At 46.8% G+C, this 139,199-nt stretch overlaps 6 protein-coding genes, 1 non-coding gene and 1 pseudogene across 19 annotated transcripts in view; 3 read left to right on the top strand and 5 right to left on the bottom strand.

Annotated features, from left to right (window-relative positions):
• Kif5a (kinesin family member 5A) overlaps positions 1–50,082 on the bottom strand; it is a 55,115-nt gene extending 5,033 nt beyond the window's left edge. The window contains exons 1-25 of the mRNA XM_004650026.2: positions 49,730–50,082; positions 21,873–21,960; positions 21,701–21,774; positions 20,722–20,826; positions 20,343–20,391; positions 19,166–19,221; positions 18,881–18,968; positions 18,553–18,677; positions 17,534–17,638; positions 16,913–17,061; positions 16,233–16,381; positions 15,820–15,995; positions 12,242–12,310; positions 10,349–10,555; positions 9,957–10,103; positions 7,298–7,486; positions 6,880–6,997; positions 6,465–6,529; positions 6,247–6,356; positions 5,796–5,897; positions 4,549–4,609; positions 4,262–4,333; positions 4,070–4,174; positions 240–456; positions 1–59 (exon numbers count right to left, since the gene is read on the bottom strand). The exon at positions 1–59 is cut by the window's left edge and continues 95 nt beyond it. Coding sequence (XP_004650083.2) covers positions 1–59; positions 240–456; positions 4,070–4,174; positions 4,262–4,333; positions 4,549–4,609; positions 5,796–5,897; positions 6,247–6,356; positions 6,465–6,529; positions 6,880–6,997; positions 7,298–7,486; positions 9,957–10,103; positions 10,349–10,555; positions 12,242–12,310; positions 15,820–15,995; positions 16,233–16,381; positions 16,913–17,061; positions 17,534–17,638; positions 18,553–18,677; positions 18,881–18,968; positions 19,166–19,221; positions 20,343–20,391; positions 20,722–20,826; positions 21,701–21,774; positions 21,873–21,960; positions 49,730–49,858 — 2,814 coding nt within the window. The 5' untranslated portion in view covers positions 49,859–50,082. The remainder of the gene's footprint in view (positions 60–239; positions 457–4,069; positions 4,175–4,261; positions 4,334–4,548; positions 4,610–5,795; positions 5,898–6,246; positions 6,357–6,464; positions 6,530–6,879; positions 6,998–7,297; positions 7,487–9,956; positions 10,104–10,348; positions 10,556–12,241; positions 12,311–15,819; positions 15,996–16,232; positions 16,382–16,912; positions 17,062–17,533; positions 17,639–18,552; positions 18,678–18,880; positions 18,969–19,165; positions 19,222–20,342; positions 20,392–20,721; positions 20,827–21,700; positions 21,775–21,872; positions 21,961–49,729) is intronic.
• Positions 50,083–61,710: 11,628 nt separating this feature from the next.
• On the top strand, positions 61,711–81,568 carry Dctn2 (dynactin subunit 2). 3 transcript variants are annotated; one of them, XM_004650020.3, is made up of 16 exons: positions 61,711–61,879; positions 62,767–62,835; positions 66,540–66,548; positions 68,879–68,884; positions 73,781–73,877; positions 74,077–74,138; positions 74,425–74,523; positions 74,796–74,956; positions 75,127–75,274; positions 77,349–77,414; positions 77,610–77,648; positions 77,806–77,883; positions 77,966–78,037; positions 79,053–79,155; positions 79,260–79,351; positions 81,121–81,568. In XM_004650020.3, the coding sequence occupies exons 1-16, from the start codon at positions 61,844–61,846 to the stop codon at positions 81,205–81,207; spliced, it is 1,224 nt and encodes a 407-aa protein (XP_004650077.1). In that variant the 5' UTR covers positions 61,711–61,843; the 3' UTR covers positions 81,208–81,568. The 3 variants fall into 3 exon arrangements, with proteins under 3 accessions (XP_004650077.1, XP_004650079.1, XP_004650080.1); XM_004650022.2 differs by lacking the exon at positions 66,540–66,548; XM_004650023.3 differs by lacking the exons at positions 66,540–66,548; positions 68,879–68,884 and having other exon boundaries at positions 61,712–61,879.
• On the bottom strand, positions 78,755–78,885 carry LOC123461950. Its single transcript, XR_006637994.1, has one exon. It is a non-coding gene; the product is annotated as a small nucleolar RNA SNORA33 (small nucleolar RNA).
• Positions 81,569–81,728: 160 nt separating the features above from the next.
• Mbd6 (methyl-CpG binding domain protein 6) lies at positions 81,729–90,903 on the bottom strand. Of its 5 annotated transcripts, none has more exons than XM_045152044.1 (13): positions 90,854–90,903; positions 87,846–87,909; positions 87,529–87,665; positions 86,951–87,053; positions 86,666–86,828; positions 85,385–86,434; positions 84,574–85,235; positions 84,169–84,322; positions 83,899–84,068; positions 83,372–83,785; positions 83,235–83,287; positions 82,844–82,907; positions 81,729–82,702 (listed from the first exon to the last, which is right to left on the bottom strand). In XM_045152044.1, the coding sequence occupies exons 3-13, from the start codon at positions 87,639–87,641 to the stop codon at positions 82,628–82,630; spliced, it is 3,021 nt and encodes a 1,006-aa protein (XP_045007979.1). In that variant the 5' UTR covers positions 87,642–87,665; positions 87,846–87,909; positions 90,854–90,903; the 3' UTR covers positions 81,729–82,627. The 5 variants fall into 5 exon arrangements, with proteins under 5 accessions (XP_045007979.1, XP_004650082.2, XP_045007976.1 ...); XM_004650025.2 differs by lacking the exon at positions 90,854–90,903 and adding an exon at positions 88,942–89,093; XM_045152041.1 differs by lacking the exon at positions 90,854–90,903 and adding an exon at positions 88,571–88,708.
• On the top strand, positions 89,959–96,060 carry Ddit3 (DNA damage inducible transcript 3). 4 transcript variants are annotated; one of them, XM_045152051.1, is made up of 5 exons: positions 89,959–90,273; positions 91,011–91,175; positions 93,593–93,636; positions 95,083–95,241; positions 95,465–96,060. In XM_045152051.1, exons 4-5 carry the CDS (start codon positions 95,104–95,106, stop codon positions 95,831–95,833), a joined length of 507 nt encoding a protein of 168 aa, XP_045007986.1. In that variant the 5' UTR covers positions 89,959–90,273; positions 91,011–91,175; positions 93,593–93,636; positions 95,083–95,103; the 3' UTR covers positions 95,834–96,060. The 4 variants fall into 4 exon arrangements, with proteins under 4 accessions (XP_045007986.1, XP_045007984.1, XP_045007983.1 ...); XM_045152049.1 differs by having other exon boundaries at positions 89,961–90,273; positions 93,593–93,640; XM_045152048.1 differs by lacking the exons at positions 89,959–90,273; positions 91,011–91,175 and adding an exon at positions 91,534–91,694.
• On the bottom strand, positions 96,000–122,924 carry Mars1 (methionyl-tRNA synthetase 1). Of its 4 annotated transcripts, none has more exons than XM_004650017.2 (22): positions 122,816–122,924; positions 121,940–122,030; positions 121,711–121,789; positions 121,500–121,634; positions 119,777–119,852; positions 118,655–118,833; positions 118,379–118,485; positions 115,661–115,777; positions 115,301–115,504; positions 112,610–112,811; positions 108,449–108,523; positions 106,727–106,897; positions 103,406–103,501; positions 103,162–103,279; positions 102,432–102,645; positions 98,151–98,282; positions 97,962–98,066; positions 97,680–97,866; positions 96,637–96,708; positions 96,495–96,518; positions 96,313–96,405; positions 96,000–96,214 (listed from the first exon to the last, which is right to left on the bottom strand). In XM_004650017.2, exons 1-22 carry the CDS (start codon positions 122,922–122,924, stop codon positions 96,068–96,070), a joined length of 2,733 nt encoding a protein of 910 aa, XP_004650074.1. In that variant the 3' UTR covers positions 96,000–96,067. The 4 variants fall into 4 exon arrangements, with proteins under 4 accessions (XP_004650074.1, XP_045007982.1, XP_045007981.1 ...); XM_045152047.1 differs by lacking the exon at positions 122,816–122,924 and adding an exon at positions 122,476–122,681 and having other exon boundaries at positions 121,500–121,603; XM_045152046.1 differs by lacking the exon at positions 122,816–122,924 and adding an exon at positions 122,142–122,338.
• LOC105943863 lies at positions 104,560–105,669 on the bottom strand (annotated as a pseudogene).
• Positions 122,925–137,006: 14,082 nt separating the features above from the next.
• Arhgap9 (Rho GTPase activating protein 9) overlaps positions 137,007–139,199 on the top strand; it is a 10,785-nt gene continuing 8,592 nt past the window's right edge. The window contains exon 1 of the mRNA XM_045152099.1: positions 137,007–137,013. The gene's annotated coding sequence lies outside the window, so the exon portion shown is untranslated. The remainder of the gene's footprint in view (positions 137,014–139,199) is intronic.

The raw sequence follows: 139,199 nt of genomic DNA, 5'->3' as shown, positions 1-139,199 counted from the left end.
TGTGCCGTAGGGGTTGGTGGGTGAGGACGCAGGGTAGTGGCCGGGCCGCACAGGTTTGGCTGCGAAAAACAAGACCCAAGCATGAATCTATTGGTTACCCTGAGTTGTCTTGGTCCCCTAGGATATTTTGCTAGGGAAATCTGGGAGCTTGAAGCAAGCATCTGTTTGCTTGGCACTTAGGACTTGTCTGAGATTTCTCCAGGTGACAATCTGGCCCTGCCTTACTGAGAGCCACTCACCAATTTGAGCCGAATGGCCCCGCTTGCTTGAGCTCTTATACCGCACGGCCTCCTTGATGCGGTCCACCTCCTGCTGGTACCGGCGCTTATCCTTCATAGCTCCTTCCTTGGCCTCCTTCAGTGCACCCTCCAGGGCCTTAACTCTCTCAGCCGTAGCCCTAAGTCGTTTTTCCAATTTAGGAAGCTCACAACGCAGATCTGCATTGTCACGTACCAGCTGTGGGGTGAGCCAAAGGGAAGAGACCAGAAGGAAGGCGAGCAACCCAAGACAGAGTCGCAGCAGAGTGTGGAGGTGTGGAGGGTAAGGAGAGAAGAAAAAGAAGAATCGACAGTCAGAGAGGATGGATCACGTCATTTCCTTAAAAGACCTCCTCCTCCCCGGTAGGTAATGTGGCATTGTATCGCATTCTTTCCTTCTGCCTACATCACCTTCTAGGCAGCAAAACCTGCCATCTCCACTATGACCCACGACTCCTGTGCCCTGTCTTAATTTCCATCTGGCCAGACGGACACTCCCCTCCAACGTATCTCACAGCCTGTGCCAGGGTAACAGCTCCAGGACCCCGATGGGCATGACGCTCCTCCTTTCCCAGAGATGGCTGTGTGGGCATGCAAAGCAGAGGGCAGCAAGAGCACATGGCAGTCTGGAGGGTGGACACAGGACTGAGGGAAAGTGCAGATGGGTGCAGGGCACAGCAGAAGCCAGAATTGAGACCCAACATCCACATCCACACGGAGCCCCACAGGAAGGAAAGAAAATGTTTGAGATCTCACAAACGTCTGTCTACAAGTTCAAGGATCTCCTGGACAGACCCACCCTCATATGAATTAAGCTAGGGTGTGGTAGCAACTGCTTTGCAGCCAGAAAAAGACTCTTACTGGATCCACACAATGGCTGGGGCACTTCAAAAGGAGCAGGACCTGGGGGGCATCAGGCAAGTCAGCATAGCAAGAGAACACGGTGGGGAAAGGGACGGTGCTGGAACCTTCTATGCAGCTTTAGTTGGGATAATTGAGGGATATCAGTGTTCTGCTGTGATGATCATTTAGCTTAACTAGTGATAACCCTGAGTATTAAGATTCTGCTGACAGGTTTCTAACATTTCTTTTTCCGTCTTAGACTCATGTCTGCTGGGTAAGACATTAAAGTGAACCTGCTTCTGGAACTTGAGACTTAAAGCAGAGGTAGAGGCCTCATTTTTTTTTTTTTTTTTTTTTTGAGACAGGGTCTCACTATGTAGCCCAAGGCTCCCAGAATTCACTCTATAGCCCAAGCTATTCTTCAATGCCAAGCTTCTTCTTTTCTTCACTTTTTTAAAAAATATTTTTTTAAGCCAGGCATTGTGGTTCATGCCTTTAATTTTATTTTTTTCCAAGGTAGGGTTTCACTCTAGTTCAGGCTAACTTGGAATTCACTATGTAGTCTTGGGGTGGCCTCGAACTCACGGTGATCCTCCTACCTCTGCCTCCCGAGTGCTGGGATTAAAGGCATGTGCTATCATGCCAGGCAAATATTTTATTTATTTATTTGAGACAGAAACAGAGAGAGGGAGAGATAGAGTGAGAATGGGCACACCAGGGCTTCCAGCCACTGCAAACGAACTCCAGATACATGAGCCACCATGTGCATCTGGCTTATATGGGACCTGGAGAATAGAACCTGGGTCCTTAGGCTTTGCAGGCATATGCCTTAACCGCTAAGTCATCTCTCCAGGCCTGGTTCATGCCTTTAATCCCAGCACTCGAGAGGCAGAGATAGGAGGATCGCTGTGAGTTCAAGGCCATCCTGAGATGACAGAGTCAATTCCAGGTCAGCCTGGACTAGTGTGAGACCCTACCTCGAAAAACCAAAAAAAAAAAAACAAAAACCAAAAAAAAAAACTAAACAATATGTATATATTTGAGAGAGAGAGACAGAGAGAGAGAGAGAGACAAAAACAAGCATGTCAAGGCCTTCTGCCACTGCCTCCAGCCTTTACTCTTTGGGTTTTTTGTCTGTTTGTTTGTTTGTTTTCAAGGTAGGGTCTCACTCTAGCCCAGGCTGACCTGGAATTCTGTAGTCCTAGGCTGTCCTTAAATTTGCTATGTAGGCAAGAATGATCTTGAACTTCTGATCCTCTTGCCTCTACCTCACAAGCACTAATATTATAGGCATGTTGCACCATGGCCAGTTTTATGTCATTCTAGCCTTTCATGCAAGCTAGGCAAGCACTCTACCAACTAAGCTGCCATCCCCAGGCTACCTTTAAAAAACACACACAAAAAAACAAAACACAACAGTTTAATATATATTTGGACAGAGAGGTAGAGTGAATGCACAGGAATGTAAACAGAATGGCAGAATTGATGATAAAGATGTCTTAGCTGTCTTTCAACTTTGTAAGGTTGTTACACCATTTTATAATAAGGGAAGGAAGGAAAGACGGTAGAAAAGCCCTCAACAGGTTCAAAGAAAATAAACCCTGTAGCTTATCATTGAGTTATATGTTTGGGAAATGGTCATTTCAAAACGATTCACTGAGGGATTCCAGTTTCCAGATCTCTTCTGTTTCTCTGTCTCTTACTTTCACTTTAAATAAACTCTTGGGGAAAAGAGGTGTGCTGAGTATTTACTATATAAAGTGGGCATTGTACTGAGAGGAAAAGAAGTTGAAATTCTTGGCTAGTGAGAACATGAGTTTAAACATAATTTGTTAAAGTGGGCTTGAGAGGAAGAGAACATATTTAGGTTGGGATTTCTTTTGGGGGGGTGTATTTGAGTTAGGGTCTCACTCTAGCCCAGGCTGACCTGGAATATAGTCTCAGGCTGGCCTCCAGCTCAGAGATCCTCCTACCTCAGCCTTCCAAGTGCTGGGATTGAAGGTGTGCGCCATCATGCCTGGCTGGTTTGGGATTGTTGAATGAATCAATTTAAACAGCCTGCTGGCAGACTGTTGGGCCAGTTCCAGGCTCTGCGGGCTGACAAGGGTGCTTCTGTTGTGCACACAACAAACATTTCCTGTCCTAACTCCTCTGGACTGCCTTCCACCTGCCCAGCCCATACCTTTGCAACCCAGTCTTCCACCTAAGGAGCAGCAGCAGCAAGGGGAGGAGAGAGGTAGCAGCTCAGTACAGGAGTTCGGACTGGCCCTCACGAGGGGTTGGCTGGGCCATCTGAAGGATCTCATTTAATGTCCTGCACGCCTGCCCCAGCCAGGCCTAGGCACCATAAATGAAAGCCCAATTCCCTTGCTTTTCTTACACCCCCGCCCCAAATCCCCCTCGCCCTGCCCCAGTGCCAATGTCCTGTGAGTGCCTGTAACGCTCTACCAACGAACGGCCTCCTGGCCTTCAGGTGCCCCTCTCGTAGAACAGCGGCCCTGCGCCTCTTCAACCTCTATACATTTCAACCTCTCCCTCCAAGGCAGGCCTACAGAATTCCACTTTGAGCAAAGAGGGGCCAAGAATTTTGAGAAAAGGGGAAAAAAAAAAAAAGACAACAAAACAGGCATAGAACCAAAACCCGGTAAAGTTGGGGCCGATATATAAAGAAAGGGTTAGTGAGGTAAAGGAAAAGTAAGAATAGCATGCAACCAGAGTTTCCCAATCCCAAGGGGCTCTCAGGATCTGGCTATCACAGAACTCAAAAGTTCTCACCAGATGGGCGGGTGTGGTGGCACACGCCTTTAATCCCAGCACTAGGGAGGCAGAGGTAGGAGGACCGCCTTGAGTTTGAGGCCACCCTGAGATTACATGGTGAATTCCAGGTCAGCCTGGGCTAGAGTGAGACCCTACCCCGAAAAACCAAAAAAAAAAAAAAAAAGTTCTCCTTACTCCTTCTCTCAACTTACCTGTTTGTGAACCTTTGTAAGCTGTTCCAGGTTGTTCTCAAGAAAGGAAATCTTCTGTTTTTGGGAATGAATCCCCCCACTGTCCTCGGGTTCCATTTCTGCACTCTGATTACATAGAGGAGAGAAAAGATGTGATTGTCCTGAGGCTAAACAGAGAATATGGGGTTGGGGAGACCTGAGGATGACACTTACTTTCTTGACTCGAGTCGTGACGTCTTGAACGAACAGCTTGCGAAGGTTGTGGAGGGTCTGGAGTTCCCGGGCCTGGAAAGAGAAGTGGAAAGTCAGAGGTTTCTAGATACCAGGTTTAATGTCTCCCTGCAAAATCACTGAAAACTTCTGTGAATACAGTCTAGTGAGCCACTCATCCGTCAGGAAAGGGCATGTCCTGGTTATGCCACAGACGAATAGTAAAAGGGCGGGAAAGTTGGAGTTCGGAAGAAACTAGCTGGGTAGGGAAGCCCTGCCCCGCCACTTACAACTGTCTCCTCCAGACCCTTGAGGTCCTGCTTGGACTGCTCGTGTCGCTCATACAGAAATCTGCGCGGGAGAAACAAAGGGAAGAGGGAAACACACAAAAACAATGCCTCAGGACTCTCCCTCCTCTGCTGCCCCCACTTCTTTTATTTATATTTTATTATTATTTATTATGTAAATTACTCATGCTTATAGGGCAACAATCAAAAATAATCTTTTAAAAAGTATTTGTTGGGCTGGAGAGATGGCTTAGCAGTTAAGCGCTTGCCTGTGAAATCTAAGGACACCGGTTCAAGGTTTGGTTCCCCAGGACCCATGTTAGCCAGATGCACAAAGTGGCGCACGCATCTGGAGTTCCTTTGCAGTGGCTGGAGGTCATGGCACACCCATTCCCTCCCTCCCTCCCTCCCTCCCTCTCTCTGTCGCTCTCACATAAATAAATAAAAATGTTTTAAAAATATTCTAAAAAATATTTATTTATTTATTACTTATTTGTGTGTGTGTGTGAGAGAGAGAGACAGAGAGAGAGAGAGAGGGAGAGGGAGAGAGAGGGAGGGAGAGTATGGACACACCAGGACCTCCAGCTGCTACAGACAAACTCAAGACACATGTGCCACTTAGTGTGTCTGGCTTTACATGGGCACTGGGGAATTGAACCCAGGCAGTCAGACTTAGAAAGCAAGTGCTATTAACCACTCAGCCATCTCTCTAGCCCAGAAAAGAATCTTCAAAAAGAGAGCTAAGAGAAGATTTTATTTGTTTTTGTGTTTGTTTTTGAAGTAGGGTCTCACTCTAGCCTAGGCTAACCTGGAACTCACTCTGTAGTACCAGGCTGGCCTGGAACTCACAATGATGCTCCTACCTCTGCCTACCAAGTGCTGGGATTAAAGACATGCGCCACCACGCACGGGTAAGAGACGATTTTATAAAAGTCCCCAATTCCACTGTTCGCAAATCAAACCTCCTGGTGTCCATCTTTTCCAACAGCTTTTCCTATGCATATGTATGTCTTCACATACAAAATTTCATGTGATCATGCTATTTGTTCTGTTTTGGAATCTGCTTCTCACACTTCACAGAGTACCAGGAGCTAATCAGTACTCCACAGTAATCTTCCTAATGGTCTCCCTTTCATCTCCCCCCCCCCATCACGTCTGTTTCCTGTGCCTCCCGCGTCTGCGTGCACACCCATGACATGGCTGCTCTGAACCTGTGGCTAAGGCCTGCCTGCGGCGAATGCAGCACTCACGTCAGCTCCTGGAGCTTAGCACTCTTCTCATGTTCTTCGGTCTTCAGCTTCTCATAGTCGGCCTGGAGTTTCTCCAGCTCTAACTGCAGCTTCTGGTTCAAGCTACAGAGGGCAGAAGACATTGGCACGATAGAGAAGTTAGAAGGCCAACCCTTCAAACATTTGCCTTCGTGCATGAGTGAGTCCAGGGGGAACTGATGCCTCCAACTTCAGGTATCAGGGACAGGTCAGGCTACCATTTCCAGGACAACAAGGATTAAGCTCTCCAATCACAGAAGCCTCAGTGGTGGGAACTGATTCTAATTCTCTGTGTCTCCTAACGCTGGGCTGCGAAGCTGTGTCATTGTTGAGGGAATAGCCAGAGATGTTAAAGATCCGGAAGGATTGTGTGAGTGGGCACAGCAAGATGAGAGGACCTGGTGGGCTGTGGGGGCACCCTTGGGACCCTTACTCTTTGAGCTCATCAATAGTCTTTTGTTTCTCATTGATCTCATCCCGGAGGCGGGCCAGCTGCCGGTGATGGGCTTCCCGGTGACTCTCCATCTGCAGCTCCAGAGCTTTCTGCAAGCAACCATGCCCCACACTCAGCCAGACTGCCGGTGCCTTGCTCCGTGACAGCCAACACACCCTCGCCCTGCCCGCTGCATGCCCCACGCCTTCCCCACTTGCCTTCACTTCATCTGCGTCCTGCGTGTCTGGCTCCTTGTCTTTTAGGGCCACTTCATGCACGGTTTCTAAGTGAAAGAGGGGACACAGCCTAGTCAAACCTACCTCCTGCAGGAAGAATGTCACATCATGTTCAGGGCTCCAGACAGGGCACAGGATGGATCCCAACAGATGTTCTGGGTAGAGGCAGGCCAATTTGACCCAGCAAGGTCAGAGAACGAGGAAGGGTTTATGGCTCACATACACAAGCTACCCACAAAAGGGAACTAGCATGTGAGCTGGGCATCCAGGACTCAGGTGAGGCTCTGGGTGAGAGGCTGGTCAGGCAGCTTCTTCTGGCGTTTGTGACTTTCCCATCCAATGCCCCTGGGTTCTCAGAGGCCACAGTGAGAGGGACGGAGGTCTCAGAGAGCCTCACCCTGGGCCTGCAGCTTGGCCAGCTCATCGCTCAGGGAGTCGTAGGACTCCTCCAGATGTCGTTTCTTCAGCTCCACACTCTGCATGTACTCCGTAAGCGAGCGTATCTTGGCCTCGTGCTAGTGGAGGAAGGTTGGCAGGAGAAAGGAGATGAATGGCACAGAGGTATAACTACCCACTGGAGCTGTCCTCCCCAAGCCCTTCCCTTCCACCGTGCCTCCCATGAGGATGCCAGAGCAGGGGCCGGTCCTAGGAGACTCTTTGGACAACCAGCCAGGTAAAAGCACAGTAACCACCTGAGGTTTGTCTGAGACCTGGAGCCTCAGCCCGACTCCCCCAAGGATGTGCCGAGAAGGTGGGTGTTAGGAGTTTTACCCACCACCACAAAGTGACCTTCGGCTCTAACGGCAAGCACTCACCTGTGAGATGAGGAGCTGGCAGGAGGACAGCTCCCGCCCCGTCACTTCCATCTTGCGGTGACACTCCACCTGCAGGCTCTCCAGCTGCCGGCACCGCTTGACCACGGACTTGACCTCCGATTTGATTTTGCTGATGTAGAGTCGGGCCACGGTGAACTCCTCCTCGATAGCCCCGCTGATCTCCACGGGCTGAGGGTGCGAAGAGGAGGGAGGGTGGCTTCTCCGTCACAGGGAAGCCTTCACTCATGACCTCCCCCGCTGCTTGTGCCACACACCACACGCAGGGATTCAAGGTAGATGGGCATTTCTGGACATCCATCAGCACCTCTCTATCAACTGACCTCTTCCTTCAGAGGCTCTCTCTGCACCCACAGATCTAATTCTCATAGGCCTCTTCTTCTACCTTAAAAAGCAGTCTGACTTTTTCTTTTCTTTTCTTTTTTCAGTAAGATCTTGCTCTAGCCCAGGTTGGCCTGGAACTCTCAGTGATCCTCTTAGCTCTGCCTCCCAAGTGCTGGGATTAAAGGTGTGCACCACCATGCCTGCTTGACTTTCTTTAAAATCAGTCAAACTCACCCAGCATGGTAATTCATGCCTTTAATCCCAGCACTTGGAGGCAGAGGTAGGAGGATTGCCATGAGTTTGAGGACAGCCTGAGACTACACAGTGAATTCCATGTCAGCCTGGGCTAGAGTGAGACCCTCCCACAGAAAACAAAAACAACAATAAAAAAATCGGTCAAGGGGCTAGAGAGATAGATGGCTCAGTGGTTAAGACACGTGTCTGTGAAACCAAAGGACCCAGGTTTGATTCTCCAGGTCCCATGTAAGCCAGATGCACATGATGGTGCGTGCGTATGGAGTTTGTCTGCAGTGGCTGGAGGCTACTCTCTCTTGTCTCTAATAAGTAAATAAATAATTTTTTTTAGGACTGGAGAGATGGCTTAGCGGTTAAGCGCTTGCCTGTGAAGTCTGAGGACCCTGGTTCTAGGCTCGATTCCCCAGGACCCACGTTAGCCAGATGCACAAGGGGGCATACGTGTTTGGAGTTCGTCGTTTGCAGTGGATGGAGGCCCTGGCGTGCCCATTCTTTCTCTGTATCTGCCTCTTTCTCTCCCTGTCTGTCACTCTCAAATATATAAGTAAAAATAAAAAATATTTTAAATAATGTTTTTAAAAAATCAGTCAAGGGCTGGAGGGATGGCTTAGCGGATAAGGCACTCACCTGCAAAGCCGAAGGACCCAGGTTCGAGTCCCCAGGACCCACGTAAGCCAGATGCGCAAGGTGGCACATGCTTCTGGAGTTCCTTTGTAATGGCTGAATGCCCTGGTACGCCCATTCTCTCTCCTTCTTTCTTTTTTTTTAAAATTATTTATTTATTTATTTGAGAGCGACAGACACAGAGAGAAAGACAGATAGAGGGAGAGAGAGAGAATGGGCGCGCCAGGGCTTCCAGCCTCTGCAAACGAACTCCAGACGCATGCGCCCCCTTGTGCATCTGGTTAACGTGGGACCTGGGGAACCGAGCCTCGAACCAGGGTCCTTAGGCTTCACAGGCAAGCGCTTAACCGCTAAGCCATCTCTCCAGCCCTCTTTTTTTTAAAAAAAAAAAAATATTTATTTATTTATTTGAGAGTGACAGAGAGAGAAAGTGGCACATAGAGAGTGAGAGAGAGAATGGGCGCGCCAGGGCTTTCAGCCACTGCAAACGAACTCCAGACGCATGCGCCCTTGTGCATCTGGCTAACGTGGGTCCTGGGGAGTCAAGCCGCAAACCAGGGTCCTTAGGCTTCACAGGCAAGCGCTTAGCCACTAAGCCATCTCTCCAGCTCTCTATCTCCTTCTTTCTCTCTCTCTTTCAAGTAAATAAAAAATGATGAACATTTTAGAAAAGAGCTAGAGGGATAGCTTAGTGGTTAAGGCGTTTGCCTGCAAAGCCAAAGGACCCAGGTTCAATTCCCCAGGACCCACATTAGCCAGATGTACAAGATGGTACATGCGTCTGGAGCTTATTTGCAATGGCGATAGGCCCTGGCACTCCCATTCTCTCCTACCCCTCTCTCTCTCACACATAAATAAATAAATTTATAAAATATTTTTTATTGTATATATGTAAGTACAATGATTGAGATGGGGAGGTAATATGATGGAGAATGGAATTTCAAGGGGGAAAGTGTGTGGGGGGGGGAGGGAATTACCATGGGATTTTTTTTGTAATCATGGAAAATGTTAATAAAAATTTTTATAAAATGAAAACAAAATTTTTTTTAAAAGTGATTCTACTGAACAACCCAAATAGTTATTCTCATATGCTGAGTTACCTGCCGTTCCTAGCCCTATCCCCACCCCATCTCTAGATCCTGCCATAGGTCTATCTCCGTCACCTCTGTATTCATACCCTTAGGATGTGTTGTCTCAGCTGGACCTATGCAAACCTTTCACTGCGTAACCCAAGCTAGTCTTGAACATGTGGTCTGCCTCAGTCTCCCAGATGCTGGGATAGTAGGTGTTCACTCACCACAGCTGGCTATTGGAAGGGCTGCTTCTTGGCTCTCTGGTTGCTTTTCTCAGTATCCCAGAGGACATAACTTGTCCCACCTTGTCTCTCTCTCTTTCTCTCCCTCGAGGGCCAGAGCAAGAACGACCTCACCCTACTCACCAGCTTAATCTCACCGTTGCCCACGATGACACTGAATTCACTTAGATCCTTCATCAGCCCATTCAGAACCTCAGCGATCCGTTTTCGTTGGTGTCCACTGACCTCCTGGAGCCGTTGCAACTCGGATTCCAGGGACAGCATGGTGGCCTAGGGACATTCCCTCGGGTCATAACCATTGCCATGCTCCCGCGCCCCTCCCCAGCCCAGGCTAAAGCCTTTCATCCCATGCATAACCTTGAGGAAAGAACACAGACCCTTGCAGAATCTTCCGGAAGACAGAAGAGTCAATAGGACAAAGTGCAATGGGCGGGCAGGGAAGGAATTAGAGGCTCCCTGGGACCCAGAGCTTTTCTGAGGTCAGCAAGCCCCTAGGCCACAAGTTGGTCACTTACCACCTTCTGGGACAACTCGTCCACCAGGAGCTGGTTCTGCTGGCTCTTCTCCTCTACCTCCTGGGACTTCTGGTCATAGTTCACTGCCAGCTCCTCCAGCGCCTGCAGCACCTCCTTCACCTCGTCCTTGGCGGCATCATTCTCGGACTGCAAGTGGCTCAGCTCCTGCTGGACCTTCTCGTTATCTCCCCGAGTGGACACCAGCAGCTTTAAAGGAGAGGAGAGGCATGTGAGGGTGCAGGCTGCCAGTGATCCCCTCTGGTTCTACATGAGCTAAGCCCCTTGCCCAGCGCATGAAGTAAAAGTCAAGGGGAGCTGGGCATGGTGGTGCCCGCCTTTAATACTAGCACTCAGGAAGTTGAGGTAAGAAGATTAGCTGTGAGTTCAAGGCCAGTCTGGGCTACAGAGTGAGTTTCAGGTCAGCCTGGGTTAGTCTCAAAAAAAAAAAAAGAGGGGGCTGGAAAGGTGGCTTAGCAGTTAAGGTGCTTGCCTGCAAAGCCAAAGGACCCAGGTTCGATTTTCCAGGACCTACATAAGCCAGATGCATAATGGGGCACATGAGTCTGGAGTTCGTTTGCAGTGGCTGGAGGCCCTGTCATGCCCATTCTCTCTGTATCTCCCTCTCTCTGTCTCTTTCTCTCTCACAAATAAATAAATACACCTAAAAAATATTTTTTGAAAAGGGGGGGTGCTGCATGTTCTCTCTCATATGTGGATCCTAGCTACAGATGATTGGGCTTCTGTGTGAGAAGGAAAATACTTAGTAGCAGAGGCCAGTAAGGTAAAAAGGAGACATAAAGGGTAGAGAAAGGAAGGGAAGAAGATACTTAATAGGTTGATATTGTATATATGTAATTACAATGATTGTAATGGGGAGGTAATATGATGGAGAATGGAATTTCAAATGGGAAAGTGTGGGGGTGGGGAGGGAGGGAATTACCATGGGATATATTTTATAATCATGGAAAATGTTAATAAAAATTGAAAATAAATAAATAAAAAAAATAAATTTAAAAAAGGGGGGGTGCTGGAGAGGTGGTTTAGCGGTTAAGGTGTTTGCCTGCAAAGCCAAAGGACCCAGGTTCAATTCCCCAGGACCCACATTAACCGGAGGCACAAGGAGGCATATGCATTTGGAGTTCATTTGCAGTGGCTGGGGGCCCTGGTGTGCCCATTCTATCTCTCACCCTCTTTCTCTGTCAAATAAATAAACAAAATTTAAAAATGCATGAGCTACCACACCCAGCTCCAGAGAACATTAAAAAACAAAAACCCAAGGGGAAATGGGCTTTAGGCTTTATAGAAACAGGTAACCAGTATGAAGAGTACCTGGACTTCATCATGAGCTTTCCAGATTTCAACAGTTCTTATGGACTACTAGCCCTTCTTCCATCCAGCTTTATTTACTTTTTATTTATTTATTTGAGAGAATCAGAGAATGGGTGGTCAGGGTCTCCAGCCCCTGCAAACTCCAGATGCATGTACCACCTTGTGCATCTGGCTTACATAGGTCCTGGGGAGTCAAACCTGGGTCATTTGGCTTTGCAGGCAAATGACTTCACCACTAAGCCATTTCCCCAGCCCTGTTTGTTTGTTTGTTTGTTTGTGAGACAGGGTCTCATGTATTCTAGTCTGGCTTTGAGCTCATTACTAGCTGAGGATGACTGTGGACCTCTGGTCCTCCTCCTTCCATTTCCTGAGTGTTGTGGTTACAGATGTGACGGCCACACTCAGTCGATGAGGGGCTGGGGGTTGAACCCAGGGCTTGGTGCATGCCAGGCAGGCAGGCACTGTCCCAGCCCAGCAACTTCCACTCGTGTTTCCAGAAACCTTCTGGATTTGCGCAGACGAGCACACACCCCTTCTCTCTGGCATCTCCCTTCCTCCCGTTACCTCTTCCTGGTCCAGCATTTGCTGCTTCAGCTTCTCAATGAGTTGGCTCTGCTGGTTGATCTCATCGTCCTGACGGAAGCAAAGGGAACACAGAAAGAGAAGCTATTTTTTCCAGTTCAGAGACTTAGGAGGACCCCGATAAAAACCCAAGCTGCAGCTTTAAGATGGAAAGCGATTCTCTGACTTAACCTTTAACTTTCTTTCTTCTAGGAAATTGATATAACCTTGACGACACACAGAAAAAGACTTTAAATGTTCATATCCGTTAACCTAGAAATCCACTTACCACTTTAAAACAAAAATCTCTCCTCTCTCTCTCTCTCTCTCTCTCTCTCTCTCTCTCTCTCTCCTTTTACACTGGCTCTCAGGTATTCCAGGCTGGTCTCAAACTCATTATTTAACTGAAGAGGATGACCTTGAGTTCCAGATCTTCCTACCTCCATCTCCCAAATGCTAGGAATATAGGCATGAGCCACCTTACCCAACTTAAAAAATATATATATAGGTTTTTGTGAAGTAGGGTCTCACTCTAGCCACGCTGACCTGGAATTTCCTATGTAGTCTCAGGGTGGCTTCGAACGCACAGCGATCCTCCTACCTCTACCTCCCAAGTGCTGGGATTAAAGGCGTGCACGACCACACCCAGCTAAAAACATATATATATATATATTTATTCTATGTGTATGTGAGAGTGCAGGCATGTTCATGCCACAGCACATGAGTGGAGGTCATAGGACTTTCAGGTCAGTCCTTGCCTTCCACCATGCCTGAGGCAGGGCCTCTCGTTGTTCATTAGTGTTCACGAGCGTCCAGGAAATTCTTGTGCTTCCACATCCCTTCTTGCCACGGGGACCCGGGTATTACAGAATCCCAGCATAGCTTCCAGCTTTTACATGGGGCCTATGATCCGAGCTCAGGTACAGAGCTGCACAGTAAATGCCTTATCCACTGAGCGTCTCCTGAACCCCGCTCACCTTTTCAGCTAGGGTCTCACTAGGCGGCAGCCCGGGCTGGCCTGGGATTCACTTTGAGTTAGTTCCAGGTTGTTCTAGATGCCCCCTCTTGCTGCCTTAACCTCCCAAGACTGGGATTATGGGAATGAGCATTCCACCTAGCTCAAAAGCAAATCTTAGACCTAACAGGCAAAGATAACCATTTCACAGTCACTTATAACAAAAGCTTTGTAGTAAATATAGGATGAGCACATTTTGATAAATGGATTCTTAGGTAGGTATTACTTATTTATTTTTTATTTATTTAAGAGAGAAAAAGACACAGAGAGAGAATGGGTGCACCAGGGCCTCCAACAGCTGTAAACATACTCACAGCGATCCTCCTACCTCTGCTTTCCGAGTGCTAGGATTAAAGGTGTATACCACCATGCCCAGCTTGTTAGTAACACTTTTAAAATGCTCATAAAGGCTGGAAAGATGGGTTAGCAGTTAAGGTGTTTGCCTGCAAAGCCTAAAGACCTCTGTTTGATTCCCCAGGACCCATGTAAGCCAGATGCACATGGTGGCACATATGTCTGGAGTTCACTTGCTGTGGCTGGAGGCCCTGACATACCCATTCTCTCTCTCTCTCCCTCTCTTGCTCTCTCAAATAAACAAATAAATAAATAAACAATAAAAATGCTCATAAAAGGGCTGGAGGGATGGCTTAGCAGTTAAGGCATTTGTCTACAAAGCCAAAGGACCCAGGTTCGATTCCCCAGGACCCACATTAGATAGATGCACAAGGGGGCACATGCATCTGGAGTTCGTTTGCAGTAGCTGGAGCCCTGGCACACCCATTCTCTCTCTCTTTCTCCTTCTTCCTCTCTGTCAAATAAATAAATAACAATAAAATATCTTTTAAAATTCTCGTAATATAATGCTAAGTGAAACAGCTACTGCAAGGCGTGGTGGCACACACCTGTAATCCCAGCACTTAGAGGGGGCTGATGGGGGAGGCTCATGAGTTAGTTGAAAGCCAACATGAACTATGAAACTGTATCTCATAAAAAGAAAGACAGGCTGGGGAAGATGACTCAGTGGTTAAAGGTGCTTGCTTGCAAAGCCTTCCAGCTATTATTATTATTATTATTATTTTAAGAGGTAGAGTCTCACTCTAGCTCAGGCTGATCTGAAATTCACTATGTAGTCTCAGGGTGGCCTCAAACTCATGGCGATCCTTCTACCTCTGCCTCCTGAGTACCACCATGTCTGGCTCATCATGTTCTAGTTTTTCAAAAAAACATTTTTTTTTTTGGCCATGACAGTGCTAGTCTTGCGTTTATTTTTGGAGATGTAATCTTTTTTTTATTTTTATTTTTTTAATTTTTATTAACATTTTCCATGATTATAAAATATATCCCATGGTAATTCCCTCCCTCCCCACCCCCACACTTTCACATTTGAAATTCCATTCTCCATCATATTACCTCCCCATTACAATCATTGTACTTACATATATACAATATCAACCTATTAAGTATCCTCCTCCCTTCCTTTCTCTACCCTTTATGTCTCCTTTTTAACTTACTGGCCTCTGCTACTAAGTATTTTAATTCTCATGCAGAGGCCCAGTCATCTGTAGCTAGGATCCACATATGAGAGGGAACATGTGGCGCTTGGCTTTCTGGGCCTGGGTTACCTCACTTAGTATAATCCTTTCCAGGTCCATCCATTTCAAAAAAACATTTTATTTATTTGAAAGAGGCAGGGCCTCCAGCCACTGCAAACAAACTCCAGATGCACGCACCACCTTGTGCATCTGGCTTATGTGGGTCCTGGGGAATCGAACCTGGGTCCTTTGGCTTAACAGGCAAGTGCCATCTCTCTGCCTCTGGTTCTTATATTTTTTAATTTTAAATTTATTTTCACATCTTTTTTGTGGGATGGGGGTTCAAGGCAGGGTCTCGCTCTAGCTCAGGCTGACCTGGAATTCATTCTGTAGTCTCAGGGTGGCCTTGAACTCACAGCGATCCTCCTACCTCTGCCTCCAAGTGTTGGGATTAAAGGCGTGCGCCACCACGGCTGGCACTCACATCTTTTTGTTTGTTTGTTTCAAGATAGGGTCTCACTCTAGCCGAGGCTGACCTGGAACTCACTCTGTAGCCTCAGACTGGACTCAAACTCACAGCGTTCCTCCTACCTCTGCCACCTGAGTGTTGGAATTAAAGGTGTGTACGCCATACTCAGCCTCATCTTTTCTCACATCTTAAATAAAGAGAATAATTTATAATCATAAAAATATAGTACGAATGAACTTTGTGTGCATGTGTTTGTACTTGCATGTTCACAAGTGTACATTGCATGTGTATGTGGAGTCTAAATGTCATCCCCCCAGGAGAGACAAGGTCTCTCTCATTAGCCTGGAGCTCACCAGTCAGGCTAGGCTGGTTGGTCAGGGTTCCTTCTGTGTTGTCTCCCTCAGTGCCAGATTGCAGACACGTGCCACCACGCCTGCCCAGCATTTGCACCTGGGTATTGAACTCACATCCTCGTGCTTGAGAGGCAAGCACTTTACGAGCTGAGCTATCTCCCTAGCCCCCAGGTGAACTTCTGTAACCCCTCATCTCTCAGCCCAGCCCTCACCTTGTCATCAAGCTGCTTGTAGAGGCGTCGGATCTCCTCCTCGTACTTCTGCCTCTCTTCCGGCGCGATGCGAACCACGATGGATGAGTTGTCATTCATGGGTGTCTCCTCACAGAGCTCAGCTCCCAAGGCCGCCTCCTCCCCGGCCAGGCGCTCCGTCTCGGGCACATTCTCTCCTGACAGAGGGTAAGACCAGGGCAAGGGTGGAGAAGAGCGGGCAGCACGCACAAGACCTTCCCCCCTCGCTGCTCAAGGCCCGGATCTCCAGGTCCCCCAGCTCTCATTCAAGTGGAACTTGCAGGCAATCCCCTCTCTCCCTTCCCTCCAGAAACACAGCCTTCCTTCCTGGAGACTGCGTGGACCTAAACGCTTCCTAATCCACTGTCTGTCACTCAGCACAATCCCACGCTAACCATTACGCCACCGGCTCAGCTCGGCCTCCAGTTTCGCAATCGTCTCTTTCTGGGCCTTGTTCTTCTCCTTCTCCTTCTCATACTTCTTCTTCCACTGCTCAGCAGTCAGTTCCAGATTCACTGAGGCAGTATTCTTAATGGTCTTTGCCCTGAGTGAAGGGAAGAAGAGCAAGGATGAGACCTGCCGACCTTGGGATGACTCAGAAGGCACCACGGTGCTGGGAAGAAGTGGCAGGAGTGCTCAGTACTGCAGTATCTCTATCACACCTTCCAAGGCTCAGGGTCCATTGCGGAAGAGGTGGCAGAAAGAATGTAAGGGCCAAAGGAAGTGCAGGACTCCTTACAACGTGCTCCCCCCCCCCACACAAAATGGCCTGGATATCCATGACCTCACAGTGCCTGACACTACCTACACAAGACCACCATAATAGGAGGAAAAGATCATGACATCAAAACAAAAGAGAGACTGATTGAGGGGATATGATAGAGAATGGGGTTTCAAAGGGAAAGTGGGGGGAGGGAGGGCATTACCATGGGATATTGTTTACAATCATGGAAGTTGTTAATTTAAAAAAAATAAAATAAATAAAAAGATGAGACCTGCATTGGGCTTGGGTGATACTAAGGAGCTGGGGCAGGAAGTGGGCACCAGGAAACCTTCTTGGGACCCTGTCACTGACCGCTGCCCAAACATCAGAGTGGACTTGGTCTCAGCATCATTGTAGCTGGATGGCGAGCAGCAGATGAACATGGTTGTCCTGCAGTTTCCTCCCAGGGAATCCTGGAGAATCCTTGTCATTTTGCTGTCACGATATGGTACATAGCTTTTCTGGGGCAAGAGGCAGACCACGAATCAGAAAAACAAATTCAACAGGGAAACAAGAATAGCAGTGTTGACTGGGAACTGAGCAGCCATGGGTTGGGATATGTTAGAAGAAAATCAGACAGTGGGAAATGGGCTAAGGAGACAGGTCAGTCAGTAAAGTGCCTTGTAAGCATGAAGACTTGAGTTTGATCCCCAGGATTGACGTGAAAAAGCTGCGCATGGAAGTGTGTGCTTATAATCCTAGCACTGGGGAGGTGGAGACAAGAGGATCTTTGGGGTTCACTGGCCAGACAGTTTAGCCTACTTGTTGAGTTCCAGGCCACTGACAGACTCTGTCTTGAAAAACAAAAGGTGGGTGGCACCTTAGAGGAATGACACTTGAGATTGTCCTCTGCCACCCCCTCACTCTCTCTCACAAAGAAGGTGGGGGAACAGGCAGCGGTTGAAGGGTGAATGGGACCCAGGGGACACTTACAGTGCCCTCAGCCAACGCAGAGATCACATTGCCCAGGGCTGACAGTGACTTGTTGATATTCTTGGCCTCGTCCAGCACAGCTCCCTCGGCGCCAGTCTTGCTCACCTGCCAGGACATTAGGGGACAAGCATGTCAGGAACAGCTGCTAAAGCTGTCTCCTTTTCCACTTAGAGGATCCCAGTCCAAAAGGAAGGGAGGGAATGGGGAAGCGGACAGAGAAAGAGATGCTTGGCCAGGATCAAGGAAGCCCTTCCTCCACGCCCCTAAAGTCTCTTGCCAAAGATCAGCCCATCCCTGCATTCTACAGTTTCATTTATGTGGAATGTTCAGGATAGATTAGCGGTGTTCAGGGATGGAGGGAGGGAAGAACAGGAAATGACGGTTAGTAGGTAATGAAAGTGTTCTGGAATTAGACAGCAGTGATGGCAGCATGACCTTGAGAACACAGTAAGCACGCTGCACTGTGTACCGTACGGCTTTTGTTTTCATGCATATTCCTATGTGTGAGGATGTGCATGCACACGTGTGCACATGGAGGCCAGAGGACAACGTTGGGTGTCATCTTCAGGAGTCCTCAAATCTCTTTTGAGACAGAGTCCCTCATCGGACCGGAGCTCACCAACTTGGCTAGGCCGGCTGGCCAGCGAGCTCCACAGATCCAAACTCTACTTCCTCAGTGCTGGCCGGAACTACAAATACACATTACTATCCCTGACTTTTTTTTTTTTTTTTTGGTTTTTCGAGGTAGGGTCTCACTCTAGCCTAGGCTGACCTAGAATTCACTCTGTATTCTCAGGGTAGCCTTGAACTCACAGTGACCCTCCTACCTATGCCCTGCTTCCCCCTGGCCTTTTTTTTTTTTTTTTTTATGGGTTCTGGGGTTGGAACTCAGGTGCTCATGCTTGCAAGATAAGCACCTTCATGACTGAGCCATCTCCCCAGCCCTTGAAAGGTTTTCAATTTAAAAATACGGCACCTGTCCCTAAGGCTTCCTTCCCCACCTCCCACCGTTCTCCAACCTTTTCACTCCCTGCCAGGTCCACAAGATAGAGCTTCCCGCTGAGCTTCTGCTCGGTCTCAATGTTCTCCTGCTTGATGTTGATGAGGAAGATGCTGTGGCTCCGAGAGCTGTGTTCATTCATGTCTGCAGGAGCGGAAGGCCCGGGATCAGCATCCACCCGCCCCGCACAGCCGTAGCCCACAGGCTGCCCTCCCACCCATTCAGGACCAGCTTGACACTTCAACCCCCACCTCCTCGGCTTTGCTCTCTTGCTTCCAAAGGACACAGAAAAAAAACCAAAACAGAGTAAGACCCCAGATTCAAGAGTCCCTTATCTCCGCACTCACTGGTGACAGCCACATGACGATTTGATTTCCCTTCATCAATCACATCCAGAATCTCCTCTGGGCTGGACACGAAGCGCTCAGTACAGCCCTGCAGTAGGCAAATGTACAGTGAGCTTGTCTCATCTACAAATTTAACATCCCGAGTGAGTGACTTTTCCAACCAGTCTTTTCCAAGTCCCTGGAACGTCCCTGGCCTCTGCGCAGCTAGCTTACTCTCTCCCCACCTTCCTCCTCCCTCCCACCCTTGATACCCCGACCCCGCACAGGACTGCACCCGCTTCTCACCTTGACAAAGGGTACCCGGTTCTTGTCCTCATGCACAGACAGGTTCGTCTTGGTCACTGAATCGAGACAATGCAAGGTGAGTGAGGCTAGTAACGAGCCCCCCGACCCCCGACATCCTGCAGCCATGGTAAAGGGAGGAAGCCTCCCCAGGAAGGTCAAGTGCCACACTCACACGCCGAAGGCTCCACTGCTCTGCCCCCCAAAAGCTCCTCTGCCTCTCTGGCTACTCACACACACGGCTGGGCCTTGAAACTCACCTTCTGGCTCTCCCAGTTTTTGAAAAAACATTTCCCTTTTCCTTGTTTTGTTTTGGTTTTGAGGTTCTAGAAGCGGAACCCAGTACCTAATGCAGGCTAGGAAAGCCCTTTACTAATGAGCTATAACCTCAACTGCATTTCTTTTTTTTTTTTCTTCTTCTTCTTCTTCTCCTCCTCCTCCTCTTCCTCCTCCTTCTCCTTCTTCTTCCTCCCTCTCTCTCTCTCTCTCTCTCTCTCTCTCTCTCTGTTTTTGTTTGTTTGTTTGTTTCAAGGTAGAGTTTCACTAGAGCCCAGGCTGACCTGGAATTCACTATGTGGTTTCAAGGTGCCTTTAAACTCATGGTGCTCCTCTTCCCTCTGCCTCCCAAGTGCTGAGGTTGAACCTAGGGCCTTCCATTCTACCACTGACCTATATCGTCAGCACTTTTTTTTTTTTAAGTGTGAGCTGCCACACTCAACTCTCTCTCTTTTTTAAAATATATTCACAAAAAACTTATCTATTTATTTATTTGGGAGAGTATGGGTGGCACCAGAGCCTCCAACTGCTGCAGATGCATGCACCATTTGGTGCATCTGGCTTTACATGGGTACTAGGGAATCGAACCTGGGTCCTTAGGCTTCACAGGCAGGCAAGTGTCTTAACCACTGAGCAATCTCTCCTGCCCCCCCACCTTTTCTTTTTTTTTTTTGAGAAAAGGTCTTCCTAAATTGCCCAGGGTAGCCTGAAAAGCTCAATCCTCCTGCTTCAGCCTCCCACACAGCCAGAACTACAGGCATACACTACCATATACACCTGGAAATTCTTGGCGGCCACAGCCAGAGGACTTAGGTGTGAGGGGGTATGCCCTAATTCCCAGAACAGTGATCTTTCTTTCTTCACCCTCCTCACACATGCTCACCCACTGGGGATAAACACTCACCATCCAGAAGGTCACGAATTTTGTCCAGGTAAATCTCAAAGTAAGAAACCTGATTAGGGAGAAAGGAACCCACTGTGAGCAAGGTTGATCCTGTCACATGCAGGAATCCTGAGTTAATGTGACCACGTAAAGGGGGTGGTGCCTGAGAAAGCAGGGAAGCACTGAGGCAGCAGGTAACCAGGAGGGAGGGTAAAGCTGGGGGCCCAGAATCTTTGGTGGGTTCACTACAGCACCTCTTACTTTGTCCTCTTCCCTACCCCTCCCTTCTTTTTGGTCTGGGGCCCTCTATGGGAAAAGATGTGTAGCCTTGACAGCTGTTCCTGACATTGTCTTCTCTTGAGTCCCCATCTGAAATGCACAGTACTCATGTACTGATGACCTTGATGTGGAATTCAAGGTTCTCATCCATGGAGTAGATGTGGTTGAAGATGTCTCGAGCAATCCGAGGGATGATTCCCATCAACTGGGGGTCATGCAGCTTTCCCTGAGGAATAAAGATATTCTAACATGAGGCTGGGGTTCAGGAACAAGGAAACAACTCAAAGATAGGCAGGGAAGTACAAAGGGGATAGGAAGAGCATCCTAAATTATGAGACCATATCAACCTTTTTAAAATTATATATTTTTTTTATTTCAGAGAGAGACAATTGGCATGCCAGGGCCTCAGCCACTGCAATTGAACTCCAGACGCTTGCACCACCTAGTGGGCATGTGCGACCTTATGCTTGCCTCACCTTTGTGCATCTGGCTAAGGTGGGATCTGGACAGTAGGACATGGGTCCTTAGACTTCACAGGCAAGCGCCTTAACCACTAAGCCATCTCTCCAGCCCCATATCAACATTTTTTTGTTGTTGTTGTTGTTTGTTTGTTTTGAGGTGGGGTCTCACTCTAGTCCATGCTGACTTAGAATTCACTATGTAGTCTCAGGGTGACTTGAACGCTCTACAGTCCTCCTACCTCTGCCTCCCGAGCGCTGGGATTAAAGGCGTGCGCCACCAAGCCTGGCCCTATCAGCCTTTTGTTGTTGTTGTTGTTTATTTATTTATTTATTTGAGAGCAACAGACAACCCCTATCAGCCTTTTAATAGACGTAGATAACTGAGCATCCCAAGGGAGTTCCATTACAGCTGTTTTTCCAGATTAAAAGCAGAGAACTGAAGCAGTGGAAAGGAAGGAAACTGGCAGGATGCAAAGATTCCACTAAACTCCCCTATCACATTACTTCTCAATCTACCCTTTAGACCCATCTACCTCTGATCCAGGCCATTCTCAGTTTCTGGATCTTGCTCCACTGAGATTCTTTGATTTTTTTCCAAGAACATTCCTAGATCCCCACCCCACCAATCAGAACCCTCACCTCCATGGTATGTGTTTTCCCTGAGGATGTCTGTCCATATGCAAAGATAGTGCCATTGTAGCCAGCAAGGACATCTGAAAGAGATGATGGAGAAAGAGCACTGGTGGACATAAGCAAGGGTACAAACTGGGGAACATGGGACAATCTACTCTGACACACACACATATATTACCTTTGACGATCTGCATGGCACAAGCATGGTAAACTTGCTCCTGAGTCGTGTTGGGGGGGAACACACGGTCAAAGACATAAGGCTTCCCCTGGAAGAGAAAGAAAAGGCATTACACATCAGCAGGAAGATGGGGAAGAAGAAATGCCACAGACCAGCCCATCGACCTGAGAAAGGGCACATGGTAAAGTCGCAGGATGGCGAGAGGTGCTACCAGGGACGGTGCCTGCGTACTGGAGTGCTCCTGAGGCCTGGAGGGCAGCGAGACTGCATGAGCAGTCCCCATCTAGGTGTACGGACTTAGCACTCCACCCTGTCCAAAGCACTTCCCGGAAACCAAATTGGGAAAGACAAAAGGAGAAGCGGAAAGTGAAGAACAATTCACAGTCAAAAAGAACCTTCGTGTGTACAAATATTTGCCTCCTGCTGGGGAGATGGCTCAATGGTTAAAAGTACTTGTTTGCAAAGCCTAAAGGCCTAGGTTCAATTCCCCAGTACCTGAATAAAGCCAGATGCATAAAGTGGAGCATGTATCGGGAGTTTATCTGCAACAGCCAGTGGTGTGCCTATTATTTCTGTCCTTTTCAAAAATATTTTACTTTAATTTTTTTTGTTCATTTTTTATTTATTTATTTGAGAGTGATAGAGAGAGAAAGAGGCAGATAGAGATAGAGAGAGAGAATGGACGCGCCAGGGCCTCCAGCCACTGCAAACGAAATCCAGACGCCTGTGCCCCTTGTGCATCTGCCTAATGTGGGACCTGGAGAATCAAGCCTCGAACCGAGGTCCTTAGGCTTCACAGGCAAGTGCTTAACTGCTAAGCCATCTCTCCAGCCCAATATTTTACTTTATTGTTTATGAGACAGAGAGAGAACTGGTGTGCCAGGGCCTTTAGACATTGCAACCAATGCACAGAGCGTGTGTCATCTTGTACACATGCACCACCTTGCACATCTGGCTTATGTAGGCTCTGGGGAGTGGGAAATGGAATGTGAAAGGAATGGGATGATCCCTCTGTGCAATACACCATGACCTCCACCTATGTGACATATGTAAACTTGTGACTTCTTGTAATAGCCCCCCCTTGTTTAACAGTATGTAATTTTGTGGTTTAACTCCCATCCTGTTTTTTAACTATAAACATCCCGTGGTCATTTCCAATAAAAGCTGACACTCCAAACAGATCAGGGCTGCATCTTGAGATCCCGAACTCTGGGATGCAGACCTGGTACACCAGCTTTCTTCTTTTTCTTTCTTTTTACCCAGTACAATTTTGCCTCACATTCCATAAGTCAATGGTCTTACTTGTGTGACACCGGACCCCACAACAGAGAGTCAAACCTGGGTCCTTAGGCTTTGCAGGCAAGTGTCTTAACTACTAAGCCATCTGTCCAGCCCTTATTTTATTTTTAAAAATTTGTTTACTTATTCATCTGAAGATATTTTTGTTTATTTTTATTTATTTATTTATTTGAGAGTAACAGACAGAGAAAGAGAGAGAGAGAGAGAGAAAATGGGTGCACTAGGGTCTCCAGCCACTGCAAATGAACTCTAGATACATGTGCCACCTTGTGCATCTGGCTTACATAGGTACTAGGGAATCGAGCCTTGAACTGAGGTCCTTAGGCTTCACAGGCAAGCGCTTAACTGCTAAGCCATCTCTCCAGCCTCCTTATTTATTTATTTGAGAGAGACAGACCAAAAAAGAGGCAGAGAGAGAGAGTGAGTATGGGCATGCCAGGACTTCCAGCCTTTGCAAACAAATTCCAGCTGCATTAGCCATTTTGTGCATGTGGCTTTAAATGGGTACTAGGGAATCAACCTCGGTCATTAGGCTTTGCAGGCAAGCACCTTAACCACTGAGCTATCTCTCCAGCCCCTCTATCTTTTTCTTTCTCTCAAACAAATAATAAATAATAAAAAATATTTCCTCAATAGATCTATACATCTAGATATGGAAAGTCTTCAAGATGTGTTAAGTGCCAGACATGGTGGCCCACACCTTTAATCCCAGCACTTGGGAGGCAGAGGTACTCATTATGAGTTCAAGGTCAGCCTGGGACTACAGAGTTCCAGGTCAGGCTGGGGTACAGGGAGACTCTACCTTGAAAAAAAGAAAAAGAAAAAAGAAAGATGTGTTAAGTGAAAGATGTAAAATTCATGGCAGGGGTACAGCATATTCCTTATAATATAAATGGAGCCCTACAATGAAAGCTGTTGTGCAAACACTAACACAAATTCTCTATAAAATCAAAAACATGGGCTGGAGAGATGGCTTAGTGGTTAAGGCACTTGCCTACAAATCTAAGGACCCAAGTTCAATTCCCCAGAACCCATATAAGCCAGATGCAAATGGTGGTGTGTGTGTCTTGCTCATTCTCTCTCTCTCATAAATAAATAAGTAGCTGGGCGTGATGGCACACACCTTTCATTCCAGCACTCAGGAGGTAGAGATAGGAGGATTGCCATGAGTTTGAGGCCACTTTGAGACTACATAGTGAATTCCAGGTCAGCCTAGGCTGGGCTAGAGCAAGACCCTACCTAGAAAAAGCCAACAACAACAACAACAAAATAAATCATTAAACACATAAATAAAGTCAAAAACATGTACCCTTTAAGGGACTATAGCTCAGTGGGACAGAACTTGCCTAACAAGCATGAAACCAAGCCAACAATCTCAAATGAAAAAAATAAACAAGAAAAAAACCCTGAAGCGAATCATTGAGACCCACAAGTAGTACTTTGCTTCACTTGGTTTAAATTTTGCAAATCATGTACCTTAACAAGAAAGTTAAAGATACAACACATTTATAAAATGCAAGGAGCTGAGCAAAGACTAAATTGACATCTAATCGTATTTAAGGTCAGCTTTGCTAAGACAATCATACTGCATTTCTCAGAAGGGTCAGATTTCTCAGTTATTTTTCCTTGTTGGTCAGTGTACAGAAACTATGACTTGTCAAATCGCTTTCCTATTGGATCCACTAATGCCCAACTAAAATGTCACCCATAGCAGAGTTTGAGAGGCAAAGTTTTTATTTGTTTGCTTGTTTGAATTTTTTTCAACAAGGGTCTCACTCTAGTGTAGGCTGACCAGGAACTCACTCTATTGTCCCAGGCTGGCATCCAACTCATTTTACACACACACACACACACACACACACACACATACACACACACACACGCACACACAAAGCCTCAGCTTGGTGGGAGAGATGGCTTAGCAGTTAAGGCACCTGCCTGAGAAGCCTAAGGACCCAGGTTCAACTCACCAGAACCCATGTTAGCCAGATGCACAAAGTGGCATATACGTCTGGAGTTTCTTTGCAGTAGCTAGAGACCCTGGCACACACATCCTCTCTCTCTTCTTTCTGTAATAAATTCACCATATGTATATACATAGTTTTGTTTTGTTTTTCAAGGTAGGGTCTCACTCTTTAGCCCTGACTGACCTGGAATTCACTACTTCAGCCTCCCAAGTGTTAGGATTAAAGGCATGTGCCAACATACCTAGCTAAAAATAAATAACTAAATAAATGTTAAAAAAAAAAAAAAAAGCACACCAATTCTGTATCTCTCCTTTCTCTCTCTCTAAAATGAAAACAAAAGAAAAAACAGGTGTGGTGGTGCACGCCTTTAATCCCAGCACTGGGAGGCAGAGGAAGGATGATCACTGTGAGTTCAAGACCACTCTGAGACTCCATAGTGAATTCCAGGTCAGCCTGGGCTAGAGTGAGACCTTACCTCGAAAAATCAAAAAAACAAAAAACAAACAAACAAACAAAAAAAAAAAACCCTCTGCTGTTGTGCGGATGTTGTGGGGAGAGCCTCTGCTGTTGAGCCCAGAGGAAAAAAAGAAGGCCAAAAAGGGGCTGGGGAGACGGCTCAGGGTTAAAGGTGCTGCTTGCATCACTACATGCGGCTGTCCCCCACCTTTTAAATGTTTTAATGTCAAAGATAAGACAATAATGCATTCATTTGGTGTTTTCCTCATTTTTCTTTATATAAATGAAAAACTTTTGGGCAGGAGAGATGGCTTAGCAGTTAAGAAGTTTGTCTGGATGGCTTAGCAGTTAAGGGCTTGCCTGTGAAGCCTAAGGACCCCGGTTCAAGGCTCAGTTCCCCAGGTCCCACGTTAGCCAGATGCACAAGGGGGTGCACGCATCTGGAGTTCGTTTGCAGAGGCTGGAAGCCCTGGTGCGCCCATTCTCTCTCTCCCTCTATCTGTCTTTCTCTCTGTGTCTGTCACTCTCAAATAAATAAATAAATAAAAATAAATAAAATTAGAAAAGAAGTTTGTCTGTGAAGCCAAAGGACCCAGGTTAGATTCCCTAGGGCCCATGGAAGCCAGATGCACAACGTGACACATGTATCTGGAGTTTGTTTGCAGAGGCTGAAGGTCCTAGCACACCTATTCTCTCTATCTATCTGAAATAAATATAATATCTAAGTGAAAAACTTTAAAAATAATTGTATTTATTTATTTATTTATTTGGTGAGGCAGGTCTCACTCTAGCCCAAGCTGGTCTTGAACTCGGTGATCCTTCTACCTCAGCCTGATTTTTTTTATATATATATATATATATATATATATATATATATATTAATATATATATTAAAAAAAATTAGCTGGGCATGGTGGTGCAGGCCTTTAACCCCAGCACTTGGGAGACAGAGTTTGAAAGACCACCATGAGTTTGAGGCCACCCTGAGACTACAGAGTGAATTTCAGGTTAGCCTGGTCTCGAGTGAAACCTATACCTCAACCCCCACCCTCCAAAAAAAATTAGTAGTAGGAATGTAGCTCAGTTGAAGGAATGTTTGCATGGCATGTATAAAGCTCTGAATTCAATACACAGAATCCCATAAACCAGGTGAGAGGGCACACACCTGTAATCCCAGCACTAGGGATGTGGAGGTTTTCAAGGTAGGGTCTGACTGTAGTCCAGACTGACCTGGAATTCACTCTTTAGTCTCAGGGTGGCCTTGAACTCACAGCAATCTTCCTACCTCTGCCTCCCAAGTGCTGGGATTAAAGGTGTGTGCCAAAACACATGGTTATTTTTTTTTTTTAATTTTTAATTTTAGAGAGAGAGAAAGGAGAGATAGAGAATCAGTGTGCCAGGGCCTCAGCCACTGCACTTGAACTCCGGACACTTTCACCACCTAGTGGGCATGTGCGACCTTGCACTTGGTTCGCCTTTGTGCATCTAGCTAACATAGGATCTCGAGAGTAGAACATGGGTCCTGAGGCGTTGCAGGCAAGCCATTTCTCCAGCTCTTTTCTGTTTTTTTTTTTTTTTTTAATGTGGGGTCTGAGGATTGAACCTGGGTACTCAGGCTTGAGCAGTGAATGCTTTCTCTACTGAGCCATCTCCTTTATGTGTGTGTGGTTTTTCAAGGTCGGGTCTCACGCTAGCCCAGGCTGTCCTGGAATTCACTACGTGGTCTCGGGTTAGCCTTGAACTCACAGCGCCCTCCTACCTCTGCCTCCTGAATACTGGGATTAAAGGCATGGGCCACTGTGCCTGATTATCTCCTTTTTAATATATATTTTATTTTATTATTTATTTAAGTGAAAAAGTGAGGGAGATAGAGAGGGCCTCTAGCCACTGCAAACAAACTTTACATGCATGTGTCACCTTGTACATCTGGCTTACCTGGGTCCTAGGGAATTGAACCTGGGTCCTTTGGCTTTGCAAGCAAGCGCCTTAACCACTACACCATTTCTGCAGCTCTGAGCCATCTCTCAAAACTCCTGGTTTGGATTTTTGGGACAGAGTCTCACATTGTAGCCCATGCTGGCCCCAAACTCATGGTAATCCATCCAAGTGCTGGAATTACAGGTGTGAGCCACCATGCCAGTTTGTTTAGTCTTTATTGTTTTTAAAAATATATTTTATTTATTAAAGACAGAGTCAGAGAAAGAGGCAGAAAGAGAGAAAAAAATGGGCATGCCAAGACCTCCAGCCACTACAAACGAACTCCAGGCACATGTGCCACCTTGTGCATCAGGCTTATGTGGGTACTGGGGGAATCAAACCTGGGTCCTTAGGCTTCACAGGCAAGCACCCTAACCACTAAGACATCTCTCCAGCCCTATTTTCTTTAAAATATATATACATACATATATATATTGTTTCTTTGAGGTAGTCGTAGGGTGGCCTTGAACTCACAGCCACCCTCCTACCTCTTTTTTTTGTTTGTTTGTTTTTCTTTTTCGAGGTAGGGTCTCACTGGCTCAGTCTGACCTGGAATTCACTATGTAGTCTCAGGGTGGCCCCGAACTCACAGTGACCTTCCTAACTCTACCTCCTGAGTGCTGGGATTAAAGGCGTGTACCACCATGCCTGGCTTTAAAAATATTTTAATATTTATTATTTATTCATATATTTATTAGAACAAGAGGGGGGAGGGAGAGAGAGAATGGGTACACGAGGGCCTCTATCCATTGCAAATGAATTCCAGAACAAAAAAAACCCAAGAACTGAAGTGTGGCATGGTGGTACACATCTACCTGTGTGGGCGGGGCATGGGGGGGGAAGACAGAAAAAAAAAAGAACTGGTTTGCAGGAAGAATGTAAAAGAGTTTGGAACTTTGGGTGAGGAAAAACCCTGGGAAGCTACAAGCAGAGCTTAATGAGCCATTCTGAAGGTAGTTTGGACGACCAGCAAGCCTAGAGAAATGACAGTGGAGGCCTGAATCATGAGGCTTAAGGGGGACAAGGACTCTATTGAGAACTGAACTAGAAACAGCTTGTATTATTCTATTCTAGCAAAATATTGGGCTGACAGGCTGGAGAGATGGCTTAGTGGTTAAGGCACTTGCCTGTGAAGCTAAGGACCCAAGTTTGACCCTCCGGATCCCACGTTAGCCAGGTGCACAAAGGTGAGGCAAGCGCAAGGTCACACATGCCCACTAAGTTGCAGAGGCGTCTGGAGTGCAATTGTTATGTCTGAGGCCCTGGCGTACCAATTCTCTCTCTCTGCCTTGCTCTCTCTAAAATAAAAAATAAGGAAATAAATATTGGGCTGAGCAGGGCGTGGTGGCACAGGCCTTTAATGCCAGCATTTGGGAGGCAGAGATGGGAGGACTTCCTTGAGTTCAAGGACAGCCTGGGACTACACAGTGAGTTCCAGGTCAACCTGGTATAGAGTGAGACCCTACCTTGAAACAAAAAAAAAAAAAAACAGCAACAAGCAGAGTAAAAAGATATGAAAACTTTGCCATTTGGTGGAGGGAAAGGAGTATTTAAAGTTGCAGACAGGGACTGGGGAGATGGCTCAGAGATTAAAGGCACCTGCTTGCAAAGCCTGATTGCCTAGGTTCAATTCCTCAGTACCCATGTAAAGCCAGACACAAAAAAATGGCATAAGTATTTGGTGTTTGTTTGCAGCAGCAATAGAACCTGTCGCTCCAATGTACACATGCGCACACACCACATAAATAAAAACACTTTTGGGCTGGAGAGATGGCTTAGCAGTTAAGGTGATTGCCACGTAAGCCAGATGCACAAGGTGGCACACCTGTCTGGAGTTTGTTTGCAGTGGTTAGAGGCCTGGGAGCACCCATTCTCTCTCCTTCTCTCTGCCTCTTTCTCTTTGTCTCTCAAAAAAAAATTGTTTTTTGTTTTTCAAGGTAAGGTCTCATTCTAGCCCTGGCTGATCTGGAATTCACTATGTAGTCTCAGGGTGGCCTTAAACTCACAGTGATCCTCCTACCTCTGCCTCCCGAGTTCTGGGATTAAAGGTGTGCGCCACCACACCAGGCTAATAATAATTTTTAAAAATATTTTTGTCCATTTTTTATTTATTTATTTGAGAGCGACAGACACAGAGAGAAAGACAGATAGAGGGAGAGAGAGAGAATGGGCACGCCAGGGCTTCCAGCCACTGCAAACGAACTCCAGATGCGTGCGCCCCTTGTGCATCTGGCTAACGTGGGACCTCGGGAACCGAGCCTTGAACTGGGGTCCTTGGGCTTCACAGGCAAGCGCTTAACTGCTAAGCCATCTCTCCAGCCCATAATGATTTTTTTAAGTTGCAAATGGGGCTGGGGAGAAGACTCAGAAGCCAGAAGCTAAGGACACTTGCTTGCAAAGCCTTCTGGTCAGGATTCAATTTCCCAGCCACCCACATAAAGCCAGAGGGGCATTCTTTTTCTTTTTTTTTTCTTTTTGCCTTTTTGAGGTAGGGTCTTGCTCTATCCCAGGCTGACCTGGAATTCACTTTGAAGCCTCAGGCTCGAATTCACAATGAACTTCCTACCTCAACCTCCTGAGTAAAAGATTAAAGGCATGTGCCACCACAACCCACGGGCATTCAATTTTTTTCTTTTTTCTTTTCATTTTGGTTTTTCAAGGTAGGGTCTCTAGTCCAGGGTGACCTGGAATTCACTATGTAATTTCTGAGTATCCTCGAAGACACAGTGATCCTCCCTACCTCTGCTTTCTGAGTGCTAGGTTTAATGATTAAAGGTGTGTGCCACCATGCCCGACTTAGATGGGCATTCATTGGCAGTAGCAAGAGACCCAGATGCTTCCCTTCCACATACACGAACACGCATGCGCGCGCGTGCAATCAGATACATTTCTTTCTTTCTTTTTCAAGGTAGGGTCTCACTCTAGCTCAGGCTGACCTGGAATTCACTCTGTAGTCTCAGGGTGGCCTCGAACTCTCGGCGATCCTCCTACTTCTGCCTCCCGAGTGCTGGGATTAAAGGCGTGCACCGCCACACCTGGCCAGATACATTTCTTTAAGCTGCAAACAAGGCTGGTCTAGGAAGGCAGCTGTAGTGACGACTGAGATCAGTAGCATTAAAGAGAATGGGTGCTGCACCAGGACAGCAGGGAGGGTGCCTTGAGCGCAGGACCCCACCCAAATGAAGCGCCAGCTCGGGAAAAGGCAAGCTCAGTTGAAAGCAAGCCCTTGTCTGTGGCCATACTACTCCGACGGCTCCTCAGTGTCACTTGAAATAAGACAGCCTGAACTGAGAACAACCTCCCAGGGGCGCGTTTCCTCATGGTTAGCCTAGAAGGTACACAGAGGCCAATGCACGTGTGGTCCAGGGGACCCAAGCTACGTCTCAAGCTGGCAGGAGAATCTGGCAACATCACCCATGTGGTATTGGTTTTGCAGACATAAAAGACGCAGGATTGCACAAGACCATCATAAGAGGAGGAAAAGATCATGACATCAAAATGAGAGACTGATTGAGATGGGGAGGGGATATGATGGAGAATGGAGTTTCAAAGGGGAAAGTGGGGGAGGGAGGGGATTACCATGGGATATTTTTTATATTCATGGAAGTTGGTAATAAAAACTTAAAGAAAAAAAAAAAAAGATGCAGGACTGAAGGGTCCATAGAGTCTCGCAGCAGAGTTCCAGAGAGCCAAACAATGTCTGGTAGGGCCGAAATCCCTGCAAGGAGGAGAGACCGCTGTGCAAAACTGTGAAGGTGAGACCCAAGTTGAAAGGGAGTCCCCACATGTTGGAAGATGTCAGGACCTTGGGACATCCACCACTGAAAGGTCCATGTGTGGAGTAGAGATGTTCCAAGAGCAATGCAGTAGGGATAGAAAGGGCTAGGGCTCCTCAAGCCCTTTGGAGCCCAGAAGGTTCTATCACAAGTCCCAGGTGCCAGACATGGAGCTACAGGATTTGCTTTCTGCCCTAATGGGTTCTGGTTTGGCTTTGGTCCAAGCTTTCCTTGCCATGTGCCCATTCCTATTTTGCAATGGTAATGTTCGCTCTGTGCCCTCGTATGCTGGAAGAATATAACTTGTAACTTGTAGGGTTCATAGTTAAGAGACTGCCTGAGACTCAGAAGAGATTCTGCACTTGCACTTTTCTTTCTTTTTCTTGTTTTTTTTTTTAAATTTTTTATTTATTTATTTGAGAGAAACAGACAGAGAAAGAGGCAGAGAGAGAGAGTGAGAGGAGAGAGAGAATGGGTGCGCCAGGGCCTCCAGCCACTGCAAACGAACTCCAGACGCGTGCGCCCCCTTGTGCATCTGGCTAACGTGGGTCCTGGGGAATCGAGCCTCGAACCAGGGTCCTTAGGCTTCACAGGCAAGCGCTTAACCACAAAGCCATCTCTCCAGCCCTTTTTCTTGGTTTTTCAATGTAGGGTCTCGCTCTGGCCCAGGCTGACCTGGAATTCATTATATAATTTCAGGTTGGCCTTGGCCATCATGCCTCTGCTGCCCGAATGCTGGGATTAGAGGTGTGCATCTCCACACCTGCCTCACTTGTTTTTAAAGGTAGGGTCTCAATCTAGCCCCAGGCTGGTCTTCACAGCAATCCTCCTCCCTCAGCCTCCTGAATAGGGGTTAGGGGTTATAAGCATGAGCTACCACAGGCAGCTGCACTTACACGTGAGATCTTTTTTGTTTGTTCTGTTTGTTTTTTTTTTTTGTTGTTGTTGTTGTTGTTTTTGTTTTGTTTTGTTTTTTCGAGGTAGGGTCTCTGGCTCAGGCTGACCTGGAATTCACTATGTAGTCTCAGGGTAGCCTCGAACTCTTGGAGATCCTCCTACCTCTGCCTCCCAAGTGCTGGGATTAAAGGCGTGGGCCACCACGCCCGGCCTGTTTTTGTTTTTTTGAAGTAAAGTCTGGTTCTAGCTCAGGCTGACCTGGAATTCACTCTGTATTCTCAGGATGGCCTCAAACTTTCAGCAATCCTCCTATCTCTGCCTCCCAAATGCTGGGATTAAAGGCGTGCGCCACCACGCCCTCCCCTTTTCACATAATTCTATTCACCATTAAAAGGTTATTTTGGCCGGGCGTGGTGGCGCATGCCTTTAATCCCAGCACTCAAGAGGCAGAGGTAGGAGGATTTCTTTGAGTTGGAGGCCACCTGAGACTACATAGTTCATTCTAGGTCAGCCTGGGCCAGAGTGAGACCCTACATCGAAAAACCAAAAAAAAAAAAAAAAAGGTATTTTGGCCGGGCATGGTGGTGCATACCTTTGGTTTAGTCCCAGCACTCAGGAAGCAGAGATAGGATTGCTGACAGTTCGAGGCCACCCTGAGACTACATAGTGAATTCCAGGTCAGCCTGAGCTAGAGTGAGACCCTACCTCAAAACACCAAAAATGGAAAAAAAATACAGTGGCTCAGCAGTTAAGGGGCTTGCCTGCAAAGCCCAAGGACCCAAGTTTGATTCACCCACTACCCACATAAAGCCAGATGCACATGATAGTACATGCACCTGGAGTTTATTTGCAGTGGTTGGAGGCACTGATGCGCCCATTCTCTCTCTATTCTCTTGTTTCTCTTTGGTTACACTTAAATAAATAAACTTTTTTTTTGCCAGGCATTTAGGGGCTACAGCTAAACCCTACCTCAAAAAAAAAAAAAAAAAAAAAAGCTTGGCTGGAGGGATGGCTTAGTGGTTAAGGCATTTGCGTGCAAATTCTAAGGATCCAGGTTCAATTCCCCAGTACCCACATAACACAGATGCACAAGAGGGCACATGTGTCTGGAGTTCATTTGCAATGACTGGATCCCCAACACACAGGAGACAGAGGTAGGAGGATCACTGTAAGTTCGAGGCCACCCTGAGACTCCACAGTGAATTCCAGGTCAGCCTGGGCTATAGCAATACCCTACCTCGGAAAAAAAAAACAAAAACAAGGGCTGGAGAGATGGCTTAGTGGTTGAGCACTTGCCTATGAAGCCTAAGGACCCGGGTTTGAGACTTGATTCCTCTGTACCTACGTAAGCCAGATGTACAATGTGGCACACACAATCTAGAGTTCATTTGAAGTGGTGGAGGCCCTGGTGTGCCCATTCTGTCTCTTTATCTGCCTCTTTCTCTTTCTGTTCCTCTCAAAAAAGAAAAAGAAATATAAAAAAATTAAAACAAAAAAAGCAACTTAAGGAAGGAGGAGGTATTTTGTCCAAAGGACCCAGGTTCAATTCTCTAGTACCCACCTAAAGCCAGAAGCACAAGGTGGTACATACGTCTATGAAGCCTAAGGACCCGGGTTTGAGACTTGATTCCTCTGTACCTACGTAAGCCAGATGTACAATGTGGCACACACAATCTAGAGTTCATTTACAGTGGCTGGATGCCCTGGTGAGCCCATTCTCTCTTTCTCTCTGCCTCTTCCTCCCTCTCTCAAATAAATGAATAAATAAATACATTTAAAAAGAAAGAAAGAATCTGAGGCAGGAGGATCATGAATTCCAAGCTACCTTTGCTACCTAGTGAAACCCATTCTCTTAAAAACCAACCAAACATGTCATTCAAGGTGGCCCATCCCTATCAGTAGTCTGAGAAGGACTGTCACAAGTTCAAGGCCAGCCTGGGGTACAGATTATCAAGTCAGTCAGGGCTACATAGATGTCTCAAAAAAAAAAAAAAAAGCATGGGCTGGAGAGATGGCTTAGTGGTTAAGCACTTGCCTGTGAAGCCTAAGGACCCCGGTTCGAGGCTCGGTTCCCCAGGTCCCACGTTAGCCAGATGCACAAGGGGGCTCACGCGTCTGGAGTTCGTTTGCAGAGGCTGGAAGCCCTGGTGCGCCCATTCTCTCTCTCTCCCTCTATCTGTCTTTCTCTCTGTGTCGTGTCTGTTGCTCTCAAATAAATAAATAAATAAAAATATTTTTTAAAAAAGTAGCATTTACGTTGGGAAGACGGCTCTGTGGTTAAAGATGTTTGTTTACAAAGCCCATCAGCACAGGTTCAATTCCTCAGTGGCAAGTGACCTTAGTATACCAATACATTCACATGTGCAAAAAAAATAAATTAATTAATTTTAAAAAAGAAGTAGCATTTAGGGACCCAAGAAACCTGAATAACTTGGTTAAATTAAGGCATGTGGCCAGGCATGATGGCACCTGTCTTTAATCCCAGAACTCTGGTGGTGGAGGTAGGAGGATGTTGTGAATTTGAGGCCAGCCTGAGACTACATAATGAATTCCAGGTTAGCCTGGGCTAGAATGAGACTCTACCTCAAAAACCCAATAATAACAATAAACAAATTAAGGCATTGCTGTTTTACCTCTAGTATTACAACAGGGGTGTTGGGAGGAAGAGACATGAAGGAGCTATCTGGGGTAATGGGAAAGCTCTTGATCTTGATTTGCATAGAGTTATAAGGAGTTGTGTGCTATGAAATGCATTATGCTATTTGCTTAGGATTTGTGGAGTAGCCAAGCGTGGTGGCACACACCTTTAGTCATAGCACTTGGGAGTCAGAGGTAGGAAGATCACTGTGAGTTTGAGGCTAACGTGGGCTAGAGTAAGACCCCGATTTGAAAGAACAAACAAAAAATTTGTCCACTACATATAAGTTATAACTCAATAACTGCTATCATAAATATTTCATAATGTCATAAAGTATTTTATTTATTTATTTGAGAGAGTGAGAGAGAAAGAGGCAGAGAGAGAGAGAATGAGTGTAGCAGGAGTCTAGCAAACCAACTCCAGGTGCGTGTTCCACCCTGTCCATCCAGTTTTACAAGGTTACTGGGGAACTGAACTTGGGTTCTTAGGCTTTGCAGGCAAATGTCTTAACTGCTGATCCATCTGGGATTTGGTGTCCAGAACCAAAATAACAATTATGTAAAAATATTTAATGGGGCTGGAACTATAATTTAGAGGTAGAATGCATGCTTAGTATGTGCAAAGCCCTGAATTAAGGTCAAATTATTAACTGTGCTTTTCTCACGGCAATATTTTTCAATGTTTGTTTGTTTGTTTTGCTTCTACAGGCTTTTCTTTGTCTTTAACTTTGCCAAAAATTAATGCATTGGTGTTATAATTAAATTTTTTTATATGTTTGTTTGAGGTAGGGTATCACTGTAGTCCAGGCTGACCTGAAATTTACTATATAGTCTCAAGCTGGCCTCAAACTCACAGTGATCCTTCTTCTACCTCAGCTTTCGAGTGCACCACCATACCTGGCTCACTTTAATTCTTTTTTTATGATTTTATATTATTTATTAAACAATTTGTTACACATAGATGATTAAAACATCCCACATCTTTTCCTGACTTTAACTTTACCACAAGCATTATTTTTTTTTTCTTTGTTTGAAGCGAGTTCTTTACTCCTAATGCAGCTCAGTGTTTCTCACACCTAGTGGTGAAGAAACAGAAAGGAAGCCGAGCTATCTCAGACCAGTGACTCATCTTCTCTCTACCAATGATCTCTATCCATTCTGCAGGAAGCCAGGCATCCAGCCAAAAGGGATTAAATCTAACTCCCCAGCCAACCTGGTCCCTGCCTCTCCCCTCCTGGGAACATGGGTATTAACATACCCACATTCACAGACTCTCTCACTTGGAACATTCCCCTTGGTAGGATTCCAGAAAGCTCTGGATGAATAAAAATGGAGGGCGCTCTCCAAATGCTGAAATTAAATGTCTTAGCCCAGGCTAAGAAGGAATGGAGCAGAGGGAAGACCAGTAGGATTCTCAGACTCATGAGGATAAAAGAAATTCAAAATGTGTATTTAATAATCTGAGCAAGGAAAGCCATGTGACATATGTTACGACTTCAGGAGTTCTTGGAAAGCCTGATACTTAGTACTTATTTCCCTACTCTTACCTGGGACTTAATTCCAAGTCTAGAACCTTCAGTTGTTGCTTTTGTTGTTGTTGTTGTTGTTTTTGTTTGTTTGTTTTTCAAGGTAGGGTCTCACTCTAGCTCAGGCTGACCTGAAATTCACTATGTAGTCTCAGGGTGGCCTCGAACTCATGTCCTCCTACCTCTGCCTCCCCAGTGCTGGGATTAAAGGTGTGCACCACCATGCCCAACTTGTTAGGTTTTTTAAAAAAATATTTTATCTTTATTTATTTATTTGAGGGTGGGGGAGAGAATGGGCATGTCTCTAGCAGCTGCAAATGAACTCCAGACACATGTGCCACCTTGTGCATCTGCCCTTACATGTGAGTACTGGGGAATTGAACTTGGGTCTTTTAGTGCCTTAACTGCTAAGCCATCTCTCCAGTCCTCCCTTTTTTTTAACAGCACAAAGAGAATAAGAAATACTATATTTATTTATTTATTTGAGAGAATGAAGAAGATATACATAGAGAGTATATAGAGATAATGGCATGCTAGGGCCTCCAGCCACTGCAAACTCCACATGCACGAGCCCCCTTGTGTATCTGGCTTTATATGGGCACTGAAGAATTGAGCCCAGGTCCTTAGGCTATACAGGCAAGCACCACCTTAACCACTGAGCAGGAGATACAGTGGGTGCACCAGGGCCTCCAATTGCTGTAAATGAACTCCAGATGCATATGCCACCTTGTGAACATAGCTTTACATGGACACTTGGCAATCAAACTTGGGTCATTAGACTTTGCAGGAAAGTGCCTTAACTGCTCAGCCAGCTTTCCAGCCCTATTTATTTATTTATTATTTTGGTTTTTCAAGGCAGGGTCTCACTCTAGTCCAGGCTGGCCTGGAATTCACTATGGAGTTTCAGGGTGGCCTTGATCTCAGTGATCCTCCTACCTCTGCCTCCTGAGTGCTAGGATTAAAGGCATGCACCACCATGCCCGGCTGTCCAGCCCTTTTAAAATATCTTATTTGTTTATGAGCAGAGAGAAAGAATGGGTGCACCTGAGCCTTTTGCCACTGGAAACAAATCTCAGATACATGTGCCACTCTGTGCCTTAGGCTCTACATGAGGACTGGGGAATTGAACCTGGGTCAGCAGACTTTGCAAGCAAGCACCTCCCCCACTACTGCTGAGCCATCTCCCTATTCCCCAAATTATCAAATTCTTTTTTATTTTTTGTTATTTTTATTTATTTATTTGAGAGTAACAGACAGAGAGAGAGAGAGAGACAGATAAAGAGAGAGAGAATGGGCACGCCAGGGCCTCCAGCCACTGCAAACGAACTCCAGACACGTACGCCCCCTTGTGCATCTGGCTAATATGGGTCCTGGGGAATTGAGCCTCGAACCAGGGTCCTTAGGCTTCACAAACAAGCGCTTAACCACTAAGGCATCTCTTCAACCCTCTTTTTTTAATATCTTATTTAATTTTAAGCGGGGGGGGGAGGGGGAGAGAGAGAACCTCTTGCCAGTACAAATTCCAAATACATGTGCCACTTTGTGCATCTGGCTTTACGTATCGGAGAATCAAGCCCAGGCCATTAGCTTTTACAAGGAATCTCTTTTATTTCTCAGCCTTTGTTGTTAGTTTTTTTCAAAATACTATATTTCTTTATTTGAGAGAGAGACAGACACAGAGAGAATGAGCACTACAGAACCTCTAGCCACTGCAAACTCCAGACACATGTGGCACTTTGTGCATCTGGCTTATGTGGGTACTGGGTAATCACACCTGGGTCCTTGGGCTTCACAGGCAAGTGCCTTAACCACTAAGCCATCTCTCCAGTCCTGTTGTTAGTTTTTTTGAAACAAGATCTCATTATGTAGCCCAGACTCACAATCCTCCTGCCTCTACCACTCAAGTGCTGTTGTTGGTGTGTTTTGTTGTTGTTGTTGTTGTTTGTTCGTCTGTTTTTCAAGGTACGGTCTCTCTAGCCCAAGCTGACCTGGAATTCACTATGGAGTCTCAGAGTGGCCTCGAACTTGCAGACAAGTGTCTTAACCACTGAGCAATCTCCCCTACCCTCCTTCCTTTTTTTTTTTTTTTTTTTTTTCCTGAGGCAAGCCCAACAGACAGCCTTTTTTTTTTCATGAGTGAGTGAAAGAATTGGCATAGTAGGACCTCCAGCCACTGAAATGGAACTCCAGATCATGTGTGCCCCCAACTTTGCACATGTGTGACTTTGCATATTAGCATCACTGTGCAAAGCCAAAGGACCCAGGTTTGATGCACAAGGTGTGGCATGCTCCTGGAGTTTGTCTGTAGTGGCTGCAGGCCATGGCACACCCATTCCCTCTGTCTCCCTTTGTTTCTTTCTATATCTCTCTCTCTCTCTCAAAAAAAAAAAAAAAAAGTCGGGTGTGGTGGTACAAGCCTTTAATCCCAGCACTTGGGAGGCACAGGTAGGAGGATCACTATAAATTTGAGGCTACATAGTGAATTCCAAGTCAACCTTGGCTAGCACAAGACCCTACCTCAAAAAAAAAAAAAAAAATTGGTAATAAAAGGAAAGAAAAGAAAAAAGTGGGCTGGGGAGATGGATAAGCAGTTAAAGGCACTTGCTTGCAAAGCCTAATGACCCAGGTTTGATTCCCCACTACCCCGGTAAAGCCAGATGCACAAAGTGGCACATGCATATGGAATTTGTTTGCAAACATCTGTTTAATTTAATTTACTTATTTGAGATAGAGAGGGGCAGATAGATGGAGAGCAAGAGACAGAGAAAGAGAGAGAGAGAACGTGTGTGCCACAACCTCTAGCCACTACAAACGAACTCCAAATGAATGTGCCACTTTGTGCATCTGGCTTACGTGGGTCCTGGGGAATTGAACGTGGGTCCTTTGGCTTTTCAGGCTAGCAAGTTGACTGCTAAGCCATCTCTCTAGCCCTGCAAATATTTTTATTCATGTTAGTTTTCTATGGATTCTTCATTCTTCCCTAGAATGACTTGTTTTTATTTAATATTTTCATGAGAATAATTACACCAGTGTTATTCTTTTTCTGCCTCTAGACTATTCCCGTGGGAACTACCTCCATTATTTACATCTCTGACAATGCACAATTACTTTGAATAAAACTGTTATGGGCCAGAAGTGGTGGCATATGCCTTTAATCCCAGCACTCGGGAGGCAGAGGTAGAAGAATCATCATGAGTTTGAGGCCACCCTGAGACGATACACTGAGTTCCAGATCAGTGTGGGCTAAAGTGAAACCCTGCCTAGAAAAAAACAAAACAAAACAAAAAAAAACTGGGATTGAAAATGTTGGTATTCTTTAAAGACGGAGGGGGGAAAGTAAAGATTAATCTGTAGCATGCATCATTCCTTGGCTGAAATAAAGAAACAAAAAGCCTTAAAAAAAAAAAAAAAAACTGTTCTGTGCCCAGAGTGGTGGTACATGTCTTTAATCCCAGCACTTGGGAAACTGAGGTAGGAGAATTGATATGAGTTCAAGGCCAACCTGAGACTACATAGTGAATTCCAGGTAAGCCTGGGCTACAGTGAGACCCTACTTAAAATAAACTGGGGCTGGAGAGATGGCTTAGCAGTTAAGGCATTTGCCTGCAAAACCAAAGGACCCAGGTTCAATTCCCCAGAACCCACATAAACCAGACACACAAGGGGCACATGTGTCTGGAGTTTGTTTTCAGAGGCTGCAGGCCCTGGAATGCCCATTATCTCTCTGTCTATCTCTCTTCTCTCTCTCTCCTTGCAAATAAATGAACTGAAATAAAAAAGAAACTGAATTGTGGACTGGAGAAATGGCTCATAGTTAAAGGTACTTGCTTTTAAACTGACAGCCCAGGTTCAATTCCCAGTACCCACACAAAGCTAGATGCACAGAGTGGCACACGTGTCTGTAGTTCTTTTGCAGTGGCAGTAGGACCTGGCATACCCATACTTATATCACTCAAATAAATAAATAATTTTTTTTAAAAAGACCACCAGGCGTGGTGGTGCACGCCTTTAATCCCAGCACGTGGGAGGCAGAGGCAGGAGGATTGCTGAGAGTTCGAGGCTGCCCTGAGAATAGGTCAGCCTGAGTGAGAGTGAGACCCTACTTCGAAAAAAAACAACCCTGCAGAGCTGGCCATGGTGGTACATGCCTTTATTATTTTGTTTTGTTTTTTGTTTTTCAAGGCAGGGTCTCACTCTCGTTCAGGCTGACCTAGAATTTACTATGTTGTCTCAGGTGGCCTCAAACTCAAGGACATCCTCCTATCTCTGCCTCTCAAGTGGTCTAGAGCAAGACCCTACCTTACAAAACAAAACAGGGCTGAAGAGATGGCTTAGCAGTTAAGGCACTTGCCTCCAAAGCCTAAGGACTCATGTTTGAATCTCTAGATCCCATGTAAGCCAGATGCACAAGGTGATGCAAGCGTGCAAGGCTCAGATGCACACAAGATGGCACACACATGTCTGGAGTTCAAATGCAGTGGTTGGAGGCCCTGGTGCGCAAATTCTCTCTATATCTGATTTAAAAAATGACATTTTTTTTTAAATGAAAAAAACAACTGTAATATGTTTTCAGGGACCATATGGGAAGGAAAAGGATTGCAGATATAGCTATTAAACTCACTTGATTTTATTTTGAGATAGGTAGCCTGGATTGGTCTGGAACTTGTAATCCTCCGACCTCAGCCTTCCAAGCACTGAAACTATAGGCAAGTACTACCATATCCTGTTAGCAAAGACCATTTCTGATGGTCCACTCCCCTGCTGGGCCCCTCTTTGGTTACACATCACCACCAACTTCCAGAACTTCTTTTTTAATTTAAATTTTATTTATTTATTTATTTATTTATTACAGGGAGGGAGAGAGTGGGGAGGAATGAGAATGGGCAGGCCAGGGCCTCTAGCCACTGCAAATAAATTCCAGATGCATGTGCTACCATGTGCATGTGGCTTACGTGGGACGTAGAGAACTGAACCTGGGTCCTCAGGCTTCACAGGCATGCGCCTTAACCACTAAGCTATCTCACCAGCTCCTACCTCCAAAATTTCTTGAAGGTAAATCCCCAAAACCAAACAGAGTTCCTGGCCCAGAGGCTACTCCTCGTGTCTGTTGAACGAACTGTACTAAAGAAGAGAGCAGGGGGCTGGAGAGATGGCTTAGCGGTTAAGCGCTCGCCTGTGAAGCCTATGGATCCCGGTTCAAGGCTCGGTTCCCCAGGTCCCACGTTAGCCAGATGCACAAGGGGGCACACGCATCTGGAGTTCGTTTGCAGAGGCTGGAAGCCCTGGCGCGCCCATTCTCTCTCTCCCTCTATCTGTTTTTCTCTCTGTGTCTGTTGCTCTCAAATAAATAAAGAAAGAAAGAAGAGAGCAGGGATGGAGAGATGGCTTAGTGGTTAAGTTACTTGCCGGTGAAGCCCAAGGACCCATGTTCTTAAAAAAAAAAAGTTTAAAAAAAGGGGCGGGCCACAGCTAGGCATGCACATGCCTTTAATCCCAGCACCCAGGAGGTAGAGATGGGATTGCTGTGAGTTCAAGGCCTCCCTGAGACTACATAGTGAATTCCAAGTCAGCCTGGGCTAGATTGAGACTCTAGCTAGAAAAATAAAAGAGAGAGAGAGAGAGAGAGAGAGAGAGAGAGAGAGAGAGGACAAGAATATACTAGAAAATTAGAGATGTTGAGACAATTAGTAGGGGACAAAGTGTTTGGTACCTCCCAATTTTAGTTTGAGGGAGACAGCATATACAAAATAGCATCCTTTTATTTAATTTTTAGACATGGTCTCTCTACCTAACCAGGCTGGCCTTGAACTTTCAATTCCCCTCCTCAGTCTCTTTAGTGCTAAGATTAAAGAGTATGTACCACTATGCCCAGATAACATTTAATTTGTGTCAAGAGTATGTTGTTGCCAGGCATGGTGATGCATGCCTTTAATCCCAGCATTCAGAAAGCAGAGATAGGACAATCACCATGAGTTCAAGGCCACCCTAAGACTACATAGTGAATTCCAGGTCAGCCTGGCTTACAGTGAGACTCTACGTCAAAAAAAACAATAATAAAAAGAGTATGTTGTTGGGCCCTGGAGAGATGGCTCAAGGGGTAACATGACTGCCATTCAAATATGAGGGCCTGAGTTTGCATCCCCTTAACCTATGTAAAATGTCAGGTGTGATAGCATGCACCTATAATCCCAGCACTGGGGAGATGGAGACAGAATCCCTGGGCCTCAACGGCTACTTAGACTAGACAAATTGATATGCTCTAGGTTCAGCAAGAGACCCTGTCTCAAAGAATATGGTGGGGCCATGGTGTGGTGGAGCACACCTGTAATCCTAGCACTCGGGAGGCACAGGTAGGAGGATCGCTGTGAGTCTGAGGCCAGCCTGGGATTATATAGTGAATTCCAGATCAGCCTGGGCTAGAGTGAGACCCTACCTCGAAAAAAAAACAATAATAAGATGGAGAGCAACTGAAGAAAAACCACTGATATTGACCTCTGGTCTCCACTTGAACACACATACACATGTGCATCCTCACTCACAGTTCTACCCCCACACACACTAACACATGTACATACACACATACCACATACACATAAACATGCAAAAAAAAAAGTTTATTCTTGAGCAGTGAATCACACCTGTAATCCCAACACAAAGCTGAGGTAGGAGGACTATCTCAAATTCAAGGTCAATCAATGTGTAAAGACTAGTCAGGGCCATATAACAAGACCTTCTCTCAAAATATTAAACAACAACAACAACAACAAAAGCTGGGCATGGTGGTGCATGCCCTCAGGAGGCAGAGGTAGGAGGATCGCCATGAGTTCGAGGCCACCCTGATAATACAGAGTGAATTCCAGGTCAGCCTGTGCTAGAGTAAGACCCTACCCTGAAAAACAAAAATAGAAACAGAAACAAAAACAAAAAAGCAAAATGAGCTATAGAGATGGCCTAGCAGTTAAGGCATTTGCCTGTGAAGCCAAAGTACCCTGGTTCAATTCCCCCAGGACCCATGAAAGCCAGATGCACAAGGTAGTCCATGCATCTGGAGTTCATTTTCAGTGTCCAGAGGCCCTGGTGTGTCCATTCTCTCTCCCTCTTTCCTTCACCTTCACTCTCTCTCATAAATAAAAATTTGAAAATTAACAAATGAAAAAACAAGCAGGGCATGGTGGCACATGCCTTTAATCCCAGCACTCAGGAGGCAGAGGTAGGAGGATTACCATGAGTTTGAGGCCACCCTGAGAGTACATAGTAAATTCCAGGACATCCTGAGCTACAGTGAGACCCTGCATTGAAAAACCACACACACACACACACACACACACACACACACACACACACACAAGCAAAATAAAACAAATAGAATTACTATTACCGTGTGTGTGCTACTGTGCTAAGAAGTTAATACACATGATTTCATTTGATGGTCACAATAATCCTGAAGTGGGTACTGAAATTACCATTTTATAAATAAGGAATTGAGACTCAGAGAGGTCAAGTAGCCTGGCCACGGTCACACAGCTAAGACAAGGTACAGCACAACTGCAAGCCTAATCAACTCAAAGTGATCAAAGAACTTCAATTGTCAATCCTGTGTCATAATCTCCTGGCTCTTTCACTGCCTCATACAACCTTACCTTGTTTGTTTCTCCAAAGGTCTCAAAAGGAACTAAAGCTGCCAGACGTGGTGACACATGCCTTTAATCTCAGCACTCGGGAGGCAGAGGTGGGAGGATCGCCATGAGTTCCAGGCCACCCTGAGACTACACAGTTAATTCCAGGACAGCCTGGACCAGAGTGAGACCCTACCTCAAAAAACTAAGAAAAAAAAAAAAGGAACTGACGCCTTTCGTTACTCTCTTTGTGCAACCTCATCCCCATTTTCAGAAGCAATTGTCTCTCCAATCCTTTCAGAAGGCCTCCCTCACCCTTGATCTCCTGGTAATTGCTCATCAGGCTTGCTGGCAAAGAGTCAGAGACCAGAAGACCGGTTCCACTAAAATCCTCCTCAGCAGCCTCTGTACCTGTAAGAAATGTCCCTGAGATAGCTCCCAGCCCTGCAAGCTTCGCCCTCTTCCCAGCTTTCTCCAGAGAACCTCTCGGGAGTGCCATGGTCCAGGTTTCAGCTTCTCCTTGACCTCACTCCAAGCCTCCCTGTTGCCAATTTGTCCACGTGTGCAGGAAAGCTCCCAGCACCAAGCTATGGTTTTCTATCAGCATGTGCTGACCAAATCCAAAAGGAGCAACCAGGGGCCCAAAGACCTGCTCATCTGTCAAAAAGGCACCTGGTGGAAGGAGCCTAAACTTGAAATGCCAGGCCTGATTTCCATGGTGACACACTCCTGAGGATTGTTGCCATGACAATGCTGGAGAGACACTGGCCACAGTGAACATCACCTCCCCTTTCCAATTTCCTTTATGATACTCCCCCAAAACTAAGGCAAACCCTGCTCCCCTCAGACAGTAAGAAGTCCAAAAGCCATGGCGGGAGCACATACCTGTCCTCCTCAAACTCACGTGGCTGAGGTAGGTGGATGGAGAGACTAAGGCCAGGTTGGAACACAGAGTTCCAGGCCAGCCTAGAACACATTGGGAGACTTTGTCTCAAAAACCAAAAAACAGGGGCTGAAGAGATGGCTTAACGGTTAAGGCGTTTGCCTGCAAAGCCAAAGGACCCAGGTTGATTCTCCAGGACCTATGTAAGCCAAATGCACAAGAGGGAGCATGCATATGGACTTTGTTTGCAGTGGCTGGAGGCCCTGGCATGTCCTTTCTCTCTCTGTCTCTCTTCTCTCTCTCTCTCTGCTTGCAAATTAAAAAAAAAGAAAAAGAAAGCCTGGTGTGGTGGTGCACACCTTTAATCCCAGCACTCAGGAGGCAGAAGTAGGAGGATTGCCATGAGTTCAAGGCCACTCTGAGACTACATAGTGAATTCCAGGACAGCCTGAGCTAGAGTGAAACCACATGCATCTGAAATTTAAAACAAAACAAAACAAACAAAAACAGGGCTGCACAGGTGACTTAGCAGTTAAGGCACTAGCTTGCGAAACCAAAGGACCCAGATTGGATTCCCCAGGACCCACGTAAACCAGATGCACAGGATGGAGCATGCATTTGGAGTTTGTCTGCAGTGGCTAAAGGCCCTGGCACACCCATTCTCTCTGTGTTTCTCTCTCTCTCCCTCTCTCGAATAAATAAATAAAATTGAGCTCTTAAAAATTCACATTTTAAAAGTTCAGTATAAAAAGCCGGGTGTGGTGGCACACACCTTTAATCCCAGCACTCGGGAGGCAGAGGTAGGAGGATCACTGTGAGTTCAAGGCCACCCTGATACTGCATAGTGAATTCCAGGTCAGCCTGGGCTAGAGTGAGACCCCACTTCAAAAAACAAATAAATAAAACAGATAGAGCTCGGCGTGGTGGTGGCGTATGCCTTTAATCCCAGCACTTGGGAGGCAGAAGTAGGAGAATCACCATGAGTTCGAGGCCATCCTAAGACTACATCATGAATTCTAGGTCAGCCTGGGGTAGAGTGAGACCCTACTTCGAAAAACCAAAAAGACAGTAGGGGCTGGAGAGAGAGCTTAGTGGTTAAGGCACTTGCCTGCAAAGCCAAAGGACCCAGGTTCAATTTCCAGATACACATGTAAGCCAGATGCACAAGGTGTCACATGCATATGGAGTTCATTTGCAGTGGCTGGAGGTCCTGAGTCACCCATTCTCTCTATCTGCCTCTCTCTCTCTTTCAAAATAAAATTAAATTAATAAAATATTTTTTTTTTAAAGTGAGGAGCCAGGCATGGTGACACACGCCTTTAATCTCACGGCTCAGCTCAGGAGGCAGAGGTAGGAGGATCACTGCGAGTTGGAGGCCACCCTGAGGCTGCATAGTTAATTCCAAGTCAGCCTGAGCTAGAGTGAGACCCTACCTCGCAAAACAAAACAAAACAAAAAAAAAAAAAAAGAGCCAGGAATAATGGCCCATGGCTATAATTCTAACTCTCAGGAGTTTGAGGTAGGAATAAGTTCCAAATCAGCCTAGGCTAGAGTGAGACCCTGCCACAAAACAAAACAAACAAAAAATCTACTTAGAAAAGAAAAAACAAAACAAAACAAAAACTTACTTAAATTTTCAGAAACTTGAGAGAGCGAATTTTGGAGTGACTGGAGAGGAAGTGAGTAAAAAAGAGAGATGGTGCGTGTGTGTTTCCTCGCTGCTATCCTTCCCACATCTGATAGAGATGCAACAGCCTACACACAGAGAATGAGAAAGACCAGAGCGGGACAACAATGATAAAGATCAGAGAGATACAACAGGTTCATTAAAAAAAAGTCACACTGGGCTCGGCATGGTGGCACACACCTTTAATCCCAGCACTGGGGAGGACCACTGTGAGTTCAAGGCCAGCCTGAGACTATGTCGTGAATTCCAGGTCAGCCTTGGCTAAAGTGAGACCCTACCTCAACGACCTCCCCACAAAAAGTCACATTGAGTTCTAAGTGTAAAAAAAGAAAAATGAGCTGGGTGTGGTAGCACACACCTTTTAATGCCAGCACTCAGAGGCAGACATAGGAGGAATCACTGTGAGTTTGAGGCCAACCTGGACTACAGAGTGAGTTCCATGGCTGCCTGTGCTAGAGTTAGACTGATCAAGCCCCACCTCCTACCCCCTCCCCAACACACACACACAAAGAGAAAAGAGATACTGCACGCATACACACACACACACACACACACACACACACACACACACACACACACACCATGACCCAGGCACCCTTCACCCTTCTACCATAACTTGGGCCATAAGCTTTGTGTACTCCAATCCTCCAGCTGAGAGAGGAGGCAGGGGAGAAGGGGAGAGACAAGGGTTAGGGCCGTCTGTCCAGCTTAGTGTCCTGCCCTCTGCAAACAGAAGGAAGCCCGGGATCATGAACAAGGGCCTCTGAGGCCCAGAGAAAACTGCAGTGCTACCCTGGAGAGAAAAGAGAGCCGGCCCAGGAGGGCGCAGGGGCTGCTGGCTCTGGGGAGGCTGATTATTCTCTCCACTCTCATCTGCTCTTCCCTCATCTTGCTAGACAGAGTCAGCAGCAGCTTCCTCCACTGATCAGACAGATCGCCGCACACTGGCCCCCAGTGAGAGAGAGCAGAAAAGAGGAAAAGGAGTAGGCAGTGTTGCCTCACTGCGACCCCCAAGGATCTTCTCAAAACCGGCTCGTTCATCAGGGTGAATGAAGAATGAAGGCAAGCTGTGTCTGAGACAAAATGGCCCCCATCAGCATCTATCTTGAGGGAGAGATTGACATGAGGGCTTGGACAGACACTGAGACAAAGGTAAAGCCTTATAAATATATCATCTTCTAGCAGTGGAGAGGCTGTGGCGTCTGAACTGGCAAGGGGCCCTGGCCTTCTCTTCACCTCCCTTCCCACCCCTGCCCCATGCCTCTCATAGCTTTGCTGGGCTGACCGGATGGACAGATCCCTCCTCCCAATGTCACCCACACCCTGACCCGTTCCACCTAGCAGGATGGCTCACAAAACGGGAAGAAGACCACTCACATTTACTGGTTAAACCTGGACCAAGGAAGTTAACTTTAAAGTGGAAGCCCTTTGTGGAATTTGCTTCCCAAGACCACCCACCTCCTTGTTTCTCAGTCTTTATGTCTCAGGGGAACCTTGAGCTTCAACTCTCCTAGCTGAAGCTTGCTGTCCAGGTTACTTAGCAAACAGGGGACTCTCAGGGCCGATCAGGGCTTTATTTCAGCCTGGCCAAACAGGCCAGACAGCAAGGTTTAGGACTCCCAAAGCAAAGCAAACAGAAGTGCCTTCCTTGTGGCAAATACACCCACATATAAACACACGTACAAGGCAAAAGCACCGTGAGTTTACAGTATGAGGGAGCGTGGTGATGACGGGGAAGGAAGGGAGAAGGGAGGAAGGGGGGAAGGGGAGGACTTGGGATTATCTCTATGACATGTTTACCGAAAAGTCCCGTCCTTAACTCAGAAGAGCCACGCATCCTCCCTTCATTCTTTTTACAAAGTATATTTCCAACTGCGTTATGCCAAGTACTATGGATTAAGACACAATAAGAAGTGTCCCTGACCTTGAGGGTTGCCCTCACGTGTGCCCCTCCCTTCTGAATGTGGCAAGTTTCCTGGCCTAGTGTCTCCCAAACACTACAGAACGCAACCCCAGATCTTACCACATACATAGTCTAGGGAAGGTAGAGTGGGCAAGGCCTCAAAATTCCCTTTAAGCCATCACACACAAAGATCCAGGACAGAAGTCTTGGGAGGTGATATGATATAAATGGGGGAAAAAAAGTGAGTTTTGGAGTCACAGACTCTGGTTAAGAAGTGTAGCTTGAACAGATCTATGGATTCCCAGCATGACCTTGAGAAAGTCATTCAACTTCTCTGGGCCTTAATCTGTAAAATGGAAATATCAACACTAGCTCAGAGAGCTATTTTGAGGATTAAATAACCATACAGTAACAAGTATACAGTAAGTATTGATCCTTACTCTTAAAGTCTTCTTCATGGGTAGGGGCTGCCATGAAGAGGTGACAGTCAATTGTTAACTTTTATTAGGTCGTCAAGAAAAGATGAATAAGCAAGTACGTATTACCATCTTGGTATTTGGTCATTTTTACTTGGGAGGGGCTTACAGAGTCTGAAATCCCCTTGCTACTGCACTTGGGATGAAAGTCAAATATCTCCTTAGGTTTACGGCGCTCCCCCCACCCCACCCCCCGCCCGCCGGGGTGTGGCATCCATCTATTTCCTTCCCAGAAAACCTTTCATTAGACCAGCACTCTGTCCCAGGTCCTCTCTGTAACTACTTCAGGGGATGATGGAGGGTTTGGTTCCACAACCCACTCCCGCTCCTACCTCCACAGAGACCCTAGCCTGCCCACTTCCCATCTAGCCCACCCACTAACCTTTTCTTCCTTTCTTGAGGTAGAAATCTGAGCCAGTGACAAAGAGAAAAATGCTTTTTCGGGGGGGGGGGGCAAAAACATCAGGAAAAAGGGCAACTGGCTCTAAAAGGTGGATACGCTGCAAGAGAGTAGCAAAAGACAGTTAAGGCTCCCATGGACCGGGAAGGGGCCCCCTCCCACTCTGCAGAGGCTCGGCTGCCGGCCTGCCCAGGCCACACCCAGCCATCCTGATGCAGGGAAAGTAGGGGCTGCGGCTAAGAGGAAGATGGGGGGGTGGGTGCAGAATGACAGGCAGAGGGGCGATGTCTCCGCAGGGTTGGGGGTTGATTTAGAATCCCGATCCCTCCCTGAATTGCCTCCCGAGGCCGCACTCACCCCAATAATGACGCTGTCGTCCCCTTGGAAAATGGGGATGAACTTGTCCCCCCGCAGAATCTCGGCCTGGTTCAAGGGCCGAAATCGGCAAAGCACCTTGATGCTGCATTCGTTGTTGGTCTCCGCCATGGCGATGGCCGGCGCGGGGCTGGGGTACTTCTCTGGCTGCAGGGTGGGTAGCGTGTGCTCCGGAGGAAGGGAGCGCTCCGCCGAGGTGCAGGCGGAGGACCGGCGACGGGGTGGCTGGGGACCAGAAAGCAGCTGGTGGGACCGACCGGTCGGAGGCAGGGAGCCGGGCCCGGTGCACGCGATCCGCGTCCTGCGGCACTGGGATGCGGGCGAGCCGGGCGTCTGGTCCTCGTAGCGCGCTGCCTCTCCGCCCCTCGCGCTGCAGCCGCGCTGCGGGCCTGGGCGGGGCGCGGCGGGGCGCGGCGGAGCGGCGGGGGCGGGGCTTGCTTCGCGGGGGGGGGGGATCCTCCCCGACGTCCACCACCCGAAAGGTGGGACCTGGCCTCTCTCCCCTCCCCTGCACCCCCGCCGCCGGCTGCAGCAGATGATCGTGCCCTCACCCCGTCTTCTCGCAGCTCCCTCGCTGCATCCCACTCCCACACCCGCGACCTGTCCGGGCCTCCTCAGACTCCACCTCCTGGAAGGGATGAGGGCTCTGAAGTGGGTCTGATGCCTGCCTGGGGAAAAAGCGTAAACAGGGCTTCTGCTCCCTTTATTTCAGAGCTGCGCGCCCTGCCCCGCCACAGTCCCCTCTCCAGACCTGAACCACACTTACCTCTCTGCCAGCCACCGCCCCCCCCCCCCACACACACCACACCTCAAAAGCACAAAAGACCCAGACAGCCTTCAAGGCAGCTGCCTGCACACCTATAGAAGCGGTGCCCCGGTTGCCGACGCCAGAGAGGAATGGTAAGAAGGTCTGGCTACTTACTTGTCAACGAAAGGTGTGCATTCTACGTTTTGCACCACATACCATCAGGTCCCCAGGTCCTGTTCTGGACTCTCAACATTCAAAGGGACATCATGTGCTCAGCTGTGCTTGGGGTAAAGGTAGGCAGGATTAACTATTGCAAGAGCATGGGAGCCCTAAAACCTGAGAAAGGAGAGATGGTGGAGACAGGTAAGGCCAGACGGCTTTGAGAGCATCTCCTGGTCCTATACTTGCATGTGGGTCTCAGGCAGGCTTAGACACCTAAGTGTGTTATTTTCTGGCCCATTTACTCTTGGAAAGAGTCCCAACATCTCAACCCCTTTCTCGAGACCTTTCTTCTCTATTTCCTGGCCAGGAAAAGAAAAAAGTCAGAGATTTATTTTGTCCTTCCTCCCCCTTGGATCAGGTTTCTGCAGCAGAACCTCAGTAGAACCACCGAGAAGCTGGCCAAATTGATTTCTCTCGCCACAAGCTTCTGCTGGCCAACACCAATGGGCTGCAGAAATGGAGGCTCTTGGCCAATGGGGAAGAACAGGGCCCGGGAGAAAGGAGGAAATGATGGAAGCTCTGCCCAGAGAGTGGTCGGGGTCTAAAGCCAGTTAGACACTATGGGGCAGGGGGTGAGAGGATAATGGCCTCACCAGCCAACCTAACTGCTCCGAAGTCAGCAGACCTGGCTCTTCACTACTAATTCCCTTTGACTCTTAAGGGAACTGTCAGAAAGGAGTCCAAACTGGATGGCAAGGCAGCAAGACAGTGAATTCCAAACGCAGGAACTCTCCAGTCCCTTGGTTTGGCATTGTTTCTAAGTGCTGCAGCACCTTGCAAGCTCAGGAAACAGCCTAATCTCCAGCCTCCAGCGTCTAGCCTCCAGAGTCAAGAAGGTGGCATCCTTAGGGAAGCCATTCAAAATGCCAGTTTGTGGAGGGTCATGTGTACCCCTCCAAAAGACTAATTGGGTTTTCCCACAAAGTTGGATTTCTTTTCTTTCTTTTTCTTTTTACTTTTAAAATTTTTTATTGTTTCAGAGTAATTTTTAAAATATTTTTATTTATTTATTTATTTGAGAAAGAGAGGGAGGTAGATAAAGAGAGAGAAAGGGCACGTCAGGGCCTCCAGCCACTGCAAATTCCAGACATATGTGCCACCTTGTGCATCTGGCTTATGTGGGTCCTGGCGAGTTGAACCTGGGTCCTTTGACTTTACAGGCAAGTGCCTTAACCGCTAAGCCATCTCTCCAGCCCAATTTTTATTGTTTTGTTTTGTTTTGTTTTTCAAGGTAGGGTCTTGCTCTAGCCCAGCCTGGCCTGGAATTCAATATGTAGTCTCAGGGTGGGCTTGAACTCACAGTGATCCTCCTACCTCAGCCTTCTGAGTGCTGGGATTAAAGGCATGGATCACTATGCCTGGCAAATTTTTTGTTTATTTATTTACGAGAGAGAGACAGAGAAAATGGGCACACCAGGGCCTCTGGCTTACATGGGTTCTGGGGAATTGAACCAGTCTTAAGGGCCGAAAATACTCTCAATTAAAAAAAAAAAAAAGGAGGGGAGGGCTGGAGAGATGGCTTAGAAGTTGAGATGCTTACCTGCAAAGCCTAAGGTCCCACGTAAACAAGATGCACAAGGTGACTCATGTAAGGTTGTGCATGGGCACAAGGTGACACATGCATCTGGAGTTCAATTGCACTGGTGTGCCAATTCTTTCTCTCTCTCCCTCATTAAAAAAATAAAATAAGAGGATTTTATTTATTTATTTATATTTTTATTTTCAGTTTTTTGAGATAGGGTCTTCGTCTAGTCCAGGCTGACCTGGAATTCACTATGCAGTCTCAGGGTGGCCTCAAATTCAATGGCAATCCTCTGGCCTTGGCCTCCCAAGTGCTGGGATTAAAGGCATGTGCCATCATGCCCAGCTTATTTACTTTTATATGTTCTTGGAGAAAACCATTCACATGCAAAAGTCTGACATTTAATAAAACATTTATTCACACTTTATTTTATTTTTCACACTTTATTTATACATAAGTTCCTCTATTGGTAAGGCGTAATTTGGTAGGACATAATTTTTAGTTCAGTGGGACTTTCACATGATTAAAGTCACAAAATTGGCACACCATATTAATAAAATCAAACAGCTATACAATGTATGCATCTTTATGCCAAATCTCACATACACTTGATCTGGTATCTGCTGTGAGCTTAGCAAAATATTAACCAGACAAGGTCTGAGCTCATAAATGGACTTCTTACAAAATAAAACCTCCTTTCCTACAGCTACTTGTTTTATAGAAAAATATTAGAAATAATATTAGTGCTATTCACTGGGTGTGGGGGTGCACACCTTTAATCCCAACACTCGGGAGACAGAGGTAGGAGGATTCCTGTGAGTTCTAGGCCACCCTAAGACTACATAGTGAATTCCAGGTCAGCCTGGACCAGAGTAAGACCCTACCTCAAAAAGCAAAAAAAAAAAAAAAAAAAAAAAAAAACAGGGCTGGAAAAATGGCCTAGCAGTTAAGTGCTTGCCTGTGAAGCCTAAGAACCCCAGTTTGAGGCTCAATTCCCCAGGACCCACTTTAGCCAGATGCACAAGGGGTTGCACGCGTCTGGAGTTCATTTGCAGTGGCTGGAGGCCCTGGCGCACCCGTTTTCTCCCCCCCCCCCTCTCTCTCTCTCTCTCTCTCTCTCTCTCCCTCTTTGTCTGTTGCTCTCAAATAGATAAATTAAACAAAAAATTTTAAATATATATATGTATGTATGTATTAGTGCTGTTCAAGGTGTTCATGTTAAAAATCACATATGACACACAGATTCAAGCCATTATTTCCCTGTCATGTAAAGACACACACACACTGTGAAGATTGAATTACTGATGAAATGTGCCTTGCCCAACATAGCCAGCTTAGTGATGTGACACTGCTCATTCTGTGGGCGCAGTCAAAGTGAGTTACTTAAGAAATCTCCAGGGTGCTGGAGAGGCAGCTTAGCAGTTAAGGTGCTTGTCTGCAAAGCCAAAGGACCCAAGTTCAATTCCCCAGTATACACATAAACCAGATGCACAAGGTGACACATGTGTCTGGAGTTCATTTGTAGTGACTGGAGGCCTTGGCATGCTCATTCTATCTGTCTCTCTCACAAATAAATAAATAAATAAATAAATAAATAAATAAATAAATAAATAAAATTTTAAAACTTCAGGTATTGGGTACACTTATAATTTGTTCCTAACTTGAGACTCAGAGAAACTGAGAAGCAGGATACAATTTGTATTTTTGTCAGCCAGGTGTGGTGGTGCACGTTTTTAATCCCAGCACTCGGGAGGCAGAGGTAGGAGGATCGTTGTGAGTTTGAGGCCACCCTGAGACTCCACAGTGAATTCCAGGTCAGCCTGGGCTGGAGTGAGACCCTACCTCGAAAAACAAAACAAAACGAAAATTGTATTTTTGTCTTTCCTCCTGAAATTTGCCAGAACCTTTAAGTATAAGACACATTTCCTCTTTCTTTCTTCCTTTCTTTCTTCCTTTCTTTCTTTCTTTCTTTCTTTCTTTCTTTCTTTCTTTCTTTCTTTCTTTCTTTTCTTCCTTCCTTCCCTCCCTCCTTCCTTCCTTCCTTCCTTCCTTCCTTCCTTCCTTCCTTCCTTCCTTCCTTCCTTTCTCTCTCTCTCTCTCTTTCTTTCTTTTTTGAAAAAGAAATTGCTACTTGTTTTTCCTCGTTGGATCTTCTTCAGAATATACATATGGAAAAGAGCCAGGCATGGTGAAGCACACCTTTAACCCCAGCACTCAGGAGGCAGAGGTAGGAGGACTGAAGTGAGTTCAAAACCATCCTGAGACTACGTAATGAATTCCAGGGGAAAAGAAAAGAAAAGAAAAAGAATATATACATATTATTTATATATATTCTATACTATTTATAATATTACATATATTATTTACTTTTCTTCAATGTTGGATCTCATTCTAGCTCAGGCTGACTTGGCACTCATTCTGTAGTCCCAGACTGGCCTCAAATTCACAGCAATCCTTCTACTTCTTCCTGCTGAGAGTGAGTGAGAGAGAGAGAGAATAGGTGTACCCAGGGCCTCCAGCCACTGCAATTGAACTCCAGACATGTGTGACCCCTTGTGAGCATGTGTGACCTTGAATGTTTGTGTCACTTTGTGCTTCTAGCTTACGTGAGACCTGGAGAGTCAAACATGGGTCCTTAGGCTTTGCAGGCAAGCACCTTAGCCACTAAGCAATCTCTCCAGCCATAGTAGATAGGGTCTATAACACAAAATGGGCTGAAATTCACTAAGTAGCCTAGGCTGGCCTACAACTTGTAATTCTCCTGCCTCAACCTCCTGAGTGCTGGCTTGAGCCACCATGCCTTGCTTCAGCTTTTCATCTTTTCCTGGAGGGTGGGAGGCTAACATTGGACAAACAGAAATTTCCAAGAGTAGTGCTATAGTCAGTCAAACTGCTTTGGTTTCCCTTCAGGTGATTATAAAAATCTTAAAGAAAAGAACTCTTACAAGCTATATACAGCAGATTACGCTCTGTGTTTCTTTTTCACTTGATGTACAGTTAAAATTATTTTATGACAAATGCTTGCCGTATCACCTGTGCAGCACATCAAAGCTCTTAGACTTCACTGGAGGGGTGAGGTATTCAGCAAGATCATGATTTTGGTCAGTTTCCCAAATAAGTGGAACTGTGTAGTATAGAATGCTTCCCAGCCATGTTTGTACCATGTTGCATTCTGTATGTCTTCCCTGGTCTGCAGATCTTTGTAAACTGGAATTCACTATGTACTCTTAGGGTGCCTTCAAACTCACCTCTATCCTCCTACCTCTGTCTCCCAAGTACTGGAATTAAAGGACTGCACCACCACATTTAGCACTTGCCTTTTCAAAGCTGGATTTCTTAAGCTTCAGAGAACTTGCTTTTCTATTCCCTTTTCTCTTCTCCCTTTCTTTTACTTTTTTTTGTTGTTGTTTTTTGTTTTTTTGTTTTTTGTTTTTCAAGGTAGGGTCTCACTCTAGCTCTAGCTCTGGCTCACCTGGAATTAACTCTGTATTCTCAGGGTGGCCTCACACTCATGGCAATACTCCTACCTTTGCCTCCCGAATGCTGGGATTAAAGGAGTGCACCACCACACCTGGCTTACTGTTTTGTTTTTTTTTTTTTTTTTGAGGTAGAGTTTCACTCTAGCCGAGACTGACTTGGAATTAATTCTGTATTCTCAGGGTGGCGTAGAACTCACAGCGATCCTCCTACCTCTGCCTTCCAAGTGCTGGGATTAAAGGCGTGTGCAACACACCCAGCTCTTTTTCTTTCTAATTAAACAGATATTTATTGTAATTAGTTTTTTTTCTCAATTTTTATTAACATCTTCCATGATTATAAAAAATATCCCATGGTAATACCCTCCCTCCCCCCAGTTTCTTTTTTTTGAAATTCCATTCTCCATCATATCCCCTCCCCATCTCAATCATTCTCTCTTTTATTTTGATGTCATGATCTTTTCCTCCTCTTATGATGGTCTTGTGTAGGTAGTGTCAGGCACTGTGAGGTCATGGATATCCAGGCCATTTTATGTCTGGAGGGAGCACATTGTAAGGAGTCCTACCCTTCCTATGGCTCTTACATTCTTTCCATCAGTCTTCTGCATTAGACCCTGAGCCTTGGAAGTTGTGATAGAAATATTGCAGTACTGAGCACTCCGGTCACTTATTTCCAGCACCATGATACATTCTGAGTCATCCCAAGGTCACTGCCATCTGAAAACAGAAGATTCTCTACCCAAAGTGGGAGTAGCATTAATATAAGGGTATAAATATTAAGATGAGTGCTTATTGAGCAGTTTGATAAGCATAGTATATATATTTAGCCAGACAGCAGCAGACATTACACCCCTAGGGCTCATGACTACCCCTGTTTTAAGTTTTCAGCATCAGGGATGTATTCCCCCCATGGAGTGGGCCTCCAGTCCAATTAGAGGGCAGTTGGTTTCCACCATGATAGACATGCCACTATTGCACCCGTTGGCTCATTTGGGCTGGCTAGCCAATTATAAGGCTTGCAGTGTCCACTGTTGAGTATCTTCACTAGTGGTATCTCTTTCTCTCAATGAACTGCATGTAGAATGGCTTCTTCCAGCTTTCTGTCAGCTGGTCTACATGGAGGGAGTTATCAGCTCAGTTCCAGCAGGATTTCTCAGTGGCCTTGCAGCCCAAGTATGTGGAGTCTTCAGCAATAGGGTCTTACCATCTGTTCCTGGTGGGAAACCAAGGGCCTTGGCAATGGCCTATAATGTTTTGGGGGCATCAGGGACCTCCCTGGCCAACATCTCACTGGAAAGTATCCCATCCCTGGCACTGAAAATTTTCTAGCAATGATCTATAGCTCCTGAGTGTTCCATTGTTCAAAACCAGAGGATTCCATATGATTTATTTATATCCTCTTAGATTTTTATTAGCCCTCCCTCCACCTTTCCTTTACTCAATCTCTTCCCCTTAGTTAGTTATTTCTAAAAATATTTTTTTATTTACTTATTAGAGAGAGAGAGAACGGGTGGGCCAGGGCCTCTAGCCGCTGCAAATGAACTCCAGACACATGTGCCACCTCGTGCATTTGGCTTACATGAGTCTTGGGGAATTGAACCAGGGTCCTTTTTTTTTTGCAGGCAAAGGCCTTAACTGCTAAGCCATCTTCTCCAGCCCCATTTTTTAGTCAGTTATTTTTGAGAAAGAGGATCTCTAGCCACTGTAAACAAACTCCCAACACATGTGCCAACATGTGCATCTGGTTTACATGGATACTGAGGAATTGAACCTGGATCCTTAAGTTTCACAGGCAAGTGCCTTAATCACTAAACCATCTCTCCACCCTTTATTTTTCCCCCTGAGGCAAGCCCAATGTGAGAGCTGAGAGAGACAATGAGAGAGATAATTGGTGCTCCAGAACCTCTAGTCACTGCAACTGAACTCCAATCAAACTCCAGACTCATGCGTCCCTTGTGTGCATGTGTGACCTTGTATGCTTGTGTCACTGTGCATCTGGCTTACGTGGGACATGGAGAGTTGAACATGTGTCCTTAGGCTTCACAGGCAAGCGCCTGAACTACTAAGCCATCTCTCTAGCCCTCTTTTTTTTTTCTCAATTTTTATTAACATTTTCCATGATTATAAAAAATAGCCCATGGTAATACCTCTCCCCCTCACCACTTTTCCCTTTGAAATTCCACTCTCCATCATATCCCCTCCCCATATCAATCAGTCTCTCTTTTATTTTGATGTCATAATCTTTCCTCCTCTTATGATGGTCTTGTGTAGGTAGTGTCAGACACTATGAGGTCATGGATATCCAGGCCATTTTGTGTCTGGAGGAGCATGTTGTAAGGAGTCCTACCCTTCCTTTGGCTCTTACATTCTTTCCACCAAGTCTTCTGCATTAGACCCTGAGCCTTGGAAGATGTGATCAAGATGTTACTCAGTACTCCAGTCACTTCTTTCCAGCACTATGATACCTTCTGAATCATCCCAAAGTCACTGCCATCTGAAAACAGAAGATTCTCTACCCAAAGTGAGAGTAGTGTTAATATAAGGGTATAAATATTAAGAGAAGTGCTTACTGGGCAGTTTGATAAGCATAATACATACATTTTTCTAGACATCAGCAGATGTTACACCCCCAGAGCTCATGACTACCCCTGTTTTAAGTTTTCAGTATCAGGGATGTATTCCCCCCCATGGAGCGGGCCTCCAGTCCAATTAGAGGGCAGTTGGTTTCCACCATGACAGACGTGCCACTGTTGCACCCATTGGCTCATTTGGCCTGGCTGGCAAATTATAAGGTTTGCAGTGTCCACTGTTGAGTATCTTAACTAATGGTATCTCTTTCTCCCATTGAACTACATGTAGAATGGCTTCTTCCAGTTTTCTGTCAGCTGGTCTACATGGAGGAGGTTATCAGCTCAGTTCCAGCAAGATTTCTCAGTGGCCTTGCAGGCCAAATATGTGGAGTCTTCAGCAGTAGGGTCTTACCATCTATTCCTGGTGGGAAACCAAGGGCCTTGGCAATGGCCTATAATGTTTTGGGGGCATCAGGAACCTCCCTAGCCAACAACTCACTGGAAAGTATCCCATCCCTGGCACCGAAAATTTTCTAACAACAATCTATGGCTCCTGAGTGTTCCATTGTCAGAAACCAGAGGATTCCATATGATTTATTTGCATCCTCTTAGATTTTTTTTTTTTTTTTTTTCGAGGTAGGGTCTCACTCTGGCTCAGGCTGACCTGGAATTCACTATGTAGTCTCAGGGTGGCCTCGAACTCTCGGCGATCCTCCTACCTCTGCCTCCCGAGTGCTGGGATTAAAGGCATGCACCACCACGCCCGGCCTCTTAGATTTTGATTAGCCCTCCCTCCACCTTTGCTTTACTCAATCTCTTCCCCTGACCTCACTTTTGGCCTTTTCACCCCCCTTGATCTATTCTTCTACTTACATATATACAATACCAATCTATTAAGTACCCTCCTCCCTTCCTTTCTCTTCCCTTTATATCTCCTTTTTAACTTACTGGCCTCTGCTACTGAGTTTTTTCCTTCTCACACAGAAGCCCAATTATCTATAGCTAGAATCCACATATGAGGGAGAACATGCGGCGCTTTCTCTAGCCCTCTTTTTTTTTTAAATTTTTTTGTTTGTTTATTTTTATTTATTTGAGAGTGACACAGAGAGAGAAAGAAGCAGAGAGAAAGAGAGAGAATGGGCACGCCAGGGCTTCCGGCCACTGAAAATGAACTGTAGATGTGAGTGCCTTCTTGTGCATCTGGCTAACATGGGTCCTGGGGGAATCGAGCCTCAAACCGGGGTCCTTAGGCTTCACAGGCAAGCACTTAACTGCTAAGCCATCTCTTCAGCCCCTCTTTTTAATTTTTGAGACAAAGTCTCACTATGTAGCTCAGGCTGGCCTGGAAGTTGCTATATAGCCCAAACTGTTCTTGAACTCTCCATCCTCTTGCTTCAGTCTCCCAAGTGTTGGGCATCACCACACCTAGCTTGAGAAATTGGTTTTATTTTGTCCTTTTGCTTTACTACAAAGTAATAATGACAGTAGTACATAGTAGGTTTTCCTTTTAAGTAAACTTTATTTTATTTTTTCTTATTAACAACTTTCATGATTGTAAACAATATCCCATGGTAATGCCTTCCCTCCTCCCACTTTCCCCTTTGAAACTCCATTCTCCATTTTATCCCCTACCCCTCTCAGTCACTCTTTTATTTTGATGTCATGATCTTCTCCTCCTATTATGATGATCTTGTCAGGCACTGTGAGGTCATGGATATCCAGGCCATTTTGTGTCTGGGGGAAGCATGTTGTAAGGAGTCCTACCCTTCCTTTGGCACTTATATTCTTTCCACCACCTCTTCCGCATTAGACCCTGAGCCTTGGAAGGTGTGATAGAGATATTGCAGTGTTGAGCACTCCTCTGTCACTTCTTCTCAGCACCACGATGCTTGCTGAGTCATCCCAAGGTCACTGCCATCTGAAAAGAAGATTCTCTACCCAAAGTGAGAGTAGCATTAATATATAGGTATAAACATTAAGAGAAGTGTTTACTGGGCAGTTTGATAAGCATAGTATATATATTTAGCCAGACAGCAGCAGACATTACACCCGTAGGGCTCATGACTACCCCTGTTTTACGTTTTCCGTATCAGGAATGTATTCCCTCCCACGGAGCAGGCCTCCAGTCCAATTATAGGGCAGTTGGTTTCCACCATGATAGATGTGCCACTATTGCACCCGTTGGCTCATTTGGCCTGGCTGGCAAAATTTAAGATTTGCAGTGTTCACTGTTGAGTATCTTCACTGGTGATTTTTCTCTCTCCCATTGAACGGCATGCAGAATGGCTTCTTCCAGCTTTCTGTCAGCTGGTCTAGACGGAGGAGGTTATCAGCTCAGTTCCAGCAGGATTTCTCAGTGGCCTTGCAGCCCAAGTATGTGGAGTCTTCAGCAGTAGGGTCTTACCATCTATTCCTGGTGGGAAACCAAGGGCCTTGGCAATGGCCTATAATGTTTTGGGGGCATCAGGGACATCCCTGGCCAACAACTCACTGGAAGGTGCCCCATCCTTGGCACTGAAAAATTTCTAGCAACAATCTATTGCTCCTGAATGTTGCATTGTCCAAAAGAGTAGGTTTCCATAATATTTATTTATATCCTCTTAGATTTTGATTAGCCCTCCCTCCACCTTTCCTTTACTCCATCTGACCTTTTTTTAAAAAAAATTATTATATGATAGAAAGAGAGACAGAGAGAACTGGTACACCAGGATCTTAGCCAGTGCAAATGAGCCTTACACATGTGTGCCACACTGTATGCAAGTGCTACTTTGTGCAGCTGGTTTGAACCTGGGTCCTTTGCAAACACAGGGTTGAGAGTGACTCAGGACCTTAGTTCCCAAAGTCCTGTACCCCATCCCTCACCTGCTCTTATTTTATTATTTTATTTTATTTATTTTTTCGGAGGTAGGGTCTCACTCTTGCCCAGGCTGACCTGGAATTCACTATGCAGTCTCAGGGTGGCCTCGAACTCAGGGCGATCCTCCTACCGCTGTCTCCTGAGTTCGGGATTAAAGGCGTGCGCCACCACGCCCGGCTAAACCAGCACTCCGGAGGCAGAGGTAGGAGGATAGCCCTGAGTTCGAGGCCACCCTGAGACTGCATAGTGAATTCCAGGTCAGCCTGAGGTAGAGCTAGAGTGAGACTCTGCCTCGAAAAACAAACAAGAAAATTCCATAAAGTTTGAAAATTCTTTCACAGACGGTGTAAACATGAAAGAAAATAAGCTATTTCAAATAGCTCCTTAAGTGCTTATCGGTCCGGCCGGGACCTGAACTACATTTCCCACAATCCCAGGCGGCGTCCCCAGGCCATTACCTCATTCCCGGGCCTGCTTCTCCCCAATCCCAGACTGTACAGGGGTGTGGTAGCGGTCTGTTCTCGCGATTTTTGCTTTACCCTTCTGCTTTGCTATGCTTGTCGCGAGATTTCCTGCTCCTCCGCCGCTCCCTTTCCCGTCGCCTTAGCCGGGGACCAGGACCCAGCCTCTCCCCTACCCGGTCACCGGCCCCGGTTCCACCGAGGCTCCGGTCCCCCAGCCCCGCGGGCCTCGCCGCCGCCATGGCGGACCCTAAATACGCCGACCTCCCCGGCATTGTGAGTACAGGGCCGGCCCCGGCTCCTCAGCACCGCGCCCCCCGACCTCCCAAGCACCCCAAAACAGAAACTACCCCGCTGTCCCCCCTCCCCCGCTTGCAGCCCCCCCTCGCAGACCTGGCGGCTGCGGTCGCTCGCTGTCTGACCGGCAGCGGCAACCTTCCGGACTCCTTTGACCCCACCGGGCCGGGTCGGGCCGGGCGGCTGGAGGGCGCACCAGGCCCCCTTTCTGGCCCGTGTCTCCACCCCGAGATCGCCTCCGGGTGCTTTTACCACTTGTGCTCGAGTGTTTCTGCCATCGTGTCAACACCATCCTTGCCGCCCCACATTTTCCTGCCTCCCCCTCCCCCCAACTCCAACATCATTACCAGCTACACTCACCGGGCCACTTGGTGATGGCCTTCATCCTGCCAGGGAAGAGGCTACTGTGACAGAACTCCGTCCTTTGGGGAAACATGTCTGGTCCCTCATGCACAACTCAACGCCTGCGCTGCACAGCCTGCATTCTCGAGGTGGGGGGGTGGGGTACCGGACTTTGGGAACTAAGGTCCTGAGTCACTCTCTACCCTGTGCCAGGGGAGTGGTGTACAAGGCCCAATGCAGGCAGCCCTCGTCTGTTACTTTCAGACAAAATGATTACCAACGACCCGACCCCCGCCCCCTTCCAGGTTCAGAGTAACACCTTTGCTATCACACTGGCCATTTTACACTTCAGGCCCCAGTTTGTACCCATTGTCACCACAACTGACATGCTGCTGGCACGGCCAGTGGAGAAGGGACAAAATTCTGGCATCACAGCTTGACCTCTCCATTAGCTTTTTCAGAGGATGTGGGTGAGGGGTGGATGCTGAGTAGTGAGGTTGGGTGGTCACTGCTTCTACCTGCAGGCCAGGAACGAGCCAGATGTTTACGAAACCAGCGACCTACCTGAAGATGATCAAGCAGAATTCGACGCGGTAAGACTGTGTGCACCCTTAGGACACCTCTGGATTCTGACCTCCCTCCCCTAGATAGATAACTTTTCTGGCGAGCCACAGCAATAAGTGGGTATGCCAACCCCAGCATGGGTAGTATGCAGTTTGCAGGGCTTTCAAAAGCTTTGCTGGGCTTGCAGCCACCAATGAACAATGCCAGAAAAGAGAGTCAAGCCAGTGGAATTACAACTAGGAAGGACTTTTTGCAAAGCCACGAATCGTGGAACTCTGAAGGAAAATTAAAATAACTTAAAACAGTTTCATTTGGGAGTAGTGACTTACTTAGCTCCCCCTGGGTTTTAAGCCATGACATTCTGAGTCAGTTGTGAAACCAGAGTGTTAGTAAATTACCTAAATTAGGAAGTAAGCAGTATTTTTAAATAAATCATTGTTAATCCAATACATTCTCATTAGTATTCCTGCTAAGATCGAGACTTTGAGTTACAGAGAAATACTCATTTTCTTTTTGGTTTCCCAAGGTAGGGTCTCACACTAGCTCAGGCTGATCTGGAATTCACTATTGTAGTCTCAAGGTGGCCTCAAACTCTCCATGATCCTTCTACCTCTGCCTCCTGAGTACTGGGATTAAAGGCAGGCTCTACCATGCCCGGCTTGAGAGAAATACTCTTATAAATGACTATCTAGTACCCATCGGTCAAGGAGTAAGAAATTGTCTTAGAGACTTTTTAGAAAAATTAGGGGCCTAGTCAGAGCAAAATAAATCTGAGGAAAAACGTAAGTCAGCAGAAAAGAGATCGTGGTTACACTATTTAGATTCAAGAGGAAGGAATTAACTGAGGGACACATTTTAAACATGAAGAGAATTACTTAGCATTCTTTACTGAATGTGCTAATTCTGTATTGATTTTTGCCCAATGCAGAGGAAGAGATGTTCCTTCCCTCAAGGAGCCCCAGACCAATAGAGAATTAGGATACATATAGGAAACATAAGGAAGAGTTGGGATACATATAGGTAACATAAGACAAAAAAAAAAAAAAAAAAAAAAAAAGAATGAATGGAAATCAACATAGTAAAAACTCTGAAAATGCTAATGGGACAAAGATCTATCGCTGTATCTTATAGGATGTATTTTAGGTTCTGTTATTTTCAAAGAAAGATGGAATGGGCTCACACTGATACTATGAGATCTCAGTGAAGATGTGGCTAAAAGTCATGGGGACCGTCTCAGTATGCAGGTCCAGTATGTGTGTCTGTAAGTCCTGTGACCATGTCTGTGGGCTGGTTAGTTCTGGGGAATGCTGGTTGCTGGCTTCAAATGCGTGGCTTGGCGTACTCACTTATTCCTTATTTGATTCTCCCATGTGGAAGTGTTTCCTACATTGTGGGGAACACTTTCCCTGCCCCTTCTCTCAGTGGTGCGTTCCTTGTGGCTTCTGTATTTGCTGGCATGTCAGTCTGCCCCCACCCCCTAAGCTTGAATATCTGGAGATAATGCTAATGATGCCATTGCTTAAGTACCTGAATATATACCTGTTATTCCAAAAGGTGTCTTAGCATCTCTGTCCTCATAGGAGTGCATAAGAAAAGGAATTCCCTCTACTACATTGGTTCAGAGACTGCTCAACTCAGGTCTAGGCTTCTGCCTATATCAAGCCTTAATGGGAAGTTAGTGAGTAGAACTCTGTCCCTATGTTACTGACTGTGATAAAATTAAAGATCACAGCAACCCTTTTTCCAAACAAAAAAAATGCATGATAATTTTGTTTTGAGGTAAGGTCTCACTCTAGCCCAAATTGACCTGGAACTTACTCTGTAGCTCTAAGCTGGCCTTGAGCTCACAGCAATCTTACCTCAGTCTCCTGAGTGCTGGCATTAAAGGCATGCCCCACCATGCCTGGCTATAATATTTTTGTTTGTTTATTTTTTTGAGGCAGGGTCTCATTCTAGCCTAGGCTGACCTAGAACTCACTCTGTAGTCTTAGGCTGTCCTCAAAACTCACAGAGCTCCTCTAACTTTTTGCTTCCCAGTGCTGGGATTAAAGGAGTGTGCCAATATGCACAGCTATAATTTTTTTTAAATTATTTCTTCAGGGTAGGGTCTTGGTCTAGACCAGGTTGGCCTGGAATTCACTGTGTAGTCTCAGGGTGGCCTCGAACTCACAGCGAACCTCCTACCTCTGTCTCCCAAGTGCTGGGATTAAAGGCATGTTCCAAAAAGCTCAATATTGTCTTTTGTAGACATGATAGGACCTAAACATGTAGCTGGGATTGACTATTTCTCCCACTGAGCCTTAGTGGTGTATTTTGGCAGCAACTAGTAGGATGGTAGAAGTGGACACCTTGAGATTGTTTCCTGTGGCATATGGTTTAAGATGCCACTGTAGAAATACTTGGGATCTAGATAAGGTGTGGTGACATTCAGCTGCTTTAGGATCCCTGATTGCTGAAATGTTTCCTGTTGTCGGCTAATATCTCTGGCCCCTATCCTCCCATGTCTCTTTGGGCCTCTTAAGAGGGCAGCTTTCGGGAAGTCAGCTGCGTAATGGCTCTGCTGCTGCTCGTAATACTGATATAGATGTGCAACTTGAGGAGCAGTGGAGTTGTCTGCCTGCCCAACCCAGAAGCATTGTGGCCATGAGGCCTGGATTCTCACTGGGAACCTGTCGCGTTCTCAAGTACCCATCAGAGACCTGGCTTAGGTGGCAGTGCAGATCTCCCTCCTATAGCTAAACCATAAGGTTTTCAATCACCTTAAATGCCTGGCAACAGCATTCTTTTCTGTAATCTCCATATTATTTTCAACTTTAATTTTATTTGTTTTAAAAAATAGATGATCCATGCCCAAAAAGAAAACTTTGAAGGCTGTGGTGAAAAAGTCTCCCTTACCACACTTCTTGCTACCACTGTTCCTGTCCCTAGAGACAACCAATATGGCCAGCTTCTGGTGGAACCTTTTGGAGGTTCCAGATTTTAATTTATAGAAATACCAAGTAATGTGGACTTGCAGTGTCCTTTAACTTCCTTCCACTGATTTCTGCATTGCCCAAAACTTAGACTGTTGAAGGAAGTAATGTTCTGTATTGTCCCTTAAAAACCTTGATTGCTATTCTCACTTAAACATGAAGGTTTTATGACTCCCTTAGTGGGGAGGATGGGAAAGGAAAGAAATTGATGATTTCAGTTTTGTTGTAGATGATCCCAATTTTTCTCCTACTCCTTTAAAGCAGGAATGGACTAGAAAAATGCATTGGCACGCAGCCTGTCCTCCGCAGTGTGGGAAGACATGCATTTCAGATACTCCTGAGTTGATTGGAGCACTGGGCTTTTCAGAGACTTTGCTTAAAATGTTTTGTTTTGAAAGCTAATTCCCTCCTCTGGGCCTTTAGCCTGCCTTGGGTCAATAAGGTGTTTTGCTCATGGCTTTTGAACAAGGAAAGTAAATTAAATCCTCACTTCATACAAACAGGACTCAGTTTCTCCCTTTATGGCATAACTGAACCCAATGCCATGTAAAAGAGGGGAAATTTCCCTAGATTAGTTTGATGGGTTCTCAGGCAGAGGCATCCTGCCCCCTGCCTTAGATGAGAAACTAGGTTTTCTTTCTCACAGAGAATATCGTAGAGTATGCTTGATTGTGTTCATTGACTGTTGCGCACTTGAACTTACCTGAGTTTTTCCTAATGCTTCCCCATCCTCCCTCCTCACCATCCTGCCTGGACACTAGTTTGCACAAGTAAGACCATTCAGTGCTTCTTCTCTGCATGTTTTTGTTCATCCGCCATCTCGCATGCAATGCTCTGCCACTTTGCAGTTGTTGTAGCTAATCATTTTAAATTCCAATGAATCCCTAGCTGGGTCACTCAGGGGCCTTGGTGGCCTTATGTTTGAAGATCATTAATCAAACTTTAGAAACACAACTGTGATTCACAAATCATTGTCTCTTCCCCTTGTGAGGGCTACAGAATAAAACTGTCCAATGGAGGAGGGAGAAGAAACATGGAGGCTGTGAATGCTTTTAAAAATGACAGGCTAGATTTAGTCTTGGAAGGAATTGCAGTGGGAGAATATATTCTGGGCAGGGGTGGAGAACAAAGGGAAAAACAATATTCCACACTTCTTAGTTGTGTGTAACCCTATAGGGTTATCCGTATAGGGTTGGGGTATTTGAATTTAATCTCCTGTGCTGCACCACTAGAGAAAGTGGAATGGAAAGGAGGTGTTATAAGCAGTTTAAAGTAATAATTTGGGTTATGTGTGCCTTTGTGAGTCTTTCTGTTTCTGCATCCCTCCTTTGGAAATGGACAGATGGTCAGCATTATGCGGGCCCATCCTGGACAGTTCTCTTCTGCAGCTCTCTCCATCTCCTTACCAGCATGGTTCTGAAGTCCCCCTGGCTGCAGTGCTGGCATAGAGCCTGAATAGGCTCAGCAGCAGTGGCCACCTTCTTGGTCTGATTTAAAACCTTGGGTCCTGAGCTCTGAGGTCTAGCCACTTAGCTAACTAACCCTGGGGAGTCTCCGAGTTCATTAATGAGAGGGAGTGGGAATCCTTTACCAGGTAAGCTGGTACTCGGGATCAAAGCACTTAAAATCTTCTAATTAAGTATGTGTGGTACACTAGGTTTCCGTGGTGACTGTTACTACTCCAGATTACAGCAAATGTGCCCCAGCTCTCATCATCCTTTGACCCCACTCACAGAACAGATCTGGCACATACTATTTGCAAACTGATATTCTACTTTTCCTCTTCAATTTTCTGACCTTCCCCATTCTGTCCTTTCCTCTTGGTTTGAACTTGACTTTTTAGCCCATTTTCTCCCTCTCTCTCCTTGAATTTTTTTTCCATGCTGATTTTAGCTTTGTGAGACAAGTCAAAGGTACAATACCTATGCTTTTTTTACATGTTGGTATGTGTGCACCTGTGAGTGTTTATGCCCACTATGTGCAGACATCCCATCCTAGACCACAGGACCTGAAACAACCTCTACCCTGAGCTAAAAGAGGAGCCTGTGCTAGGATGGATCCTGGCTTTGGCCAGGAAATAGAAAGGTTAAGATCAGATATATTTAGCAGAAATGTTAGGATAGGAAGCACTTACCTTTCCTCCATCATGATTTTCATATACAAATAACCATTCTCAGTCTTCTGCCATTCCATCTGCCTGCCCATCATTGAAGCTCATGGAAAGACAGGGCATATAGTTGGAGTTACCCTCTTAGAAGTTCTAAACCTAAAAATAGACTCTTATCTCTGTGGCCTGGACTAAAATAAGACCTCTTTGAAATATGCTCACCCTTCCCCATGACCATCTTCTAGCCTCTGTGAAGCTTGTGAGCAGGCATTGCAAAAACATGTTCATCTGGGTGTGGTGGTGCACACCTTTAATCCCAGCACTTGGAAGGCAGAGGTAGGAGGATTGCTGTGAGTTCAAGGCCAGCCTGCGACTTCGTAGTAAATTCCAGGTCATCCTGGGCTAGAGTGAGACCCTACCTCAAAAAAAAAACCAAAAGTCAAAAACATGTTCAGCACATAGACTGATAGCTGTGGATTGACAACTAGAGATACCAAGAGATACTAAGATTTGAGTTGTGTGAATTAGAAAGGGAAACTTCCCTTGAGAATCATGGGTCCTCAATCAACTACAGGGCCTCAGAATTTCCATGTCCTCCGCCTCACGTTCTGCCATTTCTACAGTCCCTTCACTTCTGCTTTCCTTCATTTTTCTCGTTCCATGCCACCTGCTTATAATATCTAACTCCTCATTCTCAGATGATTCTAAATTGCTGCTGTTAATGGCAACGCTTCATGACATCCTCACCACCAAAGAGGAAAGGTCTCATGGTCTTCTTTCTCTTGGGGTTTAAGCTAAAATTTCTTGGCCCCAAAATTTTGCTAGGCTCTCCTGGGGCCCTGTGGTGAAGTGTGTTTGAAGACTGTCATGTAGTGCATGTGAAAATTTGCTAATAACAATTTTGTCTTTTTTTTTCCCCCTCCCTCATCCCCATTCCCCCACTCCCTTTCCTTTTTTAACTCTTGATTTTCTCACCTCTGGGGAAACCACAAGGAGCTGGTAAGAAGCCTGACCTTTCGTCTGCTTTTTAATGGGGTGTGCTGTGATGGGCAGTTGTTTCTCTGTCCTTTTGTCTCTGCTAAATCTTTCAAACTCCTAGTCAGTCCCATATTGCCTTTTCATTTCTCAGAAGTCACACTAAAGTCAGAAGTCACTTCTCCCAGCCCGTGCCAAGATCTTCAAGATATTGGTGGACTAGGTGCCCTGGAGGACTGTCATGTGCTACCCACCCATGTCTTTTGGGGCCACAGCTTCAGAGAGGTGCTGAGAGCAGTCAGCATCAGGCAGCCCTCAGCCCACTGCTTGTTCCTATAGCAAGGAATGGTAGAGTGTTGCTCGCTCATTCCTGACTACCCACATTTTCTGAGCTGTACATCTTTGTATCAGTTCTTTTTTTAACTCCTGCTTTCCCTACTTAGGAACAGAAATTTAAAAATAGGTTTTTTTTTTTGTTTGTTTGTTTGTTTTTGTTTTCCTTTTTCTTTCTTTTTTTGTTTTTTTTTTTATGAGAAAGAAAAAAATTGGTACACCAGGGCTTTCAGCTACTACAGTTGAACTCCAGATGCTTATACTACCTTGTACACATGTACAAGTTTGCATGCTTGTGTTACCTTGTACGTCTGGGACCTGGAGAATCAAACATAGGTCCTTAGGCTTCATAGGCATTCTAACCACTAAGCCATCTCTCCAGCGCCCCCTTTTAAAAATACTTTATTTATTTATTTGAGAGAGAAAAAGAGAGAATGGGCATGCCAGGGCCTCCAGCCACTGCAAGCGAACTCCAGACTCATGCACCCCCTTGCGCATCTGGCTTATGCGGGTCTTGGAGAATCAAACTGGAGTCCTTAGGCTTCACAAGCAAATGCTTTAACCACTAAGCCATTTTCCCAGTCCTCCAGCCCTTTCAAAAAAATATATATAAAAGCCAGGCATGTGGCGCACACCTTTAATCCCAGAACTTGGGAGACAGAGGTAGGAGGATCACCGTGAGTTCAAAGCTACCCTGAGACTACATAGTGAATTCCAGATCAGCCTGGGCTAGAGTAGGACTCTACCTCAAAAAAACAAAGCAAAACCAACAAACCAAAAAAAATTACATATATATATATTTTTTTTTTTTTGAGAGAGAGAGGAAGGGAGGGAGGGAAGGACAAAGAATGGGCGCTCCAGGGCCTCCAGCCACTGCAAATGAATTCAGATGCATGCACCACCTTGTGCATCTGACTTACATGGGTCCTAGGGAATTGAACCATGGTCCTTTGGTTTTGTAGGCAAATGCCTTAACTGCTAAGCCATCTCTCCAACCCCCCCCCCTTTTTTTTTCAAGGTAGGGTTTCACTCTGGTCCAGGCTGGCCTGGAATTCACTACAGAGTCTCAGGGTGGCCTCGAACTCACTGTGATCCTCCTACATCTACCTCCCAAGTGCTAGGATTAAAGGCATATGCCACCATGCCCCACTCCTTTTTTTTTTTTTTTTTTTTTTTTTTTTTGAGGTAGTGTCTTGCTCTAGTCCAGGCTGAGCTGGAATTCATTATGTAGTCTCAGGGTAGCCTTGAACTCACAGTAATCCTCCTACCTCTGCCTTCTGAGTGCTGGGATTAAAGGCCTGTGCCACTATGCCTGGCCCCACTCCTCTTCCTTCCTTCTTTCTTTTTTTTCTTTTAAATTTTTTTAAATTTATTTTTATTTATTTATTTGAGAGTGACAGACAGAGAAAGAGGCAGATATATATAGAGAGAATGGGCATTGCAAACAAACTCCAGGTGCATGCGCCACCCTGTACACCTGGTTTACATGGGTCGTGGGAAACCAAGCCTCAAACCTTGGTCCTTGGGCTTCACAAGCAAGTGCTTAACCACTAAGCTATCTCTCCAGCCCATCTTTCTTAATTCCACCATCCAGTATTCCTCTTTTTAAAATCTTTTAAAACTATTTTTTAATATTCTATTTTTATTTATTTGACAGACAGAGACAGAGGGAATGGGCATGCCAGGGCCTCCAGCCACTGCAAACGAACTCCAGACATGTGTGCCCTTTTGTGCATCTGGCTAACGTGGGTCCTGGGGAATCGATCCTGGGTCCTTTGGCTTTGCAGGCAAATGCCTTAACCACTAAGCCATCCCTCCAGCCCTTTTTTTTTTTTTTTTTTTTTTGAGTTAGGGTCTCACTCTAGCCTAGGCTGAGCTGGCATTCATTATGTAGTCTCAGGCTAGCTTCCAGCTCACTGTGATCCTCCTGCCTCTGCCTCCCAAGTGCTGGGATTAAAGGCCTGCATCACCATGCTGGGCCTTTTTTGTTTTTGTTTTTGAGGTAGAGTCTCATTCTAGCCCAGGCTGACCTGGAATTCACTGTGTAGCCTCAGGGTAGCCTCGAACTCATGGCAATCCTCCTACCTCTGCCTCGTAAGTGCTGGGATTAAAGGTGTACACCACCACCCCTGGCTGGTTTTTGTGTTTTCAGACAAGGTCTTGCCTGTGTAGTCCCCCAGGCTGGCCTGGAGCTAGCAATCTTCCTGCCTCTACCACCTGAATGGGAGAATTACAGGCATGTGCCACCATGTTTGTCTAAACAAGAGATTTCTACCTATTTGCTTGACTAGGGCTTTCATAGGGAAAAGTGGCATATTTTCAGGTGTCAGCTTAAGAGATGGTTGTCTTTCCTGAGCCAAAGTTCTCAGGCAGTTTAAAGGCCAGAGACCACACAATTATGTGGCAAGTGGGCACTCTGTTGCACTTCAGAGGTTAAAGACAGAATAGTTTGGGACTCAAATGTCTCTGTCCCTAGGACTTGAGCATGGGACATTGAGCCCTTTTGTTTTCCCTTGCTCTAAAACTCATGCCCCTCTGCCTGGTAGTTCCCTGAAGAAAAAGTGAAGGTGATACTTTTTTCTTACCCTTCTCCCCCACGTTAGCATTCATAATGCCACCCCCACTGATTGCATGTGTGACTAGAGCAGAGGTAAAGAATGGAGCGGTCCTCGTGGGCTGCTCTCCTCGCTCTTGTCACTGCTTCCCGCTTCCCACATACTCACACAGACAGGGTTTCGTTCTGCCTGCAGATGGCATTCTGGTAGCTGGCCTTATCCCAGAACAGTTCATCCAGCATCTAAAAGGTGGACCCAGGCCTTCTTTTATTATTACTTTTAAATTTTTATTTATTTATTTATGAGAGAGAGTGAGAGAGAATGGGTGCACCAGGACCTCCAGCCACTGCACCTTGTGCATCTGGCTATGTGGGTCCTGAGGAATCAAACCTGGGTCCTTGGGCTTCTCAGGCAAGTGCCTTAACAGGTAAGCCATCCCTCCAGCCCCTACTTTTATTTTTATTTTTATTTTTGAGGTAGGATCTCTCTGTAGCCCAGACTGGCCTTGGACTCACAGGGATCCTTTTACATCAGATGACCAGTGGTGCTGGGATTGTAGGGGAGTTATACCTGGCTTTTAGACCTTTTTTGTTTGGGTTTTCGAGGTAGGGTCTCACTCTTTCCCAGGCTAACCTGGAATTCACTCTATAGTCTCAGGGTGAAATTCATTTTGTAGTCTCAGGGTGACCTTAACCTTATGGTGATCCTTCTACCTCTGCCTCCCAAGAACTAGGATTAAAGGCTTGTGCCACCACACCCAGCTATAGGCCTTTTAAAATTTATTTTTGCTTGGTTTTTGGAGGTAGGCCTTCACTCTGTCTATCTCAGGCTGACCTGGAATTCACTACATAATCTCAGGGTGACCTCAAACTTACTTCGATTCTCCTACCTCTGCCTCCTGAATACTGGTATTAAAGGCATGCACAACCACACCCATCTATAAACTTTTTTTTTTTTAAACAACAAACATTTCTAAGTGATTCTATTGTGATCCAGGGTTGAGAGCCATTTTTCAAGATGCAAGAGAGAAGATTCATTTTGCCTTCCTCCTGCGGACGGCAGGGGTGTCACCCAACAGAACAGCACTCCTAGGCCTCCTCCCTTCCTTTAGTACTGTAGTGGGAGTTGTGGGCTTCTGGCAATTTGAGGAAAATAAGCCATGTGTGCAGTGTTGGTATAATTATTGGACTCTGAAGAGCAACTCCAGTGTCTAGGAAGGAAAGAGCCTCTGTCAGTTTCTAGGGTACAGTGTAGACTTTTCTGAAATGTCCCCTACTTTGACAGGTTTCAGTGCTTGGAGTGCAACAGGGAGGTCAAAAGAAGTAGCTATACCATCTCATTTCAGGGCTTACATGTACACGGAGTCCTTGCCTAAGGTGCTCCTGGCTAGCAGCTGTTGTTTGTGTTTAATTGCTTCTGAGGTGTCCCTTAAAAGATAACCTGGCAAGGCCAGCTGCTTTGCCCTACAGCCTGCACTATCTGACCTCACAATAGCCTGGAAACCAGACTTCTAGGCAGGCCCTCTGCCTACTCTCTGTTCACATCTAAGAGCTAGTGTCTTACCTTCAGCAGGATTAAAACCTGCTATTTCATACTCACAGTCATTGGTCTGACTGCTTCCTCCTTCTGCAGCAAAGATGGGAAGTCAGCTTTGAAATGGACTTAGTCAGGAAAGGAGATTTGCTTTTGGGGGGCGGGGAGGTTAAGAGAGGTCAGGTTGGTTTCTTGCCCTTAGTGCATGGTGTGTGCCAGATAACTGGGAGGGGTGGGGGAAGGAGAGGCTTATGTACAGAGTGGGTGGGGAGGTTATGCTGCCTCTGCTCCCAGCTAAATCAGGGTGTTAATATTTATACAACTGAGGCTCCAAATTCACCAGGAAGCTTCTGTTTCCTAGGTTGATCGGCAGTTTGGAATAGAGCCGCCCTTTCTTTTCCCTTGGAAAAGTAGGGCCCAGTGGTTTGGGGATTTTGTGGAATAGAAATGTTAAGGTTGGAATCATGCTGACCCTGACCTGAACCACCTATCCCTGCAGGAGGAGCTGACCAGTACAAGTGTGGAGCATATCATTGTCAATCCCAATGCTGCCTATGACAAGTTCAAGGACAAGAGAGTGGGGACAAAGGGACTTGGTGAGACTGGGCTGGAAGCTGGGTAGAGGGAAACCTAGACTAGAACAAGCATGGAGTAGCTTCCTGTCCTCAGGTCTCAGTGACTGATGCTTTGGGGAGAGTCCCTCATGGAGATCTTTGGGGGGAAGTCCTCATAGTCACCTGGGTCTCTGCCCTTGACCTGGATCAAGCCCTCTGTCCCATCTTCTTTTCTTGGCAGATTTCTCAGATCGCATTGGAAAAACCAAGAGGACAGGCTATGAATCTGGAGAATATGAGATGGTTTGTTGTGTGTGTTCATGGGAATGGGGTGGTGGTCCTGTCAAGCAGACAGGTTGCTGGGGAGTGAGAGATCTGTTTGGTTTCCAGAGGAGCCCAGTGGGATATGGTTGAAGACCATCTGCCCTCTGCTGTTCTGCAGAGTCTGTAGTTATCTCTGTCTCTTCTGTACTAGGACACTGAGGACTCCTGTGTTGGATTATGATAAGGGTTAGGCCCAAGACTGAGATAAATTCTTGATGCTCTCTCTAATGGGAGATGTAACATCTCCTCCATGCTTGCTCTCTAGCTCGGAGAGGGCCTGGGAGTGAAGGAGACACCTCAGCAGAAGTACCAGCGGCTACTTCATGAGGTTCAAGAGCTGACAGCTGAGGTTGAGAAAATCAAGGTAATATACACTGTCATCTCCCAAGCTCTGCTGTAGCTTTTGTAGTGGAGGAAGAGCTCCTAGCAGGAAGAGAAAGGTTCCCTAAGCCATGAGGAAGGGCACCAAGGTTTGCAGAGTTAAAGAATATACATCTACATTCAGTGCTATTAGGTGGGCAAGCTACTATGTTACAAACCATCCCAGGGATTTCCAGCCACAACTGTCCTTTAGGGTATTGATCTTTTCTTGATCTATTCCTGCCACTCCTCATTATCCAATTCCTTTTATACCAGACAACAGTGAAGGAGTCAGCCACCGAGGAGAAGCTGACCCCTGTGGTGCTGGCTAAGCAGCTGGCAGCCCTAAAGCAGCAGCTGGTTGCTTCCCACCTGGAGAAGCTGCTGGGACCAGATGCCACAATCAACCTCACTGACCCCGATGGAGCTCTGGCTAAGTGGGTGCCCTGCTCGTTGGACAATCATTGCTGGGCCAAGCTATGGAGAGCCTCAAACAGCTACTAAGGGGGAGAGGTGGCCCTGCTGTTCCTTAATGAGGATTGTGAAGTAAGAATGACTGGCCCTCATTCTTCAGGCCATGATATTATTACTTGGTCTCTTGACGCAGGCGTCTCCTGCTGCAACTGGAAGCAACAAAAAACAGCAAAGGGAGTTCAGGGGGAAAGACCACAAGTGCAGCCACCCTGGATAGCAGCCTTGTCACTTATGAACTACACGCTCGGCCTGAGCAGGACAAATTCTCTCAAGCTGCCAAAGTGAGTAGTATGCCTACAGTGTTGGTTGGGGGCTAGGGAGGGTGTGGTCCTAGAGGGTTTCCTGCCTCCCTTTCCAGGTCAGGCCTGGAGAAAGGCTACTGGGAAAGCTTCTGACTCCTTGATAGCTTTTTTTTTTTTTTTTTTTTTTTTTTTTGAGGTAGGGTCTTGCTCTAGCCCTAGGCCAGGCTGACCCAGAATTCAGCTTGTAGTCTCAGAGTGGCCTCAAACTCTGTGATCCTTGTACCTCTGCCTCCTGAGTGCTGGAATTAAAGGCATGTGCCACCATACCTGGCTGTTTTTTTTTTTTAAATATTTTATTTATTTAGTTATTTTTTATGAGTGGGAAAATAAGTTTTATTTTTGTTTGGGGAGTTAGCCAGCATCCAGCCTCAGAACATCTGGAACTGCTTCTTGGTGCCAGCGGCCTTGGTGACTTTGGACACATTGAAATGCACAGTCTTGCTCAGGGGCCGGCACTCGCCCACCGTCACGGTGTTACAATCTGCACATCCCTCATTCTGCTTCCTGTTTGAAAGAACTGCTAGGCCATCGCTCCAGCCCTGTTTTTTTCTTCTTCTTTTTCTTTTTTTGGTTTTTGGAGGTAGAGTCTCACTCTGTCTAGGTCAGGCTGACCTGGAATTCACTATGTAGTCTCAGGGTGGCCTTGAACCCAGGATCTCGATCTCACGGTGATCCTCCTACCTCTGCCTCCTGAGTGCTGGGATTAAAGGTGTGTGCCACCACGCCCAGCTTTTTGTTTTTAATTTTTACTTTATTTTTTTTATTTTTGAGAGATAGAGAGCCGGGCGTGGTGGCACACACCTTTAATCCTAGCACCCGGGTAGCAGAGTCAGGAGGATCGCTGTGAGTTTGAAGCCACTGTGAGACTACATAGTGAATTCCAGGTCAGCCTGGGCCAGAGTGAGATCCTACCTCGAAAAATGAAAGAAAAAAAAAAAAAGAGGGGGTCCAGGTACAGAGAGAGAGAATGGGAGAATGGGTGCACTAGGGCCTTCAGCCACTGTAAGCAAACTCCAGACACATACGCCACCTTGTACATCTGGCTTACATAGATCTTGGGGAATCCAACCAAGGTCTTTTGCCTTCATAGGCACATGCTTTAACCACTAAGCTAGCTCTCCAGCCCCTCTTTTGTTTTTTGAAACCAGGATGGCCTTGAACTCCAGATCCTCCTACCTTTACCTCCCAAGTGGCCCATCTACTTTGAATTTGGATTTTAGAATGTGTTTCAGGGCTGGAAAGATGGTGTTTTAGTCAGGGTTCTTTAGAGAAACAGAACTGCTAGAATGAATTAAATTTATTGGATTAGCTTATGGTAGTCCAATAGCAGTTGCAGGTCCGAGAATCAAGGAACTTGGTAGCTGCTCAGTCCATGTGGCCATATGTCTCAGCAGTCCCGATCTGGCACTGAAGGCCTGGAGGCTTCCTGAGGAGCCCCTGGGTTTCGGTCCATGCAGGTCTTCAGTTGACAGTGGTCTTTAGTCCACACTGGTCTTCAATCCACACTGGAAGGCAGCGAGCAACTCTGGCAGCCAAGTGGGACGAAAGAAGGGGTTCTTTTCACCCAGAGCTTCCTTATATGAAGTCCCCCTCCGAATGGGGCCACCCCCTTTGGGTGAAGGGCTCACTCAGGGGTAAGAACTTCCTCCTTTAGTTGATCCTTCCTGGAAAGAGATTTCTGTGGATTACTAAACAGATCAAGTTGACAACACCTTAACACAGATAGCCTAGCAGTTAAGGCACTTGGCTGAAAAGCCAAAGGACCCAGGTTCGATTCCCCAGGATCCATGTAAACCAGATGCACAAGGTGGCACATGTGTCTGTTCATTTGCAGTGGCTAGAGGCCCTGGTTTGCCCACTCTCTCTCTCTTCTCTACCTATTTCTCTCTGTGTCTCTCAAATAAAATAAAATATTTTTTATAAAAGAATGTGTTCCAGGAAAAGTAGTCCCTCCGGGCAGGGGAAGTGGGCAGCAAGTAAACAGCAGTAGTTTAATCTTGCCATTGTAGCAACAGAGACCAAGTGGCAAATCTCACCTCCTTCCTCTCCATAGGTTGCAGAACTTGAGAAGCGCCTGACAGAACTAGAAGCCACTGTTCGCTGTGATCAGGATGCTCAGGTCAGGTGCTGTGCTGTACTTAGTCTGTACCCCGAGCCCTCAGGTCCACAGTGTTCCACATGCACCTGGCAGGAGTTAAGAAGGGTTCCATTTCTGGCATCAGCCAGTAGGTTCCCAGCTAGAGCAAGGAATGATGAAGAAGGTAGTGATCTTAGATATGAAGAATACTGATTTCTTCCCTTCCTTTTCCAACAGAATCCCCTTTCTGCAGGTCTACAGGGAGCTTGTCTTATGGTGAGTATGAATGGAACTGGAATGTTTGGATTAGAGGGTTGTTGGGTTTGAAATTTACTGTTGTGTTTAGAGCTGTATATTAATTACATCTTGCAAAATATGAAAGATCTTCTCCTAGTCTGACCCTTTCCCTTTAGTGACTTGTCCCCCTCCTCAGGAGACTGTAGAGCTGTTGCAGGCAAAGGTGAGCGCCCTGGACCTTGCCGTTTTGGACCAGGTGGAGGCTCGGCTACAGGTGGAGTACAAATTGGGTTCTAGGTACCTTGGATGTTTGGAAGCCCTGGGTGCCCTGTTAACCTCAATATCTGTGCTTTCAGAGTGTCCTGGGAAAGGTGAATGAGATTGCCAAGCACAAAGCCTCTGTGGAGGATGCAGACACGCAGAGCAAGGTCAGGAATACTCCCCTGCTGCCATACCTGTTGGTTCCCTCAGTTTCTTTTATTTGTGTGTGTGGGGGCGGAGGGAGTTGACATAGGGTCTTGCTTTAGCCCAGACTGACCTGGAATTCACTATGTAGTCTCAATGTGGCCTTGAACTCATGGTGATCCTTGTACCTCTGCCTCCCAAGTGCTGGGATTAAAGGTGTGTGCCACCATGCCCAGTTCTCTTTTTTCATATATATATATATATATACATACATATAAATAAAAATAACTTTATTAACATTCAAAAGGTCAGGGCTAACATTCAGGATGAAAGACTTGAAACTATTAACTTTTACAAGTTTCATTAAGCTTTTATTTTACTTTTTGGTTTTTCGAGGTAGGGTCTCACTCTAGCTCAGGCTGACCTGGAATTAACTCTGTATTTTCAGGGTGGCCTTGAACTCACAGTGATTCTCCTCCCTCTGTCTCCTGAGTGCTGGGATTAAAGGCGTGCGCCACCATGCCTGGCTTTAATTAGTTCTTTTGAAAGCACTTTAGCATTATGATACTGTAACTTTATATATTTGTTTTCTTTTGTTTTTCCGAGACATGGCCTCACTTTAGCTTACATTGACCTGGAATTCATTGTGTAGTCTTGGGGTGGCCAAGAAACTCACAGTGATCCTCCTACCTCTGCCTCCCAAGTGCTCAGTTTAAAGGCGTGCTGCCCCATACCTGGCTTATTGTAGCCATTTTTAGGGACCTTAATGACCTCAGCTATCCTTAGGGCTCATAAAATGGCATCACTATTGCCAGCTTTTTCTACATTTCTGCAGAAACACATTCAGACAAGTAGATTAATTGGCTGGCATCAGTTTCTGAGTGGCAGATTCTCAGGTCTATGTGTGTCATAAGCTCTTACCAGTTAAGAAAGGCAGAGCACTGCCCTCTGCCACCATATCCTTTTCCCCAGTCCAGTGACATGGTGGTCTGTATGACCTGAGACATTCTCTCCCGGCCTTGTCACACATTCTTCTAGGTACACCAGCTATATGAAACCATACAGCGCTGGAGCCCCATCGTCTCTACCCTTCCTGAACTGGTACAGAGACTTGTCACCATCAAGCAGTTGCACGAGCAAGGTGCGAAGCAGCCTGTCAGATGTGCCAAGAGTTGAAACATGCCCCTTTTGTTCCCCTCCCTCTGGTCCTGGATTCTGGTCATACCATTCTCACTTCTTTTGTAGCCATGCAATTTGGTCAACTCCTGACACACTTGGACACTACCCAGCAGATGATTGCTGGTTCCCTTAAGGACAATGCCACTCTCCTGACTCAGGTGTGTGCATATTTTTGTTCTGCCACTTTTTCCCAGCAGACTAGGTTTTCCAACTCTACCTGACAGGGTTTTACCCAAGCCAGAGGCTTGGTGAATGTACGTCTTCCATGGTTGTAGGACCTTTGTTACCTCCAGCTTTCCACTTGGAACACTGCACAGCCTCGAAATGTGGTTAGATGAAATAGGAGCAAGTCATTAGAAGTTAGTGAACATGTTTTTCCTCATGAAATTTCTGTTTCCCTCAGCAATCAGTGTGCCTTTACCTTTCTTGGGGTCCTCATGCAAACGTTAGTACACTTTAAAGCTTTGGAAGCAGGAAGCCACAGCCCATCCTTGCTCTGTTTCTTCCTTTCCAACCTTGGAGGTTTTTTTTTTTCTCTTTGATTTTTGAGGCATGGTTTCATTCTAGCTCAGGCTGATCTGGAATTCACTGTGTAGTCTCAGGGTGGCCTCGAACTCATGGGGATCCTCCTACCTCTGCCTCCAGAGTGCTGGGATTAAAGGTGTGCATCACCACGCCCAACTGGAGTTCAAGCAGGGTCCTACGGTCTAACCCACATGGCCTTGAACCTGGCAGCAATACTTCTGCCTCCACCTCCCAAGTCCTGGGATTATAGGCATGCACCAATATGCCAGGGCTGTTTTTGAAATTGGACCTTTTATATAGCCTAGACTAGCAAACTGGAAATAATCTTACCACCTCAGGCTCCAAGGTGCTAGAATTAAAGTTGTGAGCAACCACACTTGCTGCTTTAGGCTCATCTTTTTTTTGTTGTTTTGGTTTTTTGTTTTTGTTTTCCAAAGTAGGGTCTCACTGTAGCTCAGGCTGACCTGTAATTCACTGTTGAGTTTCAGAGTGGCCTCGAACTCTAGGTGATCCTACCTCTGCCTCCCAAGAGCTGGGATTAAAGGCGTGTGCCATACACCCAGCTAGGCTCACCTTCTTTATTCTTTCCTGTAGCACTACCCAGCACAAAGTACTCAGTTTCTGTTGGAGGACCTAGTCTTAGTGCTCAGGGTTATGTAAAATAAGGCATCACAGATAAGGCCCTTTAGATAAATGAATTGATATAATCTCTTCCTCTAGTTTTCTGGGCACATAAAACAGATGAGTGAACAGTTCTAGTCAGGATTAATTATAGCCAGAATTCTGCAGATCATTACCTAAGTCCTGAGTACCCCAGGAGTAATTTGGAAATTGCTGTTACAGTCCCTGCCCTGCCCCCACATACTCCGAGCGAGGGCCCAGCAGCTGTTTTTTTCTTATTTTTTAATATTTTATTATTTATTTGAGAATGGGCACACCAAGGCCTTTAGCCACTGCAAACAAATTTCCTGCCATGTGCATCTACGTGGGATTTGGGGAATCAAACCTGGGTCCTTAGGCTTCAAAGGCAGGTATCTTAACCACGAAGCCATCTCTCCAGCCCTTTTTTTTTTTATTATTATTTTTCAAGGCAGGGTCTTACTCCAGCCCAGGCTGACCTGGAACTCATTCTGTAATCCCAGGCTTACCTCAAACTATGATCTTGAATTTCTGATCCTCTGCCTCCACTCCCAAGTACTGGGATGACCAGTGTGCAGCACACCAGGTTTATGTGGAGCTGGGGGTTGAACCTAAGGCTTGGGAAGTACAAGTACTTTACCATCTGAGCTACATATCCCAGCCCTTTCATTTTCTTTTCCTCTTCTCTGAGAATTTCTTCTGGACGAGCTTCATAAGTAGACACCTGAACCTAACAGAATAAAACCTATGTACCCCTTTATAGGTGCAGACAACTATGCGTGAAAACCTGGCCACAGTTGAGGGAAACTTTGCCAGCATTGATGAACGGATGAAGAAGCTGGGAAAGTGAGCACCTTCAGGAGGTGGAGAACAGGGGTAACCCTTGCCCCTCTGAACTGTTAAAAACTTAACACAGGGCTTCCCTTCATTATAACTGTCAGAGCCCCATCCCATTTGACACAGGGCAAGGGTTCTTGCATGTGGGGTTTATACCCCTCCCCTGATGAGTACAGAGTGGTAGCTGGGGGATATTACATGTGGTCTCCTCTCAGGCCCAGGGGATGAGGACATGGGTGCAGACACATGGTAGCTCATGTCCAGTACTGCTTTGCCTGGTGTGGGGGGAGGAGTGGGTCCTGTCCAACACAGCTTCTGTGGCTGACTGTAATACTGTACAACTCTTTCTGACCATTAAATGCTGTTGTACTCTGTGTGGCCTCTGCTATGATTTCTGGGGAAGAGGCAGCACTGAGAGACACAGACAATGCAGGGCAAAACAGGCAGTTTAAGCCACTCTCTATTATAAGACTATTTCAGCGGTGAGCTGATCTTACCAAAGACCTAAGTAAAAAATGAGTACAGAGCCAGAACCAGAGTTTCAAAATATTCTCATCTGTTAAATTAAGAGTGTCTCCCATAGAAAAGCAGTGGAGGCCCCATAGGGCAAGTACAAAACAGAATTAAAACTCCCAAGGGTCTTGTCTTTACAAAAAAAAAGGCAGGAGGCAGCCCCTGGACAGCTGGTCATGCTGGCCGCTCCGGTTGGACCACGTTGCATAATCCTCAGTCGCATCATCACAACGTCTCTGAGCGTTTTGATTGGGGGGGGCGGGGGGAAGGGAGAGTGTAGTGTGTATGGGAGGAGAGATCCAGAAGGCTCTTTGCCCCCTTGCCCCTTTTTTCTATCCCAGAGGAAAGCAGAGGGAACCTGGCTACACCTTGAAATGAGGCTTTGTGTTTCAAACCTGGGGACAGGGGTAAGAGGGGAATCTGTGCTTTGAGCAACCTGAGCCAGAGGCAGAGGGGTGCTGGAGGGATGAAGGGAAGATGCATGATGCTTATTGCTTTGTACCTTTCACTGGGAAGGAGGGCAGCAGCCAACAGTAGCTCACAGGTTTGTAAACTGAGCCTGCTGGCTTTAAGAAGGGAGGCAATGAAGTCGAATTAAATATAAAAGAGTCATTTGTGCAAAAATAACTTAAACAAATAAAAGACCTGGGGAAGGGGGTGTTCCCCTTAGCGCCTGATGGGGGCCATATACCACCCCCCCAGGCCTTTTCAGTGACATGGCTTTGGGGGGAGGGGGTGAGCGTCCCTACCCCCTGCAATGGCTCAGGATGGGATTGTAGGGGAAGGGGTTGCATTTGTGCTCCGAGTGGGGAGTAGTGCCCCCACCCACTGTCCACAGGTGCAAGTGGCTGGCAGGGGCTCCCAAGGCTCAGCACTCAGCTCTCCCCACACAGGGTCAGATCCAGCTCCAGGTATGGCTGCTATGGGGCCAGTTTCCTCCTCTTGTTTTTGGCAGGACGTCCAGGGCGGGCCCGGGGAGGCAGAGGGACAGCCGCCTATGAAAGGGAAGTTGGAAGAAGTGATTAATTACCTAGGTATCGGGTAATCTTTACTCCCTGCTCCCTTTAGCCTTCCCTTTCTTCCTGCCGCATCCCTTCTATGCCTCTAACCCATAACATACACAAACCCACACTTACTCGGGTTGTAGGGCTGGGTTCCAAGGTAACGTCCTGGCGGGAGCTATTGCTGTTCCGGGCAGGGCTGCAATAAGGGGCACAGATGATCAGGAACAGCTCCCAAGCACCAGGTGAATTTCAGAAGGCTGGGTGGGAAACTTTCTACATTTGGATAGTAAAGGCATAATATCCTTATTCACAGTCAAATCAATATCTGCCCCTTTTGACAACCAAGCCACTATTTAGGGCTAGGGGTGGGGGAGGTAGCTCAGTGCCTAGCATGCTCAAGGCCCTAGGCTTGGTCCCCAACACCACAAAAACAAATGAAAGCCAAGCCACTATGTGAACATTTCTATAATCCCCAACAAGTGAGGCAGCAAAGGCCAGCATGGAGGGAGGGGCTAGCACTCACTTGTATTTTCTTCTCCGGCCACGACGAGACTTTCTGACTATCCCTGGGGGCACCTGAGGAAAGATGGACAGTGTGTATGAGGAAACTGAAAAAGGCTGTTTCCTTAGTGCCTCTGGGCCTCTCATTACTGAACACACCTTAAGGTCCTCAGAATGAGGCCCAGGAGGGGGTGGATCCTTGGGCTCAGCACCCCCTTCAGCCAGCTCCCCATTATGTTGCCAGTGGTGGGTCCTTCTTGGGGACCGTTCCATTTGTCCATTGAAGCCACCACGTGTTCCCCATTTAAGGGCCAGTCGGCCAGGTTCTCGCCGGCTTCCAGGCTTTCGGCCCCGGCCTGGCCTGGCCTCACCATTAATGCCCCTAAGTCCCCCTCCTCCCCTCCGGCCCCGTTTCCCTGACCCCCTCCCAGCAAGCAGCTCAGGGCCTGGGGGGTCAGGTGAGCTGTGGGGCTGGGCTAAGGCACTGAGGGGAGGCCGGACAGGGTCTGGTTCAAGGGCTGAGGTGGGGCTCTCAGGGGGCAGGCAGGGTGCTTCCGGCTGCTCTGGAGGGATCTGTTGGCAGAAGTAACATCTCTGTCAGTTTCAAATGTAGTCCTCTGTACTAGAATTCAGAAAACTTGAAAGATTTTTCTCCCTGACAAAGACCCCCACCATCATATCCTCACCTGGAGACTGTGTAGCAGGCAGGCTAGGGGACTAGAAGCCTCTGAGAGGGGGGGAGGAGCTCCACCCCCAGGGAGGAGCTGCAGTCCCAGCTGGCCAGAGAGAAGAGGACCAGGAGGCTGCAACAGGCTGGGGAGGGTTCCAGGGCTGCTGGTCAACGAAGACAGATCACCTGTTGAGAAATTATAGTCATGAGTCTCGAGACTCTCTTCTCAGTTCAAATTCATGCAAGTTTCCCAATTCCGACAGCTTCTCTTTCACACCAGACTCACCCAGCAGGCTGGCACTCAGCAGAGGGCTAAGGAGTTGAGGGGGTCTCCCTGAGTTGGAGGGGGCCTTGCCCAGAGAGGAGGCCCCCGGGTCAGTAGTTGCCGTGGTGACACTGGAGGTAGGTGGTCCAGGTTGGGGGGCACTCAGGACACAGGGCTAAGAAAAGAAAGGTTACAGCACGTGGTAGTGTTTAAAAGATTTAGTTACTTTCACATGCACTGTCAAGACAGAAACCTCAAGGTAAACCATGTTTATGAAATAGATTCCTCCTTATAACCATCCTACCCCAGCCAAGATTAAGCCTTTCTCAGAAGCCCAAAGGAAGAGCCCAGGCACAGAACTGGATTCCCAATTCCATCTTCATTCTATCTCTTGTTCTGTCCCACCCACTCATCCTCTAGCCTCACCTGGGGGGGTGTCCCCGAGGGGGGATCCAGGCTGGCAGCCAGCAGCGCAGAATTTAAAGCTATGAGGGTAGGTGGGGCTGAAAGTGGGGGGAAGAGTAGGGGGGGCAGGTCTCCCAAACCTGAAAATGGCTCCCCACTTGGACCCCCAGCTCCCTCTGCAGATCCCTCCCCATCCCCAGCTGTGGGGCCCAGGGCCAACAGGGGCAGAAAAGAGGCAAGGAGGTTGCTAGGTGGTGCAGAAGGAGGGGGGAGCAGGTCCGAGGGGGGTGGCGAAAGTAAGGAAGCCACCAAAAGCGATGGCCCTTCGGGCTCGCCTGGGGCTAAGGGAGGGCCAGGTCCTCCTGGTGGGGGTAGCAGGGGTTCAGGGGGAGGTTGTCCTCCTCCCCCAGCCAGCACACCAAATAAACTGTGGCTGAGCAATGGAGAAGGTGGAGGCTGTCCGAGACTCAGAGGGAGAGGCAAGGCCCCCAGCATACTGGGGAAGCCAGCTCCGCTCAGCGCCAGGCCCTGCTCAGGGCTAGGAAAAGGGAAAGCCTCCCCACCAGCCAAGGGAGGCAGAGGGCAGGCTGGGCCTGCCCCCATCCCCAGCCCTTCAGATGGGCTTTGAAGCACAGGGCTGGGGACCAGGGGGGCTTTGGAGGCAGCTGGTGGGGCAGGGGCACCTGTAAAAGAAGAGAGACATTCCGTTTGAGCAACACTTTCTGAATGGCAGCTCAAGAATCCAACCTCCCTGCTCCCAGACCAAAAAGCCACTGAAGAGCTCACTCAACTCCCTTCAACCCTGGCTGAGGAAGGACTTTCAACATCATACCTGGCACACTGCTGAGGCTGCCACTGGTGGTCCCAGGCAGGGAGGACTGAATGGGGTGCCTGGGTTGGGTTGGGCTCCCTGAGGAGAGGATTGGGGGAGGAGGAAGGTGTGCATCTGACCCCAAAAGGTTAAAGCTTCCATCAGAGTGGGAAGGGCCAGGGGTGGGAAGTCCCAGCAGGGACAGTACAGAAGGGAGAATAGGTTGGGATGGCTCCGGGACAGGAAAGGACTGAGGGACAGGAGCAGGGGCCCGAGGACGGCTCCGCCTGGGGGTTTGAGGGCCTCCCCCTTCTAGCAATCCCAAGACAGTTGGAGGCCGGCGGGGACGACGCTGAATGGGACGGGGTGATGAGTGGGAAGCTGAGGGTGCCTGGGCACGGGGCCTCCGGCCCTGTAAAGTGCTGGGAGGGGGTAGCTGGGGAGGCTGGGCCTTGGCTGCTGCAGAGAGCAGACTGCTAGCCAGGAAGGGGGATGCCCCAGGCCCCTCCACTGTGTGGGCCCCTCCCAGGGGGCCAAGGACCAAGGGCAGGTGCATAGTGGCTGAAGACACTGGTGGCTGAGTGGCAGGACCAGGAGGGACCGGGGGACCAGGGAGATTATTGCTTGGAGGCAGGGGAGGGGGTGTTAAGGCATCACTACAGTGGAAGAGAGGAGGGTCTGAAGCTGGTGAGGAGGAAGCATGAGGGGTTGGAGGAGAGCCCAGGTCAGAGGGCACCAGACTGGATCGGAGGGAAGCTCCCCAGTTATATGAGGGGGCATTGAGACTGATCGCAGGTGGAGGAGGTGGGGCTGGAGAGGGAGCATTGCCCCTTGGGAGGAAACAGGGGCTACTGCTGTCCCCAGAAGAGACTGACTCAGGAAGCCTTGGTGGTGGGAAGAGCGCCCCAGGGCCTGCTAGAGTGGAGAAGGTCTGGGGGACTGAAGGTGATTCTTGGGGAAGGGAGCCAGGACCCCCATTAAGTGGAGTTGTAGGAGGGACTCGACAGGGAGGGCGGGCAGAAGAGGGCCCTGGGGACACAGTGTGGAACATTTGGGGGCTTGCTCCCTCTCCTGCAATAAATGAGAAATGAAGGATCAGCCTGTGGGTCTCCTACCATGGACTTTTCTTAAAGTCTTCTCCAGTCCCATCTCCCCCAAGTTCCCAGCTCCATTTCCCCTCCTTTCACCAAGCAGCTTTCCACCCAACTCCACAATTCTCACTCCTTGTCACAGAGGTCATCCCATGCCCCTCCCAGGCCTTCAGGTTTTCTTCAGTCTTCTGTGAAGTGGTAGAAAACTTACCAGGAGAAGAGTGTGAGCAGGTGGTCTCCATGCTGCGGTACAAAGTTGCCATAGCAACAGCTTTCCGCCTGTGGTTGCACAGCTTGGTCATGTCCTCCTCTGATGCTGGCCCCACCCCAGCCCCACCCGGGGTCACCGGGGCCAAAGGGTCAAAGTTGAAAACCTGTAAAGCAGAAGCATGGACAGGACCCTGAGAGGCAGAATCATGAGACGATAGCATGATCAGTAATTTGCCTTAAGTCTTTGGCTTATCCCTAAAGTTCATGGCATTCTCAGGACTCTGACCTTGGGGACATTGAGTGGACACTCCAGACCGCACTTGCAGGTCCCATCGCTGAGGAGGTAGCTCCGGGTTTGCTCCAAGGAAGACAGCTCTGTGCCACTGGGGCTGAGAGGACAGGATCACAAGATATGGAGTTAAGTGTGCAGTCTATCAGGAGATATTCCCTAAAGGACAGATCCTAATTTGCCAGGAAGGGCAGAGGGCAAGGGATGTGAGAAGAAACAAAGAAGGAGGATGGGTTAAAAAAATACATGAAGTAAAAAGGCTGAGTGAGGAAATGAGGGGAACGGAGAACAGCAAGATGCCAGCGACTGAGCTGGGTGTGGTGGCTCACACCTATAATCCCAGCACTCCAGAAGTTGAGGTAGGATTGCTGTAAATTTGAGGCCAGCCTGGATTACAGCGTGAGAGAGTGAGTCCCAGGTCAGCCTGGGCTAGAGTGAGACCCTGTCTCAAAAAAAAAAAAAAAAAAAGATACCAGAGACTGAAGCTTTGAGGGGAGAAGATGGAAGAAAGCAAACTCAGGCCACAGTAGGGCAGTCAGGCTGAGAAAGCTTGGGGAACTCTGAAGATCCCATACCTGATATAGAGCACAGCACCCTCTCGCACACAGCGCTGCCAGCCGATGGGGACAGATGTGGCCACAGGGCCCCCAGCTCTGTCTGCTCCACTGCTCTCATTGCCCCCATTCATTGTGTGTAATCAGCTCCCTTGTGCCTGATAACACAGACATCCATGTGGGCACTGGGAGGATTAAACTGGGCTGGGTACCTGAGGGAGAGCTCCAGAAATGCAAAGGTAGTGGGAGACCCAAGGAAACTCAGGGAGCCTGACTGGTAAGGGGAGCCCCTCAGAGAGCTAGGGAGCGGGAATTCTCGGCCACACCACCATGACTACCTGAACATCTCTGCAAACATTGTGCGGTCCAGTCTAAAGCCGGGGCCACCAGCTTAGCCCACACCTACAACATAAGAAAAAGAAGGAATTCTCAAGAACCTACCACAACTTAGAGCACTCTCAAGGAAAGGTCCTTAATAATGTCAGGTAACTGTCTATAAGGACCTCAGAGATCTACTGACCAAGTCCATAGCTGTCCTTTCCAAGCAAGCCCAGTCCCTAGGGACCAGAGGTTCAGCAGTTCAATTCCTAAGGACCACGAAATCATAGCCTAATTTCTTCACATATGAAGGGCCAATCCCCTTTGACCTACGGGGACAGAAGACTTCAAGGAGTGTGAGCAAATTTCCATACTGCCAGTCTACTAAGAAGTTTCCCCGTGTCTGGACGGTGCTGTTCCCTCCCCCAGGAAGATCATATAAAAAGCAGAGATTGCCCCACAGGTCACCAGACAATTGCCCAAGTGCCTGCTGGAGTTATACCAGCAGAACCCCCCCCCCCATGTCCACTCCATCAATCACAGATCTAGTTCATTTGGGGCTAGAGAGAAGTTGGAATCACAGCTCTGTCTTCACCTAGCATCGCAATAAGCTCCTGATCCTCTCTCAAGCCCAAGACAAGGGGATTCAGAACCTTCTATCCCACTGGCTTCCAATTTGCAACCAGAGAGATTCTCCTCCGATATGCAGGAAACACCCCTCAAACCTGCAGGAATCATTACCAACCTCACCACAGCTCCCACCCCACACTGACGGCCTCCAAACTTTCCCTCTCATAACAAGGCGCCCTGTCACCCAGACGGCTTCCTTCAGCTCGGGGAGGAGGGGAAGGCTCACGAAGTAGGAAGGAACTTGGGGAGAGGGCGGGCGGAGGGTGGGCAAAGCGCTGAAGGAAGAGAGGTCAGGAAGGCAGAAGTCAGGCAATGAGTGGGAGAAGCGGCGGGGGCAGGTGAGGGCGGGGGAGCGAGGCTGGGGCCGGGAAAGGGGCCGAGAGGACGCGGAGGGGCAGAGGGTAGGGACAGAAGGGGAGGAGAGGAGAGGAGACGGGAGGGAGGGGGAGGAGGGGGAGGGGCGGGGGGGCCGGGCCCCGCACTCACCGCGGCCCATGGTTCGGCCGGCCCCGCCCTGCGCAGTCGCGGCCCAGAGGGTGAGTGGGAGGGGGTGTGAGGTGGGTCGGTGGAGCCCAAGCCTCCGGTACGGCCCCGGCCGGTCTTAGCAGGAAGCGCCGCCACCGCCGCCGCCGCCGCCGCGGATCACCGAGCGGCTTCCCGCGCATGCGCCATAGGGGCCAGGGGCAGCCCTGGGGATTCCGTTCCCAGAAGGCACCGCGCAGGCTGCTGCCGCCGCCGCCGTCGCTGCCGCCGCCACCGCCGCCGCCGCCGCCGCTGCCCGGACGGGAGAGGGGCGGGGCCCGGCCCCCGCCCAGCGGACAGCCGCGAGCCAACAGGAGAAGACGCAGTGCGCATGCGGGAGCGCGCCTACCCCTCCCCCACAACCCCCCATTAATCCCCAAGAGAACAAACACCCCACGCGCCTCCCCGCCCCCCCACCCCCCCTCGCTCTCCGCGGAAGGATCTGCGCCTCTTCCCAGGCCACTAGTGGCAAATCCCAGGCGTCCCCGGGGAGGGGCCCTTCCAAAGCCACAGTCTGTTGGGGGAGCCAGGAATGCCGGTCCGGGAGGGGCTAACCCCAAAAGATGAAAAGTCGCGACTTGCCCTGCCCCGCCCCAAAGGCTTCCCGGGTAGTGTGCTGGGACTTGACCCGCCTCCCCAGGTCAACAAGTCACAACACATCCTTGGTCTGTCAAGTCACATGACCTCGGCTTGTCACTGACAACCTGGTCCGTCTTTAGGCCAAGAGAGACCATCTGGTTCAACCCACTCCCTCCTCCATTAGCAGAAGGGAAATGGAGGTCTGGAGCAAAGCAGTCTGGTCAAAGACCTGTCACTGCCACCATCCAGCTGCAACCGATCTTGGAGGAGTTTCTACTTAGAGAAACTCTGGCTTTGCCCTGAGGATATGACAGGCTACAGAACAGGCCACCACGGCCACCACATGGCCTCTGTTTTCATGGCAGCAAAATATTTAGCATTTGCAAGGTGCTTTTACTTTCGTTCAAGTTGCTTTCAAGTTCACATTGCTCTCATTTTACTGTCGCCTCGTTCTTTACACGAGCATGGTAGGATCTCTAGGCTAGTGAGGCTGCAACCTGGGTTCCTGACAGCCCAGGCCAGGGCAGTCATGTGCTAAAGCGCGCGCTCGTCCCAGGCACTGTAGGTCATGGCCTCAGACACCTGGGAGGCTGGAAGCCAGTTCCTGAGCAAGGAGCCACAGGGCTCGCGGTCCATCGATCGGAGAGAGTGAAAAGGAAGGGTACTGGTCTTCGGGGAAGGGCACCACGCGGCGAAATAAGCGGGAGACGGAATCAGGTAAACTCAGCAAACAATTCTGGTGTGCCAAGTGCTACTCAGAAACAAGATGTCAGAGGCGCTCTTCTTAGAGAAGTGGGAAAAGACCAAGGGGAATCCAGTGCCTCTACCATTGGGGGGCGTTGGGAAGCTAAAAGGGGTTAGATTTGAGAACACGTCAATCCAGGTGGACAAACGCAAACTTTAAAGGAGTTTCAAGGGCCTCTGGGTCCATTAGCTGGGAGGGGCCAAAGAAAATGGGAGTCCCTTACGAAGGGGGTAAATCGGGGGTAATGAGGTGGGCAGAGCCACAGCCCCGGGGAAGACAAGCTTCAGGAAGGCTCTGCACTGCAGCCTAGGGGTGGCCACAGTTTGATAGCCGTTGGAGCCGTTGGGTGCTGGGGAACTGACGCCCCGCCCTCTCCTCACCCCCACCCCTACTTGCCCCCCTACCTCCCCACCCCCCGCACCTCCCACCAACCTCGCAGTCCTTTGCGCGTGCGCGCGCAGACACCGGTTGCCAAACATTGCATCATCCCCGCCCCCCCGTCCTCCCCTCCCCCTCCAAACTCCCCTCCGCGCGCGCGCATGACTCACTCACCTCCTCCGCGAAGGCTCGTGACCCAAAGCCACTTCCGGGTCCAAGACAACGTAGACCCCCTAGCGGGAGGGAGGAGGGGGCGGGGCCCGGCGGGCTCCTGAGTGGCGGCTGGGGAGGAGGCGGGGCCAGTGACAGCGTGCCGCTTTTTGATTGGTAGGCCTCGGGATCCGGCCCCTGAGAGGAGGGCAAGGCCACCGTAAAAGATCGTCGCTGGGCGCTGGGCAGCTCAGAGCTTGGAGTGTAACACTTAGAGTATATCATGTTGAAGATGAGCGGGTGGCAGCGACTGAGCCAAGACCAGAGCCGGAACCTGAGGAGAGAGGCAAGTACTCCGTGTACCCCCTACCTTCCCATCGTCAACCTCGGCTGTCCCCTCAAGTGTCCCCACCTCCTTCCACAAGTGAACTTGGGGACTGTTCGAGGAAGGGACATGGGGAGTGAACGGAGGAATCATTTATCCAGGAGGGCCCCCCTCTTCCTTTGGGAGACTGCGTCACCGCTCCCCTGCCCAGAGACGGACCTTGCCCTGAACTGCTAGGGAATCTCCTGGTAGCAGGCCGCGGGGCAGCTTATTAGGCCTGTCCAGGGGGAGGCGGGGAAGCAGGACACACGTCTGTCCACTCGGGCCGTTTCCGCCTCTTAGCCAGTGACATCCTACCCTCTTCCCTACTTGCAGCTGTCTCAGCTGCAGCGCCTCAGTGCCCAGCATGATCCAACTGAGGCTCCTGGACTTGGAGATTTGACCCGTGCAAGGGCTGTTTGACGGACCAGGAGCCAACATGGATTTTCCTTTTTCTCCAGTTTGGGAATCCGGACAAGAGAGCAGCTTGGTTCTCTTTAAGTATGGAAAAGTATTTGAGATCTTCCCAGGATAATTTCCTCTCGGGATTGATTCCTGCCTCCTCCTCCTCCGGCCCTGTCTCCCAACTAATCTCTGCAACCATTGCATCAGGCCAACCCACTGTTTGGCTCTATAGCCCTCTGGCCTGGAACTCCAGTGCTGATGAAAGCCAAGTCCCACACACTGGAAGGCAAGGGAGTTTTCCCCTGAGAGGACAATCCTGCAGAGAAACACTCAGGGCAATATTGCATCTCCAGTCCTCAGAGACAGGCAGCTACAGCTCTGCCCCTGGGCTTACTCTTCCCTTCCCTATAAGGGAATCTCAGAATTTTCCATTCATTCACCCACTATGTGCCAAACAGTTTGGGGCTCAGGATCTAGCCCTGACCAGTAGAAAAACTGTTCTCATAGGAAGTCCAAGAGCCAGGGAGAAAGCTAAAGCAGAGAAAACAAGTGTTGGGGGGGGGAGCTAGGTGGCAACACCTCACTGAGGGGGCCTTTAAAAGACCCAGAAAGGCAATCTAGTAGTAAGCCATGCAGAGAATGTGGGAGAACTTTCTAGAAGGTGGAGCCCCTAAGAAGCATACCTAGTATCTTTATGTACAGGTCGGTAAGTTGCACTGAAGGGGAAAAGGATTGTCAGTCTTGCAAGCCATGCTGAGGGTGTTAGACTTTATGAAGTTATTGGGGTGTTCAGAACACAGTAACTTTTTGTTTTGTTTTCCGAGGTAGGGTCTTGCTCTAACTCAGGCTGACCTGGAATTCACTATGTAGTCTCAGGGTGCCCTCAAACTCACCACAATCCTCCTACTTCTGCCTCCCAAGTGCTGGGATTAAAGGCATGCACCACTATGCCTGGCTAAGAAAACAATAAATAAACAAGAGCAAAAATGGAGAGATGGGGCTGGAGAGATGGCTCAGCAGTTATGGCACTTAACCCAATTCAATTCCCCATACCCACATAAAGCCAGATGTACAAAGTGGCACATGCACCTGGAATTTATTTGCACTGACTAGAGGAAATAAATAAATTTTTAAAAAGATGGGGAGGGGAGATATCTGCAAAGAGCCTACCAAAGTAATCCAGGGGAGGAGAGAGAATTAATCTATATTGGAAATAGTTGAATGGTGAGAAAGGGTTAGATTCTATTTTTGAAGAATGAGTTAAAGAATCAAGGATACGGCTTTTGACTTAACTAGATGCAGTCAAATAAGAACCTTGGAAGAGAAAGATCAATAGATCTTTAGACATAATCTGAATATGTATCATGGAAAAGGAGGTGGCAAGTAGGCAGTAGACAACAGAATTGTGGGTCCCAGGGCAGATTCAGACTGGAAATGTACATTTGTACTCCATGGGAATGGAGTAAGACAATGTCACTAGCTTTATACTCTTCCTTATAATTTAGTGCTCACCCTGGAAAGCTTTGAGGCTTGCCTTGACTTTATATAAAGCTGAGTTGGCCAGGTCTTGGCTATTATGTAATGAATACTACAAATGTCAGCAACCAAAAATAAAGTCAAGCGTGCTTCTGACCTTGGAAATGGCTTTCAGGATCCTTTAACTAAACATACATCCTGCAGGACAGTCAGTACAGAGGATCAGTAAGAGGCTAGAAGTAAAGAACTTGCCTCTCCTCATTTCAAAAATAGTCAACATTTTGGGGATGGAGAGATGGCTTAGAGGTTAAGGCATTTGCCTGCAAAGCCAAAACATCCCAGTTCGATTCTCCAGGACCCACATTAGCCAGATGCACAAGGGGGCGCATGCATCTGGAGTTTGTTAGCAGTGGCTGGATGCCCTGCTGTGCCCATTCTCTCTCTCCCTCGTTCTCAAATGAATAAATAAATAAAAAAAATATATTTTAAAAGTCAACCTTGATCTTTGTTCCCCACAGTGTTCCAGAAGGAAGTGTGTCTTCATACATCACCACACCTGAAAGTAGGTAAGCTTAACTAAACCCTTTCCCCAAACTAACTCCTGCTTAAAGCCCCTTTCCTGGGATCCAAAGAAGCTATTAAAAGACCTAGCAATCGTAGGCAAGGAGAGTTTGATCTGAGCAAGCTTTTGCTGTTAGACCATGTCCTTGTAGCTGAACCCATAACACGATTTTTAGAGCAATTCCCAATTCAAAGCTGGCTATCAAAGTCAGCCTCAATAGAAACAATTAGTTTGTCTCATCAATCTTCAGCCCCCATCAAAATTAGACAAACCCAAAAGACAATTTGCCTAAGTTCCCTACAGAGGAAAAAGAAGTACAAATGGCCTGGTAATTGACCCTGGAAATTACTAGTGGAGTTCCCAGGTGGGTTGAATACTTTTACTAAAATCCCTTAAGAATATACATTCAAGCCAGGCATGGTGGTGCACACCTTTAATCCCAGCAGCACTCGGGAGACTGGGGAGGAGGATTGCTGTGAGTTCAAGGCCACCCTGGAGTAGAGCAAGACCTACCTCATAAGACCAAAAAGAAAAAAAGAGCCGGGTGTGGCGGCGCACGCCTTTAATCCCAGCACTCGGGAGGCAGAGGTAGGAGAATTGCCATGAGTTCGAGGCCACCCTGAGACTCCACAGTGAATTCCAGGTCAGCCTGAGCTAGAGTGAGACCCTACCTTGAAAAACCAAAAAAAAAAAAAAAGAGAGAGAATATGCATCCATACCCAGGCATGGTAGCTCATGCCAATAATCCCAGTACTCAGAAGGCAGAGGCAGGAGGACAATAAGTCAAGGGCAAGCTAGGCTTATATAGCAAGACCTTGTCTCAAAAATAAGTACAGCTGGGCATGGTAGCACATGCCTTCAATTCCATGACTCAGGAGGCAGAGGTAGGACTGTCGTGAGTTCAAGGGCAGCCTGGAATTAGAGTGAGTTTTAGATCAGTCTAGGCTACAGTGAGACCCTGCAAAAACAACAAAAACAGGGCTGGAGAGATGGCTTAGCGGTTAAGTGCTTTCCTGTGAAGTCTAAGGACCCAGGTTCGAGGCTTGATTCCCAAGTACCCACATAAGTCAGATGTACAAGGTGGTATGTGTATCTGGAGTTTGTTTGCAGTGGCTGGAGACCCTGATGCACCCATTCTCTCTCTGTCTGTTGCTCTCAAATAAATAAAAATAAAATTAAAAAAAGTTTCACAAGCTGGGTATGGTGGTGTGCACCTTTAATCCCAGCACTTGGGAGGCAGATGTAGGAGGATCGCCATGAGTTTGAGGTCACCCTGATACTGCATAGTGAATTCCAGGTCAGCCTGGGCTAGAGTGAGAACCTACCTCAAAAAAAAAAGTTTCACAAAAAAAAAATAAATAAAACAATTTTACAAAACAGGCTGTAGATCAGTTTTGGTAACCTGTGGTATCACAGTACTTTCATCCTGAGTGTGTACTTTCCTAGAACCTGCTCCCAACTGCAGAGATGGCAGCTGAGTCATTGCCTTTCACGTTTGGGACCGTGTCCAGCTGGGAGCTGGAAGCTTGGTATGAGGACCTGCAGGAGGTCCTGTCCTCAGATGAAAATGGGGGTACCTGTATCTTACCCCCTGTGAACAAAGAGGTGAGGATACTGGTCTTACAACAGGGGAAGTCAGGGTGTGATGGTGTGTGCCAGCACTTGGGAGGTGGAGACAAGAGGATCAAGAGTTCAAAGCCATCCTCTGCTACCTAGAAAGTTCAATGCCAGCCTGGACTATATGAGACCCTGTCTCAAAAATGGGGAAAAGAAAAACTGGCTGGGGTAATATGTGTCCTTCAACTAATATCACCTCATTTCCTTGAAGGAAGAATCGAAAACCTACACCACTCTTGACCCCTCATCTCTAGCTTGGCTTACTGAGGAACCAGGACCAGCAGGGGTGACAAGCACCTCCAAAAGCCCTCAATCTCCAGATTCTAGTCACAGTTCTGTGGCTCAGGAGGAAGAGGAAGAAGACCAAGGAAGAACTAGGAAACGGAAACAGAGTGGCCAATGCCCAGCCCGGGCTGGAAAGCAACGCATGAAAGAGAAAGAACAAGAAAATGAAAGGAAAGTAGCACGGTTAGTTGAAGAGAATGAAAGGCTCAAGCAAGAAATCGAGCACCTAACCAGGGAGGTAGAGGCCACACGCCGAGCTCTGATTGACAGAATGGTTAATCTGCACCAAGCATGAACAATTGGACCATCACTCCCACCTCTGGCTGCCTCCTACCTTTCCTGGTATGGCTATTGACCACTGACTGTCACACCAGTGCCAATGATGGAATCCTCGGTCAACTGTATGTGTTCAGTGGGGGAACACTTGAGGTAGAGCAAATAAAAGGGTCTAGGCTTGTGTATACAGACAGATTGTACATTTCTTTATTATTGTTCATATCGAGTAAAGTCACTTTCTGTGAACAAGTTCTCACTTTTTCTTCTTGCCTTTAGGAGTTTCAAGGGGTTTCCCCTCAGCCAGAGCCAACTGTTTCTTTAGATCCAAGAGTTTAGCCACCTCTGCAGCAATCTGGTTCTTGTCTGCCTTTTGTGCTTTCAGTTCTCGGACAGTGTTGCCCTGAGAGAAGTGGGGGAGGGAAAGATAATCATGAGGCCACAAAAATACCTGTGTGAGATGCAGCTTTTCTGGTCTCCCATAGGGCTTGGGCTTTGTACCTGTTTGGTCACTTCATCCATCAGCATTTGTATCTGCTGTGGCCCAGCTGTTGTACCAGTCTCTACAACTGCTGGCTTGGGGGACACTTTAGCCTACAGAACAACAGAATTATTTAGTACGCACTGCCATAAAGATATGCTGACCTCCCCGTATTACATAACATCTCTGGAGAACTGATTACCTTTGACTCCAAGGACTCTTCTAGCTAAGACAGGAAAGAAAAGCTACAAGTAAGGAAGCAGCAGGGTCAAAGAGGTGGAAAGCAGTGAGGACTACTTGGGAAAATAAAGATGGTGGTGGGGAGGGCAGAATAGCTTTCTCACCTGGCCCCCTCCAAAGCGTTGGCGCAAGCTTTCAATCTGGTCATTTTCCAGTTTTTGGAACAAAGGACTGACCTGTGAAAACAAATAACAAAACCATTCACTGATACATAGAAACTACCAATAAGGAGAATCTCTCCAACCCTATTGACATCTTGAAATCCTAGGTATTGGGCTGAGAAAATGGTTCTGAGGTTATAGGTACTTGCTTGTAAAACCTATTGGCCTGGGGTTCAATTCCCAAGCCAGACAGAAAATGGCCTAAGCATCTGGTGTTTTCAATGACAGGAAGTCCTGGTGCACCCATGTGGGCATGCACACACACACAAACACATATATGCAAATAAAAGTTAAGAAAAAAAGCCAGGCATGGTGGCACATACATGCCTTTAATCCCAGCACTTGGGAGACAGGTGGGAGGAACATTGTGAGTTTGAGGCTAACCTGAGACTACATAGTAAATTCCAGGTCAGCCTGGACTAGAGTGAAACCCTACCTTGGAAAAAAAAAATCCTAGATATATTTTATAAGAAATGGCAGCATATCTGATGATTTCAGAAATTTAGCAGTCACTGAAAACCCTAGTGAAAAAGAAAACTGCAGTGATGAAGTGACGTCAGTGTCGACATTTAAGGTGTAACATCTTGTGTCAAAGAGGAAATGGCTATACTACATTTTTCCCACCCAATGCCTACTAACACCATGGAGAACAAGTCATCCCTGTTACTCCAAACCTCTTTATACTACTTAGTTTAATATGCCAGTTCTGGCTCCTGACATGAACGGCACTATAAGTATGCAGATAATAGCAAGAATCTTTTATGAGAGCACACACAGGTGCAGAGTGCAACAGGCTGGGAAGATGGCTCACCAGTTACGGCACTTGCTTCCAAGTACAGAGTGAGAAAAAGCGAGGAAGGGATTCTGAGAATAGCTGTAGAGCCCCTCGTCCCAAGCAATGCCAGTTAGGTCTTTTTTAAGCCCACCCCAAAGGTAACAAGGCAAAAACATGAATTTTAAGAGCAGCTGGCCCTTCTGAGACCTACTGTGCCAATCTGGTGTCCTGCTGGTAAGGTACAAATGAAGTTTGTGGGAAGGATGCTGCAGACTGCAAGTGGGAGCTGTAGCTGGGCCTGGATGGTGGCACTAACTGTGGGCATGTAAGGCTGGAGCATGACAGACAGCAAGGCAGCTATATTCACTGCCAAACCTGTCACTGTGCCTGCCCGCTGCCTGTGGAAAAAGAGACACTAGTTAAGACCTCCAAAAAGGCACAGCCTACCTATCCGTGCCTTAATTCCTACAGCCAGCCCTAATCCTGAACACACCTGTCAGCCTCACTGCCTTTAATTCGCTTCCAGGGCTCATTCACTTGAATGTACTGGTTACCATGCCGAGATATGGTGAGGATACTGCGCAGGGCATCCCGGATCCTGAAAAAGGAGGCGGCAAAATGTATAGGCTCTCAACATGCCAACACATCACAGATGATAGATATCCAGACATAGGTTACTTACCGAACCTTCTCCAGCAGCTGGTGATAGTGCTGGAGCTCCAGGGTGATATGTGCCAGCAGGCGCTGATCATCAGGGGTAAGTACCACCTCAGGCACAAAACCCCCAAAAAACTTAGACACAAACATGCCAGCTCTTGAGGGTACAGAAGGAGAAAAAAAGTTATTGCCTAGTCTCCTTAGAGAAAGTTCATCCCATTTCCACAACTTTTCATTATCTTGAGATTCCTGCCCACACCTAACAGTTCCTGTCCCCTCAAGCTAGAAAAAAAGCTTAAATTCTATATTCTTTCTCTCCCCTAAAAATATGACAAGTAAACGTAGAGTTACGCAACTGTACATTTTTTTTTTTTAGTATACTCAGAATGACCAAGCTGAAGCATTTGTTGAATACAATCAAATAGTCTAATGAAGACTGAACTAAAGACCAGGAAGCAGAGGAGGACTAAAAAACATTAACACAGACAAGCGTGATGGTGCCCACCTTAATCTCAGCACTCGGGAAGCAGAGGTAGGAGCATCACCATGAGTTTGAGGGCACCCTGAGACTACGAAGTGAATTCCAGGTCAGCCTGGGCTAGAGCGAGACCCTACCTCAAAAAAAAAAAAAAAAAAAAAAAAAGGAGAACATGAACATGTGTTTGTGTGAGAAGGAGGGGATCCAATCCAGGGCCTCAGACTTGCTAGGCAAACAGTATACCACTGAGTTAGAAATCCAGCCCAGGATTTTTTTGTTTTGTTTTCTTTTTTGAGGTAGGGTTTCACTCTAGTCCAGGCTGATATGAAATTCACTATGTAACCTCAGGTTGGCCCTAAACTCATGGTGATCATCATACCTCTGCCTCCAGAGTACTGGGATTAAAGGTATGTGCCACCACACTTGGCTCCAACCCAGGATTTTAAAAAACTTTTTTTTTGTTGTTATTTTTTGAGGTAGGGTCTTGCTCTAGCTGAGATAGGAGGATTGCCATGAGTTCAAGGCCACCTTGAGACTACATAGTGAATTCCAGGTCCACCTGGGCTAGGAGACCATGCCTCGAAAAAACAAAAAAGAGAAGGCTGGAGAGATTGCTCAGCAGTTAAAGGTGCCTGCAAAGCATGACAGCCTGTCTTCCATTCCCCAGTACCCATGTAAAGGCAGATGCACAAAGTGATGTATGCATCTGAAAATAGTTTGCAGTGGCCAGAAGCCCTGGCCTCTTGCCTCATTCTTTTCTCTCTCTCTTTCTCCTTGCAAATAAATAAAAAAATATTTAGGACTGGACAGATGACTTAGCAGTGAAGGCATTTGCCTGCAAAGCCAAAGGACCCAAGTTCAATTCCTCAGGACCCATGTAAGCCAGGTACACAAGGTGGCACATGTATCTGAAGTTCGTTTGCAGTGGCTGAAGGCCCTGGCATGCCCATTCTCTTTCTATCTGTCTCTCTCTCTCAAATAAATAAAGTAATATGTATATATTATAAAAATATTTAAAATAAAAAAAAAAAACTTAAGGGGCTGGAGAGATGGCTAAATGGTTAAGACACTTGCCTGCAAAGCCAAACGACCCAGGTTGGATTCCCCAGAACCCACACAAGGCCAGATGAACAAGGTGATGTGTTTCTGGAGTTCATTTGCCGCAGCTATAGACGCTAGCACACCCATTCTCTCTCATTCTCTCTCTCTCTCTCTCTGCCTCTTTCTCTCAAATAAAGTATTTTTTAAAAAGTCTGGGCTGGAGAGATGGCTTAGTGTTAAGCGCTTGCCTGTGAAGCCTAAGGACCCCAGTTCGAGGCTCGATTCTCCAGGACCCATGTTAGCCAGATGCACAAGGAGGCGCACGCGTCTGGAGTTCATTTGCAGTGGCTAGAGGCCCTGGCGTGCCCGTTCTCTCTCTCTCTGCCTCTTTCTCTCTCTGTCTGTCGCTCACAAATAAATAAATAAAATCTTTCTCTCAGTGTCTGTTTCTGCTTGCAAATAAATAAATAAACAAAAATTTTAAAGGAAAAAAAAACTTGGGCTGGAGACATAGCTTGGCTGTTGGGGCACTTTCTTATGAAGCCTAAGGACCCAGATTTGATTCCCCAGTGCCATGTAAAACCAGATGCATATGGTGGTGCATGCATCTGGAGTTGGTTTACAGTGGCTAGAGGCTCGGGTTCACCTATTCTCTCTCTCTAATAAAAAAACAAAAATAGCCAGGCATGGTGGCACACATCTTTAATCTCAGCACTTGGGAGGCAGAGGTAGGAAGATCACCATGAGTTCTAGGCCACCCTGTGAATTCCAGGTTAGCCTGGACTACAGTGAGATCCTACCTACCTGGAAAGACCAAAATAAATAAATAAAATATATTTTTAAAAAAATGTTAATGGACTGGAGAGATGGCTCAGCAGTTAAAGCACCTGCCTGCAAAACCTAACAACCTGGGTTCAATTCCCCAGTACCCATGTAAAGCAATATGCACAAAGTGGCCCATGCATATTGAGTTTTTTTACAGCAGCTGGAGGCCCTGGCACACCCATTCCGTCTCTCTCTTCTCTTTACCTCTCTCTGCAAAAATAAACTTTAAAAGCCAGGCATGGTGGTGCATGCCTTTAATCCTATCACTTTAACCCCTGGTAGGAGGATCACTGTGAGTTCAAGGCCAAACGGTTTGCAGAGTGAGTTCCAGGTCAACTTGAGCTAGAGTGCAACCCTACCTCAAAAACAAAACAAAACAAAAAAGCATAAAAAAAAAAGTGGGGGCTGAAGAGATGGCTTAGCAGTTAAGACACTTGCCTGCGAAACATAAGGACCTAGGTTCAATTCCCCAGTACCCATATAAGCCAGAGGCACAAGGTGGCACATGTGACTGGAGTTTGTTTGCAGAGCCTAGGGGCCCTGACATGCCCATTCTCTCTCTATCTGCTTCTCTCTCTCTAATAAATAAAATAAAGTGAGTTAAAAACAAGGGCTGGAGAGATGGCTTAGCGGTTAAGCGCTTGCCTGTGAAGCCTAAGGACCCAGTTCAAGGCTCACTCCCCAGGACCCACGTTAGCCAGATGCACAAGGGGGCGCACGCATCTGGAGTTCCTTTGCAGTGGCTGGAGGCCTTGGTGCGCCCATTCTCTCCCTCTCTCTATCTGCCTCTTTCTGTCCCTCTCAAATAAATAAACAAAAATAACAAAAAACAAAAACAAGGGCTAGAGAGATGGCTTGATGGTTAAGGTATTTCCCTGCAAAGCCAAAGGATCCCAGTTTGATTCTCCAGGACTCACATAAGCCAGATGCACAAGGGGACACATGCATCTGGAGTTCGTTTATAGTGGCTGGATGCCCTGGCACATCCATTGTCTCTCTTTCTCTCTCTCAAATAAATAAATAGGGGTGGAGAGATGGCTTAGGGGTTAAGCACTTGCCTGTGAAGCCTAAGGACCCCGGTTTGGGACTTGATTTCCCAGGACCCACATTAGCCAGATGCACAAGGGGGCAAGCGCATCTGGAGTTTGTTTGCAATGGCTGGAAGCCTTGGCGTGCCCATTCTCTCTATCTATCTGCCTCTTTCTCTCTCTGTCACTCTCAAATATATAAAAGTGATCAAATAAATAAATAAAATATATTTTAAAACAATATATATATATATCCCTTAAAAAACAAGGAGTCGGCGAGAAGTGGTGGCACACGCCTTTAATCCCAATACTTAGGAGGCAGAGGTAGGAGGATCACCATGAGTACGAGGCCACCCTGAGATTACATAGTGAATTCCAGGTCAGCCTGGGCTAGAGTGGAACTCTACCTTGAAAACCAAAAATAAATAAATAAATAAATAGAAAAACAAACTATGCAATGATCCACTTTGACCCACTTTTCCAAATTAGATCTCTATAGCTAACAATTCCTTCTAAACATATCTGGTCTATGGGGCTGGAGAGATGGCTTAGTGGTTAAGGCACTTACACTGCCTTCAAAGCCTAAGGACCCAGGTTTGATTCCCCAGCACCCACATAAGCCAGATAGATGCACAAAGTGGCACATGTATCTGGAGTTTGTTTGCAGTGGCTACAGACCATGGCATAACATTCTCTCTCTCTGCCTCTCTCTCAAATAAGCAAATAAATTTTGAAAAAAGTTAAAAAAAAAAAAACAAACAACTCTGGTCTATACTGTGTGCTGAAAGCCAATCCCAAGTGATGGCAATCAACTTTCCCCAATGTACTTCCCACCCCTCAGCCTCTGCCCTTAGTATTCTCCACACTCCTCTCTGCTGCGGGAGAAATGGCCCCTTCCTCGCTATCTGCCTCATCAGACTCCACCAAAGCCTACCTGTTGATGAAGTTGCCCAGGTTGTTAAGCAACTCAGAATTATTCTTGATGAGCATGTCTGTCCAGGAGAAGGCACTGTCCTGGCCCTCAGGCCGAATGTACAGCAGATAGAAGCGCCAGATATCAGCAGGGATCCCTGTGTCCTGAGCCATGTCTCCAAACACTCCTATCCCCCGGCTCTTAGAAAATTTCCCATCCTCATAGTTCAGGTACTCTGGAAAGGACAGACATAAGAACCACCTGCACAAATCACACCCTTCCCCTCCCTAACCCATCAACTCTTCCTTTGCCCTTAACAGTGGGTGCCCAGTGTCCCTTACTACACATCTGGCTTGTTTTCCTCCCTGTTTGCATTTATTTATAATTTTTTAAATTTATTTTTAAGTTTTTTGAGGTGGGGTTTCGCTTTAGCCCAGGGTGACTGGACTTCCACTATGCACTCTCAGGCTGGCCTCAAACTCATGACAATCCGCCTACCTCAGCCTTCCAAGTGCTGGGATTAAAGGTGTGTACCACCACGCCTGGCTAGCTTATGGTTTATTATAGTTTTAGCTTTGGATGTTTCATTTCAGGTGTTTATTTCCCTCCTTTGAACAGTGTTCCCATGGTTTACTTCCTGTTTCAACTCAACTTCAACCTTAAGATTTAGCAATTTTCCAGGAGCTCCAAATTACTGTCTTAGGCTTCATTCCCTAAGAACACCTCAAATGCACTCTGCCAGGGTACCTACCTGTAGCAATGAGGTGCTTGACCAAGGTATAGTTGTCCTCAGCTCCTAGGGCTGAACAAGGAAAGACTAAGCCATGGAAGGGAACATTATCTTTGGCCATAAACTGGTAAAGGTCCACCTAGAATACAGTTGGAAGAGATACCATCTGAGAAATTCTTCAAAAGCCCAAGAAGACCACACCCCATCCTAACAACTCATACCACTAACCCTCTGCCCACAGGTGGACTAACCAAGAACTGCTTACTTGCTCTGGATTCTTCCACCATCTTTCCCATTCATCTGTATAGTTGGCTGTGATGGACAAGTAGCCAATAGTGGCATCAAACCAGACATAAAATACCTGGAGGAAAATACAATATGGATCAATCCAAAGTTTCAGGATGAAAGAAAATATGAATAGTCTACTAAATCCTGAGGTTGAATGTTTTAGTACATGAATAAAAGTTAAAAGGTGGGCTGGAAGCCGGATGTGGTGATAAATGCCCTTAATATTCGCACTGGGGAGGCAGAGGTAGGAAGATCGCCATGAGTTTGAGGCCACCCTGAGACTACATAGTGAATTAAAGGTCAGCCTAAGCTAGAATGAAATCCTACCTCAAAAAAAAAAAAAAATGTAAGTACAATGATTGTGATGGGGAGGTAATATGATAGAGAATGGAATTTCAAAGGGGAAAGTGTGTGTGTGGGGGAATTACCATGGGATATTTTTTTATAATCATGGAAAATAGTAATAAAAATTTAAAAAAAAAAAAAAAAGATGGTCTGGAGAGATGGCAGTTAAGGTGCTTGCCTATGAAGCCAAAGAACTCAGGTTCAATTTCCCAAGACCCACATAAGCAAGATGCACAAGCTGGCACATGCATCTGGAGTTCATTTTCAGCGGCTGGAGGCCCTGGTGTGCAAGCCTCTTTCCCTCTCCCTCTCTCAATCTCAACGAGTATTTTAATGGTAAATACTTATTATTAAAAAACAGCAGAGATTTGGCCTTCATACTTAAGAGTTTAACATGAGTCTTCAAGCCTCTTAAAAGAACTGTAATACACCTAAAGAGAAAAATGGTCTTGCTATGTAGTGCAGGCTAGTCTTCTAGCTCAGCATTGAGTGCGGGGATTACAGGTGTGTGCTACCACAACCAATAAAGAAAAATACCTTGACTTCATCTAGTTCAAATTCTAGGTATCTCACATAGCTGGGCCCCCAATTAGAATATGAGTTAGACTGCTTCTTGAGCACAGCCTTTACAGAATGCAATCAATGACAGCACTGCTAGTTACTTTACACCCCAGATTTCCTTGACATCAGATCTTACACTTAACTGTTCAAGGTCAACAAAACTGGTAATAGAAGCATCGGTAATTGAATTCAGGAGAGGATGCAGGGAACAACAAATAAAATCCCCTAAGGAGCTGATTTTGGACTTTCAAATATATGTGACCCTGTGGGACCAAAAACATCCATGAGCACTCTTTAGTATTAGTTTATTACTTTTAGGAAATACAGTTATCAAGACATGGTCCTAGATACCTGTCAACTTCCTACAGCAGTGCCTCAAGTCAAAATTTTACAGATTCTATTTTTCTACATCCCTCCATCACTGATGAATATAATCCCACCAAAACAACTAACCATTTTCTCATTTGTCTGAGGCTTTTAACTGAGTTCATTCTTTACCCTCAAACATCTTTATACACAAAAATGGTCCAAGTAAATGAATAACCAATGGCCTTCCCAGAATTTCACTGGGCATTTTAAATTCTTTCGAGGCAGGGACTCACTCTAGCCTAGGCTGACTTGGTGCTCACTCTGAAGCCCAGGTTGGCCTCAAACTCAAGGTGATCCTCTTACCTCAGCCTCCCAAGTGCTGGGATTCAAAGTGTGTGCCACCACACAGCGATCAAGAAAATTTAGATCCTTGAACTGTTCATAAGTTAAAGGAGGCAACTCCTCTCCACAGATGATTTTCTGTTCTAAGTAACACTTTTCTTGAAGTGTTTGGTCTTTGGACAAACAGAAGCCCATCCAGGCACTGGTGGCTGAGGACCTGTGCTACCCTAGGGGGAGCAGCCCAGTGAGCATCCCTGCTATTTCCTCATTGTCAGAGGACGCCCGTCCTTGCATGTAGAGTCTAATGAAGTTTGGAGGGTGTCATCAATTTTCTCTTCTGACTGCCTGCATTTCTGGATTGCCTTATAGAAAATGTTCTTGATCTCTCGATGAGCTGTGTCCCTGCATCTGAAACTAGGCAAAGGCAGCCAACCTGGCAGCAACGAAGCCACGTGGCTAAAGCCCATCCAAACCTGCGTACGGCTGGGCCACCTTCGCCTTGAGCTGACTTTTGATCTCCTTGACTAGTAAACAATGGCTAGCTGCTAAAATTAGCTCACAAAGAGCTTCAAACAAATTTCTTTCTCCACTTTCTCCCCAACTTTGAAAGTATTCCTTTGTTTCTTTTTCAATTATAGAAACATAGTGTTTAAAGTGGGCTATATTGAGGCCACTTTTTAACATGTTTTCTGTTCTAAGAAAACCTTCTCATATGCATTTTCCAGGAATTCAACTGGACTTTACCCAAATGCTACAGAATGTCCAAGGAATGGAATTGGAGAGAAAATACATGGTGGACTTTTCTGAAGAGAAGGGCTTTGCTGGGACACAAGGATGAAAAGTACTTGGTCAGACTGGAGAGATTAAGTGCTTTAAGCGGTTAAGCGCTTGCCTGTGAAACCTAAAGACCCTGGTTTGAGGCTCGACTCCCCAGGACCCATGTTAGCTGCACAAGGGGGCGCATGCATCTGGAGTTCGTTTGCAGTGGCTGGAGGCCCTAGCACGCCAATTCTCTCTCTCTCTCTGCCTCTTTATCTCTCTGTCTGTTGCTCTCAAATAAATAAATAAAAATAAACCAAAAAAAAATTTTTAAAAAGAAAAGGATTTTGTCTTCAGAGGCGGCCCTGCCCAATGGGTCACCCCAGCCGATGCGTGCATGTAGGTGGAGAGGCGCCTGAGCAGCGGCTAGGCAGAGGGATCTCGGGCAAGCGTGAGGGGCCAGCTGCACAGCGCACTCCTGAGGTGATCTTGGCTTATGTGGTGTCAGCGCAGCGGTAGGTAGGGTGCTGCCAATGAATACATTTTTTAATTAGTAGACTTTCTTTTGAATGTTATTTATTTATTTATTTATTTGAGAGAGAGAGAGAGAGAGAGAGAGAGAGAATGGGCAAGCCAGGGCCTCCAGCCACTGCAGATGAACTCCAAATGCATTAGCCCCCTTATGCATCTGGCTTACATGGGTCTTGGGGAATCGAACCAAGATCCTTTGGCTTTGCAGGAAAACGCCTTAAACGCTAAGCCACCTCTCCAGCCCAATAATTTTTTTTTAGGTTACAAAGCCAGGTGTGGTGGCGCACGCCTTTAATCCCAGCACTCAGGAGGCAGAGGTAGGAGGATCGCCATAAGTTCAAGGCCACCCTGAGACTACACAGTGAATTCCAGGTCAGCCTGGACTAGAGTGAGATCCTACCTCAAAAAACTAAATTAAAAAAAAATTTTAATAAAGTTAAAAAGGTATTACCTTGTCCTGAAAACCTTCTAAGGGTACAGGGGTTCCCCATTTAAGATCTCGGGTTATACAGCGTGGCTTGAGACCATCCCGGAGCCAAGAACGAATAATAAACCGGGCATTGGGTGTCCAATCACTTCCAGGCAATGTCTTTCCCAACCATTCCTCCAGTCGCTTTTCCAGCTAAGATGACAAAGGCAGAGGTAAGGTAGAGGATAGTCTCAAACATGTTTAACAAAGATAAATGAGTACAACCATTTTGGAATAGAGCTGGCAATATATAATTTAAATTACAACACTTGACATAATTCTATTTCTAGGAATTTATTATATTATTCAACAGAAATATTGACAATGGGCTGGATAGAAAGTAACTTCAGTGGATAAAGGCACTTGCTAGCAAAGTCTTGATGGACCAAGTTTGACTCCCTAGTACCTACATAAAGCCAGATGCACCAATGGCACGTGTGTCTGGAGTTTGAATGCAGTGAGAAGAGGTGCTGTTGTACCCAATCCACCCCCGCCCCTTGCAAATAAATAAATAAATAAAATTTTTTTTAAAAATTCACACAAGGGTTTACAGGTGTTTATATGCAAAAGTGCATAATTTATGACAGCAAAAAAGAAAAAAAGAAAGAAAGAAAGAAAGAAGAAAGAAAAAGGAAAAGAAACTAAGCTTGGTATGGTGGCATGTGCTTACAATTCCACGTACTCAGGAGGCAGAGGTGAGAGGATCATGACTTCCAGGTCAGAGACTTGTGCACGCTAAGCAAGCACTCTACTACTGAGCTACATCCCCAGCATTTCATTTTTTGAGACAGGGTCGCAATATGCAGCTTGGACTGGTCTTCCATTCACAATGTAGCCCAGGCAGACAGGAAGCTCATAATCTACCTGACACTTCTCTGCCAAGTGCTGAGATTATAGGCATGGCTGATCATGCCCAACAAGATCCAGTCCAGTTTATTCATTAATTCATTCATAGGAGACAACAGTATTCCATAATGTAACCTGAAATTCACTATGTAGCCAAATTCAATATGGCCTTGAGTTCTTGAGCTTCCTGCCTCCACCTTGGGTACCAGAAATATAAGCAGGCCCCAATGAGACCCAGTCTTAAAAAAAAAAAAAAATCAGTTCCCTGATATAAATGATTAAATATACTAAGTAGTGCAGACTGGCCTCAAACCTAGGGATTTCTCCCTCAACTCCTTACTACTGAGATAAAAGCATAGTCTCTCAGGGTAAGGTGGTGCTCACCTTCAATTCTAGCACTCAGGAGGCAAAGGTAGGAAGATTGCTGTGAGTTGAGGCCAGCCTGGGACTACAATGTGACTTCCAGGTCAGCCTGGGCTAGAGACCCTACCTTGGAAAAACCTAAGCCAAAAGCATACAGTCCCACACAAGACTTTTTTTTCTCCTTAAGTACTAGCAATTTAGCCTAGAGCCTTATACATGCTAGGCAAAAGCTCTACCGCTGACTATATCCCTAGCCACACATATGTATTTTTTTTTTCATCTTTTTTTTTTCCTGTTTTTTCAAGGTAGGGTCTCACTGTAGCCCAGGCTGACTTCAAACTAATGACAATCCTCCTACTTATGCCTCCCAAGTGCCACATGTAATTTTTAATGGAATACAATATTTCAGAGTAGCTGGCTTGTTCAGTATGTGTGGCTGATGCAGAAAAGGTAGATGCCTCCTGAACAGTGGGTTCAAGGAAAAGACCAACTTACCTTAGGCAGGTCCAAAAACAGGTGACGAGAGGACTTCACCACAGGACAAGACCGACAAACTTTACACTGAGGTTTCTGTAAAGGTAAAATTCCAGAGAAGGGGTGACCCCGACAGGAACAGACATGATCAGGGATGCAGGAAAGGGGCAGGGATCTAGGCAAGCTGAGAGGCAGAGGGATGAATACTTGTCTGCCCCCTGGCTTAGCTTCACAGGTCACACAGGCCCGTTCCTCAATTACTCGGCCTTAGAATTTAAGGACTCAGGGCTCGGAAAGATGTCTTAGTGGTTTAAGATGTATGCTTGCAAAGCCCACTGTCTGGACTGCCCACCACATTAAGCTGATGGAAATGTTTGCAGAGGCAAGAAACTCTGACACACACACACACGCAAGTTAGGGGCTGAAGGAATGGCTTAGTGTTTCAGGCACTCTGCCTCAAAAGAAAACAAAAACAAATAGTAATGTTTCTCAATTTCTCTCCTGAAATCCACATTCTGGGCTGTAAAGATGTCTCAGTACGTTAAAAGCACTTCCTATGAAAGCATGAGGTCCTGAGGAGGTCTGGGAGGTTGCTTGAAATCAATTCTCAGGACTCATACAAACAGCTTGGCATGGCCAGACATGTCTGTAACCCCAGTCTTGTAAGGGATCAGACTGGAGAATCTCTAGGGCTTGTGCAGTGGGGGAAGGGGAGATAAGGAACAAGCTCTAGGATTAGTAAGACTTCACTAGAGACCAGGCAGAAAAGCAACAGAGGGGGACACCCAATGTTCTGCTCTGGTCACCGCAGGCCAAGCAAGCATACCTCATCACAGGCAGCACAAGGGGTACTGCATGGGCACATATGCGTGCATACAGCATGCGCTCACACTCACACACACAGCCACAGAACTGGGCGTGGCGGTGCACACCTTTATCCCAGCACTTGGGAGGCAGAGGTAGGGGGATCACTGTGTATTTTAGGCCAGCCTGACACTATGTAGTGAATTCCAGGTCAGCCTAGGCTAGAGTGCGACCCTAACTTGAAATAATCAAAACTAAGGGCTGGAGAATGGCTTAGTGGTTAAGATACTTGCCTGCGAAGCCTAAGGACCTATGTTCAGTTTCCCAGTGCCCATGTAAAATCCAGATGTGCAAGGTGGCACATGTGTCTGGAGTTTGTTTGCAGTGGCTAGAAGCCCTGGTATGCCCCATTCTCTCTCTATCTGCCTCTTTCACTCTCTCTCTCTTAAATAAATATTTTTTAAAAGTAAAATAAGCCGGACGTGGTGGCGCACGCCTTTAATCCCAGCACTCGGGAGGCAGAGGTAGGAGGATCGCCATGAGTTCAAGGCCACCCTGAGACTACAGAGTTAATTCCAGGTCAGCCTGGACCAGAGTGAGACCCTACCTCGAAAAACCAAAAAAAAAAAAAAAAAAAAAGAAAGAAAAACCAAGAAAAAAAAAAAAAGAAATAAAAATAAAATTAAAAAGAGAGGGGCCTAGAGATGGCTTAGCAGTTAAGGTAAGCCAAAGGACCCAGGTTTGATTCTCCAGATGCAGAAGGTGGCATAAACATCTGGAATTTGTTTGCAGTGCCTGGCACACCTATTTTCTCTCTCTTGCTCGCTCGCTCGCTCTCCATCTGCCTCTTTCTCTCAAAATAAATTTAGGGCTAGAGAGATGGCTTAGTAGTTAAGGGCTTGCCTGTGAAGCTTAAGGACACTATGTCTAAGCTGGCCTCAAACTCAGCAATCCTCCTACCTCTGCCGCCTAAATTCTGGGATTAAAGGCATGCACTGCCATGCCCAGCTCAAATAAATTTCTTTTTTTGTATTTTTTATGAGCAAGCAAGAAAGAGAGAATTGGAGCACCAGAACCTCCAGCCACTGCAATACAACTCCAGACACACATGTGCCATCTTGTGCACATGTGTCAACTTTTTGCATCGCCTTGTGCTTACCTGAGATCTGGAAAGTCAAATAAGGCTTCACAGGCCTTAACTGCTAAGCCATCTCTCCAGCCCTCAAATAAATTAAGTTTTAAAATTACCTCTTCTGGGTTGAAGGGATGGCTTAGCAGTTAAGGCGTTTGTCTGCAAAGCCAAAGGACCCAGGTTCAATTCCCCAGGACCCATGGATGCACAAGGGGGCACATACATCTGGGGTTTGTTTACAGTGGCTAGAGGCCCTAGCGTGCCCATTCTTTCTCTCTTTCTCTCTGTCAAATAAATAAATAAAAATAAAGGGGCTGGAGAGATGGCTTAGTGGTTAAGTGCTTGCCTGTTAAGCCTACGGACCCAGATTCAAGGCTTGATTCCCCTGGACTCACATTAGCCAGATGCACAAAGGGGCATCTGGAATTCATTTGCAGTGGCTGGAATGCCCATTCTCTCTCTCTCTCTCTCTCTGCCTCTTTCTCCCTCTGTCTCGTTCTCTCTCTGCCTGTCACTCTCAAATAAATAAATAAACAAAAAATATTAAAAATAAAATATTTTAGCCAGGCATGGTGGTGCACTCAGGAGGCAGAGGTAGGAAGATTGCCATGAGTTCGAGACCACTCTGAGACTCCATAGTGAATTCCAGGTCAGCCTGGGCTAGAGTGAGATCTTACCTTGAAAAACAAAAAATAAATAAATATAAAAATAAAATATTTAAAAATATATTAAAATTACCTCTTTTGAGAGGTTTTCCTTACCCACTTAACTGGAAGCCACTCTCTGGTTCACATTCCTGGCAGTTTATCCAATATTATTCGTTTGGTTAGTAATCACCTAAGTAGGTCCCTAACTGAACTATTACTTGGATTCAAAAGGTTCGTCAAATAATGATTACATAAACAAGTTGTGTCAACTTCGACTAGAGGACAGGTACTTATGGAAGAAAGAGGGGCTGGAGGGCTGGTTTAGCTGTTAAAGGTGCTTCCAAAGCCTGATGACCTGCACTCAACTCCCAGTGCCCACATAAAGCCAGATGCAGAATAGGCACGTGTTCCGTAGTTTGTTTGCAGTGGCAGGGCCTAGAGTGCTCATCCGCACTCTCTCTGTTTCTTTCTGTCTCTCTCTCTCTCTTTCTCAAGATCATCATGGAGAAGAAAGGATTTAAACTAGTATGGGTGGGCTGGAGAGATGGCTTAGTGGTTACGCCCTTGCCTATGAAGTCTAAGGACCCCGGTTCGAGGCTCAATTCCCCAGGACCCACGTTAGTCCGATGCACAAGAGGGCGCACGTGTCTGGAGTTCCTTTGCAGAGGCTGGAGGCCCTGGTGCACCCATTCTCTCTCTCTCTCTGCCTCTTTTTCTCTGTCACTCTCAAATAAATAAATAAATAAAAATAAACAAAAAAATTAAACTAGTATGGGTGATAATTTAAACTACTATGAATTAAAGTCTTAAGATGGAGCAACCTATTTCCTAGTATAGTGCTAAATGTTGATAAAGTATGAATTGAAGCAGGAGGCAGAGGTAGGAGGACTGCTATGAGTTCGAGGCCACCCTGAGACTACAAAGTGAGTTACAGGTCAGCCTGGTTAAGAGTGAGACTGTACCTCAAAAAAAAAAAAAAAAAAAAAAGGGCTGGAGAGATGGCCTAGCAGTTAAGCGCTTGCCTGTGAAGCCTAAGGACCCCGGTTTGAGGCTCAATTCCCCAGGACCCACATTAGCCAGATGCACAAGGGGGCATACACATCTGGAGTTCATTTGCAGCGGCTGGAGGCCTGGGCGTGCCCGTTCTCTCTCTCTCTGTCACTCTCAAATAAATAAAAAAATAAAAATAAAACAAAAAAAATTTTTTTTAAAATATGAATTAAGCCGAGTGTGGTGGCGCACACCTTTAATCCCAGTACTAGGAAGGCAAAGGTAGGAGGATCGCCATGAGTTCAAGGCCACCCTGAGACTACATAGTTAATTCCAGGTCAGCCTGGACCAGAATGAGAACCTACAATGAAAAACCAAAAAAAAAAAAAAAAAAAAAAGAGAAAGAAAAAGAATAAGGTAAAGAACAGAAGCCAGATATGGTGGTACACACCTTTAATCCCAGCACTTGGGAGGCTGAGGTAAAATAATCACCATGAGTTCGAGACCATCTTCAGACTACATAGTGAATTTCAGGTCAGCCTGGGTTAGAGCAAAACTCTGCCTCAGGGGAAAAAAATGTATTTGATTCCCTTGAGACCTTCATCTTACCTTGAGTTCAATGGCATTAATTAGTTTGCCACACTTGTCACACTGGTCACCCCGGGCCTCTTCATAGCCACAGAAAGGACACACTCCCTCCACAAAACGGTCAGCTAAAAATCGAGCACAATGCTCACACCGTAGTTGCTCTACATTATCTTGTAGCACAAAACCTCGTGTCAGTAACCGCTGGAAGATGTCCTGGGTGATTCTGGTAAGATGAGCAAGGGATGGGGAAAAACAGTCAAGAGAGTGCACTCCTCCTCCCTCCTGCTGCTACAACCAAGCACCCCAGTTCATTCAGTCCTTCAGTCCAAGCGCCAAGAAGATCAGGCAGAAGGCCTCTCAGGGTAAAGGCCATCTACTGCTTTAGAAAGTTTACTGGCTGCTGGGTAAGGTGGCGAATGCCTTTATTGCCAGCACTCAGGAGGCAGAGGTAGCAGGATCACTGTGAGTTCAAAGCCACCCTGAGACTACATAGTGAATTCCAGGTCAGCCTGGGCTAGAGTGAGACTGTACCTTGAAAAACAACAACAACAACAACAAAAATGTTTATTGGCAGGGGTGTGGGGATGGAGGACAGGAGGGAGTAGGAAATGAGTTAATCAAAATTAAAGATTTCATGAATAAGCCATATGGAAACCTATTTCTTCACTAACTAAAAAATGTTACAGGGGTTGGGGAGATGGCTCAGCAGTTAAAGGTGATTCCTTGCAAAGCCCATAGGCCAGATTGAATTCACAAGCACCCATATAAAGCCAACTGAGTGTTAATTTGCAGCAAGACTCCAGCATGAACCAGAGAGTAAAGGTGGCTCAGAAGTTAAGTTGCTTGCCTGCAAAGCCTAAGGACCTGGGTTTGATTCCCCAATACCCATGTAAAGCCAGATGTACAAAGTAGCACAAACATCTGAAGTTTGTTTGCAGTGGCTAAAGGCCCTGGGGCACCCACTCTCTCTCTATTTGCCTCTCTCACGGGAATTTTTTTTTTTTCAAGGTACAGTCTCACTCTAGCCCAGACTGACCTGGAATTCACTATGTAGTCTCAGGGTGGCATCGAACTCAAGGTGATCCTCCTACCACTGCCCCCTGAGTGCTGGAAATAAAGGCATGCACCACCATGCCCAGCAAATAAAATATTTTTTAAAAAAGGCTAGAGAGATGGCTTAGTGGGTTAAGGCACTTGACTGTGAAGCCTAAAGACCCAGGTTCAACTCCCTAGAACCCATGTAAGCCAGATACACATAGGGTGCATGTGTCTGGAGTTTGCAGTGGCTAGAGGCCCTGGTGTGCCCATTCTCTCTATCTGCCTCTCTCTCTCCCTCAAATAAATAAATAAACAAATAGAAAAAAAAAAAAAGAGACACTATGGCATGCCTATGACTTAAAATATTTTTATATGCAGGGCATGTGGCACACACCTTTAATTCCAGCTCTTGGAAGACAAGAGGTAAGTGGTTGATGTGAGTTCAAGGTCAGCCTGAGACTACGAAGTGAGTGCCAGGTCAGCCCGAGCTAGAATAAGACCTTACTTGAGAGAAAGTTAGAGTGAGTATCACATGCCAAGGTCTCCTAATACTGGGAATAAATACTATATGCCACTTGGAATCAAACCCAAGCCATTAGGCTTGGCAAGCTAGCACCTTTAACCACTGAGCTGTCTTTGCAGCCCCAAGAAATTAAAAAAAAAAATTTTTTTTAATAGGGCTGGAGAGATGGTTTAGCAGTTAAGGTACTTGCCTGAGAAGACTAAGGGCCTAGTTTCAATTCCCCAGATCCCACATAAGCCAGATGAACATGATGGCGTCTGGAGTTCATTTGCAGTGGCTAGAGGTCCTGGTGCGTCTATTCTATTTTTTAAAAAAAATGAGCCAGGCATGGTGGTGCACGCCTTTAACCCCACCACTCGGGAGGCAGAGGTAGAAGGATTGCAGTTAGTTGGAGGCCACCCTAAGACTACAGAATGAATTCCAGGTCAGCCTTGAAAAAACAAACAACAAAAAGTACACGGCTGTGGCTGAAGAAGTCATAAGTTCTAAAGAGGGAAGCTACTGCTGTTGTTTGGGTAATTTTTATTTAGCAGTTTTTCTTTTTTTTAAAAAAAAAAAGTCATTGTCAGCCAGGCATGGTGGCATACACCTTTAATCCCAGCACTCGGGACGCAAAAGTAGGAGGATGCCGTGAGTTCGAGGCCACCCTGAGACTCCATAGTGAATTCCAGTTCAGCCTGAGCTAGAGTGAGACCCTACCTCGGAAAACCAAAAAAAGAAAAAAAAAAAAAAAGTCATTGTCTATATTAATTGTACGTGGTACTATGCTGCATACAGACATTTTTTTTAATATTTTACTTGCAAACAGAGAGAGAGAGAAAGAGAAAATGGTCACTACAGGATCTCTAGCTACTGCAATGAACTCCAGATACATAGGCCACTCCTGAGCAGCCAGAGGAAGGGAAGCACGAAAAGGAATGCGGGAAAGTCCTCTCTCCTCTTCCACCGGGTGCTCCTTCAGCCCCACGTGCCTGCTCGGGCTTCTGTAAACACTGTATCTCAAATCACCTGCCCACATTTTGGGACAATGATCAGAACCCACGTTTGTGAGTTCCTAGGCAGCTACCCTGGTTGTTTTTCTCCCAGTGATGATGACAGTCTCCCTAGCCCCAGCCTTTAATCCTGTTTCTGCTCCATCAGAGGACACCTACTTGGTCTGCTGTGGAGTGGTGGTACGACCAAAAGTATCAAATGAGATATTAAACCAGCGGTAGATGTCAGCATGGATTCTATGATACTTGTCACAGATTTCCTGGGGTGTTAGGCCCTCTTCCATAGCCTTGGTCTCTGTCGCTGTACCATATTCATCGGTGCCACACAGATACAAGGTGTTCCACTGGCGCAGGCGCGAATACCTAGAAGGGGATTTGGTGATTGATTACAAGATGGGGATGACACAGCCAGCCACTCCCTTGTTCCCAGGATCTTTCCCACCCCCATCCCCACAGTATCCCATTCCCTTGGGGCCCACCCCTCCCTCAGCAGGTTTCTCCTTATGCGGCTGGCTCCACCTGGCAAAGACATCAGCACTGAGCACGCAACCAATGATGTTTCCAAGGTGGGGGACATTGTTGACATATGGGAGGGCACTTGTGATGAGCACATTCCTTTCTCCAGCCACAGGCAACCTAGAAGGAAGGACAAGGATGGTGTACAACAAAGATGCAAGGAACAAGAATGTTCAAAAGCATGAAGAATCTCCCAACTCATACTTGTTCTATGCTCACAGACTGCTGGAGATCTAAAGTCTTTCCTCACGGGCACGCACAGGATTGTAAGTAGAGCTGCTGCTCGTTGTATGTACTGCATGTGACTCATTTTCTCTCACTAACATGACCGTACCTCATTCTCAGACTCACGACACTGACACATGTTCTCTAACCTGGGCCCACCAATTTTCCCCTGAAGCTCCCCAGTTCTGACTCTTCTTCCCATGTTAGAAATATCCTTAGTCATTATCTAAAATCCTTACAGCACGTCACCCCATATACAAGTCTTACCAAATCCTTTTGTACCCCGTGATTCTGCTCTGCCTAACTCAGACCCATCATTTCCCCCCTGGCCCAACTCAAAATGGCAAAAACCAGTATTGTCTTCAAAGCCGCTCTCTTCTCCCCTCTTTTCCAAGGTCATTTCTAGTCATGTTATTCAATCTACTGATGAAAGTCACTCAAGTCATTACCCCTTTTCATGCTTCATCTTGACAGCTCAGTCACACACATCTAGTATGTCCAATTCCCCTCCCTAGCACTGACATCTCACCAAAGTTTCTGTCACCTTTTCTTTTATTTATTTCTTTATTTATTTATTTTGGTTTTTCGAGGAAGGGTCTCTCTCTAGCCCAGGCTGACCTGGAATTAACTGTAGTCTCAGGGTGGCCTTGAACTCACAGCGATCCTCCTACCTCTGCCTCCCGAGTGCTGGGATCAAAGGTGTGCGCCACCACGCCCGGCTCTGTCACCTTTTCTAACATGCTCATTCTACAAGCAAAGCCTCTTTAATTCACTCACCTGTTCTTCCTAGCTGTGGTTATACTCACCAATCAGATAGCTTGTATGCTTTGAACATGTTATAGCTAATTTATTTAATATAGAGCTCCCAAATTCCTCATGTATTCATTGGCCTTTCTCCACATAATTGGATAACATAATTGTTTTTGAAATGCAACTTATAAATCTGCTCCTTCAGTACAACCTTCTTTTACGGATAGCTGGCCTCCCAGTGTTTCTTGCATCCTAGCCCCCATCCACTACATGCCATATTGCGTGGTGTTCCCTGTGTGTAAGGTGTGCTGACCACTGTGGTAGACATACAGGTAAGTATACCCTGGGCTCTGCATTCAAGGGGTCACATCCTATTATACAGTATGTCACCCTAATCTCCTGGGGACACTTTCCAAGACTCATAGTGCATTCCTCAAATTAGATAGTACTAAACCCTGTGAATACAATACTTCTTCCTACATGTATGTGTATGTATATATGCATATGTGTATATACATATATATGTATACGTATATATACATATACACATGTGTATATAAATGTTTATGTGTGTGTGGCACACACACAGATACATATGGGAACCATAACTAATAAAACAGAATAATTAAAACAATATGCTGGGGGCTGGGTAGTTGGCTCAGCAGTTAAAGATGCTTCCAGGTCAGGTTCAATTCCCTAGTATGCAAGTAAAGCTAAATGCACAACATGGTCCATGTATCTAGAGTTAGTTTGCAGTGGCAAGAGGCCCTAATGTGCCCATATTCTCACCATCACAAATTTGAAAAAAAAAAAAAAAGCCAAGGACTGGTGGCTCATGCCTTTTATCCCAGCACTTCGGAGGCAGAGGTAGGAAGATCAACATGAATTTGAGGCCACCCTGAGACTACAGAGTGAATTCCAGAACAGCCTAGACTAGAGCAAGAATCTTCCTCAAGAAAACAAAAATAAGGCTGAAGTGATGGCTTAACAGTTAAGACACTTGCCTGCAAAGCCAAAGGACCTAGTCCCCAAGACCCACATAAGCCAGATGCACAGGGTGGTGCCTGTATCTGGAATTCATTTGCAATAGTTCAAGACCCCAGCATGCCCAATCTCTTTCTCTCTCTCTCAGAAAAAAAAAAAAAAGTTGGTGAGAGAGTGCTGGGGAGATGGCTTAGCAGTTACGGTTACCTGTGAAGCCTAAGGACCCAGGTTCTATTTCCCAGGACCCACATAAGCCAGATGCACAAGGTGGCAGATGAGTCTGGAGTTCATTTGCAGTGGCTGGAGGCCTTGGTATGCCCATTTTTTCTCTCTCTTTCCGTATGTATATATATCTGCCTCTTTTTCTCTCCCTCAAATAAATTTTTAAAGACTTAAAGAGATTAGTCTCCTGATTTTTTTTTTCTCATAGCAACATGGTCTTTCCCTTCATAGAATTTATCAAAATTTATAACGAGCCAGGTGTGGTGGTACACGCCTTTAATCTCAGCACTCAGGAGGCAGAGGTAGGAGCATCATGGAGAGTTCAAAGCCATCCTAAGACTACATAGTGAATTCCAGGTCAGCCTGAGCTAGAGTGAAACCTTACCTCGAAAAACAAACAAAACAATTATAACTATACAATTGTGTGACAGTTGTATAAATACCTCTGTCCTAATGTGCACAGTGAGTCTGTCTGTTCTGTTCTCCACATCAACAATTTCACCTTATGAAACCAACCTTCACTCCTTGGTGTCTACTCACACTGGATTCTGCTGGGGACGAAGTGGGGGCAAGCTCTCTCGGCCTTTCTCCCAAGCAGTCACAGCCTTGGCAATCTCCTCCTCAGACAGAGTAACCAGCTCCTCTTCCTATAGAGTGGACAGAATTCCTTGTCATATGAGAGGGGCCCACAGGGTAAAGAAACTCACTCCTTCCCCTCTGGTAACTAAGAAAGTGGCCATAATCAGTATCGGCTACTTAGCCACCTCCCACCTCAGACCCTAAGGCTCTGTGAGGATGCCCTGCCCTGTTCCAAACCTCAGGTTCATTGCTGACAGCCCTTCCCTCAGAAAAGTATGTCTGAGGCTGGGGCTGCTTTTGGAGGTAGGGTCGGAGAGCCAAGACTCCCTGCTGTTTCAGCACAGTCTCTGCAGCTCGCTGACATGGCTCCTGAGTACTCAGTGTCTGGAACCAGCTGCGGAGGGCACCCAGCTCCTCTATGGGAAGAGAAGAGAGAATGGACAAGCATAAGGACCTAGACTGGGCAGTCAGGAGTAGCCCTCCCCATCTCCTTTCCAAGTTTCTCCAGTTATTTCCCCCAGTTCCCTAAACCATCCTCTGCTATGGGGCAGGACCCATCAAATAGAATATCATATTCTTTTTTAATATTTTACTAATTTACTTGAGAGAGGAAGAGGCAGATGATAGATAGATAGATAGATAGATAGATAGATAGATAGATAGATAGATAGATAATAGACAGACAAATAGGGCCAGGGCCTTCAACCACTGCCAACAAACTTCTAGACACATGTGCCACCTTGCACATCTGGCTTACATGCAGGGTACTGGGGAATTGAACTTCAGTCCTTATGCTTCAGCAGGAAAATGCCTTAACCACTAAGCTATTTCTCCAACTCAATTCTCATATTCTCTATTCTTTGTTTTGTTTTTCAAGGTAGAGTCTCACTCTAGCCCAGGCTGACCTGGAATTCATTATGTAGTCTCAGGGAGACTTGAACTCACAGTGATCCTCCCACCTCTGCCTCCCAAGTGCTGGAATTAAAGGTGTGTGCCACCACGCCCAGGTGTACACATGTTTGTGTGTGTGGTCTCCATGTATGCATGTGAAGGCCAAAGGCAGAGGGGCAGTGTCTTCCTTGAACACTCTCCACTTTTATTCTTTGAAACAGGATCTCTTGCTAAACCTAGAGTTCACCAATTCAGTGAACTGGCTAGCCAGTAAGGACCAGGGATTCCCTGTCTGGGATTATAGGTGCCCAGCATTTCATGTAGGTTCTGGGGATCCCAATTAAGGTCCTCTTGCTTGTGCAGCAAGTGCTCTACCCACTGAGACATGTCCCCAGTCATACTCTACTATGCTATTACACTTATTCTACAGAGCTCTTGCATTAGGGTGAAGTGATATGCAGTTCTCACCAGGAAGGTAGGCTGGGTCTTGCAGTAATGGGTACAGTGCTCCCCATAGAACAATGTCAGCTACAGATTCTGTCTCCTGGTATGGAAAAGAAAAGAAGGTACACAGATGAGACACTCATGTATTTCCCAGTGGTAATAATTACCTAATATTCATGGAGTACTTTCTTCATGTTCAGTGTCTCATGTAGCAGAGCCTGGCCTTGAACTCCTGATTCTCCTGCCTCCTCCTCTCAGATACTAGGATAACAAGTGCAGGCCACATGCCTGTTTCATTCGGTTTTGGTTTATGTGTGTGCAGATCTGTACATGGAGGCCAGAGGAAGATGTCAGGTGTCCTCTGCTATTGCTCTTCTACCTGACCTCCTGAGATAGCGTCTCTCACTAAAGCTGAGCTTGCTGCCAGACTTCCATCCTCACCCTCCGACTCCACCCCGCAATCCTCTGGGCTTGGATCATAAGCATGTGTAGCCATGCTCTGCTGTTTTTCTTTTTCTTTCTTTTTTCTTCTTCTTTTGTTTTGTTTTGTTTTTTGAGTTAGGGTCTTGCTCTAGCCCAAGCTGACCTCAAACTCAGTCATCCTCCTACCTCTGCCTCCTGAGTGCTGGAATTAAAGGCATGCACTACCATACCCAGCTTTTCTCTTTAACGTAGGTGACAGGGATGGATCAAACTCAAGTCCTCATACTTACACAGCAGTGCTCTCGCCTGCTAAGCCATCTCCCTGACTTACCCATGGCCCCCTCCTTTTTTTTTTTTTTCTTAGTTTTTTGAGGTAGGGTCTCACTCTAGCCCAGGCTGACCTGGAATTCACTCTGTAGTCTCAAGATGGCCTCGAACTCATGGAGATCCTCCTACCTCTGCCTCCCAAGTGCTGGGATTAAAGGCAAGCCCCACCATACCCAGCTCTCCATGCCCCTTTTTTAAAAAAATTATTTATATGTGTGGCTGTATGTGTTTGCATGTGTAATGCTACAAACAAACTGCCAAATTACAAACATCAGACTAGCTGGCCCAAGAAAATTTGGGACACTCCTGACTCAGCCTCCCACTGTCATAGGCACTACGCTTTGCATCCAGCTTGTCCTGGGTATTGGGGAAATGACAGGCTTTACAAGCAAAGACCTCTAACTACTGAGCTGTCACCCCAACCTCCAGTTTTTACTGAACAACAATTACTTTGTTTTGTTTTGTTTTGTTTTGAGGTAGGGTCTTGCTCTCTAGCCCAGGCTGACCTGGAATTCACTCTGTAGTCTCAGGGTGGCCTGACTCAAACTCATGGCAGTCCTCCCTCCTCTGCCTCCCGGGTGCTGGGATTAAAGGTGTGTGCCACCATGCTCAGCTTTATTTCCTTTTTACAAATATTTATTTGCACATGTGTTCGTGTGTAAGGGTGTGTCAGGGTCTCTTGTCACTGCAGATACCTGTCCAGCTTTACATGGGTGGCTGGAGAACTGAATCCAGACTGCAAGGTGCAAGGAAGTGCCTTTAATCACTGAACCATCTCTCCAGACTTCTAAACAATTTCTATGTATAAAGCACTGGGTGAAACAATTTTATACCTTCTAACATAACCCTGACAATAACTCCATTATTATTATTATTCCTATTTCACAGATGAAAACAACTTTAGGTTAGAGAACAAATCTGTCAAGTTTACACAGTGCTAGTGACTGCTGGAGTCTGAAAACAGTCCTCCCTCTAACCCCATTTAAGGCCAACTTACCCCAGTCAAGAAAGGACGGTCTTGACGATTCAAACTGTGGTCAATGTGAGACAGGGCTCTCCGAAGCGGGCCAAGCACATCATCCCCCTTCTTGCCTTGGACCACTAAACAGTACAGGGCAGCAGACAAAGCTGGCTAAAATGCAGGGAACAAAGATCAGGGCTGCTGCAGACAATAGGCCTTCATGCCATCCCTGGTACTTCAGTCCCACCTGCAGCTCTGTCGCTTCCCATTCCAGCCACTGGTTGGTGAGGTCATCTTGCTCCCAGCCAGATAACAGAAAGAAATATCTGCCCGGGGAAGAAAACAGAAGATAGAACTGGAAGGAGGGGGATTCCATTTTTCTGGCCCATTCCTCACTCCTCAAACAGTGATTGCAAATAAGGACAATGAAGACTGCTTTAACCCAGTCCCCTCCCCACACAAGAACCAATACTGACCGGCAGATCGCACTAGTAGAGAAGAGGTAGTTGCCACTATCCAGCTGCAAAACGGGGACCTTAGCACGTGTCAGGAATGGGACCACACACTCTGATACAGGAAAAGAAAATGTGTGAAACCCAAAGGGGAAAAAATAAATGTTTGATCAACTTAAGACAGCTCCACATTTGTTGGGGGGGGGCGGAAATAGGCAGTCTTAACCTAGAATTTCCAAGATAGGTCCACTGAAAGGGGGTGTGTTCAGAATATGCTGGAGAGGTAGCAGGTGTTCAGCTGAGAATGCCAACTGGAAACAACAGATGGGCATTGCAGAGGGGCAGTGCTGGGGTACAGGGGTAGTGCTGCAGCCAAGAACTGCAACAACTGAAAGTAACTAAGATATCCTGTGAGGATCTACGGTCACTGTGGAAGAACAGGACTAAGAGACCTGGTAGAGCTGAAACAGAACCGCTGAAGAGTCACCCAACAGTCGGCTGAGAATAAAAGGTAAAGTCAAGGGAACGCGAGCGCGCGTCCCAGGAGAAGGACCTCCTACCAATGGCGAAAGGGTGGCTGCAGCTCTGTCACGCGCGTGACAGGGAGGACGGGCTGGCTGGTAGGTGGCAGGGAGGCTGAGGCGAGCGTGAGGAGGGTGGTGGACGTCCTGGAGGACGAGAAAGTTGGGGAGGCTAAAGGTGAGGGGAGCGTCGAGAGACGGCGATCAAGAGAAGTAACTTAGGAGAGACGGTGCAGGGAGGCAAGGGGACGACGGAGTGGCCAAGGACAATGAGGCGGCGGGGGCGGGCTCGGGGTCTGGCGAGCAAGTGGGAGAGGGGCGCCCGGGCAGGCGTCGGCCCGCCGCCCTCGCCCTCGGCCCGCCGGCAGCTCCCCAGTACCTTCGGGCCCCACGGCGCTGACCAGCAGCTCGGCCCTGCCCCGCGCCCGCGCGGCCGCCGCCAGGACGGGCAGGCTCCCCGGGGCCCCCTCGCTCACGAACAGCCTCATCGCGCTCGGAACCCACGCTGACGCAACCGGAACCGGCCTCCCGCCCCCGAGCGCCGCCGCCGCGGGGGCAGCCGGGAAGTGGAGTCCGCCGCGCCGCGCCGCGCCGCCCCGCCCCGGCCGACCGCCGCCGGCTGCCGTCACTCCGCGCGCGGAAGCCGGAAGGGCTGACCGTGGGGAGCGGGGCCTCGGGGCGGCGCGGCCTTCCCGGGACCGAGCTCAGTTCTAAGCCGGGCGTGGTGGCGCAAACCCGTAATCCCAGCCCCTGGGAGGCAGAGGTAGGAGGGTCGCCGTGAGTTCGAGGCCACCCTGAGACTCCACAGTGAATTCCAGGTCAGCCTGGGCTGGAGTGAGACCCTACCTCGGAAAACAAAGAAAAAACATTTCAAGGGGATCCTTAGCTACACAGCGAGTTCGAGGCCAAGCTGGGTTACATGAGACCCTATCTTTAAAAAATAAATAAATAAATAAATAAATAAATAAATAAATAAATAAATAAATAAATAAATAAATAGAAGGGCTGGAGAGATGGCTTAGCGGCTAAGCACTTGCCTGTGAAGCCTAAGGACCCCGGTTCCAGGCTCGGTTCCCCAGGTCCCACGTTAACCAGATGCACAAGGGGACGCACGCGTCTGGAGTTCGTTTGCAGTGGCTGGAAGCCCTAGCGCGCCCATTCTCTCTATCTGCCTCTCTCTCTCTCTGTCCGTTACTTTCAAATAAATAAATAAATAAAAATTTAAAAACAAAATAGAAGCCAGGCATGGTGGTGCATGCGTTTAATCCCACCACTTGAGAGGTAGAAGTAGGAGAGGATCAATCACCATGAGTTAGAGGTCAGCCTGAGAATTTATAGTGAATTCCAGGTCAACCTGGGCTAGAGTGAAACCCTACCTTGAAAAGTCAAGAAACAGAATAACAATTAGTAAATAAGGGCGGGAGGGATGCCTTAGCAGTTAAAGCGTTTATCTGCAAAGCCAGTTCTCATATTCCTTTCTCTCTCAAATAAGTAAAAAATAAAATAAAATAAGGATCATCACTGTGAGTTCAAGGACATCCTAACACTACAGAGTAAATTCCAGGTCAGCCTGGGCTACAGTGAGAACCCTACCGCAAAAAAACAATAACAATAATAAAATAATAATTAACTTTGCTTTAAGATTATAAAAGAGCAATCAGGGTTTTGTAACTGGGAGTTATGATATTTTTAAATTCTTATTTATTTATTTGACAGAGGGAAAAGGCAGACACAGAGAGAGAGAGGGAGAGAGAGAAAATGGGAGTGCCAGGGCTTCCATGGGCCCTGGGAAATTGAAGAGAGGTCCTTGGCTTTACAGGCAAACACCTTAACCGCTAAGCCATCTGTAGCAGACATCTTCAGGTCCGCTGAGATAAACTTCCAGACCAGGTACAGTTATGGAGAAAGGGATATTTATTGACACTTACAGATCCAGGGGAAGTTTCATAAATGGCAGAAGAAGCTGGCCTGCCTTCACAGGCCCAAGCAGACAGAGAGAGAAGCACAAGCCAAAAGTCACAGCACACTTCAGGAACTCCTGCTAGGCACACTTTGCAGATCTTTAGACTGAAATCTGAAACCCACCACCCATCTTAAGATCCACCCAGTGACACTACCTCCAGCCAGGTGGCTGCAGAGCAGATGTAAACTACAAACAATAAAGAACTGAATATATTGGGGGCCATCTATTCTATTCAAACCACCACACCACCTCTCCAGCCCCTGCAATGATTTATTTTAATGAGAAACCAGAAATTAGTGTAGATACCCTATCAACCAGAAAAGGTGTGGCTAATTAAAATATTTATGTCTAAAAATATAGCTCAGCCTGCCCTTAATCCCAGAAGGCAGAGGTAGGAGGGATACTGTGAGTTCAAAGCCATCCTGAGACTATATAGTTACGTAGTGAATTCCAGGTCAGCCTAGGCTAGAGCAAGACCCTACCACAGGAAAAAAAAAAAAAGAATGTAGCTCAGTTGAAAGAGAGCTTGTCTAGCATATAAGAAACCCTAGGTTCGCTCCCCAGCGCTCTATAAAACTGGGTGTAACAGCATACCACAAATTACAAATCCCAGTAGTCAGAAAGTGGCAGCAGAGCTGGGCATGGTGGCACACTCCGTTAATCCCAGCACTCTGGAGGCAGAGGTAGGAGGATCACCATGAGTTCAAGGCCACCCTGAAACTAATGAATTGCAGGTCAGCCTGAACTAGAGTGAGACCCGACCTGTGTGTGGGGGGGGAGAAAGTTGCAGCAAGAGGATCAGAAATTTAAGATCAGCCTCTGTTGGAGGCCAACCTAGGCTACATGGGAAAATAAGATATTTAACACCAACCTGCAGTTTATGTACAGCTACACAATTATATCAAAGGAAAAGCAGAGTCCATGGAATTAAATGTCAAATTGAGGGCTGGAGAGATGGCTTAGCAATTAAGCGCTTGCCTGTGAATCCTAAGGACCCCGGTTCGAGGCTCGGTTCCCCAGGTCCCACGTTAGCCAGATGCACAAGGGGGCGCATGCGTCTGGAGTTCGTTTGCAGAGGCTGGAAGCCCTGGTGCTCCCATTCTCTCTCTCTCCCTCTATCTGTCTTTCTCTCTGTGTCTATCGCTCTCAAATTAATAAATAAAAAATTAAAAAAAAAAAAACACTTGAGCCAAGCATGGTGGTGTTTAAAAAAAAAAAAATGTCAAATTGATGGGAAGTGTGAAGGCTGTTTCACAATAAGTACGTAAATTTAAGGAAAGGAAGAACATATACCTAAGTAATAAAGGGCCCTTCTTACCTTTATTTGTATTTCTTTTTTTTTTTTAATTTTTATTTATTTATTTTGAGAGCGACAGACACAGAGAGAAAGACAGGTAGACGGAGAGAGAAAGAATGGGCGTGCCAGGGCTTCCAGCCTCTGCAAACAAACTCCAGATGCGTGCGCACCCTTGTGCATCTGGCTAACGTGGGACCTGGGGAACCGAGCCTCGAACTGGGGTCCTTAGGCTTCACAGGCAAGCGCTTAACCGCTAAGCCATCTCTCCAGCCCATTTGTATTTCTTTAAAAATAATATAAAACCAGTACAGCAGGGTGTGGTGGCAAATTCTTTAATCCCAGCACTTGGAGACAGAGGTAGGAAGATTGCCATGAGTTCAAGGCCACCCTGAGACTGCATAGTGAATACCTGCTCAGCCTAGGCTATAGGGAGACCTTAATAAAAAAATAAATAAATAAGAATAAAGGGGCTGGAGGGCTGGAGAGATGGTTTAGCGGTTAAGCGCTTGCCTGTGAAGCCTACGGACCCAGTTCGAGGCTCAATTCCCCAGGACCCACGTCCTGCACAAGGGGGCGCACATGTCTGGAGTTCGTTTGCAGTGGCTGGAGGCCCTGGTGCGCCCATTCTCTCTCTCTCTCTCTTTCTCTCTCCCTGCCTCTTTCTCTCTGTCACTCTCAAATAAATAAATAAAAATAAAACGGGCTGGAGAGATGGCTTAGCGGTTAAGCGCTTGCCTGTGAAGCCTAAGGACCCCGTTTGAGGCTCGGTTCCCCAGGTCCCACGTTAGCCAGATGCACAAGGGGGCGCACGCGTCTGGAGTTCGTTTGGCGCGCCCATTCTCTCTCTCTCCGTCTTTCTCTCTGTCGCTCTCAAATAAATAAATAATTTTTTTTAATTTATTTATTTGAGAGCGACAGACACAGAGAGAAAGACAGGTAGAGGGAGAGAGAGAGAATGGGCGCGCCAGGGCTTCCAGCCTCTGCAAACGAACTCCAGACGCGTGCGCCCCCCCCCTTGTGCATCTGGCTAATGTGGGACCTGGGGAACCGAGCCTTGAACCAGGGTCCTTTGGCTTCATAGGCAAGCACTTAACCGCTAAGCCATCTCTCCAGCCCAAATAATTTTAAAAAAATAAAATAAAAGGGCTAGAGAGATGGCTTAAATGTTAAGTGCTTGCCTATGAAGACTAAGGATCTCAGTTCAAGGCTCAATTCCCCAGTACCTTCGTAAACCAGATGCACAAGATGGCACATGCGTCTGGAGTTCATTTGCAGTGGCTGAAGGCCCTGATATACCCATTTTTTCTCTCTCTGTCTGTCGCTCTCCAATAAATAAATAAATAAAAGTTGGGCATGGTGGTGCAAGCCTTTAATCCCAGCACTCTGAAGGCAGAAGTAGGAGGATTGCTGTGAGTTCCAGGCCATCCTGAGACTACATAGTGAATTCCAGGTCAGCTGGGACTAGAATAAGACCCTATCTCAAAAAAAACAAAAACAAAAAGAAAGAAAATGATAAAAACAAATTATTTCAGATCTGAGGAAATAGCTCAGTGGATAAAGTGGTCACTGCTCAAACCAGAATACACCTGATCCCATGTAAAAAGCTGAAAGTTGTACCAAGCCTCTAATCATAGCATGCTGACCCTGAGCCAAGACGGGAGGCAGATGCAGTAAAAGTTCCTCAGGGGGAAAAAAGAAGTTGTCTGCCCTTCACACACATGCTACCCAACCTCACACGTGTACACACACATGAACATGATATAATACAAATATTTTTTTTAAGTGGGGACTGGGGAGATGGCTCAGCAGTTAAAGGTACTTGCTTGCAAAATCTAATGGCATAAAGTCAGATGGACAAAATGACTCATGCATGTGGAGTTTGTCTTCAGTAGCAGAAGAGCCTGGTGTGTCCATACTCTGTCTCTTTCTTTCTGTCAAATAAATAAATAACCAGGCTGTGGTGGCACACTCAGGAGGCAGAGGTAGGAAGGTTCACCATGAGTTGGAGTCCATCCTGAGAATACATAGTGAATTCCTGGCCAGCCTGGGCTAGAGTAAGACTCTACCATGAAAAATAAAAGTAAAATAAAAGGTGGAAAGATGAGAACTGACCTTAAAGTTTTCTTCTGACCACACATGCACTACAGTTAGCACACATGCACCCACATTACAAACACTCATATATACATTTGCGCACACATACACAAAAAAGTACTTTGATCTGGGCGTGATGGCACACGCCTTTAATCCCAACACTTGGTAGGCAGAGGTGGGATGATGGCTATGAGTTCAAGGCCACCCTGAGACTACATAGTGAATTCCTGGTCAGCCTGGACTACAGTGAAAAACACTGCTTCAAACAAACAAACAAACAAACAAACAAACAAAAAAATGTTATTTGAGATTCTGGACTTTTTGAAGCTAATCCATGTCATAAGGCTTGCAGGGGGAAAATATCCAAGGTCTGGTGGTGCAGGCTTATAACCCCAGTTACTGGAGGTTGAGGCAGGAGATAAGTTCAAAATAAATAAATAGGCCAGGCATGGTGGTGCACACCTTTAGTCCCAGCACTCAGGAGGCAGAGGTAGGAGGATCACTCTGAGTTCAGGGCTAGCCTGGGACTAAAGAGTGAGTTCTAGGTCATCCTGAGCTACAGGGAGACCCTGCCTCAAAAAAAATTTATATATATGGCTGGAGAGATGGCTTAGTGATTATGGTGCTTTTCTGCAAAGCCAAAGGACCTTGGTTTAATTACCCAGGAACCATGTAAGCCAGATGCACAAGGTGGCACATGTGTGTGTGTCTCTCTCTCTTTCTCTTTCAAATCAATAAATAAAAATAAAATATTTTTAGGGCTTTAGAGATGGTCTAGTGGTTAAGGCACTTGCCTGCAAAGCCTAAAGACCCATGGTTGATCCTCTGGATCCCATATCAGCCATATGCACAAAGGTGAGGCAAGCACAGGGTGGCACATGCCCACTAACTGGTGCAAGCATCTGGAGTTTGATTGCAATGGCTGAGGCCCTGGCATGCCAGTTCTCTCTGTGTGTATTTCTCTATCTCTAAAATAAAATAATAAAGTATTTTCATATATATGTATATTAATTTATTTCTTTGAGAAAGAATGGCCATGTCAGGGCCTCCTGCCACTGCAAACGCATGTGGCACTTTGTGCATATTGTTTTACATGTGTACTAAAGAATGGAATCTGGGGCTGGCAGGCTTTGCAAGCAAGTGGTTCCAACTTCTGAGCAATCTCTCCAGCCCAAGAATGGGTTTGAAACCATTTGCAGGGGCTGGAGAGATGCATCATTCAGTGGTTAAAGGCACATGTTTGCAAAACCTAAAAAAAAGAAAAACACAAAACAACAACAAAAAATACCATATAGCCTTGGTTCAGTTCCTCAGTACCTATATAAAACCAGATGCACAAAGTGCCACATGAGTTTGCAGTGGCAGGAGACTCTGGCATGCCCATTCTCTTCTCTATTTCTCTCTCTATCTCTCTGTTTGCAAATAAACAAATGAATAAAAATATTTTTAGCAGGGCATGGGGGCTCACACTTTTAATCCCAGCACTGGGGAGGCAAAGGTAGGTGCATTGCGGAGAGTTGGAGGTCACCCTGAGATTACATAGTGAATTCCAGGTCAACCGGGGCTAGAGTGAGACCCTACCTCAGAAAACTAAATAAAGCTTTCTTACACCGGGTGTGGTAATGCACACCTTTAATCCCAGCACATGTATATATATACATAATCTTTTTAAAGGGCTGGGGGGATGGCTTAGTAGTTAAGGCATTTGCTTGCAAAGCTAAAGGATCCCAGTTTGATTCTCCAGGACCCACATAAGCCAGATGCACAAGGGGAGCACATGCATCTGGAGTTCATTTGCAGTGGCTGGAGGCCCTGGCACACCCATTCTATTTATCTCTTTCAAATAAATAAGTAAATAAATAAAATATATTTAAAAAAGAAAACTAAACTGGGCGTGGTAGTGCACACCTTTAATCCCAGCACTCAGGAGGCAGAGGTAGGAGGATTGCTGTAAGTTTGAGGCCACCCTGAGACTACATAGCGAATACCAGGTCAGCTTGAGCTAGGGTGAGACCCTACCTCAGAAAAAAAAAAAACAAACAAGGGCTAGAGAGATGGCTTAGCAGCTAAGCGCTTGCCTGTGAAGCCTAAGGATCCCGGTTCAAGGCTCGGTTCCCCAGGTCCCACGTTAGCCAGATGCACAAGAGGGCACACGTGTCTGGAGTTCGTTTGCAGAGGCTGGAAGCCTTGGCGCGCCCCTTCTCTCTTCCTCCCTCTATCTGTCTTTCTCTCTGTGTCTGTCACTCTCAAAAAAAAAAGGAGGGGGGGTTGGAGGAATGGCTTAGCATTTGAGGCTTTTGTCTGCAAAGCCAAAGGACCCAGGTTTGATTCCCCAGGACCCATGTTAGCCAGATGCACAAGGTGGTGCATGCATCTGGAATTTGTTTTCAGTGGCTAGAGGCCCTGGCATGCCCATTTTCTCTCTCTCTCTCTTCCCCATTCTCTCTGTCAAGTAAATAAAAGTAAACCGGGCATGATGTTGCACACCTTTAATCCTAGCACTTAGGAGGCAGAGGTAGGAGGATCGCCATGAGTTCGTTCAAAGCGAGGCCACCCTGAGACTACAGAGTGAATTCCAGGTCAGCCTGAGCTAGAGAGACCCTACCTCAAAAAAAAAAAAAAAAAAAAAAACAGAGGCTGGAGGTTAGCAGTTAAGGCACTTGCCTGCAAAGCCAAAGGACCCAGGTTCAATTGCCCAGGACCCACATTAGCCAGGTGCACAAGGGGGTGCACACATCTGGAGTTCGTTTGCAGTGCCTGGATGCCCTGGCACACCCATTATCTCTCACACACACACTCTAATACCTACATTTAAAAAATGATAATGGTCTTATGTAGGTAGTGCCAGTCACTACGAGGTCATGGCTATCCAGATCATTTTATGTCTGGAAGAGTACATTGTAAAGAGCCGTACCCTTCCTTTTGCTCTTACACTCTTTCAGACCTTGAGCCTTGGAAGGTGTGATAGAGATGTTTCAGTGCTGAGCACTCCTTCGTCCCTTCTTCTCACACTATGGTGCCTTTTGAGTCATGCCGGAGGTCACCACCATCTGAAAAGAGAAGCTTCTCTAACCAAAAGTGAGAGTAGGCTGGGCATGTAGCGCATGCCTTTAATTCTAGCACTTGGGAGGCAGAGGTAGGAGGATTGTCATGAGTTCAAGACCACCGTGAGATTACTTAGTGAATTCCAGGTCAGCCTGAGCTACAGTGAAACCCTACTTTGAAAAACAAAAAAGTGAGGGTAGCACTAATATATAGGTATGAACATTAAGAAAAGTGCTTACTGGGCAGTTTGGTGACCATAATATATGCATTTAGCCAGACATCAGCAGGCATTATACCTTAGGGCTCATGACCCCGCCAATAACTTTTCAGTATCAGGCATGTATTCCCTCCAGTGGAGCTAGCCTCCAGACAAGTAGAGAGCAGTTGGTCTCTCCCATAACAGACATGCCACTATTGCATCCATTGGCTCATTTGGCCTGGCTGGCCCATATTAAGGCTTGCAGTGTCCACTGTTGCTTATCTATATTGGTGACTTCTCTCTCTCCCATAGAGCTGCATGCAGTATAGTCTTTTCCAGCTTTCTGTCAGCTGGTCTACGTGGAGGAGGTTTTTCACCTCAGCTCCAGCAGGTTTTTTCAGTGACCTTGTAGCCCAAGCATGTGGAGTCTTCAGCAATAGGGTCTTATCATCTATTCCTGGTGGGAAACCAAGAGCCTTAGCAATGGCCTGTAATGTTTTAGGAGCATTGGTGTCCACCCTGGCCAACAACTCACTGGAAGGTATCCCATCCTGGCACTAAAAATTTTCTAGTAACAATCTATGGCTTCTGGATGTGCCATTGTCTAAAACAATAGGCTTCCATATGACTTATTCATAGCCTCTTAGATTTTTTGTTTGTTTGTTTGTTTGTTTTGAGGTAGGGTCTCACTCTAGCCCAGGCTAACCTGGAATTCACTATGTAGCCTCAGGGTGGCCTCAAACTCACAGTGATCCTCCTACCTCTGCCTCATGAGTGCTGGGATTAAAAGCATGCACTACCACACCTGACCTTTTTTTAAAATATATATATATATTTATTTATTTAGAGGATGAGAGTGGATGCCCTAGAGCCTCTTGCCACTGCAAAGAAAATCCAGACCATATGCTACTTTGTGCATCTGGCTTTACATGGGTACTGGGAAATGGAACCTAGGTCATTAGGCTTTGCAAGCAATTGCCTTAACTGCTTAGACATCTCTCCAGCCCACCCATACTTTCTATATCCCTCTTTCTCTCTGTTTAATATAAATAAATTAATTTTTTAAAACATGAGCCTGAAGTCTGGTGTGGTGGCGCATGCTCGAGGCAGACGTAGGAGGATCGCTGTGAGTTCGAGGCCATTCTGAGACTACATAGTGAATTCCAGGTCAGAGTGACATCCTACATCAGAGAAAAGAAAAAAAAAAGGATGAGCCAGCCATGATGGCGCCTGCCTTTAATCCCAGCACTCAGGAGGCAGAGGTAGGAGGATTGTCATGAGTTCAAGGCCACTCTGAGACGACAAAGTGAATTCCAGGTCAGCCTGGGCCAGAGTGAGACCCTACATTGAAAACCCAAAAACAAGCGCCACATGTTCTCTCTCATATGTGGATCCTAGCTATAGATGATTGGGCTTCTGCCTGAGAAGGGAAATACTTGGTAGCAGAGGCCAGTAAGTTAAAAAGGAGACATAAAGGGAAGAGAAAGGAAGGGAGGAGGATACTTAATAGGTTGATATTGTATATATGTAAGTACAATGATTGTAATGGGGAGGTAATATGATGGAGAATGTAATTTCAAAGGGGAAAGTGTGGGGGTGGGGAGGGAGGGAATTACCATGGGATATTTTTTTAGAATCATGGAAAATGTTAATAAAAATTTAAAAATTAAAAAAAAAAAGAATGGAGAGCTGGTTCAGTGGTTATAATGCTTGTTTGCAAAGGCTGACATCCTAGGTTCAGTTCACCAGTACCCACATAAAGCCAGATGCACGAACTGGTACATGTGTCTAGAGTTCATTTGCAGTGGCAGGAGGGCTTTGCATGCCCATACGTACTCTCTCCCCCAAATAAATAATTTTTTAAACAATATATTTTTTTAATTTATTTATTCGATAGAGAAAAAGAGGCAGAGAGAGAGAGAGATCGGGAGACAGAGAGAAAAGGCATGTCAGGACCTCCAGCCACTGCAAACAAATTTCAGGTGCATGCGCTCCCTTGTGCATCTGGCTTATGTGGGTCCTGGAGAATTGAACCAGGATCCTTTGGCTTTGCAGGCAGACTCCTTAACCACTAAGCCATCTCTCCAGCCCTTATTATTTTTTTATTGATAACTTTCATGATTGTAAACAATATACTATGGTAATTCCTTCCCCCCACTTTCCCTTTTGAAACTCCACTCTCTATCATATCCCCTCCCCCTCTCAATTAGTCTCTCTTTTATTTTAATGTCACGATCTTTTCCTCCTATTATGATGGTCTTGTGTAGGTAGTGTCAGGCACTGTGAGGCCATGGATATCCAAGCCATTTTGGGTCTGGAGGAGCATGTTGAAGGAGTCTTACCCTTCCTTTGGCTCTTACGTTCTTTCTGCCACTTCTTCCACAATGGACTCTGAACCTTTGAAGTTGTGATATAGAGTGCTGAGCATGGTGGTACAAGTCCCAGCACTTGGGAGGCAGAGATAGGAGAATCACTGTGAATTTGAGGCCAGCCTGAGACTATGTAGTGAATTTCAGGTTAGCCCTGGCTAGAGTGAGACCCTACCTCAAAAAAATAAAAAAAATAAAAAAAGAGAGAGAGAGCGAGAGAGGGAGAGCACTGAATCCTCCCCTCCATGAGGAAGTTGTGCTTTCTTTGTCTCTATGTTTACTTTAAAATAAACTTTAGGGGCTGGGGTGATGGCTTAGAGATGGCACTTGCCTGTAAAGTCAAAGGACCCAGGTTCAATTCCCCAGTACCCATGTAAGCCTGATTGATGCACAAGGGGGTACATGCATCTGAAGTTTGTTATCAGTAGCTGGAAGCCCTAGCATGCCCATTCTCTCTCTCTCTCTGTTTCACTCCCTACCTGCCTATTTCTCTCTCAAATAAATAAAAACAAAATATTTAAAAATAATTAAATAGGGCTGGAGAGATGGCTTAATGGTTAAGCACTTGCCTATGAAGCCTAAGGACCCCGGTTCGAGGCTCGGTTCCCCAGGTCCCACGTTAGCCAGATGCACAAGGGGGCGCACGCGTCTGGAGTTCGTTTGCAGAGGCTGGAAGCCCTGGCGCGCCCATTCTCTCTCTCTCCCTCTATCTGTCTTTCTCTCTGTGTCTGTCGCTCTCAAATAAATAAATAAATAATGAACAAAAAAAAATTATAAAAAAAAAGAAAAAAAAAGAAAAATAATTAAATAAAATAAACTTTACTCTAAAAAAAAGAATGTAAATGAATGAACCCACACTAAAGCAAGAGTTGTATGCATAGAGGATATAAAGGCTGTAGCAAAAATGTGCCCTGTAAACACTCAGGAGCAGTAGATTGTTGTTAGAAAATTTTCAGTGCCAGGGATGGGATACCTTCCAGTGAGTTGTTGGCCAGGGAGGTCCCTGATGCCCCCAAAACATTATAGGCCATTGCCAAGGCCCTTGGTTTCCCACCAGGAATAGATGTTAAGACCCTACTGCTGAAGACTCCACATACTTGGGCTGCAAGGCCATTGAGAAATCCTGCTGGATCTGAGCTGATAACCTCCTCCATGTAGACCAGCTGACAGAAAGCTGGAAGAAGCCATTCTGCATGCAGTTCAATGGGAGAAAGAGAAATCACTAGTGAAGATACTCAACAGTGGACACTGCAAGCCTTATATTTGGCCAGCCAGGCCAAATGAGCCAATGGGTGCAATAGTGGCACATCTGTCATGGTGGAAACCAACTGCCCTCTAATTGAACTGGAGGCCTGCTCCATGGGAGGGAATACATCCCTGATGCTGAAAACTTAAAACAGGGGTAGTCATGAGCCCTAGGGGGGTAATGTCTGTTGCTGTTTGGCTAAATGTGTATTCTATGCTTATCAAATTTCCCAGTAAGTACTTCTCTTAATGTTCATACCCTTATATTAATGCTACTCTCACTTTTGGTAGAGAATCTTCTCTTTTCAGATGGCAGTGACCTTGGAATGACTCAGAAGGCATCATGGTGCTGGAAAGAAATGACCAGAGTGTTCAGCACTGTAATATCTCTGTCACACCTTCCAAGGCTCAGGGTCTATTGCAGAAGGGGTAGCAGAAAGAATGTAAGGGCCAAAGGAAGGGTAGGACTCCTTATAACGTGCTCCCCCCAGACACAAAAAGGCCTGGATGTCCATGGCCTCACAGTGCCTGACACTACCTACACAAAACCATCATAATAGGAAGAAAAGATCATGTCATCAAAATAAAAGAGAGACTGATTGAGATGGGGAGGGGATATGATGGAGAATGGAATTTCAAAGGGGAAAGTGGGGGGAGGGAGGGTATTACCATGGGATATTTTTTATAATCATGGAAGTTGTTAATAAAAATTTGAAAAAAGGGCTGGAGAGATGCCTTAGCAGTTAAGCGCTTGCCTGTGAAGCCTAAGGACCCCAGTTCGAGGCTCGGTTCCCCAGGTCCCACGTTAGCCAGATGCACAAGGGGGCGCACGCATCTGGAGTTCTTTTGCAGAGGCTGGAAGCCCTGGCGCGCCCATTCTCTCTCTCTCTCCCTCTATCTGTCTTTCTCTCTGTGTCTGTAGCTCTCAAATATATAAATAAAAAAAAAATGAACAAAAAAAAATTTGAAAAAAAAAAATGTGCCCTATATAGGAAAGGTGGTGTTTCTTCTCCACATTCCACTTTCTCTTTCTCTCTCATTTGTCCTGTTTGTCTGGCTCTGTTTTCTGTGCACAGGAAGCATATAGCTTTAGGTCTGAAGTGATTGGTAACAGAAATAGTGATGCCTGTGCAAATTTAGCAAGGATCACAATCTTATTTTTGTTATTACCTCTTGAGTCTTCCCCTGTGTTCCTGTTTTGGTCCTGACTCTTCCTTCTCATCCCCTTCTTGTGTTCATCTCAGGATTACCACCATCTCCTCAAGGTGCTAAAGGAGAACTCCCAAGCTAGGCCATCTTCTCTGATTTCCTGCCTTAGTAGCCACACAGCCCTAATGACCACATCCTCTCTCACCTAATTTATGTACTTCCTCATCAGACATATCACCCAGGAGTTCTCAGCCCCCAAATCCTGCACTGACCCCCACCCAAGGCTTCTGCCTTACACTTTCTTCTCCCCTAAGGGCTTCCGTCCATCCTCACTGTTTATGTGTGCTCTTAGAACCATGTCTTTCTGCTGCCTGGAGGCACCCAGTCCTATTTCCTCTGGATCTCCAGCACTCCTTTCTCCTGCAGGTGACAGTGCTGATCACAATGCTGTCAGGCCAGTGGTGGCCAAACACTTGCGGAACTCAAGGGCCGGAGCCAGGAAGCTCATTCCAGAGATCCCAGCTCTGTGCTCTCTACGCCTTCACTTATACTGGGGCAGATGGCCGGCAGGTATCTCTGGCTGAAGGTGAAAGGTTTCTACTGCTCCGAAAAACCACCTCAGATTGGTGGTTGGCAAGGCGCCTGGGAGCCCCCATCAGCTCTCAGCCCATTTTCATCCCAGCTGCCCATGTGAAGGAAGAATCCATCTCCTGCCACAGCACAAGTGTCATTACCCCCTGCCAACCCCTCCAGACCCCTGGTGAGTAAGCCCTAGATCCTCCCCTCACCTTCTTGCTCCCTGGCTTGAGGACATACCTAGTTTGTGCTGACCCCTCCTCTTGTTTTCCTCATCTCCACCATGGTGGTATTCCCATCCCACCTCCCTTAGTTCCAAGCCTTCCAGGCATCATGCTATGTCCCACAGCCTTCTTCTGCCCTTTTTGAAAGCCTAACCAAGATCTGGCCTCTGATCATCTGCTCCCCTCCCCTCCTTTCTCTTTTCCCAGTGCCAAAGTTGTTTCATGGCTCCCTTGAGGAGCTACACCTGTCTCAGGCACCCCAGGTTACTTCCATGGGGCCTCCCCCTCTTCCCTCCAGAATGTGCAGAAGTATCAGTATTGCCCATCTGAGGCCCAGCCTCTTGAAGCCCTTCAAGGAAAGGTCAAGAGAAAGATCCTTCTCCCAAGAAAATTCTCTGACAGAGGCCAGTGTCAAGGTGAGTCACAGCTCTTCATCTGAGCATGGTCAGTCAACAGACTACAGATGGGCTCTGTTCTGGACACAAAGGCAAACGGACAGACAGCATCCCTGCCCTTTAGGGACTGGGGATGGAAGAGGGTGGCAAAGTTAACAGCTAAGATCACCCTTCCTGATCCTGGCAATGACAAGCCAGACAAAGGAAAGTGGTGAAGAGAGCGGAGGTGGTCTGAGAAGGAACTGCAACTAAGGAAGGGTGGCCATAACTAAAAGTGCCTCAGGGGCTGGAGAGATGGCTTAGCGGTTAAGCGCTTGCCTGTGAAGCCTAAGGACCCCGGTTCGAGGCTCGGTTCCCCAGGTCCCACGTTAGCCAGATGCACAAGGGGGCGCACGCGTCTGGAGTTCGTTTGCAGAGGCTGGAAGCCCTGGCGTGCCCATTCTCTCCCTCTCCCTCTGTCTTTCTCTCTGTGTCTGTCGCTCTCAAATAAATAAATAAATAATGAACAAAAAAATATTTTAAAAAAAGTAAAATAAAAGTGCCTCAGAGCAGGGATGAGAGTGGACAGGAAAAAAAAAAAAAAAAAGCAAAGGCCCTGAGGGGACAGGGAAGCCTAGCGTTAGAAAGACTGAAAGAAGGCCAACAGGCTCTGCTCTGCTTTCTTCCTTCCTACTCCTAGCCCAGAGCAGGGGTTTTCCTATTCCTGTCTTGTGAGCAGGAAAACCAGTAAGTCCTCTCGGAAGCTCTCCCTTTTTCTGTTCACTGCCTCCGTTTTCTTTTCTTTTCTTTCTTTTTCTTTTTTCTGGTTTTTCAAGGTAGTGTTTCACTCTAGCCCAGGCGGACCTGGAATTCACTCTGTAGTCTCAGGGTGGCCTCAAACTCACAGCGATCCTCCTACCTTGGCCGCCCGAGTGCTGGGATTAAAGGCGTGTGCCACCATGCCTGGCAAAGATTTTTATTTATTTGAGAGAAACAGAGAGAGATAGGCAGTCAGACACACACACACACACACACACACACACACACACACACGGAATGTATGGGCACAACAAGGTCTCCTGCCGCTACAAACTCCAGACACATGCACCACTCTGTGCATCTAGCTTTATGTGGGCATTGGAACTAGAACCTGGTATGTTAGGCTTTGCAAGCAAGTGCCTTTAACCGCTGAGCTATTTGTTTATTTATTTGCCAGGAGGGGGGGGATAGGTTGCCAGGGCCTCTGGAAACGAACTCCAAATGCAAGCTCCATTCGACATCTGCCTTTACATGGGTACTGGGGAATCAAACTCAGGTCCATTAGGTTTTGTAGGCAAGTTCCTTAGCCATGACCCATCTCTCCAGCTCCCTTTTTTTTCTTTTTTTCTTCTTTTTGGTTTTTCGATGTAGGGTCTCACTCTAGTCCAGGCTGAGTTGGAATTCACTATGTAGTCTCAGGGTGGCCTCAAGCTGACTGCCATCCTCCTACCTCTGCCTCCCTGGTGCTGGGATTAAAGGCATGTGCCACCACGCCCGGCTTCCCTTTTCCTTTTTGTTTGGATTTGAGATAGGGTCTCAGTACCTCAGGGTGCCCTGGACTCACTACGTAGCACAGGCTGATCCCAAACTTGCTGTACTCCTCCTGCCTTAGACACCCGAGTGCTGGGGTTACAGGCTTGCCTGGCTCCCTCACTTTCTGGCTAGTGGTTTCGAAATGACCCCTCCTCCCTCATCCTTCCTTAGCAGGGGTCTCTCACTCCTTTGTGTAGTCTTTTATTCTGCAGGATGTGAGGAGGGGGCACTCCCCTCACCCCCATACACAAAAAAGTCTGTTCCCCTTTCCTGTAGCCCTGGGGCGGGGTGACGTGGGGGAGGGGGGAAGTTGGCAACAGGAAGTGAGGAGAAAAGCAAAGAAGATTGTGAGGAAGAAAATTTTTGAAAAGCAGCTGGGGCCCGGGGTTTCTCCCCCTGGGCTACTGTGGGCCCGGAGCTGGTGGTGAGTAAAGGGAAGAGAAGATTGGGAGGAGTACAGGCAAAACTGCTTCCATCTTCCCCCTTTTTTGGCTGGCAGGACCCCAGTCCCTCTTGTCAGAGCCCCCATGTATGAAATCTGGAGAACCTTAGCTGCTGTACCCAGTCCCGGCCCCAGAATCCCCTGCACCTGGGCAGAGGCTGGGCCTTTGGAAGCAGCGTCATTTTAGTTGTCCTGACAGGAAGCATAGATATTC

The sequence above is a fragment of the Jaculus jaculus genome, chromosome 6 (assembly GCF_020740685.1).
Source record: "Jaculus jaculus isolate mJacJac1 chromosome 6, mJacJac1.mat.Y.cur, whole genome shotgun sequence".
In the NCBI taxonomy this organism is placed as follows: Eukaryota; Metazoa; Chordata; class Mammalia; order Rodentia; family Dipodidae; genus Jaculus; species Jaculus jaculus.
Note: the sequence above shows the minus strand (reverse complement) of the source record. Positions and strands in the feature narration are given on the sequence as shown.

Excerpts from the sequence above, each read along its gene's own strand:
- Dctn2 (XM_004650020.3), top strand. The coding sequence starts at position 61,844 with ATGGCGGACCCTAAATACGCCGACCTCCCCGGCATT. Across the intron at positions 73,878-74,076 it reads AGTGGGGACAAAGGGACTTG|ATTTCTCAGATCGCATTGGA; the intron begins GTGAGACTGGGC and ends TTTTCTTGGCAG. Across the intron at positions 74,524-74,795 it reads CTGAGGTTGAGAAAATCAAG|ACAACAGTGAAGGAGTCAGC; the intron begins GTAATATACACT and ends CTTTTATACCAG.
- Mbd6 (XM_045152044.1), bottom strand. The coding sequence starts at position 87,641 with ATGAATGGGGGCAATGAGAGCAGTGGAGCAGACAGAGCTGGGGGCCCT. Across the intron at positions 84,323-84,573 it reads CCTCGGGGACACCCCCCCAG|CCCTGTGTCCTGAGTGCCCC; the intron begins GTGAGGCTAGAG and ends TTCTTTTCTTAG. Across the intron at positions 82,703-82,843 it reads AACCCAGCCCTACAACCCGA|GCGGCTGTCCCTCTGCCTCC; the intron begins GTAAGTGTGGGT and ends TCCCTTTCATAG.
- Ddit3 (XM_045152048.1), top strand. Across the intron at positions 93,637-95,082 it reads ATACATCACCACACCTGAAA|AACCTGCTCCCAACTGCAGA; the intron begins GTAGGTAAGCTT and ends GTACTTTCCTAG. Across the intron at positions 95,242-95,464 it reads TACCCCCTGTGAACAAAGAG|GAAGAATCGAAAACCTACAC; the intron begins GTGAGGATACTG and ends ATTTCCTTGAAG.
- Mars1 (XM_004650017.2), bottom strand. The coding sequence starts at position 122,924 with ATGAGGCTGTTCGTGAGCGAGGGGGCCCCGGGGAGCCTGCCCGTCCTG. Across the intron at positions 103,502-106,726 it reads TAGAAGGTTTTCAGGACAAG|GTATTTTATGTCTGGTTTGA; the intron begins GTAATACCTTTT and ends ATTTTCCTCCAG. Across the intron at positions 102,646-103,161 it reads CAAGCACCTCATTGCTACAG|AGTACCTGAACTATGAGGAT; the intron begins GTAGGTACCCTG and ends TGTCCTTTCCAG.